At 39.0% G+C, this 123,254-nt stretch overlaps 1 protein-coding gene and 1 pseudogene across 1 annotated transcript; one reads left to right on the top strand and one right to left on the bottom strand.

Moving 5' to 3' along the window:
* The first annotated feature begins 34,026 nt into the window (after window positions 1–34,026).
* Shprh (SNF2 histone linker PHD RING helicase) lies at window positions 34,027–107,531 on the top strand. The gene is made up of 30 exons (XM_051164539.1): window positions 34,027–34,175; window positions 37,040–37,691; window positions 40,383–40,512; window positions 42,603–42,821; window positions 46,765–46,843; window positions 47,947–48,097; window positions 49,389–49,497; window positions 51,007–51,263; window positions 52,678–53,334; window positions 54,870–55,121; window positions 56,037–56,115; window positions 58,261–58,424; window positions 58,516–58,772; window positions 60,258–60,379; window positions 64,977–65,065; window positions 66,622–66,714; window positions 69,022–69,129; window positions 70,909–71,051; window positions 71,801–71,974; window positions 72,270–72,332; window positions 73,357–73,582; window positions 75,049–75,192; window positions 76,199–76,300; window positions 77,654–77,725; window positions 79,330–79,518; window positions 97,302–97,394; window positions 98,052–98,138; window positions 98,858–99,036; window positions 106,386–106,466; window positions 107,378–107,531. Exons 2-30 carry the CDS (start codon window positions 37,074–37,076, stop codon window positions 107,472–107,474), a joined length of 5,034 nt encoding a protein of 1,677 aa, XP_051020496.1. The 5' UTR covers window positions 34,027–34,175; window positions 37,040–37,073; the 3' UTR covers window positions 107,475–107,531.
* On the bottom strand, window positions 88,945–89,393 carry LOC127205302 (transmembrane protein 256-like; annotated as a pseudogene).
* Window positions 107,532–123,254: the final 15,723 nt, after the last annotated feature.

Below are 123,254 nucleotides of genomic sequence, written 5' to 3'. Positions count from 1 at the left end.
AGAGGGTGGCATTTGAACAAAGACCTTATAGAGAGAAGGGGGTTGCCTTGAGACTGTATGTGTGGAGTACCCTGCCGAGGGAAGCTACACTGAAAATGCCTGTGGTCCAGAGGCGCTTCCTGTGATAGAAAACACACCAGAACATCATCTTGTCTAGAACTGACTCAATGATGGAAAGAGCAGCAGGAGTCTGAGCAGAGAGCAATTGTCAAATTAGTTTACATGAGCCAGGTAGCCCAGTGACGTCTGCTTTACCCTGCATTATGCAAAAAGATATTGAAACATTTGTGTAATAGAAAGACACAATCTGACCTATGGCTTAATAGGGTGAGTCTGTATGGTGGCACTCAGGAAGACAGAGGCAGGTGGATTGTTGTGAGTTTGAGGCCGGCCTGGTCTACAAAGCTAGTCCAGGACAGCAAAGGCTACACAGAGAAACTCTGTTTCAAAAAAGAAAAGAAATAAAATTAGTCTGGCAGGTTTGGGAGACAAGAATGAAAATAGTGACAGTACTTAAGAACTGTTGAAATAATCCAAAGAACACGTAATATGTGCCTGAGTTAGAGCCAGCTAGCAGCTAGACTGATCAGACACTGCGTACATGCTCTGAATAAAGACAAGACAGTCTTCTAAAGGAGTGAACCTGGGGCAAATTTTGACAAATGAATAATGAGAATGACGCCCAGATTTTTGGCCTGGCAAGGAGATTTTTTGGAAGACTGTAACTGTCAGAAATGATCACTGTTAGAGGGATTTTTCTTTTTAATTGCCTCATTTCCAGGTCTAAGACATTTTAACTCATCATTATCCTGTTTATCTTCAACAATATAACAAGACAAAGCCAATGCTTAAAACACTTAAACACATACTTATTATGTTAAACATTCCAGGCTACCAGAAAGGAAGAAGCAGGAGCTGTACTACAGCCCTCCTTCCATTTTACCCAGAATCCAACTGGTCATGCCTTCCTTTTTCCTTTTTTTTTTTTTTTTTTTTTTTTTTTTTTTTTTGTTTTTTTTTGTTTGTTTTGTTTGTTGTTGTTTTTTAATTTTTGCTTTGTGTTTTGTATTTTTGGTTGTTTAGCTCTTTGGTTTGGGTTTAGGGTTTGGGTTTGATACAGGGTCTCTCTATGTATCTCAGGCTATCTTATCATCATCCTACCTCCTAAGTTAGATTAAAGACTTGCACCACCAAGCTTTTAGAACATTTCTTTAAAATCTTAACTAGTATTACAAGATCCACGGCCTAAAAGCATATGTCTTTTAAGTTGATATCCGTTAACAGCTTTGTCCACACTTCAGAATAGTTGAAGAAACACAGAAGGATACAGCTAGAAAGAGCTTACTCAACTGCTGTAACCTGAGAGTCATGGAAGCCAGCGCTTTGCCCGGGGTTATACGAATCACTGGGGTAAGAAATGAAGATGGGATTCAGGTAACGTGGCTCCTAGATCACTGTTTGACATATATCTGCCCACAAACCCTACATGGGACATCAATGATGCTAAAGACAGGGATGAACTTCAGTCACACAGATGAGAATCAAGGCAGTATGGTGATACACACTTACAATCTAGCACTCAGGAAACTGAGCCACAAGGATCACCAGCCTGAGCTACATGGTGAGCTCAAGGCCAACATGAACTAGATAGCAAGCCCCTTTCTAAAAAAAAAAGGCCGCGGGGCGGGGGGTGGGGGTGAGAAGGCAATCCCATTTGAAGATGCTTCCTCTGTGTGTGCATTCTTATCTCATTGGCACAAGGACTTCTCCCTCAGTTTTTAACTTCTCTAGCTCATGTGCCTTTGAGCGTCCTCTCACAGCCATTCTCAAGATTCTCTCATCAGAATAGGAGACAAAGTGTCCACCACTGAGCCTCCATCTTTTCCCCTTTCCTGTCTCCCTCTGTATCACTTGTGACCAACTCCACAGCGTCCCTTTCCTTCCCATCTACTCCATGCCTCACTCTTCTACAAACAAGGTTCCTTCATCTCTAGTTCCTACCCACTTGGCCTCTCACCGGCATTTAATTGATTTCTGAGGCTTTGTGTTTTCTGGGTTGACTATCCTACCGTTCAGCCCACATTTCTTTTTTTGTTTGTTTGTTTTGTTTTGTTTTTTTTTCAGATTTAACTTCATCATTCTTTTTTTTTTATTTTTTTAATTTATTCATATTACATCTCGATTATTAGCCCTTCCCCTGTTTCCTCCCATTCTTCCCTCCCTTCCACTTCCCCCCTTCTCCCCTCCCCTATGTCTGTGATTGAGGGAGACCTCCTCCCCCTATTTCTGCTCTTAGAATATCAAGTCTCTTCTTGGTAACTTGCTATTCTTCCTCTGAGTACCACCAGGCCTCCCCATCCAGGGGACGTGGTCAGAAAAAGTGGGTCAGAAGAGAGGACATCCTATTGAGACTCTAGGTGAGAGTAGCATGGAAGAATGGGGAAATAGTAGGACCCACAGGGTCCTGGAAACCTACAATAAGAACTTTATAACAGGGAGATCTGGGTCCTGGGGTCCTCCTCAAACTAAGGCACCAGCCAAAGAGAATATAGGCAGTAAGCTTCGAACCCCTACCAGGACCTAGCCAACGAACATGATATTCTCCACTGTTGAGTGGAGAGTGAGATCTGACTCTCAGCCACATTTTTTTGTCCCCCTTTCAACTCCTGATCGTTAATTAGTGGTGTTTCCTAAGGTTCCAACTGTTCTCTGTTGAGGATTGGTCTGGTGCTCCATATTATAATGTTAATTATTGGCCCCCAAGATCTGGTTACCACCCAGATGAGTGCACTCTCGCATACACCAAGTGCTGTTGTGTAACCCTCACTCACCAATATTCTTTGACCGGTTAAATAAAGTACCTGAAAGCCTATAGCTGGGCAGAAGAGAAGTAGGTGGAGCTTATGTTCCCAGGCTTGGGCAGATGGGGAGCACAAAGCAGGAGAGAGAAGCAGGAGAGGAAACCAGAGAGAAGGAAGTTGCCATGGGTCAGCTTGGACCGTGAACACCTGCCCATGACGGCTGGCCTGATGGAACAGAGGCAGCTCAGGCAGGAACAATTATGGCAAGTAACTTGGTGAGTGTAGCTGGGAAACAGCTTAGACGGTTGATATCTGCCCAGTTATGGTACCTTAAAGCTTTTATCAATCGAAAAGGTCTCTGTCGCAATTATTTGGGCACTAGCTGGGATAGAGAGGCCCTCTAAAGTCTAATATCCATTCCACAACAGACCTCATCACTGTCTGCTTCACTGCTTACATCTGGATTATTCCTTTTCATTTCTCCTAATTTCAGTTCATAGTATCTCAGTCTCCAACATGGAAGTTACTCCTGTTCCCAGCCCCATGTGGTCACCCAGTGGTTTCAAAGTATGTGAATGACCATTTACAAGCACCTACACCACAGTGTAGCCCCCAGTGAAATCACTTCCCCCATCACAGTGCATCCCCTGCATGTACCTGTAGGTTATGATTTAAATGTGAAATGTCGCCCCCATCCCGAACAGAATCATGTGTAGGACCACTTGCATCTTAGCTGATGGTACTGTCTCAGCAGTTCTTGGAAGCTTTAGGAGTTGGAGGAAGGGAGTCAGAGGGGGACAGGTCTTTAGGTTTTGTAGCCCAGCCTCACTTATTGCCCACTCTCTAACTCAATGTGAACAGCTGGCTCCTAGCACCTACCAAGAAGACTTCCCAATATGTAAAAAGTATATACTGTCCCTTAAGTTGCTTTCTGGAGGTATTTTATCACAGCAACAAAAAAAGGATCTGTAAAAGGCACTTCCTACCCTTTAGTTGCTCCTGCCTTCCACTGTTTCTGCTGTTGTTTTGGTTCTTGTCCTTTCCATATCTACATTCACTGGCTGCAATGATGTTCCGAAGTTCCCGCTTCCTGCAGAATCGCTTCACCTCTGCTCATCTGTCGTTGAATGGCTAGAATTATCTAGGAAATAAATATGATTACATGAGCTCCAATTTTGATAGTTTCCTACCTCTCAAATGAATAGTGAAATAAATTCCAGCTGCTGGGGATGCAGTTGCCCTGTACCCGCTAGGTTGATTTCACACAGCTGGTGCTCACATGTACCCACTTCCAGTGATTTTCCTTTGCATTATGTTATCATGCAGTTGGTAGAGGGGGGAAATGCCTCACAAAACTTGATCTTGTAGACTTAAGTCTCTTCTCTGTGTGTGATTTAATACCTCTTGTAACAAGCAATCAGGATCTCCACCAAGATACAGCACTTTTCTCCAAAATGTAGGTGCTAAACACCAAGCATCAACATTTCCTAAAGAAACTGAAGGATATTAAATTACAAATACAATGTTAGACTAAAATAGGAAACCTAGCTACACTGAAAATTTGGAAAAAAAAAAAGGAAATATTTAATATCTTCTACAAGTGACTGATATTACCAGGTTAAAAACTCTGAAATAAACTGAGGTACAAACAACATCAAAGGCAGTGGTAGTGTATGCCTTTAATCACAGTACTCAGAAGCCAGAGGCAGGTGGAGCTCTATAAGTTCAAGGCCAGCCTCCTCTACAGAATGAGTTCCAGGACAGCCAGGACTACACAGAGAAACCCAATTTTTTTTTTTTTTTTTTTTTTTAATGATTCTACTTCACTCCAATTATTTCTTTAAAGATTTATTTATTTATTTATTTATTTATTTATTTATTTATTATGTATACAGTGTTCTGCCTGTGTGTGCACCTGTAGGCCAGAAGAGAGCATCAGATCACATTACAGATAGTTGTGAACCACCATGTGGTTGCTGGGAATTGAACTCAGGACCTTTGGAAGAGCAGGCGATACTCTTAATCACTGAGCCACTTCTCCAGCCCCCGAGAAACCCAATCTTGAAAAGAAAAAAACAAAACAAAAAAAATGCTGAAATAGCAGAAAACCATAAAGCAATAAAGCTTTTTTGTTTCTATAAAATTATTCTTCTCTTCAGTTAGAACAAAAGCATATGGCACAAAAATGCATGTAAGAATGATTTACATCTATAAATATGTTTTATTTATTTTTTGAGATAGCCCTGGCTGTCTTGGAGCTCCCTATGTAGCCCTTGATGGCTTCAAAATCACAAAGATCCACCTGCCTCTTCCTCCAGAATGCTGGTACTAAAGGCTTGTGCCACCATGTTCAACCAAATGTACATAGTTTTCCATCATTCATTTAGAAATTTTAAATTCACGAAGTATTTTGTTGACACAGTGACCTAGTAGTCACTACAGAAAGATTCCATTAAATCATCTTTAAACTTGCAACATAAAAGAAAGGAAGAGGAAGATGAAAAACCCAAGGAATAAAATGTTCTTTAAGACAGAGACACTTCAGCCTGTAGTTTTTCCTAAATGCACATCTCTATTCAAAGTTACTGAAACACACTCATAAATATTCTAGTCCACATAGGGAAATGTCTCTTTTGTAATCAGTATAATGATCACTGATACTTGGATTTTATTTTAAGTAGTTGATTAAATATTTCATTTCTGCCAACATATCCATTATAAGGAAGCTCCCATAATGAGGTGAATTTATGCTTTTTAGGCTAATTAGAATATATTTCATTCAAATAAAAAGAAACTGAATACTTATTCTTCACATGTGAAAATACACATCAAAGCAATCTCCTTGATTGCTTTTTGGGGGAATAGGAAAAATATCACCTCTTGCCCCTTTGTAAAGTGTGAAAACCCATATTTGTTCTAGATATTTGGAGCTGGGAAGCCATTTTGTTACATTATTTGGCTAAGTTTTTATATGATGAGTAATTTCTTTTCAGAGAATCAAAGTAGAGGTTAAACATATGGCTCCACTTATAGAGTGATTTCCCACCATATACAATACCCAGGTTCAACCTCCGCAACCACATAAGCCAAGTATTGTGATTCATGTCTTTAAGCCCCACAGATGGGAAGTGGAGGCCCCAAGATCAAAAGTTCAAGTCCATTTTCAGCTACATCAAGTTTGAGGCCAGCCTGGGCTACATGAGGCCTTGTAGTAAAGAAAAAAGTATATATATATTAGCTATTTTATTTCCAATCTGTATGCATGAAGGAGAGTATGTGTACCTGTCAGTTCATGGACCTGCAGAGTTCAGAAGAGACTGTAGGCCTCCTGGAGATGGAGCTACAGGTGGTTGTGAGATTCTCAGCCTGCATTCTGGGAACCAAGCTCTGGTCCTTCACAAGAGAAGTATATGCTCTTAATCATGGAACCATCTGTTCTGCCCCATTAGAGTATTTGTTTTTATGAGATCAAATATCACTCTGCAGTTCTGGGTTTCTTGGTCTATCTAACTACTGGGAGTCAAGAGAAACAAATTTGCCTGAAGTCCATAAGAGAATAGTTGTGGAAATGAGATAATTGTCTGCCCTTCATCCCGAGGGTATCAGGCCTTGTCCTTCATGGTTTCAGTTTTGTGTCTACATTGTCTTTTCAGGTGGTCTTGGTCAGATTCAGACTGATTGCCTAGTTCTTAAAGTATGGTTCCCTTACTGTGATTATCTTCTGTTTTACCAGTTGTACCTGAGGATCCTTACTGTCTGAGAACTTTGTAAAATGACATATTTTTCTAGAGTTCGTACTCAAGGGATTTTAGAAATAATAGGAATAAGATCCAGGCATTGGTCTTTTAGTAGACACACGAGCTAATTGTGTGTACCAGATGATGTACATTTGAGTGTTCAAGTTTGTGTGGGTGCACAGGTAACCCCATGTACACTACTCAGTACCAGTGAACTATCTCTGTGGGTATCCCAACAATTGTTTAACACTTAATACTATGGCGAGGTGATTCAGTTCTCTCTTGATCTCCTTTCTTTAGTATATGACTTTGCACTGTCCATCTCACTCAAGTTCAAAATTTGTATCACTCATACCTTCTTCTAGGACAACATCCTGTCAACTTTGCCTCCAAGGTGTATCTTCAGCCCTGCATCTCTCCCACATCTTCTAGGGTGCTTTCTAGCTGGTTTTTTTTTTTTTTTTTTCCTTTTTCTTCTTTTGTCCTCTGACCCATTTTCTAAATGACAGCCATAATGATTTTTTTAATTCAAATAATATCAATCATTCCCTTACATATGACACTGCATTATCTTTGGATTCCTCCTAGAATGAAATTAAGCGGTCACACCATGCCCTACCCATGATCTGGCTTCTCCATAGTCTTTCTTAACTAACAAGACTACTCCAATTGCCACTATTTCTTGAGTATGCTCCAAATTTCTCCTGCCCAGAATTCTTGCTCTTGCACTTTCCTATCCTTAAAACGTCTGTCCTCCAGTCTTAGTGGCCGGCTCATTCTTATCCCATTAAAATGAGAATTCAAGAAAAACTATTCCCTAACACCCCTTATAAATGAGCTCACTGCCATTCACAGATTCTCTCCAAGACCTCTCAGCATGAGGACTGTACTCTGTACTCCTTCCTTCCACATTTGTGTGCTTGTTACCATCTCTCCCCAACACTATTCTTCAAGTCCACAAAAAATGTGGACACTTTACTTATAGTTTCTAGCCCAGAACACATTTAATATATTCCTAGAAGTGAATTTTTGTTTATGTTTATATGTACCATGCATCTTATATGCATGTTCACAGATGTATGGGTACATGTGTGTGCGTGCAGGTATGTTTTATGTGAGTATACATGCTTCTTCTTCTTCTTTTTCATTTTTCAAGACAGGGTTTCTCTGTGTAGCCTTGACAGTCCTGGACTTACTTTTTAGACCAGGCTGACCTCGAACTCACAGAGATCCGCCTGCCTCTGCCTCCCAAATGCTGGGAGTACAGGTGGGCACTACCTCATGCAGCTGTTGTGTGGGTATACAAGAATCGGGTGGCCAGAGATTGGCATCAAATGTCCCCCCTGACCATTTTCCATTTTATAAATTGAGATGGGTCTCTCAGTGAAACTGGGGCTTGCTTTCACAGCTAGTCTGGCTCAGAGCTCCTTTTGGGGTGGATTTCCTGTTTCTGTCTCCTATATACTAGAATTACAGTTGGGCTACCATGCTCACCCTGATTTTATTTGTGTGGGTTCTAAGGATCTAAACTCAGGTCCTCACTCTCACATGGCAAGTACATTCCACAGTCAAGCATCTGGCCAGCCTTTAAAGGTGACTTTTACATGAACCAGGCAGCAACACTTTTGGATTTAGTTCTTCAGTCTAGTATATATCTTTTCTTAAAAAATTTGTCCAGAGACAGTGCATGCGTGTGTAGGTATATATTTAGCATATTTAGGAGTGTGTGTGTGTGTGTGTGTGTGTGTGTGTGTGTGTGTGTGTGTGTGTGTACAACAATTAAAGACATAGTAGCCTTTAAAAAAATATGGTTAAAAAATATTTTTCTCCCTTCCTATCTACTCATTTATTTTCTGGTATATGTTTTCACTCAAAAGGCATTTATTCATTTTACTTTCCCAGTAATCCAGTAATATATAGGGGACAGTCTTTTGTAGCTGGGTGCCTGATCCTCTTGGTCTTATAATCATTCTGTCTGCTTGTCTATAATGTTCTCTCAAGTCTTATGTGTCGGGCTTGTGCTTTAAATGTTTCAGTTAGGCCTGGGAACACCACAGTGGGATGTTCTCTGCTTTTTAATCAGTTGTGGCTTCCTGCAGTGGTTTCCCTCCATTATAAAAGGCAGCTCCTCTGAGAAGAGGGGAGAGTCACAATCACCTGTGGGTGTAAGGATAGGTTTTTAGATTGCAGTTAGGAATTATGCTGTTTTAGCAAAGTGGCAGTGGTGGGTTCTCCTCTGAGGTCTACAGGGTCTCCAGCCACGTGTCATAGGCTAGGTTTACAATGCCAAACATGATTTCTCTCACCTTGAGCCAAGCATGTATCTTTCAGTGCAGGAACCTGAAGTTCAGAGACGCTAAGCAATTACAGCAAGGCCACACAGCCAAGTGTGGAATAGTTGCAAAGACTATCTTATCTAGTAGATGAGCATTTCCTATACTGTGTTAAGTAAACAAAGAACCCCTCAAATGCCCGAAAGAAAAGTACATGAGGGTTAAATAGTTAAGAAGCTCTGCGACATTTGATTTAAAATATTATTCAATATATGGAGAGCAAGCTAAACTTACTCACGGAGAAGTAGAAGAAAGTTTGGAAAGTAGTTCTTGAAAGACAATAATGATCACTTCTTACTATCTATCCTAGAGAAACATGTATGACTATAAAGAAAAATAACACTACAAGCAAGAACGTCCAGTGTGATAGAGTTTACACAAAAAAGTTATAAATAATCTAAATATTCATGAGGACCAAAGAGGCTAAGCAGACTAAAGTAGACCATGTCTAAATGATAGTAAAACAACGGAGGAGTCCACTTCTTCTCCACTCTCACAGACATCTTCAGTCTTTCTCTGTCCATAAGAGATTGGTCCTTGTCAGTGGCATTAGGAGCACCACCAGAGGCTAGCCTTCCATAATATGAGCCAATAGGAGAGAACAGAGGAAAACAGGAAGTCAGAAGCTCTCTCTGCTGTTCTTTTCCTGGTCAGTTCTGCTCAGTATCCAGGACATCACCCGCCTTTAGATATCCAGCATCATTCCTCCCCCTTCTCCTTCAAGCCAGAGTTCTTCACACTTTCCCTGGTACTGATCTTTTAGTAGCTCACTCTCCTATATTAGCTGTCTTAGTCAGGGTTTTATTGCTGTGAAGAGACGCCATGACTAAGGCAACTCTTATAAAGGCAAACATTTAATTGGGACTGGCTCACAGTTTCAGAAGTTTAGTCCATTATCATCATGGCGGGAAGTGTGGCAGCCTGCAGGGAGACCTGGTGCTGGAGGACCTGAGAGTTCTACATCTTGATCTGAAGGCAGCCAGGAGGAGACTGTCTGTGTGTTTCACACTAGGTATAGATTGAGCATTTTAAGACCTTAAAGGGCCGGGCGAGGTGGCACACGCCTTTAATCCCAGCACTCGGGAGGTGAGAGGCAGGCAGATCACTGTGAGACCTAGGCCAGCCTCCCCTACAAAGCGAGTCTAGGACAGCCAAGACTACACAGAGAAACCCTGTCTCGAAAAACAAAAACAACAACAACAACAACAAAAGACCTTAAAGCCCCACCCCCACAGTGACACACTTCCTCTGACAAGGCCAGACCTACTCCAACAAGGCCACGCCCACTCCCACAAGCCCACACCCACTCCCACAAAGCCACACCTACTCCAACAAACCCACACCTCCTAATAGTGCCACTTCCTATGTGGCACTATTGTCTAACACATGAGTCTATGGGGGCCAAACCTATTCAAACCACCACCTTAACACTCACAACCCTGTGTGTTGCTCTGTTGTGGAGTGGTCGCCAAAGTCTGTTGAGCTATGTGAATGACATCCTACTTCAAGTCCAAATCCTGATTGTCTCTCTGTGTGTGTTTATATCTTATATAGAACACTAAAATAAATGATTGAGTGAAAAATGCAAATAGCAGCATAATCCTCATGGCATAAGCCAATAAAAACACCCCAAGTATTCAAAAGTGCATATATATGTTGTTGGATGAAAGAAGATCTAGAAAGATATTTTTTCCAACATAGCAACAGGATTTGGAATGACAAAATACCTCTCAGGAAATGGAATTGGGTTGGCATCCAAGGCCGATTTTATTTTTTGAAAAAGTTTTTAAAGTAAATTATTTTTTGACAGTAAATACATCATGAACTACTTGTATAATTTCTTCAATTTTATTTTTTTTAACACTACAATTGTGGCTCATGCCTATAAGTCTAGCGTTAGAGAGGCTAAGGCAGGAAGATAGCTGTGAGTTCAAAACCAGCTGGGCTTCAATGTAAGACCTGAGTCAAACAAAAAGTTAAACACTATCAACAGCCATGCACTTAAAATTTGTTCCACCTCTTTAACAAGATACTCTACAGACACAGAGTCTGTACATTAAACATATGTTTTAATTTACCTGTGCTGGTCTAGATGATACTCTCTAGGTGGCTCCACAGTGTCTATCTTCCCACTTGAGTAACAGAGGACTAGCAACTTCTTAGCATGAGGCTGCATGTCTCCACAGTCTGGATCTGATGCTGGAAGGCTGGAGGATTTCTGGCGAGCTGCTGGTCTTCAGCTCACATCAGAAGGCTGAAGAAATGTGTCCTGATGCCAACGGCAGGTGGCAGCAGCAGGGGAAGCAAGAGAGCAGATGAACTCACAAAGACGAACTGATGAGACAGAAGAGAAGGCATGTTGGCACAAAGCAAAAGCTTGTCCCTTGGACATCCTTACAACTGGGCCGAGGCTGCTAGAAGTTGCCACCCACATTCAGGCTAGGTCTTCCCACTTCACTTAATGTAATCAAGAAAATCCTTAACAGGCGTGCCCAGACACTGATCTGATGGTGAGAGCTCTTCACAGGTGTGCCCAGAGCTTTATTTCCTATGTGGTTCTAGTACTGATCAGTAGCAACCATCAAACTCATTATGTGTCTATGCCTTTTCCCCAGAACCACTTAATTTTGTCCAGAAAATGCGATACCAAGACATCTTGCCTCAGAATTTTCTGTTTGCATTTTGCCCCCTGAAGCCTTGCAACTCTTTAACAGCCTTCATGTTTAATGCTCATACTGATTTCTCTGGGAACTCTTAGTCAGTGGTCTTTATGGAGGAAAACACATGATGAATCTGATGTCAGTGTCCTGGATCAGAACTGGAAAACCTGGAAACATTTGCAGTCCTGTTGTCAGTTAGGGTTCTTATTCCTGCGAGGAGACACCATGACAACATAGACTCTTATAAAGAAAAGCAAATATACTGCTTTTGAAATATATCTCTGTCAAATGTGCTGCTGTACATACACCAGCCTCTCTTCAACTAATAAGAATTCATTGTTCAATACAATCATTTTTAAGTTTTTTTCAGATCAACGCTGGAATCTGGAAGCGCAAGCTGCATTTATTGTGCTCAGAGTAAATATTTCTTCTGACATTACCCTTGAGCAGAAGAAACAGAATTTGAACGGTTACTTGAGTTGGCATAATGGTTAATTGTAATTGTCAGCTTGACATTCTAGGATCAGCTGGGAAGAGAGTCTCAATGAGGAATTGGCTAGATCCGGCTGACCTGCAGACATGTCTGACAGGGTTATCTGCATAATGTTGATTGTAATCGGAAGACCTTTGACTGTGGGCACCTTTTCTCCCTAGGCAAGGGGATCCTGAACTAAGTAAGAATGGAGAAAATGAGCCGAGTGCAAGCCTACATTCATCTAGTGCGTTCACTCATTCCTCTCTGCTTCTTGACTATGGATGCAAGCTACCTTGGGCTCCTGTTGCTACTACCTGTGGGGATAGAGTGTAGCCTGGAAGTATTAGCTAAAACACACTCTCTGCAGCCTGCGTTGCTTTCTATTCGAGTATCTTATCACAGCAATAGACATGAAGGAAAAACAAAGTTGTTACCAAGAAGAGGCGTCACTGTCGTGATCATTTGGGCCACCTGGCTTTTAGATCTTTGGAACTGTTTGTGGGAAGAAAGTGGAAGAGTGAAAAGCCGAGCTAGAAATGCTGTTGAATTCTATAAGCAACTGGATGCTTTAGCAAGTACTTAGAGGATAAGAATGCTGGGGAAACCAGGCAAGGTGGCACACGCCTGTAATTCCAGCATTTGGGGAGGCGAAGCCAAGCAGATCTCTGTGAGTTCGAGACCACCCTGCTCTACAAATCGAGTCCAGGACAGTCAAGGCTACATAGAGAAAACCTGTCTAGGAAAGCAAGCAAACAAACAACCACAACAAAACGGATGCTGTAGAAAACAGACAGTGGTGGCCTGGCTCATGAGGTTTCAGGGGTTAGACAAGGACTCGATCACAAACTGAGCCGACAGTCAGTCATGTGGTGTTTTGGCTAAGAATATGGCTTCTTTCTACTCATGTCCTTGGGAAGCTGAGTGAAATTGAATTTAAAGATAATGAGCTGATTTGTTTGGCACAGAAAACCTCAAGGCAGTATGGTATCCGTGCAGTGTGGAAGAAGCAGCTTTCACTGATAAAGAGGAAACTCCTGTACTACACTGGGGCTGCAAGAAAGGTGTCTTGAGGACAAAGCCCCAGCTCTTGTAGGCTCCATCTTATAGGGAATCCAAATTAATTGAAGCAGAGAAAGTCTGGCAGTGTTTCTGCAAGGTGAGTACACAAAATCAGACCCAGCTGTGGTCACATCTCAAGCTGGCAACAGAATTTGGCAGTGCGGTGTTTCCTATATACCCATGGTTTTTGAAGGCATGGAAGATACAGGACTGAGGGAGTCGTAGAGAGTAGCTAAGGTCAGGCACTCAGTGGCAGGGTTGGGAATCCCTGCAGAGAAGCTTTGTGAGACTGTTATACGAAGCCCTGGAGGCCAAGCCTCAGTTCCAGTCAATATGCCAGGATATAGGTGATGCTGATGCAATGAAACATCCAAGGAGAACAGTACATATTGATGTGTATTCTAACTAAGGGAGAGACGGTATGTGCGGCAAATGATGGCGCTACTCAAGCTTGTCAGGGTCCAGTTGAATACATTACAGACCCTAGATGCTGGATATGGAGCTAGAGTTTGTTGTTTGACCTGTCAGAGTTTTTGGCCTCAGGTTTGATAATTTCTCACTATGCCCTGACTCTTTCAGTTTTGAAATAGAAGTTCATTCTTTGTATGTTGGAAATACATAACTCAGATGTTTTTTGGAGGGACTTGTTTAAAATGGTACATATATGTATCTAGTTGAAAAGTATGGAGTTGTGATGGCTAGGTTTTTTAACATATTTTTAAATATGTCTGCCAGAGTGTATATCTGTGTACTATGTATGTCCAGGGACCCTTGGAGGTAAGAAACATTGTATTGCCAAGAACTGGAGTTACAGATGGTAGTGAGCCATGAAGCACTTGCTGGGAACTGAACCCAGATCTTCCTGTGCTCCTAACTGCAAAGCCATCACAAGTCCCTGTGATGGTTGGCTTTAATTGCCAACCCGACACAATCTAGCATCAGCTAGACAGAGAGTCAAACTGAAGGACTGCCTTGATCAAGCTGACCCGTGGCCATGTCTGTGGAGGACTGTCGTGATTATGTTAACTAAAGGAGACTAGCCTTCTCACTTAGGTAATACTATTCCATGAACCGTAAAAGAGTGGAGAAATCAGGCTAAGCACAAGCATACATGTATTCATTTTCCCTTTCTGCATTTTTAGCGTGGATGCACCATGACCAATTGTCTCAAGTTCCTACTGCCGTGAGGTGCTGAAAGCTGAAACTGTGAGCTAAGATAATTTCTCCTTTGAGACACTTCTACCAGGGTATTTTTTTTTATCACAGCAACAGCACTGAAACTAAGATAGTTGGCTGTGTAATCATTGAAATTAAGTGATGGGCAGTGTGGGGGCTTAAAGGAGAACAGACCACATAGGGCTTGGTCCCAAGTTGGTGGAACCCGTTGGGAATGATTAGGAGGTCTGACTTTGATAGAGGAGGTATATCACTTGGGGAGGGCTTTGATGGTTCAAAAGCCTACAGTCTTCCCAGTTTATCTCACACTTGCTTCTGGTTCATGCTTGTGGATCAAGACGAACATGCTTATCTACTGCTCCAGTGGCATGCCTGCCTGCATCCTGCCATGGGCCCCACCATGACAGCCATGGCCCATCCTCCGAAAGCACAAACACCAAATTAAACCTGTTCTTTATATGTTGCCTTGATCAGTGTCTTAGTCATAGCAATGGAAAAGTAACTAAGAGAGACATTACCTATTTGTTTTCCCTGAGGAGCCTACAGTCTATTAAGGAAGGGAATAACAAGTAGCAGCCCATTCCAGCATAGTATTAAGATGTCATGATAAGTATCTAGACCAAGTACTCAGACAAAAAGAGGAGCATAGTGACTCACATCGAAAAAGTCGGAATATGCTATTCTGAAGCGGTACCTACTCAAGTTTGGAAAAATAAGCATATGTGAGCTAATTGGAGCTCAGAATGCTATTCTAGAGAGATGAGACATGTGCCTGGAAAGAGAGAAGTGGTGATGGGGGAGCTGCATGTAGCCAGATGTTTTCAGTTTAGAATTCAAAAACGATGGTGAGTGTTAAGGAAGGATGCAGGGAAAAAATAAAAACAAGTCAGAAGCCATATTTCTTTCTGTTTTGTTTTGTTATGGAGGCAGAGTTTGTCTACGTAGGCCAGCCTCTGATGAATGGCAAGCCTCTTGCTTCAGAGCTCTGAGGACTGTAATAACAGGTGTGAGGCATGATGCCCCTCTTCTAGAAACGCCTTTCCTACGCTAAGATTTACACTTCATTTTGATAAATATAGGAAGCTATTGTATAGCACCATAATTACTTTAATCAAATGTATTTCAGAAAAATAATATTCACATGGGGGTGAATTGGGGCAGTGTGACTGTTTAAGCTTGTACAGTACACTGCTGGGAATATGAGCTAGAGTCATATAAGCCCTGGTGGTGAAAGTAAGAAAGAAGTCTCATGGTCAAAATTCAGTAATCAATAGGATATTGGATTGGATTGAATCAAATGTGAAGGATGGAACAATGTAAGAAACCAACAAAGGTTTACTATGCTCCTTGAATACATCAGGAAGTGAAGACCCTATAAACATGCTATTATCACATTTCTAGGATTGACTTGAGCAAGGACAAAAAAGCTTGAGGGCTATTTCTATAGCTTTGGACACCATTCCATATTGCATCATATATAAAAGTTGGGCTAATATTAACAACCAGTGATATTTTCACATCCTTTCAGGACTCATAAATTGTCAGTGTGTCCTTTTAAACATCCAGGTTAACAAACTCTACTTACAGTTCTTTTACCTAAATTATAATGTTCCAAGTTTTTTTCAGTTCTGCATTAATTATTGTACCTTCCTCTGTCAATATGAAAATTAACCTGAATAAAAACCTCTATTAATTTAATAACCTGCCAACTTTATAAAAACTTCAAGTTGACACAATAACTTATGAAAAAAAAGATCTGCAAATAAGGTCATGTAACACAAGTAAAGTTACATAAAAGTTTAACACAGTCTACAGATTATTATTGGTGTTGGCTGAGATACAGCAAATGATTCATCTCAGTGTCTCTCATATAATTTAGTCAATAAATATGAATCAGAAAAATCATGGAAAGGAACCATAAAAGATTAAATAAACTGATTTCATTTATCAAGTGCATTACTTGACTGAATTCCATCTACTTACCCAAGGTATGATTTGGCTGAATTTTATTTATATTGGGATACTCATTGTGCAGAAAGATCTGAATGCAATATCACACCCAAACAAAGGCGCCTGGAAATCCATGTCTTTTACTGATATTTGTTTGCCAATAAAAATTTTAAAATCTACATAGATACAAATGCTTAAGATAAACATGTATTAAATAGCTAATGTCTACAAGGTAATTTGATAAATGCCAATGATTTAGAGACAGAATACAGGTGGTGCTGGTGGTGGTGGTGGTGGTGGTGGTTGTGACTGTATGTGCGTACATGTATGTGCAGACCATACCCTCGTGTGGGGCATGTGGCAGCCAGAGGATGCACTGAGTGTCTTCTATCACTCCTTACCTTATTTCATGGAGATAGGGTTTTCTCACTGAACCTGTCACTTGCTGATTTGGGCCTAGCCTACGGCCAGCAAGCCACAGCAATCCTCCTGTCTCTGCTCACCAACCCCTCACATAAACACCAACCCTACCACCCCGTGGACTTAGAGGAATGAAGAGCATCTGAATTCAAGTCTTTGCACTTATGAAGGAAGCGCTTACCTACCGAGACATCTCTTCATCCTACTTTTCCAACAGGTAAACATTGTGCCTCAGAGGAAAGTTGGCTGTATCTGGGAAGACTGGTTATTGTTAAGATTGTGGTGTGATTTTATGTTTACAAAAGCCATCACCTTCTAGCTGAGGCTCAGAGTGCCTGTGCCTGTCTTAGGTTGTCCAATTCAGGATATATGTCTTACCTGTCATCATTATGTGAATTTCATTATTCATTACCTGTCTTAGGTTGACTTGTACCTGAATGGATCTTACCTCTCTTTGACTACTAGCCAAAGGGATTATGGCAGACACACCCAAAAGGAATATGTGGCTGGAAATAATCAAATCAGGGCTTAAATTAATAAATTAGAAAGAGAACAATTCAAGAGTCAATGAAACTAAGAGGTGGTTCTTTCAGAAAATCAACAAAATAGACAAACCATTAGGCAAACTAACCAAAAAGCAGAGGGAGAATATTCAAATTAAAAAAATCAGAAATGAAAGGGAGACATAATGGCCCACATGGAGGTAATCCAAGGAATCATTAGGTCTTACTTCAAAAGAACTCTGGTGCCCTTGATTTGATCACTGCCTTGTCGTAGACAGGTCAAATTGGAACACAGAGGAAGGGGAACAGGCTATCCAGGTGAAAACCTCATAGGCTGTGGTCAGACAGTGGAGGAGATGGACCTCACCAGTCAGATGTACATGGAGAATGGTAAATGGAGAGAGGATGGGAACAAGAAGATAATAAGGAGATTATAATCAAGATGTAATGTGAATAAATTATATATATATATATAAATATATATATATATATATATATATATATATATATAATATGACCAGGTGTGAGTATTGTTGCTGGCATTTCATGGTTGGTGACAAGGAATGCTCCAAATTGTTTTGTCATGTCCAGAACAGCTCTTCACAGTCAATTGTTTTACCTTAGATGTCAATAATACTAAGGTTGAAAAGTGCTGATCACTAAGCATAGCTTCTTTTTAACCTTTCTTAGCTTCAGTTGTGAAAAAAAAGTTATGCTTTATATTATAATCAAATGTATATAAGGTGTATAATACTGTTAGAGTAAATGTACTATTGTCAAACTGTGGTTCACAGAGATGGAGGTGTTCCTCAAGAACACACAGCTTAGAAAAGTTGGATTGAAACTCTTTCAACTTCTGTAACTTGATTCATTTCCTTAACAATTTAAGAAACGTGCTGCCCTTCTGTGTTGATGTCTGTGTTCTCTGGGCTGCTGGAGACCATGCTGTTGTCTGTGGCCCATGCTACAGCGGGGGGGGGGGGAGGTGATGCCCATGATCCATGCTGCTGCTGGCTGTTCTGCACAGGGAAGCTTCCAGTGCAATGGTATCAATGTCTCCAGACACATAATTGGGAATGAGAGACATTCAAAACATGTGCAACAGCCTCCCACCCCACCCTTCAAAAAAGAGAAACAGAAATGGCTATACAGAAAGCCACTGAAGAAGGTCCTTAAAAGTTGTGATAAAGGTGTTAAGTGTAGCTCTTCACAGTTGATGGATGCTGAAAGAGGGGTAGGGAAGGACTCAATTATTTTTAAGGGGCTGGACACTGGGAGCTTGACCATGTGCCAGTTAGTATATGGACAACAGATTGTACTTGGTGTAGTTTGTTTGTTTGTTTGTTTGTTTGGTTGGTTGGTTGGTGACAGAGGGCACAAGGGTGGGAGAGTAGACCTGAGAGGAATGGAAAGTGAGTGTGATCTCAGTGCATTGTATTAAACTCCAAAATAATCAATAAAAATATTATGTTGGAAACTCCCCCAAAACAAAGCAAATAATGATGATGATATAATAATAATGATGATGATGATTAGAAGAAGGAGGAGGAGAAAGGGAAGGAGAGGAAGAAGAAGAAGAAGAAGAAGAAGAAGAAGAAGAAGAAGAAGAAGAAGAAGAAGAAGAAGAAGAAGAAGAAGAAGAAGAAGAAAGAAACAGGATGTGGAGGAGGAGATATGTACCCTTGGCTAGGAAATGCTCATCATGTATTATAGACTGACAACATTTATGTTTTCTCCAAGAGGCTATTTCTGTATCCTTATCTAGTTGCAAGACAAAAAAGAGACATAAGGATACTGCTAAGAAAATTGCTCTGACTTCTACTTCTTACATTTTAGTTCTTCAGCTCATTTCCAGCCACTGCATTTACAGAAACCACAGAGCAGGGGGCAAATTCAGATAGACAATCTTTTAAAAAAGATTTATTATTATTATTAATTATAATTGTTATTATTAATTGAAAATAGTAAATGTGACCCTGCCTGACTCACCCAGAAATCCAAATCCTACTGAGGAATCCAAGTTAGCTTAAGTTAGCTATAGCTCAGCCATGTTACTTATATGCTTGCTGCTAAAAGTAGCCAAATAGGTCAAGCTAAGAAAAATTTGCACTACTGCACCCCACAGCCCCTATGCCACCTTACCTAGAATCCGTTAGCCTGAGATAGTGTAAGATTCCAGGTGGCCTGAGCTCAGCCACCTTAACAATAGTATAGTAGGCTGATAGCAAGAACAAACAAAACATTGTTAGCCAATCAAGAGCCCTCTACCTCACCCTGCCTGCTTGGAATTTATTGCCTCTACCTCACCCTGCTTGGGATTTACTGGCCTCAGAGAAAAGGCCATGTCCATATATCTCACCTCAAACATCTGCCAGAATCAACTGCCCCCAACCCCCAAAATGTCATCTTTGTTAACCGATCAGTTGATAGCTAACCACTATTGCTGAGTTCGGCTTCTGTAGAATCTCTAAACCCTCAGCTTTTGCAGGATGGGGTCCCCAACTCTTCTGAACTTGCTGGACACCACAGTGCATCATCTCAATAAAAGCCCTTTGCTTTTACATCATCTCTGAAGTCTGTCTCTCAATGGGCTTCCAGGAATAGACTCTGATGATGAGTCTAACACCACCAGTTGGGCCAGGCTACTTCTCCGTGACTGCACTACATGGCCAGTTCAGTGTAACTTACTGTTGTCCTCTCTTGTCCACCATAGTTGAACTCATTGGAGGTTTTTTTTTTTCCTTGATTTATTGTTTTTCTTCCATCCAGTAAAAATATTGCTTAAAAAAAAAAAATCAGTATTTCTCCCTCTGTTTAATGGATAAAGATGCCTTTTAAGTCATGAGACACCCATTGGCAAATTCATAATTGCAATAGTGATGGAACTGAGGACGCCTCCTCTGTGGTTGCTAACAGGTAGAGAATGGAAAATTCCAGAGTAACCCTATTTACAAATGACTAAAGCTTTAAGGAGAATTCATTCAGATGCAGTACGCACAATCATTTCCTACTAATTTCCATACGAACTCCATATTTTATGCATTTATGTCTGAACACATTCAAAACCAATCTATCTACCTTGTGGTGAGGGTGGTTTTATCAAATGAATAGTACAGACTCTCTCTGATATAGATACGAAAGATATTATTAACCTCATTTTTCAGAAGAAAAAAAGTAACTGTGAGAGTAAATGATTTGCACAAGGTCCTACACTTCATGAAAAGGCAGAGTGGGAACTTAAACTGAGTTCTTCCTGTCAGAGTAATAAAGGAAAGACACTGGGGTCACAGTCACTGTTTATGCAGCTACTGTCTTCCTGTTGTGTTTTTGCGCCAGTATAGAACTCATTCAGACTGTGGGAATTAAAGAAGGCAGCATAGGCTGCATGTGGAACTTTCCTCCTAACACCCTCTCCACCGTCCCTGAAACTACGTCCGTGACTGTCTCAGAGTTACAACCAATGGCCACCAGTATCCAACAGAGAACGAGCAACCCCCATACTAATGCATTTAGCTTATGCCACCATTGTGTTAAGACAACAAAGATACAAGCATCCTTTCCTTAGCACTTAGCATTTGCTGCCTTCCAGAGGCTTTGGGGAATAGATGGTGACATTCCTTAGATGTCTCTGCATCTTTATTTAAAGAGTTGTTTTGTTTTGTTTAAGAAGATTGGCATTTTAAAGCGATTTATCAAAGCACAAATATTTCTTTTTAACTTCTTTGAACCAGTCCAGATATTTTGGACCTTTTAGTCAATTCTAAAAATAGCTCAGAATACCATTTACAACATAACTTTCTGAGAGTTTTGTTTACCATACTTAAAAATATATGGTGGTTTGAGTGACAAACATCGCCCAGAGGATAATATTATTGAACACCTGGTCCTCAGCTGGTGGCACATTTTGAGATCATGGGACCTTTAGAAGGCAAAGCCTTGCTGGAGGGTCACCATGGGTAGGTGGACTTTTAGGCCGTCCCCTACTTCCTGTTCACTCTTAGTTCATTTGTATGGATGAACTGTGATCAGCCAACTATTTGCTCTGGGCCCCCAGGACATGAATTCCGTACCATGATAGACTGACATCTGGAACCATAAGTCAACAGCAACAGAAAATTACCTAACACGGTATGTTTATATTCGTTTTATTTTCTATTTATTTCATACTACTTTGGGCATGTCAAGAGTATAAATTAATTTTAAGGATTGGAGCCTTCATTTATAATTTTGTGGCTATTTTAGAAACAAAGATCTGACTTACACTAGTGTGTTTGTAGTTTTCGTAAGACTGTGACAGAATGTCTGAAATAAAGCAGAAAGAGGAATGGTATATTTTGACTCACAGTTCCAGTGGTTTTGGCCTGTGGTTTCTAGGCCTTGTTGCTTTGGGATGATGACAAGATGATACAGTAAAACACAACAGGAGGGAGGGCATGGTGGAACTGGCCAGCTCACATCATAGTTGCCAGGAAGCAAACAGGAAGGAGGTGGGATTCCAAAAATCACTTTTAAGCATGTGCTCCAATAACCTAATTTGCTTCCAGTAGGCCTTGCCGGCTGATGGTCGTGCCACACCCTGCTACCAGCAACTGAGGATAAAGCCTTTATTGCACAGACCTTAGGGAAATGTTTAAAATGCAAGCTATAGCAACAAACTTGCCTTTTAGCCATTCCAGAATCAATTAGAATATAAATAGGAGATTATCTGCCCAAGTGACTCCCGGTATTTGTCTTTGAATTATTTTCAGTAGAGTTACCTGGGATAATTGGCTGGCTGATTTATTTTTATTTCATCGCTGTTGGTCAATAAATAGCAAGGTGAGTAGCAGGAAGGAGCTGCACTAGCTTCACTCTGTTCTGTGAGAGGTAGGCATCTGCTGAGAAAGAATCTATGAGGTGCGAAGGTGTAGGGGCAAAATTAATGCCATGTCCTATATGTAATTTATACTCTGCAATTAATGATGGTCTATATGAGAACTTGTCCTCTGGGTGCCCTTCTTCCTGCGTTCTGGGAATGACACCTTCCAGCACTCTCCAGAAATTGCACCGGAACAATTAGATACAATTAACGCCCAATGATCCTCTGAGATAAAACAACTTCCCTGGAGATCCAGCCTCCTGGACCCAACCTGCCTGAAAGTAGACATTCCTGAGACTCATGACCCCCGCCACCCCCCACCCATGCTTATGGTTTTTTCCCTACTTCCCGGTGGACTTCCCCCCCCCCCACCCCCCCTGCCACACACACACTCCTAATTACAGTTTTCCCTTATAAACCCATTACCCTTGAAGCTCCGGTATCATGCTCCTATCCTGCTGTGTCAGGAAGGATGGTGATCCGAAGCTCTGAGCCCATAATACAGGACCCTGTGTTTGTTGCATCACTATCGAATCCTGGTGGTCTTTTTGGGGGGGAGGGTCTTGTGATCTGGGTAATCTTGGCATAACAAAGGTAGATCTCTAACCTCTCTGCTAACAATCCTAGATCATGATGTGAGCATACATCAGTGTCTGTGTGCCTTGTACACTCAGGGAACACAGCTGTTCTGCACACATCCAGCTGGCAATGGAGCACTTCTGCCAATCTTCAGAAAACATCTACTGATCTGTGCCTCAGATCACCAGCATGCCAAATGGTACTACACAGAGGTGATTGTAAAGTTCACAGATTTTTTTTTTTAATGGTACTTATGGGTGATGTTTGCATATGTCCATATGGACATACATTGTACAATGTTTTAATTGGGTTATCCTTCAATCTCCTCAAACATGTATTATTGCTTGATAGTAAGAATACTCAAAAAACCCTTTCTTCCTGGTCCTTCACACATGCAGAACATCATCGTTATCTGTAGTTGGCTTTCTGTGCAATAACACACCTGAGCTTTCTGAACTTTCCTAAGGCTAATTTAATATGCATCAATTCATTATTTTTCAACCCCATTTTCTTTCATCCTCCCTGGACTCTAAGAACTGTTGTTTTACTCCTAGATTCTATGAGATCAATTCTTTGTGTTCTGGTCTACACGTGAGTGAGATCACCCACTGCTTGTCATTCAGCACCCGATTTAGTTTATTTAACAATGATCTCCAGTTCTGTCCTTGCCATTGTATACGACAGGGTCTTTCTTTTATACCTGAGTAGTATTTCAGTGTAATTTTGCTTTATCCACTCACTGACAATAAAAGTAGGAGCAGAGACATCTTCTCAACCTGCCGATTTTCTTTCTGTGCAGCCATGCTCTATACTGTATGGTGGTCCTGCTGGGCCACATGCTTGTTCTGTTTTTAATACTGTCTGGGCTGATTTACATTTGAGTGAATAGGATACAAGCTATTTTTCTTTTCCACGTATTCAATAGTACTTACTAAATTTAACAATTTTTTTAAAGTAGCAATTTTGTTCCTTGTAAACTATTCATCTCACCAAGGGCTCGGTTTTTATTTTTTGAGTGATTAGTAATGTTGATCAGATGTTGTTGTTTTTAATTTTCAATTTTTTTTATATATATATGTTGGGGTCTGGGGTCATGCAAATTGTGAGGACAGGCCCACCTGAGTAAAAAATAAACAGAAAACCACAACCAGAAGCCCAGGGGATAATTAAGAAGGAATTTGCAAATTGTGGCTGGTTGTGGGAAGGGAGCAGTTCTGATCTCAACTTTTTATGGGGCTGAGCAGACCAGGTGGTCTTTTCTGTAACTGGAAAGAATGAGGGCCAAGGGCATTCTGTAAAATTGGGGTCAGCCTGCCTACCAGAGCTTGGGGTCACTCTTCGCTCTTCATGTACATGTGTGTCTGAGTGTGGCCTTGTGTATATGAGTGCAGTACCCACAGAACCCTGAAGCATCAGATCCCCTATGCTAGAGTCATACACAGTTATGAGCCACTCAATGTGGGTGCTGAGAATGGAACAAAGGATCATCTGCAAATGTAGTTCATGCTTTGAACTGCTGAGTCAATCTCTCCAACCCCTAGAGCGTTTTTTTCAGTTGTTGTTTAATATACTGTAATATATTTCATAATATATTGCCTAATATTTAGGTTCATTTTGTAAGATATGTTTTTAGGCTTAATGCATGTTTTAAAACTGGGTAAGGATTTTTGCTGTTTTGGCAGTTTTTGTTTTGTTTTGTTGTTTGTTTGTTTGTTTGTTTTTGGTAAGAGGGCCATGAGTACTGGGCCAGCCTGAGATCCATGGTGAGATCTTTTTTCAATAAATAAACAAACAAGAAAGAAAGAAAAGAAAAGAATGGGAAAGAACAAATTTGTAATGAACTTCCTCTACATAGTCACTGTCTGGTTTTAACACTTAACATTACTGTTCATTTTTTGAGCTATCTCCTGAATTTGGGTGGAGTCTTTGTATGAATTTTTTAGGGCTGACCTTTTGGTATTCAGTAACAAATTGGTGTGGTCTTCCTGGGGAACACTATTTCTCCTCCTCTTACCATCCCTTAGTTAGCATTCCTTGTAGTTGTTTGTGCCAGGAGCTTTCACTCCTTCACATTAGCGTATCAATTGATATTTTAATTGTTTAGCTCCTGTTTAAGTAGTCATGTTGTTGAGGCTTTATAAATGTAACTTCTAACATTTCTAGGAGACACAATCACACAGCAAACTCTCTCATCCTCTGGCTTTGAATCTTTTTGCTCCCCCTTTTAAAATGGGTACGGAGCCTTAGGAGCAGGAGCAGGAGTTGTGCTATAGACAAGTTAGGACTGGAATCTACAACTCTGTGTTTTGATTGGTTATGGTCCTCGGTAATGGTCTCTGTCTTTTGCAATGAGAAGTTTCCTTTTTAAAATTATTATTGTTATTACTATTATTATATTAATTATAAGTTATTATAATTTAGCCATTCGATTGTAATCCCCTCACTCGTACCTTCCTGTTCCCACCCTCCCTCCATTTTCCATTCTATTCCCCAACGCCAACAGGTGGGGTCTTTCTCCCCCACCATCTGACCTATCAAGTCTCATCTCCATAGCCTGCATCCCTTTCTTCTGTGCTCCCATAGGACCTCTCCCCTAAGGGGCATCAGAGGCAGTACCCCCCTCTCCCACTGCCCTTATCTGTGAGTATAAGGACAAATATTCAGAATGTAGTTAAGGATTATATTGGCTTATAATGTGGGAGTTGCAGGCTCTCCTTCATGATCCATTACTTCATTAGCCCTGGGTAGTTGACTAGGTTTCCAGAACCAAGTTGTAAAAGGGAAGTCTCGAGTCCAATCCAGTGTTATTAGTTACCACCAAGATGTGTGTGTCACTATTCCACCCTTAGGATTATCGTGACATGCTGGTCGGTATTGTGATTCATAGGTGACATGGCTGGTAGGACTGTTGGTTGCTTCACTTAATCTTGCATAGCATCTTTTGGTACCATGGGGGTTAGTTATCAGGGAGGAGGCTTTCCGGTCAGTTCCAGAACAAGAGCTTCTGGACCCTGAGTCTAAAGTGAATCAACAACAGGGACTGACTTTCCACCTCTTGGGAGCACCCACTTTGTGCTGGTGTTGAGTACCCCAAGAATCTCCAGGAGGCAAAACTGATGTAATAGCATGAAGGATCTTTATCACAACCTGAGTCAGCCTTGGAGACAACCCACTGCTCTGGTTTGTGGGGGTTTTATAGGTCCTTTTTGCTCTCAGCATTCCCAAAGTGGGGGTGGGGTGGGGTGGGAGGCGGACCAGCTTGGCAAATACTTATGGGTAAAGATACACAAGGGGATCTAGTGTCCTGCGGTGACAGGCTGCAGAACAGGTGCCAAGGGCACAGAGCCTCCAACTTTCTTTTGATCTCCTTCTTTATCTCTTCACTGAGGGGAGTGTCCTGTTTTGGATTTCAGCTGAAGGTCCAGTCCAGTGCTAATTGGCTGTTGCTAGGGGAGCGAAGCGATATTGAGGTGGGGCCAGGCCCTTTGATCTGGCTTCCTAGTGACCATGTCTCTGGTGGGCAGGGAGGGAATGTGGCAAGGTCGGCCCTCCCTGCAGGTCTTCCCAGGCTTTTCAGTCATTTCTTGAAACCTTGCCTCAGTGACCCTGAGATATGGATTTTAATTCTTTTGGCCTCTCACCCACAAGTAACAGCAATAACCTATAATGTTTTGGGAGTCTCCTAGACAACGTTGACCAATAATCCAAAAGGGGGGCCTTCTCATGCCTGGTGTTGTGGTCTTTGGCTCTTGGAGGGAGTAATATTAGTCCAGATGTGAATTTTTCATTTATTTATTCACATATTTATTCACAGACTTACATGCATTATAGGTATTTTTCAGGTAGATAGCTAATACTATGATTCCTTATGAACTTTTCAGACACCCTTTCTGTCTTTTTACCGTCCTGCCTTCTTCTCTATGCATCCCCCTTCCATTGCATAATTGCAACCTCCTTTCCCCCATTGCCCCCTTTCAGATGTCATGTACCCTGCTATTCCCTTCTCTAGTGCTCCCCTACCCTCCAATTAGTCCACTTTTACTTCGCTGGTTTCTGCAGTTACTCCAGTATTTGTACTCAAATCTGAACATTTGGAGCTAGCCAGGAGCCTCTGATGACAGAGGACATGTGGCATTTGTCTTTTTAGGTCTCGGTTACTCCACTCAATGTTTCCTGGTTCTGTCCATTCACCTGCAAGCTCCATCGTTTCACTTTCCTTTACAGCTGAATAGAATTCCATAGTGTATATGTACCGCATTTTCATTGTCCGTTCACCAGCTGAGGGACATTTAGGTTGCTTCCATTTCCGAGCTATTGTGACTAGGGCAGGAATGAACATGGCTGCACAAGTATGTGCTGAGTAGGATGCTGAGTCTTTGGGAAACGTGCTGGGTCACACGGGAGATTGCTGCTTAGCTTTTTAAGTGTTCTCTACACTGGTTTCCAAAGTGGCTTCACCAGTCTGCCATCCCAGCCACTGTGAATAAGGACTCCTTTCTTCCTCACATCCTTGCCAGTTGTTTGTTGACTTTTGCTGTTTTTACTGAGGTAGCAGGAACTCCAAAGCTGTCTTGATTTGCATTTCTTTAATTGCTTGTGATGATGAACATTGAGAGCTTTCTTAGCCAGGTGTTTTTGTTGCTTTATAGATTCTGTTGAGTACTCTCTTTTCAGGTCCTAGGCCCATTATTTTGAATGGGTCATTTGAGGGGGTTATTTTGGGGTGGTAGGGTCATTAGGCTTTGACTCTTTTTTTATATATAATTCTTTAAGGATCTGGAAATTAATGCTCTGTCAGATGTACGGATGACAAAGATTCTCACCCATTCTATGGCATTGTCTTCACTCAAATGATTGTTTTCTTAGCCGTACAGAAGCTTATTAGTTTTATGAAAAACCGCTCGTTAACTGCTGACCTAAATTCTTGGATAAATGGAAGCCTATTCAGAAACTTCTTTCCTACACCTATAGCCTCTGGGATACTGTGTTTTTGCCTAGCAGTTTCAGCATTTCAAGTTTCACATCTAGGTCTTTGATTTATTTGGAGTTAGTTTTGTGCAAGGTGGTAGATACAGATCTAATTTGATTCTTCCACCTGTGTATATCCACTTTTCCTAGCAGATAGTCAAGGGTGCTTTGACTGATGTTTGTGGGTTTTGTTGCTGTTTTTGGTATTGAGTTATATATATTCTGGGCATTTAACCTCTGTCAGAGTCATAGTTGACAACTGTTTTTTCCTATAATCATTACAATGTAATGCATTTCTTGTTCTAGTGGTCGTTTCATTTTGTTGTGCAGAAACTTTTTAATTTAATGTAATCTTTCTGGTTTATTAGTACCTTTATTTTCTATGTTATTTTTTTTTTTGGGGGGGGGTCTTGCTTAGAAAAAACCAAGCTTGCCCGTTTTAGAGCACTGAAGTATTTCCCCTCGTGTTTTCTCCTAGAAGTTTCATAGTTTTCAGTTTTGTTTAAAATTAACTCTTAGGAGCTTATTAGGTCCAAGATAAGGTGTTATGTTATGCAGATATAATTGGTAATCAAATACTACTGTTGTTTACTATTTCCGGCTGTTAAGTATTTAACCTTATTTAAGAGCCTACTGTGGAGCCCAGCAACTTGGCAGGTGGGGGTTAAAAGAAATGGAGCTAATATTTAATTTTGCTATTGCCATAGGGAACTAACGTAACTGTACACAATTGCTAGAGTCAGCACATTTGTCTGTCCTGCTGGATGGCTTCTTTGGAAAAGCTCTTCATTCCCTGGCAAGCACCAGCCTCTGCTCGCATGACTGTTACAAAGCTTCCTTGAGGTCTTATGTTCACTCTGAAAGTGTTAGGTCATTATTTTGGTAATTGTAAGTGTCATACTTAAGACCTTTAAAATAGATTAAGAATATTTTACTTGTAACTCGCAAATTGGCATAACAAGTATTTTTCATTCATAGGCATCAGAAACTCATCTACAACATGCCTATTGCTTAAAGTTCTGAGGTAGTTGGGAAAATAAGCTTTGGGGGAGGGGCAATGGCTGGATATGGAAGGTTAAAGAAATACGAGTGGCTTGGCAGTGCAGACTTCATCTTACCTTTGCTGGTAAGCAATAAATATAACCTCATTTTTGTTACGTTCTTTTTTTACATAGCAAACTCCCCTTCGACCTTCTCTTATTTATCTAATTTATCTAATTTAAAGCATTTCTTTTTACACTCAAAACTCATACTAAGTAATACATTATGTGCCCGGAATTTGTGTACAAATGTAGCATTTTATGTATAAATTATAAAAATTGTGTTACAAATAATGACAAGCAAAAGGAACACACTGCTGGAGTTTTAGTTTTCAGGTTAAGCTTGCAGCAAGAGAGATTTGGGGGGTCTAGGGGGGGGACAACCCAAAATGTAGACTTTGAAATAAATGTGACCTACAGATCATGAAGAAAAAAAATAATAAACCCAAGAGTTAAAATTTAAACCTATTCAGGCTTATCCTGAGGAAAAGCTGAAATGTAGAAGAGAAGATTTAGTTTATATACTTCTTGACCATATTAGAAGTATAGCTAACCCTTAATACCATTGTGATTCTGCGACTGACCTGATACAGGTCTTTTTGACAGAGTTGATGACCCCTGCAGACACCAATTTTATAAGAGCATATTTCCTCATCACACTCAGTTAGTACAGTTGACTTGGATATTGTAATTCACATTGAAATAGTGACATTGACCCTAAAACTTTCATTTTATCTGAAGAATGAAAAGTAATTCCAAGACCGGTTGGTGGGAGGAGAATTGGTAACCAGGACTCCTCTTTGGCAATTGTCAATCACATTGAGCAGCCACCTACGACACTCCCAGAGATTAAGTAAAGGAGAGAATGTGGAAGAAATTTTGCTAATATTCTTTCCATTGAGAAAGAAGAAGAACTGGCCCAGCATTACTCTTGCTAAAATACACAGTTTGGAGTCACCAGGAAAAAAAGAATTACATGTCTCTTGCCTACATTTTGCGTACACTAAACTACTAAGATTAATGCATAATTGTTTAACATAATAAGGCAACAGCTTAGGCAGAGGACTCCCGTGATGTTTTAGATCAGTGGTTCTCAGCCTGTGGGTTGTGACCCCTTTGGGGAGTTGAACAACCCTTTCACAGGGGTCACACATCAGATATTTACATTGTTATTTACGACAGTAGCAACATTACAATTATGAAGTAGCAACAAAATAATGTTATGGCTGAGGGTCACCACAACATGAGGGGCTGTGTTAAAGGGCCAGAGCATTAGAAAGGTTGAGAAGCAATAGTCTACATCTTCTTGCTCACAGAGCTAAATTATGGACAATCAACCAATTACTTTGACTCTCAGATGATTCTTCAGTGCAGTGAAAAGTGAACAATAGTTCATATTACTGAGGACTTCATAGGAAAATCAACATGAAAGAGCTTTGCAGAATCCCAAGCTATACATAGATTTCAGAGGCTATTCTATTCCCGGCCCCAAAGGGAGATAAAACTGTGTTCACTTATGTAACTTCCTTTCAAAGGGTCTTGCTGTCAGAGCTTGAGACTTTCTCTTTGAGAACAACTTAAACCATTCATTTTGGGGTAGTGGGGGGTGGTGGGGGTGGGGGGCAATGGGGGATGTGGGGGGCAGGTAGAAAAGCTCAGAGGACAATCAAGAGAAGGAAAACACTTTAGTGTCTTCAAAGGAAATGGACTTGTCATCACTTTAGCCATTGAGAAGAAATGAGGGAACAAGTGGTCTGACTGCCTTCACATTTACAGGCATACCTCGTCTCATTCCACTATTGTGGTATTTGTTTACAAACAGAAGCTTTGTGACAACCTTGCATTCAGCAAATGTGCAGCTGCTATTTTCTCAACAGCATATGGGCACATGGTATCTGTGTCAAATGCAAATATTGGTCATTCTCATATTATTTCAAACTTTATTATCACGATTTGATACTCTATGTTTGGTGATTTTATATGTTAGCGTGGTAATTGCTTTGAGAGGCAATAAAAGTGACTTTAATAAAAGTGTGTCATCTGACTATATCATCAGCCAGATGTTTCCCTGTCTTTTCCTTTTCCTTGAGCCACTTCATTATTTGAAACAACAATCCTGAGGGTAGGATAATTAGAAACCATGTCACATGCCTCTCACGTCAAATTAAAAGCGAGAAATAATTAAGTTAAACTTGTCATAGGCTGAAAGCTAGGCTTCTTGCAACAAATTATCAGTGTAAAGGAAACTTTCTTGAAGGAATCAAGTGGATATTTGATGACAGAAACTGCAAGAAAGATTATTGCAGTAAACACAATGACTATAAAGAAAGGGAAGTAGGGGGCTGGAGAAATGGCTCAGCAGTTAAGAGTACTGCCTGCTCTTCCAGAGGTCCTGAGTTCAATTCCCAACAACCACATGGTGGCTAAAAACCATCTATAATGTAATCTGGTGCCCTCTTCTGGCATGCAGGTGTATGTGCAAATAAAGCACTCATATAAGTAAAATAAAATACATCTTAAAAAAAGGGAAATAACTATTACTGATAATGGAAGTTTGATGGAAGATCAAACCAACCACATTTTCATATGCCAAACCTTAATGTGAAGCAAAGTCCTGACTCTATATATAGCCTTCTACTATATAAAGGCTGAGAGATAAGGAGTTTGAAGCTTGCAAAAGGTTTGTTCATGTGGCTTAAGGCAGGCGGGGGTGGAGGGGTGGAGGGGAGGGCAGGGAAGCTCCTTACTGTTGCAGGATATTTGATCCCATTGTGAACCCAGAGGTAGTGAGCTGTAAAAACCTGTTTCTTGTTTGGTATGGTTCATCCCTAACAGACAGCCTTTTTCCAAGAACTTTCTGTTTATTGTAAACAGGTGATTATGGTGTGGCTCAGCCCTAGCACACACCTTTACTCCAAGAGCTTTCTGTACACTGGAAAGTTAACCCTAGGTCAAGAGGTGGAGCAAGTACCTAGCTGACAGGGATTAAATTGAAAGGAGAGACTTTGAGAGAAGGATATTTAAGACCATGTGGAGAAGAGGGAGCTTTTGGCTTTTTCCTTCTGGGCTGTTGGGTGAGCTAGCAGGCCTTTTCTTCTGGGGCTGTCAGCTGAGCTAGAAAGTTTTTGGCTTTTGGCTTTTTCCATCTGGGAAAGAGCTAAGTAAGAAAGGTCTGAGATATAAGCTGAGTAGGAAGGCCAGTTGGGTTCTTTCTCTGCCCTCTGAGCTAGTAGGTTTTTACTCTAACATCTAGTTCCTGAGTCTTCATTGGTAAAAGCGAACAATTCGGAATTTTTTCTTTCTTTCTTTCTTTCTTTCTTTCTTTCTTTCTTTTTTTTTTGTTGTTGTTTATTGTTTTTTGTTTTTCGAGACAGGGTTTCTCTGTGTAGCCTTGCCTGTCCTGGACTTGCTTTGTAGACCAGGCTGGCTTCAAACTCACGCGATCCACCTGCCTCTGTGTCCTGAGTGCTGGGATTAAAGGTGTGCTGCTACCACACCCAGCGGGGCTTTCTTTTTTTATTGCAACACCTTATAACATAAAATTTCAAACTGAAACAACAAATGATGGAGAAGAAAACTGCAGATATTTATTGAGAGAAAATGTAGCTCAGATTACTGATGGGGTGGGAGTGCTCAGCAGTGTAGACCAAGCAGACCTCCTATGGGAAAGCATGCCATCTAGTAAGTTCATAGGTGAAGAGGAATCAATGAATGACTTCAAACTTTAATACAGGATGACTTTCCTTTCAGGGGATAATTCAGCCGGTGACTATAGGTTGGAGTTAAGCATTTACTTATTGCTCTAAAGATCCTATTCCTAAGAATTGTATTAAAACCCAGGATGGCAGGTTATCTGCTTACTAAAGATTTTTACTGAATATTTTAAACTCATTGTTGAGATACACTGCTCAAGAAATAGTCTTTTCAAACTATTGTTTCTCACTGTTAGCGCACCCCACACCCCAAAAGCTTCAGTGTAAATGTATGATGATTGATTTTCGTTTCTTGTCCCCCAACACATCATGAGGCTTCCAGCCCAAGGAGCAAGGAGTCATTTTGACTTTTGAATTTTATTATTTAAGAAATACATTCTGGAGTGCTGGAGAGATAGCTCAGGGGTCAAGAGCACCCTGTGCTCTCATAGAAGACCTGAGTTCAGTTATGGGCATCCGAGAGGGGGTGGGATGGGGTAGGGGCTCACAGTTTCAGCTTTGTCAGATAGTGTGCTGATGTCTTTCTTGGCGACCCTGAACTTATTTCTACTTTTAATAATTTCTACAGCCACCTCCACCTCCACCAACCACCACAGCGTCAATACCAATCCTCCCCCAGGAAAGAGGTAATGTGTTGAGAGTTCAGTCATTACCACTTTCAGCACTAAAATATTTTAGACTTTTGGCATACTCTATTTAGACATGCTATTGTATACATACTTTTTATGTACATAGGGAAACCAGGAAAAAAAAAAAACTGAGACTCTCTTTGTTGCAGTATTTACTTTATTGCAATGGACTGGATCCAAACTAGATTGCACATGATACAACAGACTTGGATTGTTTCAAAACTATTTGAAAACTGGGGATTCACTGTTAAGATCTAGGTGTGTTCAATAAGTTGATTCTCGTGTGAATTCTATCATTAGATTATTTATCCTCTACTAGGTCTTAGGATTCAGTATTTTCATGAGCAGGTGTCTCACAACAGGGGTCTTCCAGAAAGCCAAATAGCAAATGAACCTTTTTCTTCCCTCCCTCTCGGGAATTAGCTTTGGTGATTACAAAATTAAAAAAACAAAACATTATTCCACAAAAAAAAAAATTTCAAGGGATATACAAAACAGTTGGTAAACAAACTATTGAAATACTCAGAAGAGAAAAAAAAAATGTGTATTGAAGGTAGAATTCTCCCTTCTGAAAAGAGAATGGGAGGCCAGCTTCAGCATAGCTGTATAATTTCTTTCTCTTAAAATGTTTAAACATTTAAAACCTTAATATTTTTTCTTGGTGAGAATAAACTTCTCTCAGACCTCATTACCCTGAGATGCGTTTGGAGACATCTTCTCTGCATCTTTTTCTTCCTTGTTAAACCAAAATCTTTTTGGTTTGGTGGTTTAATTCGTAACTTGTAAATTTGCTTGGTTATTATAATTGCTCAGCTTCGCGGATTCCATTTTACGTAAGGTTTTTTTTTTATTATTATTATTAAACCCACAACTCACATCATCCCGCCCCCTCTTCCGGTCCCCGCCCACCTCACATTTTGCTAATGCTACGGGAGGCGGGGCGGGGGTGGTGGTGGTGGTGAGGGGCACAACCATCGCGGGACTTCAACGGGCCTGGCTTCAGGGACGGGACTTGCGCAGAAGCGCCCATTGAAGCCAGCATGGGAGAAAGGGGGCGGGGCGTCCCGTCCCGGTCTGCGCGTTCGCGTGTGGACCCGACGCTTAGGGCTCTTCTCAGCAGGCGCTTTAGCTTCCGGCCTGGGCGCCCATTTCCACCCATCATGCCCCGCGCGTGCGCAGCTCCTGCAGGTGTCTGTGTGGCGAATGTCGGCCTGTCTTGTGCAGCGTACGAGGGAGGGCCAGGCCTGGTGACGGGCGCTTGGGGACCGGTTGAGGTAGGCCGGGGTCAGAGGTTAGAGGTCGTGGAGGGCAGCTGGCTCTGGGCTTCCGGGGAATACCGAGGGCTCCGGGGATGCTCCAGGGTCGGGAGCGTGGGGACGTGCGAGCCCCCGCGACGCGGCCCCAGCTCGGGCGTGGGCCGGGTCCTTCCCGAGTGGGAAGGGGTGCTTGCTGCCCACGCTCGCGAGCTGAGACCCTGTCGCGAGCCGTGGCTCCGGGAGCTTGAGCATCTGGCGCTGGCAGCGGACTGGTTTCTTGAGGATGACTGAGGGGCGGGGGAGGGGGGGTCCTCCTCTTCTTTCGACGTGCCCGGGGGGTGGGGTGGGCGGCCACCGCTCAGTGCCCTGAATGGTGGTGCGTGGGACTGCACATAGCTGCAAGAGGTGCAGAGACCTGCAGGTTAGGCTGGCAAGTTCTCAGTTACCCTCGGAGACAGATTAGTTACATCCGCGTGCAAAGCCGCCCTGGCGCCTGTGCAGTTTGACTCTGCAAGCAGCATGGAAATAAAGATGTTGATTTTCTGACTGAGGTACCCTGTCAGAGGTACGGTATTGTTAACCAATAATCGTTTAAGCTTGGTCAGACCTTTAAATCTAAATGGCTTGAATCTATCATGGAAAGTCTTTTTTCTTTTTCTCCTACATGTTTCTCTTTGTCGCCTTTGCTCCTTTTGCCCATGCTCCATGATTTTGCTATCACCGCCTTATTCTTTGTCTAAGCTGCCCCTTTTACTCTTTATCTGCTAACCCATAAAACCACTGTGTGTGTCTATAGTTTTTTTTTTTTTCTCCTTGAAAAATAAAATACGTCTAAGGCATTTTATTTATTTATTTATTTGGTTTTTCAAGACAGGGTTTTTCTGTGTAGCCTTGGCTGTCCTGGACTCACTGTGTAGACCAGCCTAGCCTTGAACTCACAGTGATTCGCCTGCCTCTGTCTCCCGACTGCTGGGGTTAAAGGCTTGCGCCACCAGCCCAGCTTGAGATTTTAAACTATATAAGGGTTAAGCGAACTTTTGTTAATGCTTTAGGATTGTAAATCACATTGGAATTATACAGCAATGATGTGGGTTTAAATACATCTTACATGCGAGACAAGCATTTACTTCTGACTTTATGAGAGGTTTATATAGAGGAATGTTAATTCAGAACTTGGCTGCTCTGGTAAGAGATCACATCCAAGGACCTAGGTCTGTGTGATCTGGCTGGAATACAAACACATCTTTACTCCAGGAGACAGAGGGAAGCAGATCTGAGTTCAGGGCCAGTATTGACTAAGTTTCAAGTAAAGAAAAGCTTAGGTCCAGGCGAGGTGGTACATGCCTTTAATCCTAAACACTTCAGGTAAAATCAGTTTGTAAAAGGAAGCACCTGTGTTTAAAGGTGATGTTTAATTGAGTGGCAGAAAAAGTGACTTGAGTCAGAAAGATTTGACAGAATAGGATATGCCCAACTCTCACGTGAAGAGAGAGGAAAGGGAAGCTACTTAAGGGACAATGCAGAGAGAGATAGGAGGCAGTTTCACCTGGACAGTAGTAGGCAGGCTGCAGAGAAAGACCTCTCTGCCGAAGAATGCGAAGGAACCAGGAGATTAGTGCAGATGCTGGAGTTAGTTTGAGGCCAAGCAGAGCAATTCAGGGGCCGAGAGAGAAGCCAGATTGAGTAAGTCACCTGGGAGAAGAGTTTGAGTCAAAACTGCTGAAATGCACCAGCCAGCCCAGAGCTTTGTAAGAACAAGTAAGGGTAAGCTTATGAAGCAGTAAGTCTCAGAGGCTGAAAACATTCTAGGCCTAGATTAGACTGAACAGAAGCTAGAAGCTTCTAGGACTAGGCCTTGGTTAGCAGACGGAAGCAGTAATCCTCTGAGACAACAGTTGAAACATGGAGAATAAGAAGTTCCTCTTACAGGTTTGTCTTCCTAGTTGTTGCCCATCAAGTGTAGTTTTATAATTTGTTTTCTTTTATGCAATTGATTGTCTCTTAATTAATTTTTCTACTAAAGGTGAGTGAACTATTGCAATATTTTATACGTGAGATCATTGATAATGGGTTTGTTACCTGTTAGTTTTCTCCTTGAGAAAATACCAGACAAGAGGCAACAACAGGAAGTTGAGGAGACAGCCCGTTTTGATGTGGAGGACAAGTAAGGGTGGGAGTACTTCTTAGAGGTAGCAGCCTGCTCACATGCACGTAGGTGAGCAAACGGACAGGACAGGAAACAAGGCTGATCCTCCAGGTTCAGCAACCGGCCCCGTCTCAGATTCTCCCAGAACAGCACCACCAGCTACTGGGATCAGTTCTAACGTGTAACTTGTGGGGCGCTTGTAGGGACAAACCATAGCATTCATCATATGACTTAAATCTTTTTACAAACTTACCCATTATTTTCTCTGTGTGTCTCTGAAGATTTCACATTATATAACAGATGTCAAGTTTTGTGTAAGGGCTGCTAAGGAAATTGCTTGATATCACAGGGTTATCTTTAAGATAAAGATCTGGGCTAGGATGTAGGAACTGGGGATGTCTTGACTGAATAGAAGTCATAGTCTTGTGTGTGAGAGTCCTAGAAAATATCCAGGAGAGGAGTGAGGCCCAGCCCAGGTCTTACACATTTGGGCTGTAAGCCTGAATGTTGCAATGTTAATGTTTTTATTTGAAAGTATTTCTTTATAAAAGATACATTATCTCCATGTTGGTAACCTTCACAGCAAATGCCTATTGTTAATTGTGCTGGAGTCTGGAGTTCAACTGGCCAGAGGCTTTATCCAGACTCCTGGGTATGGGGCATTCTTTTCCCACGTTGCCATACTTTCCCTGTCTTTCTATCCTGCCTGATGTCCACTGTTTCACTTGTCAGTTAGCATCCATATTTACGAAGAAAGTGAGAGTGTGAAGATGAGCAGCCGAAGAAAGCATGCTCCCCCAGTGAAGGTGGATGAAGAAAGGCAGCGGCAGCTTCACTGGAGCATGCATGAGGACCTGAGGAACGAACCACTCACCTTGACTACCGAGGAGCGACCCTGCTCAGGTGCAGACTCTTCTTCTGACTGCATCATCGTAGATGATGACCCACCTGAAGGTGCAAGTCACAGAGATAAGAAGAGGCGGTCAGAGGCTGTGAGCACCTTGCAGTCCACCGAAAAAGAGACTCCTTTGTCTGTGACGTTGAATGTTAAGATTTCTCCCTATCGTGTGGACCGTTCTTGGAAAGCATTTCTTGGAGATTTTGCTCTTCAGCTTCTCCCTGAAGAGAGTTTAGTTGAACATTTTTCTGAAAGGAGTTTTACACTAATGAGTTCAGAGTCAAGCAATCACTTCCTGATCTATGTTCATTCAGAATGCAAAGATGTAGAGAAAGAAGAAAATGTACTCAAAGATCCAGCTGATGTTTGTGGTAAGGCCGTTCGAGTGGAATCCTCCTTCAGTAGTGACATGTTGCAGGACTTGGCTTGGCTGCAGAAGAAAAGAGGTCTAAAACTCTGTCAGAGACCAGAAGGAAATCATACGATCAAGGTACTCAGTATTTGTGGTGTCTTATGAAGTTCTACACTGGTAAAAATTGACATTAACTTAGTCTCAAAACCCAGAATAAGCCTCTCAAATAACTATCAAAGAATACTGTGTCTTCCTGCCAATCATTTTAACCCAGACTGCAGTTTCCTAAGGAGATTCTCCCGAGTTTCCCTTCCTGCCTCTATACTCAGTTACCTGCTTTGCTTTGGTCCTCACCATCTTGCATTGTTATACCTTGTGTTTTCTTTCTTTCTTTTCTTTCTTTTTTTTTTTTTTTTTTTTTTTGGTTTTTTGAGACAAGGTTTCTTTGTGTAGCCTTGGCTGACCTCTAACTCACAGAGATCCGCCTGCCTCTGCCTCCCAAGTTCTGGGATGACAGGTGTGTGCCACCCATGCCTGGCTATACCTTGTATTTTCAAATCCTTTTTCTATATTGTTTCTGAAATGGTGTACTTGAAACATGAGTTAATTTCCTGATCAAGTACAACCTTTCTGTTCTGGCATACAGCTCCCTGCTGCACGTCATTGTACTTCACCCTTTGTCACTGTTTTTCAGTCTGGCTCCAGAAATTCCAAATTAACTTGTTTCCCAAACGTATTCTGTCTTTCTGTCTGTGCTTTTCTCAGCTCCCTTTTCCCCTTCTCTCCTAACTGTATGTCACTCTGACAGTCTTTTCACAAAGAATCTAATTTATGGGGAAGTTTTCTTAAGCCCCAGGCATGGTGCTACATGCCCTTTTCCAGAGTCTTTTTTTGCTGTTTGAAGCACACTTACATTTTGGATTCTTCCTCCCTGCTAAACTCCGACGTCTTTATCTTCACTACCTCTTAAAGTGCCTGATACATAACAGTATCAGTAAATTTGTAATTCATTTTAAGATCTGAATTCAGTAGGTTGTATAATGTGTGCAAATCACTCAGATGTTCTACTATCAACTTTCATGATTGATTTTGCTAAGATCAGGTGAGACAGTATAACTAGATGTACTCTGTAAAGAGATAATATGCCTTTATGCTAAAGCTTGAAAGAAGTGTTCTAAGATGTTTCAAATTCATCTTTGTGTCACTGAAATTTTTTTTTTTTTTTTTGTTACACATTTCTCAAATTACAAGAATTTTATCAGTTCTAATTGTTCTTTCGGGAGATGTGGTGTGTTTAGGCTGGAATGGCCATACATGTATTTCAGAATAACCTAAAGAGCATTATACAGCAATTAACTTTTCCCTGGACAGTGAAACTCAACCATGCCATTCCCTGTCTACTGATTTTGAAGACCAGAATTTTGCTGAGTGATAGCAGGAATGTAAGAATTCATGGCTTGTGTGTGTGTATCCTACCATTAAAATCAAATCTTAATCTCTTCCATTTTCCCTGACCTTGATTTATATAAATATGTAAATATTTATTGCTATCACAGTAAGCAAAAGGCAAATGCATACAATCCTGAAGTGTAATCTTTGTCACTTTTTATGGTGTAATGTTGCTGGATTCTTATATTTCAGCAGAAGAAATGAAGGCTGTTAGTCATTAGAAAGTTAGGCCCAAGGTAGCAGGAGAGATAAAAAAATAAAAAAAAAAATGCATTTTTTTGCTGTTAGAAACCTTAAAAGTTAAACTCCTTAGGCTACCTATATAGACTTTCCATTTTGAAAATGAAAACATTTGAGTCTAAAAAAAAAGTTGTATTCCCTAAACTTCTTTTATTTCTAAATATCATTGTTTGTACTCAGATTTGAATATTTCAGCTCTTAAGGTTCAACATCTGCGTTGTTTTACAAGTTAAAATTCTTAACATAGTCAGGGTTTGTTTTCCACCCTTTATTTACTATTTGGTCCAGTGATCAAATCTAACCTAACCCAAACCTAACCACAAAGTGGGCATGTGTGCTTAGTTTTCTAGGAAATGCTTCCTTGTAACATACTTCACTGGTTATTCAGGTGCTCAGTGGATTTAGAAAGTAGTGTCTTGGTGGGCAGAATTGAGTTTTTCAGCACATTTCTCCTGTGTTTGGTTCCATTTAAGGAAGTCTTTTTCTTTTTAGTTTTTCTAATAAATATGTTCCGTAGACATTTACAGAGTGAATTATGAAGTTAAAAATATATCTTGCCAGGTGTGGTGGCACACGCCTTTAATCCCAGCACTCGGGAGGCAGAGGCAGGCGGATCGCTGTGAGTTTGAGGCCAGCCTGGTCTACAAAACGAGTCCAGGGTAGCCAAGACTACACAGAGAAGCCCTGTCTCGAAAAACAAACAAACAAACAAAAAACCAAAAAAAAAAGCCCCCAAACTATATCTATCTATCTATATATATATATATCTTGTGTCTGAAGTAGACATTGTTAAAGCCTTTAAAAATAATGGATCTGGGAGCTGGAGAACTGGCTCACTACTTAAGAGCACTGGCTGTTCTTGCAGAGAACCTGGCTTCAGTTCCCAGCACCCACATGCCATTTAACAGGCATCTGTAACTCCTGTGCCTGGGAATCCACTGTCCTCTTGGCCTCCATGGAGACAGCACACATGTGGTGCATAGACATGTGCAGACAAAGCACCCATATACATGAAAAATTAAAATCTGATTTTTAAAAAAAATTTTTAGGAATAATTATGACTCTGAAAAAGGTTTTCTTGTGTCCTTATCAAGAATAGTATATTCCCAGTAAGATTTGATATGTGTTAATTCTTTGTAGGTTGGAATTTATATCTTGGAAGCTGGCCTATCAAGACTAGACTTTATGAGTGATGCAAGTTCAAGAATGAAAAAGTTCAATCAGCTCATGAAGAGAGTGATGGAAAAGTTACATAAGTTTACTATTCCAGGTAATCATTAAAGTAAGCTTTAAAATTACTTCTTGGGATTGTCAGTTTTTCTTCAACTTGTACATATAACAACCTGAAAATTAAATAATAAAAACAAAGAAATGTCTTGAATGGTCTTTATACAGTACTGTATGACAAAATCTGGAATGCTATTACTGACATGATTTGCTTTTGCCACTAATTGCTTAATATTGTGCCCAGCATTTAAGAAAGTTTGCAAAATCAGTATATAAAGTCATTAGGCAGTCAAGACACATCTAAACTGGCTGAATCTCTCTCTTTCTATCTACCTACCTATTTCTTAGTTATTCAGCAATTTGTTTTAATAGCCAGAGATTGTTGCTGACCTTTAATCTACTTGGCTTTGCAATCTGATGAAGAATCTAAAAAGCCAGGATTCTATAAAGAGCAGATGACTTTGTTGTTTATTGGTAGGACATGGAATTCTTGGTTAGCATGCCGCTCAGGGCCAGCGAATATTAGAGATTGTAGCACAGTGCTAGAGAGAAAACAAAAACAAAAAGCACTGTTGGTGAGTACTGTCTGCCACTGGTAGGCATGGGGAGCTGCTGGGGCTGCACCCAGCTGTGCTGCTGGAGAAACAGCTCCCATTCTCCAAGCTACAGGTGCAATGTGTAGGATATTCTCCCCCCTCCTTTTTAGTTTTTGTTTTGTTTTCTTTTTTTCCCTTATGTCAAAACCAGAACTGCACATACGCTAGTAAGTGCTGTACTGCTGAGCTGTATATAGCCTCAGCCCTGTAGAGCATTTCCATGCTAGAATGTTTTGGAAATCTGTTTTGAACATAGTGGGTAAACTGATGCCATAGCTCATTCTTCCCAAACTACACAATACTACTACTAATAAGTGATTTTACAAGTTAGAGATTTACAGGGAAAAAGATACCATGCTTCAGAGTTAGAAATGCTATCAAATATATCAAGAACTTTTTTCAGTTACAAGGATTTGTGCCAGCTATGGTGGACATACATAAACTGCCAATGCCCAGGAAGGAAAATGTAGAGCTTTGGTATCAGTGCCTGATTACATTAATTATTTTATTGTAATGGTATGAAATAAGTGCTTAAGTACACACCATTGTTGTGAAATCCTATACGATATTTCTGTATTGAATTTAATGAATGCTTAGTTATTGAGCATATTAGATGTGCTCTGTAAAACCATGTAGCTTTATAATGTGTGGTTTTTTTTCCTTTTTTTTAAATAATGTGTTTTTGAGAACGGTTTGGAAATAAAGATGCTTCATTTCCTCACATCGAAGGAAACAGTATTTCAGGAGGGTAAAATTTTATTTTGTTCAAGTTATAGTGTGAGTCTTATACAGGGCAGTTGTGTTTATCCAGTGAAATATGACAGCCTGACAAACTTACATTAATGGTTTTACAATGTTTCCTTACTAGCTATTGTTGCTAACAAAGGCCTGCCCTTCTCAGCCTGAAAAAATTAATGAGAACCATTGGCTTTATAAGCATGAAAAATATGAGGATTTTTTTGTTAAGCTATAAAAATGATGAAATTAGTTAATTTGTCATTCACCTATGAAATTCATATTTAGTTCCACATAGTTACTAAATACATATGAGAACAGAATATGTACATTTCTCTGAGGAGCTATAAGAAGGACCCATAAGTGATTGTAAATGCAAATAGATGACAACACATCATCATAGCCAAAATAGCAGGTGAACACTGAGGAAAATGTTGATGGCATGCAGCATTTAAACTCTTTTAAAGAATGAGTACGCAGATATTTTTTCTGAGGAGGGGTGTCTAGTCACAGAATACACAGAGCAGGACTGTGGAGATGGATGGGTGCATGAGGTTTTTTGCACTAAGGACTGGTGGATAGCGGGCCCTGGAGCACATGCACCCATGTTCCTAACCCTCAGAATACTGAGCCATGATCATTTGGGGTGTGAGGCCAATCCAAGGGTATTGCAAAATGTCTAAAAAATCACACAAAGTGGGAAGGGAAGGGTTTAAAAAGAAAACATTTGCTTGTGGCTTACAGTGCAGATCCTGTTGTGATCCTTGTATATGATCCTGTTATATCCTTGGTGGATATACAGATGTCCTGGAAGAAGATGAGGAGGATTCAGAGAGTGAGCCAGAGGGCCAGGACATTGATGAGCTCTATCACTTTGTGAAGCAAAAACACAAGCAAGAAACACAGTCAGTCCAAGTGGATGTCCAGCATCCTGCCTTGATTCCAGTGCTGAGACCTTACCAGAGAGACGCAGTCAACTGGATGCTTCAACAAGAGCATTTCAGAAGCTCCCCTGCTGGTGGCAAGTATAAGATGCTTAAAGAAGGGCTCACTGACGGGTGGGACAGTGCTGGAGATAGTTAATAGTGGGGCATGTATTGGGGTCATGGCTGAAAATCACACTGAAGAGAGAATACTTTTAAGAGGTCTGTCAAAATAGATATCTAGAAAATTTAATATGTGACTTTCCTTATTTATAGAAATTTAAACTTGTTCTTACTTCAGCCTTAATGGGAGTGTATTACAAGTAAGAAATAAGTTTAAATCATAGTCCTACCTGTAGTCCCTTTTTGGAAGGTAGTGGCAGGAAGTTGAGGAGTTTAAATCATTCTGGACCATGGCTATGATGTAGATTCCGGACTAGCCATGGCTACATGCCATGGTATCTCAACTACAACAACAAAAGTGGGTGGTGCGGGGTGGAGAGGAAAAAAATCATGACTTGGCAACAAAGGATTGCTTTTCAAACTTGGTTATGTCAGAGTTTCCTAACTTGACAGTAAATGTTAGCAACAGACAGCCTATTTGTGAACATAATGTGTTTTCTTAATTTATATTTCTCACTTGCCTGCAAAATAAATGAAACAGATTTGTTGGAAGGGTATACTTCAGTAATAATTTTTTGGTTTGTTTGTTTTGAGACAGTCTTTGTGCAGCCCTGTCCATTTTAGATTCACTATTTAGACCAGGCTGACCTCAAGCTCTAATTAGAATTCATGTTTCTGTTTCCCAGGAACTGGACTTAATGGTGTGCACTGCCATGCCTTGCACTGTTTTTAAATAAGTAGACAAATTTTTTACACGATTCTATAAAGTGAGTTATTAACTAGTTCTGATTCTTTCTGTATAGAGTTACTTCAGGTAACAGCAGATGATACCACTTACTTTACCCAAATTCTCCAGCAAACTAATTTTTTTAACGTTTTCTTTTTAGGAAGTATCAATTGATAGGCAATATTTCCTTTTTACTCCTGATCCTATTAATATTGTCTTCTCCCCATATCTTCCTCGTCTTAATTTCCCTATCCCCCAGATTCTCACTCATTCGTATTACTTTGCATTCTCTTCCCCTGCCCTGAAACCAACTTCCAACTCTGGAGTTGGATGCTCTTGGTAAAGTCTCATAGTCTGTATCTTTCCCTATCCATCTCTCAGTCAGTCTTTTCCTTTTAATTATTTGTCTGGGAAATGTTAGTTCTATAAGCCTCCACATAGGCCATATTATTTTTTCTCTAAAATGAAATAACTTTCTTCAGATACATAATTTTAGTAAGATGTAACTTTTACATAAACAAAGTGCCTTGATCTTAAAGGTAACGTTTGATGCATTTAACAAACCTGTATCCTTGGAGTCAGCAATAGTTTTCATCAGCTCTCTACCACAGTGACAGGGGATCTGAGAAAGTCATCTCCAGAGAATCACAGATTCAGAGGGTTCAGTGCAGGGCTGCCTAGTCTGATTGCTTTGGACCCATGAAGAGAGTAGATATTTATAGGAAAGAAATACCTTGTCTCAGAATTAGAGGAATGCTATTGTTCCTGTTATTTCTCTAGCTAGCTGTCATGGAGCACACTTGAGCTGCCAGTGCCTGCGAAGGAAAACGTCAAGGCTAGATAGCAATAGTTTAGTACATAGTCATTGAATTGTAATGGGATAAAACAAGTGCACACTTACACACTGTGGTGTAAAAACCCTGTTTGATATTTTGTACTGAAAATAATTTATAGACTTATTGATTATTAGGTCTTTTCACCATTTACATCATGGCAGTGACACGTAGCTGAGGAGCTTTTCATTCATCTCATTGTTGTCTGGAAGCAAAGAACATGTTATGAAGGGATCAGGACTAGATGGATACAGTCCCCAAGGGCAGTCCCAGTCAGGACCATCTCTCTTTAATTGGGTCTTACCTATAAAGTTCTTCCTAGTTTTCAGTAAGCCCTCAACTAAATGACTCTATCAGTGAACTAGTGCCTTCCGGTCACAGTCTCTAGGCCGCCATCTCCAAGGCTGCAATGGCAACAGTACCTTCAACACACGAGCCTTTGGGGGGCATTTCATATACGAACCATAACACCACTTAACACAGAACTAGAGTTGTACCAAAGTAAGTACTAGGTCCGTATGGTTCATGAGAGTTGAAATACGGCCTTCCACGTTGAAATCTGCTATGAGTTTAAAATAGTGGATTCATGTAGTAATATAAAAAGCAAACAGTGCAAAACTTTTAATTTTTATGTTGGTTTTATATTTTAGTTATCAGGATAAAGTATACTGTTGAAATTATATGACTTGTTTCTTATTTTTTAAGAAAACTGAAAATTAAAGGTTATATATCTGACATTATATTTTATGCAGTGGTGGTGCAGAAAATGCCTTAAGACATTTACTTATGGCCCAGTCAGCTCTGGTTCTAACCCCACAGAAGGCAGCCATTGCACTGGAGCTTGGCCTGTTTGGGGAAAATGAACCATTTTACACACAGACAATTTGAACAAGGATTTTATTTTTTTATATGATATTTTTCAGGTTGTCTATACTGTATGTATGAGAAACTCATTTTTTTTTTAATCTATACATACTAGATTTTTTGGATTAAATCGCTATGTGACATTTAGCCGTTCTTCTGTGCTGTATGGTTCTCACAAAGTGATTTTTTTCCCCTTTTGTAAGCACTGTATCTTTTCCTATGTCATCTATTACTTTCTTAGAAATTGTTTTCATTTCAGTGGTGGATAGAGACTGACTTCCTATTTTGTAAATTATAAGATTAAAGAGAAAGATCAAAGAAGGTTGAGATAAATGAAATACTTTGTATTCGAGTATGAGCTTTTCTTCTCATGGTGTACTCCACATAACAGGTCAGCCATAGTGAAGATACATGTTGGAGACAAGCAGCATAGGTCTGTCGAGTTATTTTAAAGTTGCCCTTGATCCTCCTGCTTCTACTCCCTTCAGCATATCTTACTGGCATGAGCCGCCACAACCCTACTAAATGATAAGCCACCCAGCATAGGACCTGAACCCATGACCCTGAGAATTAGAGCCTCGTTCTTTACTGACTGAGCTAGCTGGTATCCCTTACCTAGAAGCTATTTCCAGTTGTGCGAAAGGAAAATTAGTTTTCTCCAACTGAGTCTCACTAGGTATACAAACCACTCTTAAGGACAGGACCCTTGTCTAGTAGTAGATGGCCAATACAGAAATGAACTCAGTGCCATTTTTGGAGGCTCTTGGTCTAATAATGCATAACACTTTCTCACCCCACCCCCCACCCCAACCCCACGTCCTTTTCGTATATATTATGGTTTCTGGTTTTGTGCATTATGGCATTTCTGCATTTGATGTATATCTCTGTGTGCTTTTTATGCTTTTGTTTGGTTCTTTTTCTTTTGTTTTTTCATTTCTATTTATCTTTAAAAGCATTTTATTAGATGGCTGTTTATATTCTGAGAGGGGAAGAGGGACGGGGGCAGAAAGGACATAGATCTGGGTGGGCTGCTGGGGAGGATCTGGGAGGAGTTTGGAGAGTGGAAACTCTAATCAACATATTGTATGAAAAAATCCATTTTTTTAATAAAAAAGAAAGGAAGTTGCCCATTTTTTTAGATGACTTGTTAAAGATAACCATATCAGGTTGGGATTGAGGCCCTATGATTTCCTGTTGATTGTCGGCTGCTTGTTGTGCTCTGCTCTTCTGTGCTATTACTTGCTTATGTGGATTTGTGCCAAAGCAAAGGAAGCTGGCAAAGAGGACTAGAGGGATATTTGTAAAAGAACTGCAGAGAATAATGGCCTTTTACCCATGTGCTGAGTGAGAGGCAAATAACGTGGCTTTTCCTGAATGAGCCTTCTCAAGGACATAAGTCTTCTGAATCAGTATCCTATGCCATTGTTTCTTTTATCTTAGTATCACTATGTGACAGGGGAAAAGTAAAACTCATGTGGCTATACTTTTCTTTAGATAACTCTCTGCACTTCTTGTGGCGAGAAATTGTTACGCCTGATGGTTTGAAACTCTACTATAATCCATACACAGGCTGGTAAGGCAAAATCTTATATGTTTGGTTTTTGTTTGTTTGTTTGTTTGTTTGTTTGTTTTGAGACAGGGTTTCTCTGTGTAGCCTTGGCAGTCCTAGACTCGTTTTATAGACCAGGCTGGTTTTGAACTCACGGTGATCCGCCTGCCTCTGTCTCCCGAGTGCTGGGATTAAAGGTGTGTCCCACCACACCCGGCTGATATGTTTGATTTTTAAAATATATTCAGTAAACAGCAGATTTTTAATAAATGTTGTCAGTCTTGAGGAACAATAGAAGTCTTACTACATGTTTCTATAACTAGGATAGACTCAGAATTAAAAAAACACTTCTCATTTTTCTGTTGAATGCATTTATCACAATAGACAAAAACTTCTGAGTTACCAAGACTGACAGATGGCTGGGCATGGTGAAGTACATCTCTAATCCCAGCACTTTGGAGCTCTGAGTTGGAGGCCAGCTTGGTCTACATAGAGAGTTGGAGGCCAGCCAGGACGTTATCTCAGAGAGGGAGAGCATACAAGAGAAATAAGATTTACATCTCAAGCAATGTTTTTTCTTGAATAAAGGACAACTTTTATATTTTTCATTAAAGTATCAACTTGTAGATTAAAGAAATGTGGACTCGTTAAGCATACATAATTAATGAATTTGTATTTATTGTCTTTTATATTTTTAATCATAGATTCATAAAGATCATAAAGGAAAAATTCTTCCTTCTAAAATGTTACAAAATTACAGATATTTATCTGTTCTGTAGCCAGGGATGGAGGTATACCCATGAAGGCAGAGGACAACTTGTGTTCCTGGCTTTCAAGATGGTGACAGTTACCTTCTGCTAAGTCATTTTGCCCGCCTGCATGACATTTTTCTTTAATTATAGAAGAGATTACATTCTGAATATGTACTGGCATCGATCTTGTTTCTCCAGACTTGTCTGCTCAGCTATTGTTACTATTTTGTATGATTTGGAAATTCAAATTATTTCCTCCTAAATGAAGTTTTGATAAACTTAAAATTGTGTTCATTTCTTCAGTTCTCTTTGGGACTACTAATAAAGGACAGTATAACTTTTATTTAAATTCTTGGATTGTATTTTTTTTTTTAGCATCATTCGTGATTTCCCACATGCTGGGCCACAGTTGCTTGGTGGAATCTTAGCAGATGAGATGGGTCTCGGAAAGACCGTGGAGGTTCTGGCTCTGATTCTTACACATACGCGACAAGATGTCAAACAGGATGCTCTCACACTTCCTGAGGTACAAAGAAATACTGTGGTGCTCTGGAGGGTGGGGACAAAGGCTGTCAGGAGACTTACAGTGAACTTTGAGCATTTGCTTGGCCTTCAAGTTGACCTCTACTGTGCATTGTATGAAGTGGCTTGTATTCATGGTCGTTTACCTTCAAGTGACCACAGAGACTAGGACATTGGTTACCCAGCAGGTTTTTCTTAAGTAATGTAGACCAGCTAGTAAGAGGATATATAGTAGTAAGTTACCAGTCTTCCAGCTAGTCAGCAGAGAACTCCTTTACAGTAAACCTGCTGTTACTTCAGCTGTCTCGTCAGCATTGTAAGGCCATTTGTCAGCTTAATTATAAACCTCAGATTTTGAAAAGTAGAGCTTATTGACTGACTGATAGCTTAATTGTAGTAGATTGTTAGATGGGATAGATTTTGTATAAGTATATTAATATTAGAGTTTACAAAAAATAATTTCCTCTGTCTCCCAGTAGTGAAACCTGAAGCCAGCACATTGTCTTGCTGAATTTACTCACTAATCAAAGGTAGAATTATGAACCTTGGGGAACCACCAGGCCCACAATCTTAATATGTATGTAATATGTTGGTAAATTCATGTATATATAATAAGACTTAGAGATTCCAATAGTAAATATAAAATAAAAATCTTTATATGTAAGTTTATATAAACTTATATAAATATATACTATGATGGGGAGGTTGGAGAGATGACTCAGTGGTCAAGAGCTCTGAGCTCTGGCTGCTCTTCTAGGGGCCCCAGGTTGGATTTTCAGCAACCACTTACAGGGCAATTAACCATCTATAACTCTAGATCCAGGTGATGCCTCTCCCTCTTCTGGCCTCTGGGCACTGCATGCATGTGGTACACAGGCATACATGAAGGCAGAATACCCTTACACATAAAAATACATCTTATTTTTTAAAAAGACACTATATATGACTTAAAGTATTAACTTCTTTCAGAGATTTTAAGTTCATTACATATTTTATTTCTCAACTGTTTCATTTTTTAGATTTAATATGTCAATTCTATTTTAAAATGTGTCTTCAAAAGTTAGTTTCAGAAATTCCCAACATTTAGGTAGTTTAAATAGTGTATACAAAATAAAAAATGATGGCTAGTTGTAAGTTCCAAAGTGAAAATTTTATATATAATGAATGATGCTTAGTTATCTCTTACTTTCATAGTTCTGTATGCTATTTTTCACTTCTTTAATAGAAGGGTTATTTATAATAACTCAGAATACTGAACACAAAATATTTCAACTACCAAATGTTATATATTTCAGGGGAAAGTGGTGAATTATTTCATCCCATCTCATTGTCCTAAAAAAAAAGTGAAAAATAGAGAAATCCAGGGTACAGAATATGAACCAAAAGAGAAAGTTCACTGCCCCCGTAAGTATGGTCTCTTCAAGTGGCTTCTTTTTTTTTTTTTTTTTGTCTTAAAACTTTGCAGCCTTTAAGTTTCACTAAGTCATATTTAACCTGCATCCTCCATTAAAAGATTATTGAATAGATCTTATATTGTATGTACAATTTTGAATAGTGCAATGAACTATTTGTTGTATCACTTTTCTTTTTTTATTTGAATTTTTTTATTTTATTAATTTATTCATATTACATCTCAATTGTTATCCCATCCCTTGTATCCTCCCATTCCTCCTTCCCTCCCACTTTCTCCCTACTCCCCTCCCCTATGACTGTGACTGAGGGGGACCTCCTCGCCCTTTATATGATCATAGGGTATCAAGTCTCTTCTTGGTAGCCTGCTATCCTTCCTCTGAGTGCCATCAGGCCTCCCATCCAGGGGACATAGTCAAATATGGGGCACCAGAGTTCATGTGAAAGTCAGTCCCTGCTCTCCACTCAATTGTAGAGAATGTCCTGTCCATTGGCTAGGGGTTCGAAGTTTACTGCATGTATTGTCCTTCGCAGGTGCCATAGTTTGAGCAGGGTCCCTGGGCCCAGATCTGCCCGTCATAATGTTCTTGTAGGTTTCTAGGACCCTCTGGATCCTTCTATTACCCCATTCTCTCATCCTTCTCTCACCTAGAGTCCCAATAGGATGTCCTGCCCTCTGTCCCATCAAGTGGCTTCTTAACAGTGATTTGTTTTGTTTTGTTTTTTTGAGACAGTCCTGAACTCAACGCTGTAGACCAGGCTGGCTTCAAACTCAGATCTGCCTGCCTCTACCTCCCAAGTGCTGGGGTTAAAGGCATGTGCTACCACTCCCAGATTCTTACAGTCATTTTTACTGTAGTTTTATGATATCCTTAGAAAGATCTTAATCATAAGGACTAGTTGGTTTTTGTCTTTTGTTTTTTGTTTTTTGTTTTTTTCAGTTGTTTTTATTTAAAATAAGAGCATGGCTACAAATTACATTATCAAAAAATAAAGAATTGGTTCCAGCCAAGTTTAGTGGGCCTTTAATCCCAGCACTTGGAAAGGCAGAGGCAGACAGACCTCTCGGAGTTCGAGGCCAGCCTGGTCTACAAAATGAGTTCCAAGATAGCCAGAGCTACACAGAGAAACCCTGTCTTGGAAAAAAAATATAGTGGTCCCAGTACTATTAGTTCAGTCTATTATATTTAAATTTCTTCAGTTTTGTTTATTTTCAAGTGTACCTTTTACAATTTTTATTAGCAGATGAACTTTTCTTAGAAATGGTAGCATAGTACATACTAGGGCATTCAAGAGATTTTATAATTTGAATGATTGTTTTGTCAAACTAACAAATTAGTCTAAATATTATTAATTCAAGGTAAATTTTTATTAACATAGTGATACTAGCCACATTAAGTCTTTTATTCATTTTCTTAATCCTTAATGAAGATTAAGATTGAATTGTATTTCAGTTATTTGAATAGTTAGTGTATTCCTTTGTCTATCCACTTCTACATTTAGCTACACGTGTGATGATCCTGACAGCTGTGAAAGAAATGAATGGGAAAAAAGGAGTATCTATTCTTTCCATCTATAAGTATGTCAGCTCTGTATTCAGATATGATGTTCAACGGAACCGGAGTCTTCTGAAGCGGATGCTGAAATGTTTAATCTTCGAGGGGCTTGTAAAACAGATCAAAGGCCATGGCTTCTCTGGGACTTTTACACTGGGGAAGAATTACAAAGAAGAAGATATATTTGATAAAGCAAAAAAACAGGTAGCACCATTACTAAGCACATATGTGCACATACAGAATAAATGGATACATACTACCTTGACACTGACACTTTCAGAATTTGCAGGCAAGAATGAAAAATGAGTGAGGAAAAGCACTGTGGCAGTGACCTATACTTTCTACTTTCTGAATATATGTGCCACAAAAGTAATAACTTTATTTTAGTTACCATTGAACCCAGAGAAGTGTGGTGGACTAGAAGTACTCACTGGGCTGAGAGATAGCTCAGAGGTTAAGAGCACTGGCTGCTCTTCCAAAAGTCCTGAGTTCAATTTCCAGCAACCACATGGTGGCTCACAACCATCAATAATGAGATCTGTTGCCCTCTTCTGGCATGCATGTGTATTTGCAGGCCGAACACTGTATACATAATAAGTAACTTTTTTTTTTTTTTTTAAGAATAAGTACTCAATGGGATGAACTCTAAAACTGGTTGGTTTTCATATACTTTGAGTTGACGATAACTTACGTGTTGTTAATGCTGCTGTCTGTAGTTACAGATGGTGCACCCACCTTTTGAAATGTTAATGCTTCAAGTTTGCATGTATCTAATTATATATTCTTCAGGTCTTTTATAAAGTTATCATGTTCCCAAGGCCATCATCCTGTAAAACGTTTATATTTTGGCATAAAACTGTTTTTTGGGGGCTAGTAATTTTGATTTGCTTTAGAAAAGTAGACACAATCCATGTAAACATTATCAAGGAAAAACTAGTGACAGCAAATCAAAGTAGAAAAGCTTTGTGCTCAGTTTGCGTGGCACTGTAAGAGATCAGAGAAAACAAGCACAGACACACTCATCTTTTGGAGTAGAGAGCCAGCTTGTGCCCAAGCAGGTAAGAATAGCAGTGAGCTGTGCTGTTGTAATCCTGCTGCCACAAGGAGGGGAAATCTCTAATCAGTGCCATTGTTCCTGTACTAATATCCTGGATCTTCTTTTTGCCTGTTGTTCTGATACCATTTTCAGGGAGCTGCCCCTATCACCTACCTGTGTGTCATACCCATCCTTTATTACGTTCCCTCTGTAGGCACTTCTGTAGTGTGCTTCTACTTTTTACTGGTCAGAAAGCTGTTGACCCAGAAACCAGGTACAGTTCTCATTTGTATCCTAGCACATAAGCCAGGGTCAGAACTGACATTCAGACCATAATGGCAGGGGACACATAGAAAGGCAAAGGTAGGGGTCTGCTTCTCTGAAGGTTACAGAAAGAGATCTTCAGAGGGCAAATCAGAATACGCACACACACACAAATATATTAGAAACAAATTTCTTTGAATAAAGTGGTGGTAAAAACACTGTTGAATTTATTTATAAAGCATATACATAAAGTTTAGAGTTTAATTTCACCATTATAACTTTATTGGCACATATGAATTAAACAGTACTTTTTCTTAGGCAGTCGGGAGTCCAAGGAAGATTCAGAGAGAGTTAAGGAAACCAGTGAGCAAGGATACAGATTCTGAATACCTGCCATCAAACACTTCTGATGACGATGATGATCCTTATTATTATTACTGTAAGGCCAGAAGAAATCGTAGTAAGATGAAGAAAAAACCCATTTTAGTCACCAAAGAGGAGAAAAGTCAGCCTATCTGTTCAGATTCCCAAGTTCACGCTCCAGCAGCTGGTGACTCTCCAAGTACAGATGCTCATGGGTTAGAAAGTACATGCATCTGTGAAGACGAGGAAAACCAAAAAGCAAAGGACTTTGCTGAGTCTCCAAACCCTGCTGCTGAGGAGTTCACACATTCTAATAGCGTGAGTCCCTGTGAGACTTCTGATTACCGCTTTGAGTGCATATGTGGTGAATTTGACCAGACTGGCCACAAGCCGAGAGTTCAGTGTCTGAAGTGTCACCTGTGGCAGCATGCGAAGTGTGTGAATTATGAGGAGAAGAATCTGATGGTTAAACCTTTTTACTGCCCCCACTGCCTTGTTGCAATGGATCCAGTGTCAACAAGAGCAACTCTGATTATCTCTCCAAGCTCCATCTGCCACCAGTGGGTAGATGAAATCAACCGGCATGTGAGATCATCATCTCTTCGAGTTTTGGTAAGGCACTGGGGCGAAAGAGTGATAGAAACATGTAAAATTTCGCTTCTTTGTGATAATTTTAATTGTGATTTTTGTTTGATTTTATTTATTTTTATTATTATATTTACTTGGAGGGTTACAGCAAGGTTTCATTAGCCCAGGCTATTTTCAAAGTCGACATTGAACTCCTGATCATCCTGCCTCTACCTCCCAGGTGCTAGTATTATAGGCATGTGTACCATACCCACTAATTTTGATTATGTGTGATTTTACTTTTCTTTATGCTTTTATTTTCCAAAGTTCTTTGTTAGTGTTTTTATTGCTTCTTTCCCCCAAAAAGTTGAGCCCAAAGCCTTGCACATGTCAGGCAAGCACTCTAGCACTGAGCTGTGTCACCATCATCCTCTGTTTATTCTTAAAATTATGTGTTATGATACTGATACTGCTATCCCAGAGCCTGAAGAGAATACTGAAAAGGAGAAATAGAACTATATATTTCTATATATTCCTGTCTGACTTCTAAATATCAGAAGTTGAGAGCATATTGATATGAAAGTTTTTTTTAAAATTCAAGATTATCAAGTTGAAAATGTTTTGGTACGGCATTTGTGATTTCAGACAATGATACAGTCATAGGGTAGCATAGTGTAATTGTAGATGCCCGTTTAACCTTGTAGGTCTATAATTGTCCTCTGGAACCTCAGTTACTTCATTAGAATAAAAAATACCAAATTTAGCAAATACTTATTGGTAACTGTCATTTTCTAGGAACTAGGCTGAATTCTAAAGGTGTCCTCTCACCCACTTGTTTGTTAATTAGTTGGTTAAGTGCTGGCCCGTAATCATTGAGTGTCATTGTTGGTTGGCTGCCTTCTTTCTTCCTCTCATGCAGATAGATAATGTAGGCTTTCCATAGTTGGCCACTGCCGTAGATGTGGAGACTGCAGCAATAAGTAAAACATACTTTTTGACATTGAGAAGCTCTGTTCTGTGGGGATAGGATTTTCAGTCTTGCTCCTTCCATTTTGAGCAAGTCACTGTTAATTCTGTGTGGGAAAGGAATAGCACTTAATGGTATTGCTGTTGAAATATGGAGACAGTGCTTCACACAGTACCTAGACAGGGATGATACCTCATGAATGGTAGCTGGGATTGCTCTGCTTCCCCCACCACTGGATTCCCACACCCCTACTGAGTCCATCTACCAACCCGGCCACATTCTTACCCATTCTGTCCAGTTGAAAAAAACCCTAAGTATTGCTTCAAAACTTAACTGAACATTAGCTCCTCTGAGTTAACTGTCAGTTGCACAATTGCTCTTTCTCCCAATGCTGTCAAAATTGCTTTGTAATATTTCTGTTCATGTTGTTTATGTCATTTGGCTCCCACACTGAAAAATAACTTTTTTCCATACACTTGTGCAATCTGTCTACAGTATGTGTGGCCAAAAGCAAATTCAGAAAGGGTTCAGTTAAATAGGAATATAAGTTATTGAATACTTCTCTGGCCTCTGCTGTAGTTTTCACTAATAATTTTTGGTGCTCATTTCCCAGGTATATCAAGGAGTGAAGAAAGATGGCTTCTTACAGCCTCATTTTTTGGCAGAACAAGATATAGTTATCATTACCTATGATGTCCTTCGTTCAGAACTAAACTATGTCGATATCCCACATAGCAATAGTGAGGATGGGCGTCGCCTGAGGAACCAGAAGCGCTATATGGCCATTCCCAGCCCCCTGGTAGCAGTGGAGTGGTGGAGGATCTGCCTTGACGAGGCTCAGATGGTTGAATGTCCTACAGTAAAAGTAAGTCTGCAGCGTCTTTAGTGCTGAGGAAGGAAGGAACAGCATGCAGAGTCCGTAGTTGGAATTTAGTTAACCCACAGTGCTGACAGTGCTTGAATATTTGTTGTTAAGCACAAAATGTATTATGAACTATGCAATCCTTTGAAATTACTCTAATTCTCTGAATGATGATGCTTCTATATGGAATACTTGGGAACCTGGGTGTCAGTGAATGTATATGACACAGTTCAAAGCAAACTATGCTTAGGGACTTTTGAATTGTCTCAGCTACTTAGAAGGCTTATCGTGTTCTCTGTAGCCTGTAGCAAATAGCTACAGAACATGTGCCTTATGTGTAGAATTCTAGTATATCTCAGTGTGTTCAGAGGTCTTTCTCTGTGGTTCTCCACCCTATTATTTAAGATGGTCTCTCACTAGACCTGGGCCTTCCAATTCCAGTAATCCTGCTGCCCTCACTTTCCCACTGCTAGGATTTAACCGCTTTGTGTGTTAAAGTTTTGGTGCTGGAGATCCTAGTATTGCACAGCAAGTACTTTACTGTCTTGGCCATTTCCCAAGCCATATATTACTTATATTTATTCTGTGGCAAGTCTGTGACCTGAACTGAATTGATGAGTCATATCTCATAACACAGAAGCTTACCTTATAGTACAGAGTGGTGAAGGGCTGTGTTCAGTTAGGGTGTTGTTCCCTTTTCTGTGTGTTTGAACTACTCCTGCCTCAGGGAGGCCCATGGAGAGCTCCTCCCAATGAAGACCACTGTGCTGGGTAGTGGCTCACTGGGTATGACATCCAGAGAGTGGAAACTACCAATAAAGATGAGTCTTACTGACACGAAGCTGTAGAAGGCCATTCGATGAGGAGGTGTGTGCTGGTGTCTGTGCTTTACTTTAGTTCATGTTTCTCTGTCATTAGGCTGCAGAAATGGCCCAGCGTCTGAGCGGGATTAATCGTTGGTGCATCAGTGGCACTCCAGTGCAGAGAGGATTGGAAGGTAATACAGGCTTTCCTCAGTTACCATACATGAAGAGCTTACTTGTGGGAAAAATACTGCTGTGCTGAATGTTTGTCAAATCTTTGTTTTCTTAGAGTTTGCTCCTATAAGTTTAAAGCATTTATCTTTGTAAATGAGACTTAGGGGATTCTTCAGTTAGTATATGTGAGGACAGATACATAGTGAGTACTCCCATTGCTTTAAATTGGCCAAAGATCTTATCCATTCCACAGTATAGCTATTAAGTCTTAACCCAAGCTCTCAGGTGTAGACCCTGAGAAGAAAGGAGAGCATAAATTTCACTGTAAGGAATACTGAGGAAAGTGACAGCTAAGTTAAGAGCTGTAACACTGTTAAGTGAATAGGAGAGGAAAGGAATCTCTGTAATACAAGAAACAGCATTTGGAGGAATATGGCAGCAGGAGACCTCAAAAGAGTGTCAGTGTTGCTACAGGACAGAGAGCTGGAGAAATTATGTGCATGCAGAGACTGAATGGGCAGGTATAGAGAAAACCAAAAAGGACCTTTTAGACTATCATAACGTATTTTTCTTAGTTTTTTTGAAAAATAAATTTTGAATTTTGAAAATTTGGGGAAATTTTGAAAAATTGGGAGCTATTATAAGGATTCTGAAACAATGATTTAAGCTCATCTTGTGATGTATAAATTTACATTTCAAAAGATCACTGTCATTGTAGCATGGAAAATGATTTAGTGGAAAGCAGAGTATATAAGGATGTCAGCTGTTTGGCTGCAGCAGTTGATGGAGGCAGGCAGTGCTAGCATTATGGATCTGAACTGGGCTTGTCTTAGAGAAATAGGAAAAATGGATGAGGAAAATTAATAAGATGTGGTGTGTTGACATATTCCTAACTCATGCATTTCTCTAAATTGTACTAGAAGAAAAGCATCTTTGGGTAATAAGGTTGTTAATTTGTCTTCAGCAGATATAATTAGACGGTTTTAAGACATCAAGTAAGTAGAACATAAACAACTGGACTGATGTGACCTGAACTACAAACCTGAGTTTCCTGCATATAATCATGTGTTACTAACTCCCTGTGCTACCAGAGTCACTTTATTTAGCTCCAGCAAGGCCCTATCTGAAAAAATAAGCAATTTCAACTTAAAATGTTTGTTGGCCTCCTTGTAATGATGTTATGGGTAGTTGTTGGGTTTTTTGTTTGTTTGTTTGTTTTTTGTTTTATTTTTATTAGTTCCCTTAGAGTCGTACAATGTGTTTTGATCATATTCACCTGCCTCCCTATTTTTTCCCCACTTCAATCACCCACCCAGGTTTGTGTCTTGTCCTTTTTTTTTTTTAATCCTTTATGACCAGTTTGTGCTTCCAAATATTTTTTGGGGTGTGTGGTGTTCCACTAGAGATTGGTTGACTTACAGAGGGCTGTATGCTTAAAGCAAACTCGCTTTCCCAGAAGCTAATGATAAGTAGTAGCTCCAGAGCTTCAAGTGGATTGCGCTCCCAACTTCCCTCTCCTTGTAGGGCTTTCTCTGGCTTGGAACTGTGGGATTTTAAAAAATAATTCTTAGCTCCTTTTGTGGACATCATATTCTGTATTTTTCAAGTAATGATACATAAAAGCATAAAGAAAATTACACTCAGGCATGGAGAAATGGCTTAGTGGTTAAGCGTGGTGGTGGTGATTTGCTAAGTAAGTCTTGTGCATATTTAATTGTCTTAGGCTAATTCCCTAGACATAAAATTAGTAGATGAAAGATCATTAGCAATGTTAGTTGGGTAAGAATGGTCTCTGCATCGTGTGTTATTAGTTCCTACATTTTTCTTTTATGTTTTTCTGTTTTGACAAGTGTTAGGTTAGTGCATCTGTCTTAATTAAAGTCTACTGAAGACATTTTCATTGGTGGTAGCCTCAGGCTTTTGCGTTGAGTACAGGCTTTCCTACATCTTAAGTGCCTCAGCAGCTAGAGCAGAACCTAGAGCACAGGAGAGTCCCAGGAATGTAGATTGATGTGAGATAACGTGTTCATGTTCAAGAGCCTGCAGGATGTGTTCTGCTTGATGCCGAGTTGTGTGCTCTGCGTCTGTGAGGGAGCTTATGCAGAGGTGCAGTGAAGAAATACAGAAACAGTTACCCCTGGTGTCCTGTCGCTTTTCCTTTGCAGATCTTTTTGGGCTGGTGGTCTTTCTTGGGATTGAACCTTTCTGTGTCAAACACTGGTGGATTCGACTTCTCTATCGTCCATACTGCAAGAAGAATCCTCAGCACCTGTACAGTTTTATTACCAAGATATTGTGGAGGTCTGCAAAGAAAGATGTCATTGACCAAGTCAGTATGCCAAATTCTCTGAGGGAGAACGTTAATAAGGAAACAAGTTGGAATGAAGTTATATTGTTCTTTTCCCAACTTCCCATTGCAGATTCAGATTCCACCTCAGACTGAAGAAATGCACTGGCTCCACTTTTCCCCTGTGGAGAGACATTTCTATCACCGCCAGCATGAGGTGTGCTGTCAGGATGCCGTGGTGAAACTCAGGAAGATCTCTGACTGGGCCCTGAAGCTGAGCAGCTTGGACAGAAGGACAGTCTCCTCCATCCTGTATCCATTGCTGCGGCTCAGGCAGGCCTGCTGTCACCCACAGGCTGTTCGTGGGGAGTTCTTGCCACTCCAGAAGAGGTTTACCATCAACTTTCTTCTCGTGGGGTTTTTGTTGCAGTATTAGGCACATTTAAGCACATTTGACTTCTAGCTTTATTGGCCAGGTCTTAGAGTTTTTTTTTGATTTTGGTTAGTTTCATGGTTTTGTTCTTATGGATCCTCATTTGTGAAAGAGGCATCACAAAATTATTTTCATTTCTTTTAAAATTTAAACCTGTTATAACAGGTTTTTGTGGTTGAATTTTTAGTTTGGAGAGGGTTTTGTTTCCTCATCTTCCTCCTCCCCTCCTCTTCTTCCTTTTTCTTCCTTTCTTCCTCCTTCTCTTTCTTATTTCTTCATCTTCTCCCTCCTGCTCCTCCTCTTCCTCCTTTCTTTTTACTACTTCTTTCATCTTTTGGCTTTTCAAGACAGGGTTCTCTCTGTAGCTCTGGCTGTCCTTGAACTCACTTTATAGATCAGACCGATCTCTGCCTCTCAAATACTGGGATTAAAGGCAAAACCACACCAGGCTTTTTTTCTCTCTTAGTTCCCACATGAAGGAACAGCTAGATTACCACTAAATATATTTTAAAAATAATTGTGATAGTCATTTCATTGATATGTCCAATTCCATAATTCTTTTTGTGGATTAGACTGCACCTCAAAAAAGGGCCCATTTTCAGTGCCTGGTAGTATAAGAAACTCTCTTAGCTGTCAGGAACTGTAAAGAAGATTGTATTTGGGGCTTACCTTCGAGTAGATTATAGACAGTTCGAAACAGCAAAGATGATAAATTCATACAATATAGCTTGAATGTGCTAAAAGTTTTGAGAATTACACATTGCTATGGAAACAGTTTCTATTTAAACCATAGTTTAAGACATCCCTCTAGTGAAAATGTTATTTGACTTGACTGCTGGGGCATCTATTCTTATTATTTTGAATTTCATAAACTAAAAATTAAATTTGTAGTAAGGCATAAGTTTAATTAATATGTAGTGATGGGATTCAATCAGGCCGAGTCTTACACTGTGATCCCTGTTCTATTTCTAATGGGTCATATTGTACTTGATTTTCTAGTTCCTCTCTTTCTTGAATAAAGCATGAAATGTAAAATAATGCAGATCAGGTAGGAGAATACCTGGTGTAGAAACTGTACTGTAAAACTGAAGGTGAACAGACTGGAGATGGTTCAGCAGTTCACAGGGCTTGCTGCCTCTTCGAAAGGACTGGATGCAGTTCCTATTACCCATGTCGGGTAGCTGGGAACAGCCTCAAACTTCAGTTCCAGGAGGCCCTCTTCTGGCCTCAGTGAGTGTGCACATGGTGCAGACACACATACACATATGTCATATTCAGACAGATACATACATACTCACATACATTTTTAAAGTGGAGATGAAAACTGCTGAAGGTGTGCAAACACTCAAGAGTCATGTACTCTTCATCTAGCACACTGACTTTACTGTTGAGATAATACTTGGGAGTTTCATTCCGGTTTTGAAAGATGTCTCTTCTTTTAGCACCATGACAATGGAAGAGCTGTTGACGTCTCTGCAGAAGAAATGTGGAACGGAGTGTGAAGAGGCCCACCGGCAACTAGTTTGTGCCCTCAACGGCTTAGCAGGCATTCATATCATTAAAGGTAGAAGGTGATTGCTTTATTAGATCTGATTGTTCCACTGCATTTTGAGGAAGGTTAATAACAGAGTGATGTTCTCACACACCTCTGATGTGAGTCAAGAGGGTTCCAGTACATAGAGAGCACGTATGCAGAGCATCTCAAGAACAGTCAGGGTACACGTGCCTTAAGCAAACATTTTCACTTCAGAAATTCTGGAAATGAAAAAAATTTAGGAAATTACATTTTGAACAAAGATTTCCCCATATGATATTTAATCTTAGTCATTTACAGTGAAAGATATAAAAACAACCACAACACTTAGAAATAGAAAAATGATTAAATTTTAACACATTCCTGGAAATATTGTTCATTGATTTTAAATAATTATATTCTACATTCATTGTTTTTATATCATAGTATATGCCAGGAATGATCTAGAAAGGATGATGCAAATAAAATCTCAAGTCTTATTGTACAACTGAAACCACAGTTTCCAGATAATCACAAGAGAACTTGATAGAACTGTGAGAATAGGCAAGTCTGTTAGAGTAGTAGCAAGTGTCAGTATCCCCCTTCCAACTGCAGTACAAGCGGATAACACTGTCAACAGTTAACCAGTGGAACGAAGACTTGACTGCAGGTGGCCTGGCCACTGTTTACTGGACGCTGCCCAGTGTGTGTGCTATGCCTTTTCAAGTGCACATCCAGGGTATAAAACAAGGATTCAAGTCTTCCAATAAATGTTTTTTTTACCATAGTAGAATTGAATTAGCTGTCACGCTGGTGAGGGATCTCCATGGGTAAAGGAATGTGCTGTTAGGCCTAGTGACCTGTGTTCAATCCCTGTTACTCACATATTGGACAAAGAACCCACAAGTTGTCGTCTTCAGTTTTTAAAAATAGATATCAATAAAAAATAACTAGAAATCCGAATGTGGTGGCACACGCCTTTAATCCCAGAGCTCGGAAGGCAGAGGCAGGCGGGTCACTGTGAGTTCGAGGCCAGCCTGGTCTACAAAGCAAGCCTAGGACAGCCAAGGCTACACAGAGAAACCCTGTCTTGAAAAACCTAAATAAATAAATAGAAAACTGCATATATTTGGGGAAGTGATTAATACTTAGTATAAAGGATAATTCAAAAGAGAAGCTAGGGCATATTTAGAAGTGAATAAGAAAATATCAAGATATGTGACATGCTATACCTCAGTAATTAGAAGGGAACTTTGAAGTACAAAATATTCAAAATGTATTTATAGTTGCTCTTATTATACTAACCTTTCATGTTAATTTATAAATTAAACTTTACCTTAGGACTATGTACATAAGAAGACTATGTACTATGAAGCATTCACTGTGGGGTGTCTTGGAGCATAGCCCCTGCTGATGGGCTGAGATCTGCCTTTATAGTGTTAGAGGCAGGGAGCCATCTTGTGATAGATAGCCTCTCCTTCAGTTTCCCACATGTTGTAGTGGGACTTTTTGAGACCCACCAGCAGTTTAAATAAAGATTTATGAATATCCAGAGTTTAGGCCCCCCGTTTGGCAGACTCTGAGCTACTCATCTGACTTAACCTGGCTTCTCTAGCTCATGACAGGAACATGTCTGGTTCATTGCCTCTCCCTTGTGTTCATGTCCTTTTGCCCCTTTCCGATTGTTTCCTTTCCCTGTCCTGGTGTTAGGAAGGGGTAGAACAGCCTGACTGCTCATTGTCTGGCAGTCAGGGTAGGTAGGAGGACTCTGTAGGCTCCTGCGTTAGCGGTCCCACACTGCCACCATACGAGCTGCACGCTACTCTTTGCATGTGGTTTTCATCGCACTCTTCTAGTTCCTTGTCAGCAGTTAGAATTACAGTTGCTTATGCTGGTTACACTCTGCTTATATAGACATCAGTCAGTAAAGATTGAACTTTCAAAAGAAATCTACATCTTCAAATTCGATAAATACTAGCTTATAGTATGGCAATAATGAATCCTTTCAGATCCTTGGTGACATGGTATTAAATACATGGTATTATGAGTTTAAACACTGCTTTCCACAGATACTCTTTGGAAGAAAATGGGCTTGGAAATGTCACGTCCAATAGAGTAACTTGGAAGTGTTAGTGCCATCAAGTGGTTGAGAATGTGTATTTCTAAGTGTGGCTTTGGCTTAAATTTGTAAAACTTGTTGAACATAATGTGTTTCTATAAACACGAACCAGGTGCTATAATAAATCATTCCCAATCAGCTGTTTACAATATGGTCTAAACCATGATACTTTTTTAAAATGGGAATTTACTAACTAGTTGGTTTTTTTATAAATAGTAGTGTAAATACTAATTGTGGCCATATATCTATGGAATGACATTTTAATCTCAGCACTACAAAGGCTGAGGCAGAAAAAAAATGGGAATTCAAGGTTAATTTAGGGTAAATAGGAAGTTCCTATTTCAAAAAACAAAGAATTCACAGCGTGAAGATAATTGACTGTTGCTCTCTTAAGTGACCTTACTTTTATGAAAATAATCTTCCTTATCAAACTGAATAGAAATTAGCTGAGTCCTTGTACTGTGAAAGTATGTGTCTTAGAATGCTTTCATGTGCGCGTGTGTGTGTGTGTGTGTGTGTGTCTGTGTGTATGCGCATACATGTTCATATATATGAACTTAAAAAAGAGAGGGGAAAGGAGAGAGAGCCAACAAATAAACAGAAGTATACATATCTATATAGCAAATTGATTATGATTCTAAATAAAACCCTAAATATTAATAAAATTACCTTAAAATTTTTTTTTTCAGGAAAGAAAAACATACACCTTCTTGGCAAAGAAACAGCAACATTTCTACACCTTTTTCTATTTCATAACTTCCCAGACATTCAGTTTTAAATTTTATTTGTAAATTACTAGTTTTGAGAGTTTCTTCAGACAGCAAATAAAAGTCGAAGCTATTATTTAAGCTACTAACCCTGACTACTCTGCTTTCCATCATTGTCAGCATCCTCTGTGTAAGGCTTTGTGAGGGTCAGCATCCTCTGTGTAAGGCTCAGCATCCACTCAGTTCTGGTTCATAATGCACAAGCAGCTTGGACAGAGTGAGCAGAGCTGGGCTCCAGTGAAACTATTTATGCTCATTCAATTTTTCATGTCATAAAACATATTTTGACGTTCTTTCATGTTGAGGAACTTTCATTACAAGTTCTTTTACCTCTTAAAAATGTAAAATTAATCCTGATATGTAGCTCAGTGGCTTTTTGTTCAATTGCCTTTCATACACAGAACCTGACTTTAATCCTTAGCACCACAAAGAAGAAACATACTAAAGCCATTCTCAATGCAGAGAAATTGTACAGAAGGTCATATTTCACCCACAAGCCATTGTTTGGCAGTCTGTGCTTCAGTAGATGCTTTTTAAAGTGCTTCCTGTGAATCCAGTGCTAAGTACAAAGAGAAAACAGCACACGTATGAACTGATGGTGATGTGTGTGATCAGAAATGGGAGGATAGCTAAGATTTGTGCTTGGTTTCTGTATGAGACACAGGGATTCCCTCTGGCCTAGCTGGCCTGTAGCTCGCTGCATAGTGCATGCTGGCCTCCTCAGAGTGCTAACATTGCAGATAGCTCTTGGTTGTCCAAGTGTTGTTTTTAAAAGTTGTTCCTATATTTTTTGAGATTATACCATAATTACACCTTTCCTTCCTCCTCTAAACCCTCCCATATTCCCTCCTCCACACTTTAAAGATCATGGCGTCTTGTCATTAGTTGTTGTTACATGCTTATATGTATATGTTTATACAAACGCATACTTAAATGTAACCTGCTCGGTGTGTATATATGTTCTCAGGGCTGACCGTTTGGTACTGGATAACCTATTGCTGAGCTCTCCCCTGGAGGAGACCTATTTCTCTACTCTCAACATCATTTAGTTACCTGTAATTGTTTGTGTGGGGATGAAATCCTAGTCTTTTCCCCTGTCCAGTTTCACCTATTACTGTTTTCTTGTTCAGCCTTTTTTTTCCCCACTTAAAATTACCTATGCCTTCTACCAGGAACAAGTATGTATATCAATAAAAGTATATTTTTCTGAAAATTAGGTGTGGATTTATCAGAGTGTCATGAATCCTTGTGCATCACTGCTGATGTTCCAGACTTGTCCTTAGTTTTAAGTTGTAATGAGTGCTAATTGGCAACCTTTACCTCTAATAAGAGGAATATTATTTTTCTAAGCTTAATTATTTAATTTAATTAATAATTTTAAGGCCTTCTAAGTATACTTCATTCCATACACACACACACACACACACACACACACACACACACACAATTTGAAACAATAAAATATCTTATGAAATAAAGGAACCATAATCACCTTTAAAAAAATGGAATAATCCTAATACAAGGTCAGATTCTTGAATCAACAAAATACTGAGTTACAGGACTGGGAATGCTAGATTAGTGGTTAGGCCATTGTCCGGCACGTGCAAACCCGGAGTTTATCCCCAGCGCTGAAGAGTCAATAATAATAACCATATAAGAGTTGGAATATTAATTTTTGCAGTACAGCTTTTTAGTTAATGATAACTGGATGACACTGGGAGTGATTTGACTTGTGTCCTTTCAATGCATTTTAATTTCATAGGTGAGTATGCCTTGGCAGCAGAACTATACAGGGAAGTATTACGCTCAACTGAGGAGCACAAAGGAAAACTCAAAACTGATTCACTTCAAGTAAGTGCAACCTGAACATTCTTCAAGTATATATTCAAATTGTTTTAAACAGTAATTTTTCAAAATGTTAATGTTAAAGGGCATCAGTGAACTGAATTATAATTACTAGAGATAGAAGCTGTGATTCCTTCTTTTTAATAGTACCTTGAATGATTTGTGTATATCTTAAAATTTGAAAATCACCATAGTTCTCTCTCTATAGGCCTATATAGCCTGCACTGGAAGATAGTTTTAGTTATTTGTAATTCAGAAATAGGCTAATATTATAATTTTTAGTTTTCATCAAGACAAAAAGAAAATGAGCTAAATTAAGGTTATGAAACTAACTAAAATAATTGTGACCTTGTTGGTCTTCTAAGATAGACTTTTAGAGGTCTTTTAGGAGTTGTATGTTTGAATTATAACAGTAAGTGCTTTTTCACAGCAAATCATAGGTAAGGTTTTAGCTAAGTGAGAAGTAAAGACATGTTTATTAATCTTGGCAAGCCTGGGCTTGATACCTAGGTAAGTTGAATTTGTTAGACTTTAGAACTTACATAGTCATGTGATACAGTGGACAGTTGGAAAAGACTATAAGGGCAGGGCTCAAATGAATAACAAGACAGGACATGGACCGAAAACACATGTGTGTACCTCATGGGAACTGAAGCACATGTTTTTCTGAGATAAAATGGTACGTGTATTTTTCCAACTACATGTGCAAAACTAATAGGTCATTTTCTACAAGTACACAGAAGATGAAACACTTACCTCTGTTTTTTGCTATTAAATCTGTTAGTACTACTCACTGTGTGATTTAAGAAGCCATGTTGAAGCATGACCTAAGACTTGGAGGTAATATAGACTCCGTAGAGACTTTTTCTATAGCTAGTAGTGTATGCTCAGATAGAATGAACCCTGAAGGTTTCAAATCACTGGTACCAAATCATACTTGACCAGAACTCTTGCTTAATAATCTTTTGACCTTAGCTATCCTCCCAGGCAAAACATGAATTTAAGAGTGAAACTACTGTGATTCCATTGCAGTTCTAACCTCTGATGGGTTGTTGACTGAATACCAAGGCATGAAGGACATGATGCATAATACGGAATACAATGTTTTCTTCGCCTCTAATCTCTTCAAGTCCCAGTTCCCCCTTTTCATTCTCCATGCTCAGTGTATTCAGATGCTTTTGTTATAATATTGGTAGACTCATTCAGACTCATTTTCTAGAAAAAGAATCAAGTTAGTATAATCAGGCTTTCTGCATGACTGTGTAGTCTTGAGTTTTCTGCAGTTCCCTGGGTACACTATTGCATGTACAATAGAGAAAGTATACCTGTATACTCTGTAGTTTGCTGAGTACAGAAAATGTGTGTTTTTAATTGAAGAAAACTGATGTCATTATGATTGAAGACATTTGCTGTTCACTTTCCCTTGGGAAAAAATGTTACTCAAATGTTTTCAGAGGAAAAGTACTTGTCAGTATAAACTTCAGATCCATGCTCTGTTTGCCGTTCAGTAAATTGTGTGGTGCCCACAGCATTGCATCATAATTTACCTTCTGTGTTTGTAGAGACTTCATGCCACACATAACTTAATGGAGCTGTTGGTAGCCAAGCACCCAGGGATACCGCCCACCTTGAGAGATGGCAGACTTGAAGAAGAGGTAGTTGTTATTTTCACTCTATTTATAAAAATTAAAATTTCAAACTTTAAACTTCATCTAGCTAATATTTCTAGTGCATAATTAAATAAACGTAGCCTGTTACATTTTCCTGTTATTTTGATGTTCCAAACTTTGCTGTGGTAATTTGGAGTGGCAGAGAAAGTTGGACTCCATGTTATTTGTCTGGTGATTTACTTGCAGATATGTTACATGACTTGAAGGTTTTGATATCATGATAGGACTGTAGAGTGTAGTTCAGATATAGTCATTTCCTTTCTGTGTTTTATGTAAGAGGGTAAATGAACTGAAATTTCAAGGGCATTCTCTTCAAGAGGTTTCTCTTATTAAAAAGAATGATACTGGAACTTATTTTACTAGAAATTCCTAATTGCTTGCTATACTAATTCTTGCCAGGATTTTGGTGCGTTTTTTAAGATCATAGAGGAAGAAGATGATGAAAATTGAGTAGGTTGATTGAAATGCATTGAACCTCAAAGTAGAGTTTTTATTGCAATCGACAATATAGAAAATGGGATTTTAAAGTACATTTAGTCCTTTGTATTTGTTAAAATGAATAATTTGTATTGACAAAATGGCATACATTTATACTATACAAAATGATGTTTTGACGTATACAGATAATGAGGAGTAGAGTGGAGTGGCTAACTCACCATCAATAACCTATGCCTATTACCTCGTGCACTTAACTTTTATAGTAAAAATACTTATAATCTACTCTCAGCATAGTGTAACTACAGGCATTGTTGTATAAGCCTTTGACCAGTATCCCCCATCTCTGCATACTCTAGCAACTGCCATGCTCTCTGTATTTGTATGAGTTTTGCCTTTTAAATCCCACATCTAAATAAGATTTTGCAGCATTTATCGTTTAATGCCTCAATTCTTTTACTTAGTATAATGTATTTATGTTTATCTATGTTGTTACAAATAACGGGATTTTTTTTTTTGAAAGGTGAAGAATATAGTATTGTGTGGTGTGTGTGTGTTTTTATTGCTTTAGTCTTTTTGTCAACTCTATGTGTGTGTGGTATGCATGTATATATGCATATTCTCATTTGTGGTTATATGTGTGTGCATGAATATGGAGGCCCAAGATTGATGTCAGGAATCGCCCTTGAAAAGCTTCTCTGTCTTAATTCTTCGAGGCAGTCTGTCAGTCAAGTCTAGAGTTCACTGAAGAGGTAGTTGTGCTAGCCTGCTTGCATAGGAGATCTCCTTTTCACACTTAGGCTGAAATCAATGGCAAGCTGCCATGCCCACCTGGGGCTCTGAGCTCTGCTCTGTCTGCTTGGGCAACATGCACTGTAAGCACTTAGCTGACTCCCTTATGTACATACCATATTTTCTTATGGATTATCTGTTCACTATTCTTTTAAAAAGGTGGAAAAATAATGCAAGGTTTTTTGTTTTTTATTCCTGGTAATATTAGTCCAATAGGAAAATCATAACAGAATACTAGACTGGGAGGCTTAAAGAATAAACATTTCTTACAGTTTTAAAAAGTCCAGAGTCAAGGTGTATTTTGTCAAACGTAGGAGTTTAATTTCTCCTTCAGCTCCTCTCTTTGCTTTAGATACTGATGTCTTCTTAAGTGGCCTTTGACCCATACCGGTACTTCCTGCTGTTTCCTTCTCAGAAGAACTCCACCAGGGCATTGTCCATCTGCAGGTGCAGTCACACTGAGGGTTAGGACTTCTACATACACATTTTGCAGGAATAAGTTCAGTTCTGACACCTTGGTTCCAGTGTAACTCAGGGTTATTTTTAAACTGTAGCACTTCTTAAAGGAACTTTAACAACTAAAGCCAACAAGTAATTCTGTAAGGTGTCTCTTGCCTTACTTGTGAAATATTAATGTCCTTTTTTATCCTATAATGAGTAAATCTTTATGATTTTTAAAATTTTGAGATAAGCATTCAGTTTTGCTCTTTTCATTGTTTATCTTAGAGATTTCTAGAATGACTATTTTGTTTTGCTTTTTGTTTTTGTTTTTGTTTTTTGAGACAGGGTTTCTCTGTGTAGCCTTGCCAGTCATGGACACACTCTGTAGACCGGGCTAGCCTTGAACTCAAAGAGATCCTGCCTCTGCCTCTCCGAGTTCTGGGATTACAGGCATGTGCTACCATGCCCGGCGACTATTTTATTTCTTTATAATATGGAATTTAATGTTTAAATCAAGGAATTTGAATGTATGGAGTGACTGACTACATTGTTACTGAAACATCATAATAAATTATGTTTAAGCCTTTACACAAACATTTATATTCACTTTGCATTTCAACATAGGCCAAGCAGCTTCGGGAACATTATATGAGCAAGTGTAACACAGAAGTGGCTGAAGCCCAACAAGCTTTGCAGCCTGTGCAGCAGTCCATACGGGAGCTGCAAAGGAAGGTACTTGTCCCCAGATACCACTTTGGATCTACTTTGTATTTTGTTTGAACATTTTTTTCTCCTTTGAATTCTTAGCACCTAGTTGAGTGCCTATATCAGAGCACAGATGTCTTAAGTTACTTTTCTCTTGCTTTGGCAAAACACCATGACCAAGGCAACTTACCAAAAAAATGGACTTGTTTAATTGGACTTATGGTTTCAGAGGTTGGAGCCCATGATGGTAGAGCAAAGTTGTGGAGGCCGAAACAGCTGAGAGCTCATGTCTTGATCTATATGCATGAGGCAGAAAGAGAGAAACAGAGTACTGGAAATGGAGGGAGTCTTCTGAAACCTCAAAGTGTGTCCCCCAACCCTGACACAATTCCTCCAAGCCACACCTCTCTCTCTCTCTTTTTTATATTTTGAGACACAGTCTCACTGTATAGCCTTGGCTGTCCTGGATTTGCTTTGTAGACCAGGCTGGCCTCGAACTCAGTGATCTGCCTGCCTCTGCCTCCCAAGTGCTGGGATCAAAGGCATGCACCACCACGCCTGGCTCTTCACACCTGTCTTAATGCTTGCCAAACATTGCTACCAAGTGGGAGTCAAGAATTCAAACATAGCTTGTGCGGGCCGTTCTTACTGCAACCACCGCAATAAGTATATTTACAGGTAATGATATCTGCTCCTAGAGTGGATGATATGTAGACGAGTATGCTTTGTTGAGGTTCTGTTTTATTTAAATTATGGTGGCTTGCTATTTATGTCATGTAAATCTAACAGTTTGTCCTTTGGAGAAAGTATAAAGACTTGTCTAGTTTTTTTGTTTTTGTTTTTGTTTTTTTTTTTTTTTTGGTTTTTCGAAACAGGGTTTCTCTGTGTAGCCTTGGCCATCCTGGACTCACTTTGTAGACCAGGATGGCCTCGAACTCACAGCGATCCGCCTGCCTCTGCCTTCCAAGTGCTGGGATTAAAGGCGTGCGCCACCACGCTCGGCTTTTTTTTTTTTTTTTTTTTTAACAAAATATGTTCCACATGTAGGATCACAGGTATTATTCTTGCAGACTAAATACTTGCCCCGTTTTGAATTTCTTCTTAGGACACCAGAGAGAAGTCTAGGAGGAGACAACCCAAATACATTTTTTAACTTCTAAATTTTTAAATCAGTTTTTATCAGTTGTTCCACATGCTCTGCTTCTGAATTCATTAATTACTTAATGTCTAGTCATAATTTTGTTATTTATTTAAGGAATGTAGTTCAATATTCATTGAGTAGATTTACCTCCTTTTTAGTATGTTGCCCACTACACTTAGAGAGTACTGAGTTTTTACTTTGGTTAAAAAAAGAAACAACTTTTTGTTGTCGTTTTGTTTCTTATTTCTTGAGACAGGGTTTCTCTGTGTAGCCTTGGCTGTCCTAGACAACCTTTGTAGACCAGGCTGGCCTTGAACTCTGCCTCCGCCTCCTGAGTGCTGGGATTAAAGGCATGCACCGCCACACCCAGCTGATAAGATACTTTTTAATACAGCTTTGGAACACAAATTTTGCATAAAATCTCATTTGTCTGGAATATTCCAAGTAATAGCTCTCTTTTTATGAATACGAAAGAGGTTTTTGCTCAGTATGTATACACAGTATGTTTGTCTTTCTGTGTGATACGGATATATAAAAACAGTAAACACAATTTTATGTGCTGTAATCCTTTGAGAACAGATATTTGATTTTGATATTTTTCATACCTCCTTTCTCAGTGAATGCTAAATATATGTACTAATTGGTTAGTTTTGGCTTTTTTCCAGATTCATTCTAATTCTCCTTGGTGGCTGAATGTAATCCATAGAGCAATGGAATTTTCTGTTGATGAGGAACTTGTTCAGCGGGTGCGAAATGAAATAAGCAGTAACTACAAGCAACAAACTGACAAGCTCTCTATGTCCGAGAAGTAAGAAAATACTATAGAACAGAGCCACTGTATGAGTACAAGCGCTCGTATCATTTAGGGTCAGCAGGTGCTGTTCAGGGTCCCAGCACGTACTTAGGAACACCTGTGGTATGCTTGATATTAATAAGTATTTGCAACAAAAATATTAGATATTATGTTTGCCATTTTAAACGTTCTTTTAGAGCCCTTGGGGTCTGCTCTTTGTTGCTGTTGTTTCATACTTACTCTTGTTGCTTTGGAACAAGTTCTAAGTAGCCCTGTCCTGAACTCCAGACTTTCCTTCAACTAGCAGATCCACTTGCCTCTGCCTCCCTGTGCTAGGACTATAGGCTTGCACCACTGCACCTGGCTGAATTACATTTTTATAACAAGAAATATGACTCTTGTCCATTTTTCTTCACAATTTTGTTTTACCATGTAGCTTACTCTCTCCAAATAGAAAAAAAATGCCAGAAGAGACAGTCTGTAGTCATCTAGCCTTAGGAAGACAGAATGTGCCAGTCCTGATTCTTGAAAGATACTGTGTTCTCTTTTGTAGTTCCCAAAGATAGAGTCACTAAACTCTTTGGCATCTTTGTATCAGGCAATGCATTTTCAGCCCTGAGTACTGGTAGGTGCCACTGAGTACATATGAAGGGAAGTTTCAGTAAGCTGTGTGAAGTTTGACAGTTTATTTAACACCAGATTGACACATTTTCTGAAGAAACTGATGTTACTTTCTTTGTGTGTTATGCTGCTGCTGAGAATAGGTTCCGTGACTGCAGAGGCCTTCAGTTCTTACTCACAACACAAATGGAAGAGCTCCTGAAATGCCAGAAGCTAGTGAGGGAGGCTGTGAAGAAGCTGGAGAGACCTCCAACCCGGGAAGTGATTGAGTCTGCAACAGTCTGCCACCTGCGGCCAGCTCGACTCCCTCTCAGCTGGTGGGTGACTGGGCAAGTCATGCAGGGCACACATCTTCCAGGAAGACACACTTGATTTGAGACAAGAAATAGCTGTTCATAAATTGAACCATTTTCTCTTATTTCAGACAGATGTAGAGATGCATTTTAAAAAATAAAGCAAATCAAGGATCATGTGCTTGAAAACTATGTCATGTTTTGCTCTGTTTGTTAAAAAATTAAACACAAATGCTAAGTTGTTTTTGTGTTTTGTTTGTTTTAGAAATTATCTTATTGCTGGTCGTATCTGTGAATTTTTCTCTGTGGTCTCTTTCAGCTGTGTCTTTTGTAAAGCTGATGAATTGTTCACTGAGTATGAATCAAAGCTATTTTCTAACACGTAAGTTCTCTGATCATTACCCACGAAGAAGGGAAACAGTTGAAAGGATTGAATGTCTGATTGTGTGACTGTATTTTCTATTATGACCTTTGTTATATTTTCCCATATTAAATAATTTAATAACCGTTTGGTATTTAACGTGCCCATTTTTCTCCATAGACGTTACCCCTAAACACTCATTAGGGGCAGTCTTTAACTATTGTAATTGAGGAGCAATTGAGAGTAGTAGTAAGATCCCAGACTAGGTAGTATGATGGATTTGAACTCAAATCTCTATCCACTGACAAGAGCAAATTACCTCTCTGACTTGCACAAAGGGAAGGTGACAGCTTAACCTGTAATTAAGTATTAAGTAAGAAAATATATGTAAGTGTCCAGCAGAGTGGTAGTATATAGTAAGTACCCAATTAAAAAACAGTAGCACTTGTTCTTTTCTTCATCAGAAATGTACTCCTTGTGTTAGGATTGGTGTACTTAGGGCTATAGCCAAGGCTGTGTTTTGATGATGGCTTTTGCTTTGCTGCCACTTGATCTTCATTTTTTAATGCCTGGGTATGGTGGTGGCTCAGAATTCTCAGAATCTGATTTGTAGAATGAAGTTTCAAAGGGTTTTTGTTTGATTTGTTGGTTGTGTTGGTTTTTGTTTGGTTTGGTTTTTTGTTATCTTGTGCTCATGAAATACTATACAAAAACACACATCTGCAATCTTAACTTTTGGAAGTTGGAGGAAGAACAATCAGGAGTTCAAGGCCAGCCTCTGCTTTGCAGTGAATGTGAGGCTAGTCTGAGCTGCATGAGACCCTGCCTCAAAATTCTAAAACGAAAGAAAAAAAAAATGAAGCACAAGACAATTTTCAGAATTTGTGTTATTTTATTCAGAGACTTACAAGCATTTCTATTGTTGTGAAAATTGCCATAGTGTTCCTGAGCTCGCTTTTCTGTTTGTTCTTCTGGCATCTCCCACTTGGGATGCTCGCTCCTCACTGGCAGCAGCTAGAGCTGCTTGGTTCTGATATATTTTCAGAGTCAAAGGCCAGACTGCAATCTTTGAAGAAATGATAGAAGATGAGGAGGGGCTTGTGGATGACAGAGCCCCCACCACTACCAGGGGCCTGTGGGCGACAAGTGAGACAGAGCGGTCTATGAAAGCAATCCTGTCATTCGCGAGATCACATAGGTTCGATGTTGAATATGTAGATGAAGGAAGTGTATCAATGGATCTTTTCGAGGCGTGGAAGAAGGAATATAAGGTACACTATTTCTAGACTTCTGGAATTAAAAACCTTTTTACATTAACTTAATGTCTGCTTTGGAGACAGTATGTCATGATTTCTTTCCCTAAAATGCAGTTATTAGAATAAAGGATAATAATATTTGGAAAATTCTCTTTATTAAATTACTAAACAAAAATTCTTACTAAACTGACTCTTGCAGTCAGTATGCATAAATATTTGCTTGTGTGTTTCATTGTAAGCGGTATTTTAATGGCTATTTTTTGGTTTTGCATGGGGATTAATAATCAAATATCCCTATCAGCTTTGAATATTGAGAAGCATAGTAAATACTTTTGAAGTTGGAAATCACCGTTGCAATGGATACAGCATAAGTTGGCATTTAGTTTATACTTCAGTGATCACATGTATGAGACGGACTTCAAGGATGTTTTATTATTAAATCATTTTTCATATTAAACTTGTTATCCTTTGATCTTTGCATGTGAGATGGGTAAGAGGAGACAAAGTGCTTTTAAACTATAATGTCACATTTCCATATGTTATATTTTGTAATTTTTTTAAAGCAAAACCAAAAAAAAAATTGTTGAAGAGAAGATATATTGTCCAAAACTCCAGTTCATACATTTGATAAAGTGAGGAGTGGCACTTTTATAAAGTTGAAATTATTTAAAATTATTTCTTCATCATATCTGTTACTACAAATGTAAAGCACATGCTCACTATTGATTGCAGTATATGGTGAAGAAGGCAGTGTGCCGTGCATGCCCTGCAGCCCTCTGGTACTGTCGTAGCCTGCTCCTGCCGTGTGCTCTGTGTCTAGGGGAGTGCTTATCGTGCCTCTCTCCATCTTTGAGCATTTTTCCTTTATACTTTTGCACAATAAGTGAAAAATGAATGAGCTACTGCTATATCCATCAACTACTATCCACTTCAAAATATATTAGTGAAGAAAGGTTATCAAAATATAGTGATTGATAACATTTCTATAAATTTTGGAAAAGTTGTATAAGTACCTATAGTATTTTTCCAGTGAAAAGTTGGATTAATAGTAATTGCCTGTTTGACTCTGAAGGAGGAAGAATGATACTATTAAAGCTCTCTAAAGAATTTGTCTTGAATTGGATGGTGTATGTTCAGTTATTTCAGAAATTTAACTTACAAATTATGTTGAAAATGTGAAATAACATTAAAATATTTTAAGACAAAAACAAAGTGGTGATCACATAAATCTTCTATCGCTTTATGCAGATCTTTGTCTTGCCATGAAATCGTTAGGTATTCTATTAAGAACTATAATAGCATTGTCCTACAGGGTTATTTCCTCAGACATCCTTATCCTAACTTAGCCCAAGGAGGTGCTTTTCCTTGAATCCTTAATAAAAACTTTAGGCCTCCTTGAAGCCTTTTGCTCAAAGTACATTTTTGTAATTTTGTACACTTTTAATCTGTGTCTTGCCACTATCTATATCTTTCCCCTTCAGTTACTTCATGAATACTGGATGACTCTGAGAGATCGTGTGTCTGCTGTTGATGAGCTTGCAATGGCTACAGAGCGACTAAGAGTACGCCACCCCAAGGAGCCAAAGCCAAACCCACCTGTCCATCACATAATTGAACCACATGAGGTAGTTGAGAATAGATCACAAGAAAGGCCACAGCAAAAAATCCAAGATGCACAAAAGACGTAAAATCAGAGCAGTGGTTTCTTCTAGAAATGGTTACTGCCATAAATATAGCCTTATGAAACTGGTTTTGTAGGTCAAAATGAGTACTTTCATTCACATGTGATACATGCTTAGGACTGTTTGGGTCCATTTTGTTTGCACGTTCATCTGTTCTTGTATACTTTCTATGCATCAAATCCAATAGACATTCTTGGCCACCTTTAGAAGGGTTTTATACCCTCAATTTTTACCAGAATTTGAAAAATAATGTTCCTCAAAAGTATCTAAAAGCTTAGATTTTGCAGGGTTTTTTCCTACTTTCTAATAGTAGATATTTATTTCCTGTATGATTTATTTTTATTTTTTATGGCTGTTTAATACTTTAAACTGACTTCTTTTTGTAAAGCATTTAGACTGTGATTTAGAAAAAGTTTAAGATAATTTTTATGTTATATGCCATCCTAAGTATGAATTGGCTGTGGTGTTCTTCAAATGTATGTTTTAGGCTAAATGAATAGCGCTGCAACCATAAATAAGAAGGAAATTTTTTCTCACTTAATTTTATATTACAGAAGAAGAAAAGTCAGGGATAGTCTTCTGGATTTCATAAAACCACTCCCACCAAGCAGTGTATCATGTCTTCATCTAGTGTATATATTACTGAGAAGTGGCACAGAAATAGGATTTAGATAGATCCAGTTTCCTATACATCATGATCCTCCCTCCCCCTTCTTTTTTTTTTAAGGAACTTAATGGATTCTTACTTCTATTTAAAAAAAAAAAAAAAAAGAAAGAAATGTTTTCATTATTAAGCTTGTAAAATGGAGTTTTAGTGTCTAAATTTTTTTATAGGACAGGACATGAATTTACATTCAGAATTTATATTCAGAAGAATTGAGCATGTTTAATACAATGGGACCATCTTTTTGAGAGAGAATAAAGGGCTTGTTGGCTTGTTTGTTTCTAGGTAGAACAGAATCGTATAAAACTGATAAATGATAAAGCTGTTGCTACATCACAGCTTCAGAAAAAACTTGGACAGCTTCTTTACCTAACGAATTTGGAGAAGGTATAGTTTTTTAAAATGTTATTTTCCCCATACTGTATTTCAAGAACCATGGATATTTTCTACTTAAAATATCAGTCCCGTAATGAGTAGCACAGGCATTTTGCTTCTGTGAGATGAGTTGAGACTAGTGTTGTCTATAGTAACTATACAGGCCCTCAGCTGCTACCCCTCCCTGACTGTTTACCCCACCAGCTGCCATGATCATGACCTTTGTGTCCCAGGAGCATCCTACCCCAGTTAGTCCAGCCCATCCAAAAAGTACCCTGGTGACCTGCAGAATTATGAAAAATGCATGATTATTTTAAGCCACTGTGTTGTAGGATTTGTTTTATGTGATCTGAAACAGATCAATGTTAAGATGAAATAATTTCCTCACCTCTTTTAAGTTTTGGATCTTTACAGGTACTAAGTTTAAGTACAATTCAGAGTTTTGTTTTTTTTTTTTTACTACTTAGAAGTTAAAGGGATTTTTTTTTTTTAATGTTTGAATATCTGGTGAGTAGAATTAGAAAGAAAATTTTTAGTGATCTTTTGTCCAGCTTGCTATTATGTTGTCCTTAGTTGTAAAGCCTGTCCATCATACTTTCTTAAATAGCTTAAAATTGTATAAGAAATTTAAGGAGGTACTTGAAAATCTATTTCAGTTTGATAGAATTTCAACGCTCAGAGGTCTGAAATCAGTTATAGATCTGCTTTCCAGTTACTTGCTTAGTGAGATTCAGCCAGAGATGCTGAGAAGCAACATTATGAATACAAAATTGTGCTAAGTGGCAGCCTCTTCCCTACCTGTCCTTGTCTGCACATGCATCATAAGTACATACTTGTACTGTGATATTAAGAAGCTTGTTATCTCAGAGCTCTAAAGTGTTTTTAAGTAATTTCCCCACAGCAAGATATAGAAATAGAGGGGCTCATGTAGTCAGAGCTCCCTCAGAATGATCTTGAACTCCCCAGTCACTTGCTTTTCTCTCAGAAGTGCTAGGTTACAGTCGTGTGTCACCATGCCAGTTATTAATTCATATTTCTTTACAATAAAAGTATAGTCTAAAAATCGTTTTCAGAAATTTAGCTATTTGTATTTGGCTTTAATGTTGCTTTCTATTATAATCACAAATATAATAACATACTGTAAGCTATGGTAAAAATGGTTTCCTTTCTTTAGTTGTGTCCTGAATAAATCTCAGAAATAATAGTATTAGATAATATATAAAATATTAAGTCGTCTCACTAGTTAGACAATTCAGGTTGAAATTACCAGCATATACCTGTATAAATGAATTTCAAAGCATGCATCAAGTCCTAAATATAAAAACAGAGCTAAACATGTTTTGGCATTTTTCTCTTTTCCTATAGTCTCAAGATAAAACATCAGGAGGTATTAATCCAGAGCCTTGTCCAATCTGTGCTCGACAGCTGGGAAAACAGGTAAAATTTTAATGAGCATCACATGAGTTCATAAAACACCTTACAATGTGTAAGGCTTCTCCATCTACTCAGTCTTCTGTGTCTCATGCACGAGCACTGACATACGCACTTTCTCCTAACTGTGACAGAGTAATTATTGTTCTTCTTAGAGATAGGGCCAGCACTTTGGTGACATGCTTAAGGTTACAAATACTTGAACTGTCTTTTTCCTAACCAAAAACTTAACCCTAAAACAACTTTATCTTTTTCATTAAAGTTGCATAGTTGTAAACATATTTTTAGACAAGACATTGTTTCTAAGTAACTTAATTTTTCCACATTAACATATATGATAATCAAACAGTATCACATAACACAAATTTAATGAAATGGTAGTACAGAGGCACAGTGAGGAAGCACTTAACAAAAGTAAAGAGTCAGATCACAGCTTGGGTTCAAGCTTTAGCCCCCAAAGAAGCAGAAAGGTGGAGTCGGATTAAGTCAGAAGAGTGTCTTTTTAAATCTTAGCTTTAGTGAGACTCATGCAGTTATCTCTGAAAGTTTATTTTGTCCTATTACAGTTTTGAAGTTTTCTTCATATACATTATTTTATCCAATTCTAATAATACCAAGGTTTTTTAATCAAATTGGATTACAAAAATAGTGATGAACTGTTTTTGCAAAGCTCCATGCTGGAGGGAGTCTGGGTTCTACATCCCTGCTGATACTGTTAGAGAAATTGCCATTTGTTCTCAGAGCCAGTTTAGTGAATGTCCTGTTATTTCTACTGTTCATGTGACTTAGTAATTTTTCCTGTTGTGGACCTTCTTAATCTTGTATGTCATATAAAGTATTCTACATTTCCAGTGTCATCCAAGGCCCACAGGGTACGTAGTAGTGCTGCTGGGCAAGGCAGACTTGTGTGGGACAGGTCTGAGGATTCTGGTTTCAGCCCTTGAGAGCACAGATGAAACTAGGGAGCAGTGAACCCAGATGAAACAAGATGAGCTTCTTTTTCAGGGACTATTTTACAGCCACACTGTCTACCCCAGTTTGTTCTGCTCCTAGTCTGAATTGTTTTCCAAAGAGATCCCTGGACCACTCTCAGAGTTCTTCTGGCCCTTTTAGTACCAATCCTAGAAAACCACCACAGCTGACCCCATTGCCACAGAGCAGCAAACTAAGATAAAGGGCCCACAAAAATACTTTGTGTCATTCAAAATAAATCTGAAATATTAACTCGTTTTATTTTCTGTATAAATGTATTAGCAACTGAAAATGTAAATATGTTTAAAAAACTGAGTAGCAATGAGTATATTATCTCCTAATTAATGTTCTCAGTTCAGTATCTGCTGTTAGAGTGCTAAAGGAGTAATCTGTAATGTTTTTTCTAAATCTGAAATGAGAACACTAGCTTTTTATAAAATAATGATGATTAAGGTACATGAAGCTGAAAATTATGAAAATGTATTTCTCCTAGACTAAAAATAATTTGAAAGCATAACTGCCATGAAATACTTAGGAATTGCAGTCATAGGTCATCTGCCTCTGTTCATGTGTTTATGGATAGGAAGGTCTCATTGACCTATTCTCACCAAGGCTTGTCATGTATGCTTTCTTTTCAGTGGGCAGTGCTGACCTGCGGACACTGCTTCTGTAACGAATGCACTTCTATTATAATTGAACAGTACAGTGTGGGCTCTCATCGAAGCTCCATCAAGTGTGCCATCTGCCGCCAGACCACATCACACAAAGAGGTCTCCTATGTCTTCACCTCAGAGAAAGCGAACCAAGAGGATGACATCCCTGTGAAGGTATAGTAGGAGGTCAAGAACACACAGTCAAAAGAAGGACACAGCCATTAGTATCTGACCAATAAAACATTAAAGATAAAGTTGGCACAGTGAGTGTAGAAACTACTGTTCACTGTATACACAGCTGAAGGCTTCAGCTTTATCACTGAGAGAGAGCTCAGCACTAACATGGTTAGTGTCAGTCACACCCTCAAGAGCTAAAGAACTGCACTTCACTGTCGTCACTACAGTCCGTTTCATGCTGGGAGTTTACCTCAGGGCTAGAATACTTGCTTAGCATGCTCAAGACCCTGGGTCTACTCTTTAGTTGTTGTTGTTGTTTTTAACCCAAATATATAGTTGTTTAAGGTTTTTGTTGTTGTTTTGAGCTTTTTTTTCTTAGTCCAAACTAAGAGAAAGTAGATGATTGCTGGCATTGGTTGATTGGATGACACAGGATTCTTTTAAATAATCTGGACTGACATTTCAGAATATATCTAAACTTAAGTCTATCTTCCTAACTTTCTCGTGTTTTATTCAGAATCAAAAATTACTAATTCCAGGGACAAATAGGCTCCACTGGACTTTCTGCCCATTTGTGTGCCCAAGTGTGCCCGTTTATTAAATGTAATAGGCATTGGGGCCGGCTGGACAGAATAGACAATGGTAACACTGATGCTTAAGCAAGAAATGAGCTCTTCCTAATTACTTCCTTCTTCCGGGTTCTCAACACTCTTATTTTTTTAGGACTGTGTTTTCTGAGTAGAATTGAGAGCAAAGTGAAGTTACTGACAGAGTTACGTGTTTGTTACAGAGTTCTCCCTTCTAAGAAACCCACAGTTCAATTAAAGGGTTGGTTGTTGCTTTTCCCTCTTTGATATTTGAGTAAACTTTAAAGTGTCAATCTCTTGCTCTCTGGTGTGTTCAGTTCCCAGAGTTGGAAAGAATTTCCATTCATTCTTTCTACATGTACTTACTAGACACACCGTGTGTTCCAGGAACTGTTCTAGGACTTCCAGATGCAATACATAGTCGAGATGTGGTTGGTGTTCTCATGGATTTTATGGTTTGGTGGTGGGAGTATAGAGAAGGAATTTGAGTTATAGCAAAAAGTATGGACATGAAACAATGATATATATAATATATATATATTTATATTTATATAAATACTGGAAAGTAAAAGCCAACCTAAGCTTTTCTGAGGGAATGACTATTAAGCAGACAGGATCTAAATGATGAGTGAATTGGCCAACATAGGAAGAAGATAGAACTGATCTTGTGGAGAGGATATTCCCAGACAAGAAACAAAAACAAACAAACAACAAACAAAAACCTCACAGTATGTGAGAAGGCCAGGACAGAAATGCCTCATACAGAAGTGACTGGCTGCACATCAGTAGGCAAAACTGAAAATAAAAGGGAAGGGCAGGTGGGTCAGGTGCTCATGCTTTAAATGTTTTCAAGATCTTCCTTGCTGCTGTCTAGAAAATCAGCAGGGATAGAAAAGAGTAAAAGTAGAACAAGTTTAGATGAGTGTAGAAGCCACAGCAGTTGTCTAGACACGTTAGGTTGGCGGCAGTGAAGATGAAAAGAGGTGGGTATATCTTAGTGACACAGTACACCAGAGTGTGGGTATATCTTTAGTGACACAGTACACCAGAGTGTGGGTATATCTATCTTAGTGACACTGTACACCAGAGTGTGGTATATCTTAGTGACACTGTACACCAGAGTGTGGGTATATCTTAGTGACACTGTACACCAGAGTGTGGGTATATCTTAGTGACACAGCACACCAGAGTGTGGGTATATCTTTAGTGACACTGTACACCAGAGTGTGGGTATATCTTAGTGACACTGTACACCAGAGTGTGGGTATATCTATCTTAGTGACACTGTACACCAGAGTGTGGGTATATCTTAGTGACACAGCACACCAGAGTGTGGGTATATCTTAGTGACACTGTACACCAGAGTGTGGGTATATCTTAGTGACACTGTACACCAGAGTGTGGGTATGATCTTAGTGACACAGCACCCAGAGTGTGGGTATATCTTATGACACTGACACCAGAGTGTGGGTATATCTTAGTGACACAGTACACCAGAGTGTGGGTATATCTTAGTGACACAGTACACCAGAGTGTGGGTATATCTATCTTAGTGACACTGTACACCAGAGTGTGGGTATATCTTAGTGACACTGTACACCAGAGTGTGGGTATATCTTAGTGACACAGTACACCAGAGTGTGGGTATATCTTAGTGACACTGTACACCAGAGTGTGGGTATATCTTAGTGACACTGTACACCAGAGTGTGGGTATATCTATCTTAGTGACACTGTACACCAGAGTGTGGGTATATCTTAGTGACACAGCACACCAGAGTGTGGGTATATCTATCTTAGTGACACAGCACACCAGAGTGTGGGTATATCTTAGTGACACTGTACACCAGAGTGTGGGTATATCTTAGTGACACGTAACCAGGGTGGGTATATCTTAGGACACTGTACACCAGAGTGTGGGTATATCTATCTTAGTGACACTGTACACCAGAGTGTGGGTATATCTATCTTAGTGACACTGTACACCAGAGTGTGGGTATATCTTAGTGACACTGTACACCAGAGTGTGGGTATATCTTAGTGACACTGTACACCAGAGTGTGGGTATATCTTAGTGACACAGCACACCAGAGTGTGGGGTATATCTTTAGTGACACTGTACACCAGAGTGTGGGTATATCTTAGTGACACTGTACACCAGAGTGTGGGTATATCTATCTTAGTGACACAGCACACCAGAGTGTGGGTATATCTTTAGTGACACTGTACACCAGAGTGTGGGTATATCTTTAGTGACACTGTACACCAGAGTGTGGGTATATCTTAGTGACACAGCACACCAGAGTGTGGGTATATCTTTAGTGACACTGTACACCAGAGTGTGGGTATATCTTAGTGACACTGTACACCAGAGTGTGGGTATATCTTAGTGACACTGTACACCAGAGTGTGGGTATATCTTAGTGACACTGTACACCAGAGTGTGGGTATATCTATCTTAGTGACACAGTACACCAGAGTGTGGGTATATCTATCTTAGTGACACAGTACACCAGAGTGTGGGTATATCTTAGTGACACTGTACACCAGAGTGTGGGTATATCTTAGTGACACTGTACACCAGAGTGTGGGTATATCTTAGTGACACAGCACACCAGAGTGTGGGTATATCTTTAGTGACACAGTACACCAGAGTGTGGGTATATCTTAGTGACACTGTACACCAGAGTGTGGGTATATCTTAGTGACACTGTACACCAGAGTGTGGGTATATCTTAGTGACACTGTACACCAGAGTGTGGGTATATCTTAGTGACACTGTACACCAGAGTGTGGGTATATCTTAGTGACACTGTACACCAGAGTGTGGGTATATCTTAGTGACACTGTACACCAGAGTGTGGGTATATCTTAGTGACACTGTACACCAGAGTGTGGGTATATCTTAGTGACACAGTACACCAGAGTGTGGGTATATCTATCTTAGTGACACAGTACACCAGAGTGTGGGTATATCTTAGTGACACTGTACACCAGAGTGTGGGTATATCTATCTTAGTGACACTGTACACCAGAGTGTGGGTATATCTTAGTGACACTGTACACCAGAGTGTGGGTATATCTTAGTGACACAGCACACCAGAGTGTGGGTATATCTTAGTGACACTGTACACCAGAGTGTGGGTATATCTTAGTGACACAGCACACCAGAGTGTGGGTATATCTTAGTGACACAGTACACCAGAGTGTGGGTATATCTTAGTGACACTGTACACCAGAGTGTGGGTATATCTTAGTGACACAGTACACCAGAGTGTGGGTATATCTTAGTGACACAGCACACCAGAGTGTGGGTATATCTATCTTAGTGACACTGTACACCAGAGTGTGGGTATATCTTTAGTGACACAGTACACCAGAGTGTGGCAGGCACAGGATGTGAGGACTCCTGGGTTCTGATGTGGAAAATCAAGTGGTTATCATTGCTGCTACAGAAGAGAAGTTTGAAAGGGTACATTTAAATAACCTTGTTTGCTTTTAATATGGAGCTAGAGGTATAAGATACAGTTGGTAGTATAAACGGTCTTAAAAGTTGAATAAGACAACCTAAGGAAGAAATAGAGAGGTTACCTTTAGGTCAAGCTCTATGTCCATAACTTTTATGTTGACAAAAGGGGCTGGAAAGGGAGACTGAGAAGGGACTAAAGACACGGCAGTTTGGGAGAGCACACTGTCACCAGATGCCACCTGTACAGTTCTTCAGCAAGCTTCCTGGGTATGTCCAGTGATGTAAACTAACTTGTATGATATGAATTCATGTGGCTACAGGAGATGATCAGAAGGGGCTGCTTCAGTGCATTAAATGTGAAGGAAAACACAAACAAAAAAAAAAGTGTAGGAAATCAAGGTGTGTACAGGAAATGAAGAGTGGAAATGACTAAGTGTTGGTAAAGCCAGAGAGAAGTATAGGAAGTCAGTTCTCTGTTGTTTAGTTGTATTTGAGATAAAAGATTCTTACGTATATTTAGGCTCCAATAAAAGGATAGACAGAAGTCAATGAGACAGCTTAGCAGGTAAAGGCACTCGCTGCCAAAGGCCTGACAACCTCAGTTCTGTCCTGAGACTCCACACATGGTAGAAGGAAAGAACAGATGCCCCCACGTTGTCCTCTGAACACATGCCCACTGTGGCATGCATATGTGCATGTACACACTCACAAAAATAATAGGTTAATGTTACAGTTATTTTTACAAAACAGTGTTTCTCAGTTTTCCTCTTAACTCAGCTATCACACAAATAACTGAGGCTCTATTATATTATTTTAACAAGCTTCACAGTACAGTCCTGAGCCATATTAACTTCATTCTTAACCCTTTAAGTTTATCTGGTTTCCGCCCAGAGTACATCCCAGAAATAGTTACACTTTGTGGCTTTCCCCTCTGAGTTCTCTCCTCTCTCTTCGTGTCTCTTGGACCTTCCTTTCCCATGGCTGAATCCACTACATTCTCTTCTAACTCCTCTTCCCCTGGCAGGCAGGAAGTCCAGCCCTATTCTTGTCCCTACTCAGTGACTGACTATAAGCTCTTTATTGACATATCAGGGGACAATTGGGGAGCAGTGTTTACACAACATGAGATGGGAGATTCTCAGAACAAGAATCACAACCAGGTAAAGTGATACAGAAATCAGCATTTGAATTACACAATGACCTCATGCCTACGGGTATACTAAAGATACAGGAAAGAAATCTAAGAAAAGATAGAGTATTAGTTTATAAAAAGTATAGATTTCATTGAATTCAAATAGTTACAGGTTGGGCTCTTAAGCAAACAAACTGTTAAGGGTATGAGTGTCTTTATCTGGACTGGGATAGTATAAGTGAGGTAAAGGAAATAATGCTCAAAGAGGTAAGACTTGAATGTCTATATACACAGCATATGTCTAGATCTTAGGTATATCACGATTGTAAATTAGGTACCCAAGTGTTTAACAAATGAAAGATGGTGTTTAGTAAATGGTAGCAAAAAACTGAGGATTGTAAGAATGCAAATTTATTTGTGTTAGGAGCCAAAGAAAGTAATGCTGATGCTCAAATCAGAACACTAAGGAAAGTACGCATTTTCTATTTAAAAGGGCTCCCAAGAAAGTAGTATGTTCGGATAGCTAAGCTCTAATGACGGTGAAAAAGAACAATGTTTCCACAAGTTTGAAAAGTAGTATAGCTACGTATGTGTGTGTGTGGTGACGATGGTGATGGTCATGATGGGTTTGAAGCACTTGTTCTGCCAGGAAAACATCCAAGAGTGTAAGGGAGTAAGTAGAAATACACAGGTATGAATTGCAACGCAGTTTGGGAAGGACAAGTGAGGAGAGGGATTATCTACTCTGTTTCTGAATTCCTTGGATAAATGTGTTTTTAAAGCATAGTCAAGTTGTGAAGTACAGTAGGTAACTGGAGCAACCCAGTGGCTAGCCCTGGGTTTGTTGGTCACTCCTCTACTCACCACTACTAGACCTTTTGTCCTTCCCAGTCCCCTCCTACTTTGTCCACATTCCTGTATTTCTCTCCCTTTTCTTCTAAAGATGCATTCTTTTTTCTTTTTCTCCGTCAGCTGCAAGTATGCCAACAGCCACAAATGGCATTGGTGGGTAAGAGGAGGCCTCTCACCCTTATACAGAGAGAATATTAATCACAGCACCACGAACCAACATGAGGCAGAACTGCTGCCATGCTTTGTGCAGGGAGGTTTAGGAAGAGGTTGGTTTAGCTGCCAGTAAACTGCACAGCTGTGGCACTGAGTCATTGAGCCCATCAGACCCAAACACCTGTTCATGGATGGCAACTTTCCTACACCCAGGACAGTTATGTTATGTCTGCTGCCTTGTTGGGAAAGAGATGTCAGTGTTGAAATACTAAGTACTCCTGCAGCTGCTTATCTTTCATTGACATCAGTAAAAACTAAAAGACTGGAGACTAAAGATAGTTTCCTCCTACCATGGACACAGATATGCTTACATTTCTTTTTTACTAAATATGAATAAATATTTTACATATTACATAAAGCAGTCTCATCTCTGTTCTACTTTCTGACTTTAATTCTTAACACATTTGTGTTTGCTTTTCTCTGCTTTTTTTTTTTTTTTTTTGGTCATCATTTGTGTCTGCCACTTCTGCCTTTTGTTACCTGTCACCTCTTTTGACTCTATTATATTTATACTCCTTCTGTCACTCTTTTAGGCATCTGCTTAATATGTTTTCAGAGTCTTCCCTACTCCTCTGCTTTGGTTCATACCACTTCTAAACCTGAAGGTTCTTGTCTTTTATATTTTTAAATTTTGGTACTTAGTAAACATTATAAATAGGTAAGTTTCTATAGCCTTAAGGTTTTTATTTCACTTTTATGTACTAATTGCAAGACTTTTATACATAGCCAATGTATGACAGCATACATAATGCTTAATCATATAACTTGAGTTCATATTTAGAGAATACAAAAAATGGTAATAGTCTTTCGGGGTTTTTGTTGTTGTTTGTTTGTTTGTTTCGAGACAGAGTTTCTCTGTGTAGCCTCGGCTGTCCTAGACTTGCTTTGTAGACCAGGCTGGCCTCGAACTCAGTGATCTATCTGCCTCTGCCTCCCGAGTACTGGAATTAAAGGCGTGCACCACCACGCCCTGCTTAGTCTTTGGTTTTTGTTTCTAATGATTTTTTTTTTTTTTTTTTGAATTGGAGATTTCACAGTGTAAGACATCTTGTGGAGTAAGCATAGAAATAAGATATTAGGATCACCAGTTCCCTTTGATGTACGCACTTAAATAAAAACGGTATCATCTATAGCAACACTGACAGTATTCCTAAGTGACCTTGGAACCTACTGGGCATTTCACAAAGTAAACAAAATTCCCCTGGCAAGTTCTGACAACTGCAAGGCATTTTGGATGTGGTGAAGCAGGCCTCCTGGCAGAGCATAGCACCACATGGCTTGTTCCCCATGTCCTGTGTTTGGTGAGGTTTCATACAACAAAGTACTTTTGCTGATGTAAAGCCAGCTCTGATACTGACCAAGATTCTTAGTTCATAAGTTTCTATTCAGTACAAAATATTATACATAGATTTATCCACAGCTAAACAGTACCTTCTCAGCTACCATACACATGCACTACTATTTCATCATTTTTCATTCTGAATATCTTATAATCAGCCAGTGTGCTTTTAGAAATACTTTTTAGGCACTGTCCTAATGAGGATGGACTCCTTGCAGATAAGATATAATCCAGGAGCTTTGGTTTTAATAAAGTATATCTATTAAGCTTAGAGATGTTTTATGAAACGTTATAGAAAATACTGCATTTATATTCTAATTGCAAGATAATCATTACAACAATAAGATATGTAGATTCTGGGTATAGCATCCTTTCTTTTTTTCAGTTATCAAAAGTTGGCTTGTTCATTCTTTCCTACATGTAATTAAACGTCTGAGTAGAAAAAAAATAATTATAAAATTGTGACTTAGTTTAAAATAAGTGTGCATTAACTTGTTAAATAAAATCTACATATAATTGTATTTAAATGTGTATATCTAAATATGCCTATATGAGCTATGAAATATATTACAAATCAGTGGTAACTAATAAATTGAAAATAATATTGTTGTTTTTGTTAAGATGAACATATATAGATATAATTCTAATTGTCAAAAGGCAAAAGAAAGTTTCTGTTCAATGGCACAGTTAACAGTTGTAGTTCTGAATAGTCATTCTGTAGTTCTGTTAGTCAGCTATGCTGAAAGTCGGCCATGCCATAAAATAAACAGAACACACAATAGAGACTTTGAAGACATAAAGTATAAACTAACTTTATTTAATTATCTCTTTGAAAAACATTTTTGGATCATTAGCACATTTAGAATGTAATGGGACACTGATCATGAGTTGAGTCATACAATTCTTTATTGTATCCTAAATATCTAGCATGACACCTGGCATGCAGTAGGCACTCAGTAAGATCTACATAGATGTTATAAAATCCATATATGAAATTTAACCTTTTTTACAGATAACAACTTATGTCTGAAATAATTGCAATTTGTTTTTTTGTTTGTTTGTTTTTAAACTGGATAATAGGGGCTGGAGAGATGGCTCTTCCAAAGGTCCCGAGTTTAATTTCCAGCAACCACATGGTAGCTCACAACCATCTATAATGTGATCTGATATGGCATGCAGGTAGAACACTGTATATATAATAAAAATAAATGAATCTTCAAAAAAAAAAACTGGATGATGATTTTGAGGCCTAATATGTATATAAGATTACCCAGAGCCTGGAGAGAGTTTCCACGGTGCTGTGTAAAGGAGCATGTAATGGGTGAAGAAGCCAGCACTTGTTCCTGGCTTACACTAGGAAAGTATTCCTGCTTGGTGAGGTCAGTCAGACAAGCTTCACAACTACACTGGGCTGTGTGTGTCGCAGCAGCTTGGGGTTTTACCTTCGTGAAGGGGTGCAAACGGAAACAGCATGACAGCTTGGCAGCAGGAAAGAGGTAGCCTTATTCCACATGGAAAAGTACAGAGTAAAAGTCAGAAAATAATGAAATAGGAACAGACTTTCTACTGAATAATCACAGAAGCCTTTGAACATTGCTGTATAAGTTACAAACCTTTAAGGAAACCTATAGAAAAATCTATTACTACCCAGTACCATCCCTGTTATTCATACTACTGACTAGAGAGCAGAGGAGACTAAGATGTGTGAGTATGTCACTGTTGAAATTACATTTCTCAGAAGAAAATTTCAAAACTAGTCTTTTTTTTTTTTTAATGTGCCTTTTGTCTTTTAATTTCCTTTCTGGTTTAATATCTCCCCCTCCCCATCTGCATTCAGTTACCCAGAAAGGCCAGGACTGGGCACTTAAACAAGAGCCCTCAAAAAGCCAAGACCAGCCAGCCCAAGATTAGCAGGCTCTCTCCAACAGGCCCCACGGTCTGGATGCTAGTGTCGCCACTCAGGGCCTGGTAGTAAAAACTGGTGCAGAATAAGGTGGTTCCAGAAGCTAGCACTAACTCTGCACAGAGGGGCCTTCTGTAGTGGGGTACCCCTTACAAGGCAGGCTGTGCAAAAAGTGGTGTTTGTTGGCTTTGTCAAAGCTCCTTCCCATAGGCATCTGGAAATTGGGTGCTGTGTGCCCTGTAGGAGGCCAAATCCAAGGCCCCAGCTCCAGACAAGGCACCTAGACAGCAGAAAGCAGCCCCTACCCGGGCCATGGCTGTGGGTGGTCACACGCAGAACCAACAACAAAACTGTAGTCTTTATGGCCTTTAATTCTCATAGTATGTTTATAAATTTTCAAAAATTACTCCAAATAATAACTATAAGAATAAAATGCTACTGTGCTGTTTCGGATGTGAACATCTCACATCTGGCAAAGATGAACTTACCTTCTGTGGCAGATGCAGATTGGATAGCTGTGGGCAGTAAGAAGTACTGTCAGTTTGATGGCAGGGGACAGTGATATGATCCAGAGGCAGCTCACTGTGCTAAATGAACACCTGATTGTATCACTGGAGTAATACATTAAAAGTCCTAGAATTATATCTCTCGCTTTCTTCCCCAAAAATCCAATTTATAGTTGATAAAAATTGGAAGAAATGGTTCTTACATGCTTAGTAGAAATAGTTAATAAAGGAAAAATAAGTAACTTCAAAATGCCATACAGTGAAAACTGATGTTTTCCTCCATTCTCAATTTGCTCTATTACTGTGAATAGTTTATGATTTTAGGGCAGGGATAGCCTATATGGTTGTCAATACATAAAATGTTTCCTTGAGTACTAGCAATGTCAGAATCTGCTGAATCTTCCTTTTAAAATCTGAAGAAAATCCTTCCCCCTTCTTTAGTATGTTTAATTTTTATTGTATAACTTTATATCATAATACATGATAGCCATATTTTATTATGTAATTATAGACAACATCTATATTTGGGGGAGAACCAGGATCATACATAGTATTATAATGTAATTTTTTTTTTAGCCATAAAATCAAGTACAAAGAATAAAGTTACAGAGCAAAGGCTGTCTTCCTAGTTGTCTGTCCTAAGCTTAGCCTTCAAATAAGTCTTTCAATATATTTAGTATATAATGAGATTCGTTATGATTTTTTTCATAGGAATGTATAATGTATTTGATCGTGTTCAACCCTAGTTCCCTCCTGTCCCCTTCCCATTCCTACTCATTGCCTTCCAATGAATTTTCTAAGCACCCAAATATAGTTTTTTCTAATATTTTTTCCTTTAAAAATTATATATTCACTTTATATCCTGATTTCAGTCTCCCCTTTCTTCCCAGTCCCACCCCCTCACACATCCCTACACCCGTTCTTCCCTCTCCTTCTCTTCAGGGTAGTGGAGGTCCCTCGTGGGTGCCAACCCACGCTGGCTCATTATCCTCTCCCACTGAGGCCAGACAAGGCAGCCCAGTTAGGGGAATGGGATCCAAAGGAAGGTATCAGAGTCAGAGACAGCCATGCTCTAGTTGTTGGGGGACCCATATGAAGGCCAAGCTGCACATATGTTACACATGTGAAGGGGACCTAAGTTAAAGAGGAAACATCTAAATCTTTCTTTTTTCCTAAGGCAACTTTACTTAGTATTTACTTATCCATGAAATCCTCATTAAATATTTTCATTCTCTGTGTTAGCTTCAAGAAAATTTGCAAAAAACAAAACAAAACAAAAACAAAAAAATAAACTCCCAAACTTTTAGAATTCTCGGCTTTTCATCATGAATTCATTTTTCCTTTATTCTAAAGTGATAAGTAATATCTCTCCTATGATAGAATGTGACTGGATTTGTTTCATGTCTACTACACTGCATTTGTTTCTCATACACAGAATATATATTGTGTATAACAAATATAAATATCTAAAAACAAATGTTCTTCTGTTTGTTAGCAATTAGACCTTGTTGGGTTTTCTGGTATTCTTCAGGACTTTTAACCTATAAGTCTACAAGTGTAGCTAGCAGAGCCATTGGAATTCCCAGGAAAAAAGAATGAATAGAACACCAACACTATAATGGGATTTTTAAGACCCACCAGTGGATTAAATAAAGCACAGAGACTTATTAATATTTAAAAGATTAGGCCTATAGCTGGGTGGACTCTCAGCTAGCTCATTTAACTTATCTCGATTCTTCTAGCCCATGACCTGCCATGTGGCTAGCTCTTTACCTCTGCTCAGCCCTGATATAATACTTCTGTTCTTCCTGTGGCCCTGCCTCTGATCTCCTATCCTTCCTTTCTCTGCCCAGAAGATTTGATCTGCCTTTCCCTTCTGCCCAACCATTGGTCATCTGCTCCTTACTAAAGCTACTCAGATAAAATTCTAGATTGCCTTAGGTAGGTGGGGGGAAGGCACAACCATTTATAAACTATGAGACCTGTGATCAGTCATAGCTCTCTCCAGGTACAGAATTAACAATTGAATATACCATGACACGACACACCTTCATATAGTACACGTCAGCAGGACAGTCTGTCGGTGTCTGTGTCTCTCTCTGTCTCTGTCTCTCTTTATGTCTCTCTTTGACTCTTTTTCCCTCTCTCCCTCCCCATCCTTCCACTCCATACCTACACCACCACCACTCACCACCCACCCACCCCACCCACTGTGTTGCAAACAGAAATAGGCTAGGTACAGTAAGACATACAAAGCACTGAGCTCCCTGTTTAGCATCATGGATTGCCATGTGTTACTTACAACTATGAGGCCCTACATTATTTACTTTTATTAGAAGGTACTAAAATACAGAAAAATGATACTTTTCTACTAGAATAATTTTATTGATTCAAATCAAGTCAAATAACTTACTGCTACTGCAGTAGGGAAATCTTGATTTTTCCTAAGACCTTGACTCTCTTAATAAGGGATCTGAGCAAATAGGAACAGATGTGAAGGAAACAGCGTTAAGGCAACTATGATGTCTTTCCATCCATGCATAAAGGTTGTTTATTATCTTTGTACAGAACCACCTTAACACAGAATTTCAGTAACATGGCACTTTTGTTCTAGGTGGGTAAGGATAGCCAAACTTGTAAGCCAGGGACTCCATGATTGCTTTATTATTAGCCCACCAAACATATGGCAAGAAATACTGTTCTTTTCATCATTTCAGCAGTAACAAAATGCAACTCAGAATTTAAATTCTTAAGAGTTTTGCAGAAAGAACATATGACTATTCTATTCTAATCTGATTAAAATAAGTTAGTCACACCTATTAGAGTAAGAATCTGGCTGGCCATTTCTGATTTTGAGTTATTATTCTACATGAGATCTAGGCCAGATTTCGTAAGAAATACCCTGTTTGCCTTTGGTGCTGATATAGTTCTGCCTAATTTTTTTTTTTTTTTTTTTTTTTTTTTTTTTTTGACACAGGGTTTCTCTGTGTAGCCTTAGCTGTCCTAGCTTCCTAATTTTTTAAATAATCAATTTTTCACTTTACATCCTGGTAGGAAGTTCCCCTCCCTCCTCTCCCAGTCTCTCTCTCTGATAGCCTCTTTGTGCCCCACTCTCTTTCTTCTCAGAGAAGGGAAGACTTCCTCTGGGTCTCAACCCACCTTGGCATAGCAAAATAGGACTGGGCACATCTTCTTGTATTGAGGCCAGACAAGGCAGTCCATTTAAGGGAAAGGGATGCAAAGGCAGGCAACAGTCAGAGACAGCCTATACTCCTGCTGTTAGAGGACCCACAGGAGGACCAAGCTATAGATCTGTTACATATGTGTGGGGGCCTAGGTTTGTCCCATGGATACTCTCTGGTTGGTGAGCTCCTATAGGTCCAGATTAGTTGATTTAGTAGGTTTTCTTGTGGTGTGCTTAACCTCTCTGGCTCTTTCAATCGTTCCTCCCCTTCTTCCATAAGATTCCTGGAGCTCTGCCTAATGTTTGGCTGTGGGCCTTTGCATCTGTGCTGGGTGAAGCCACTCAGATGAAAGTTATGCTAGCCTCCTGTCTGCAAGTAATGCAGAATATTATTATTAGTGTTAGTGGTGAGGCCTCTCACATAGCATGCAACTCATGTTGGACCAGTCACTGGCTTGGTCAAAGACAAAGACTTTGTGTGTGGATTGGTGTCCCCTCACTCCACTGGAAGTCCCACCTGGCTACAAATAATGACCACTGCTCGCTCCATACCCCCTCGCTGCTAGGAGTCTCAGATAGGATCCCCACCATAGACTCCTAGGAGCCTCCCCATCTCAGAGATACCCCTTGACACACACTAATTTCAGTTCTTTCCTAGCCTTCTCCCCTTCCCCACACCTGATCCCCACCCCTGTTCGCCTCCTCACCCCCTCTTTTACCCAGTTCCCTTTCTCCATCTTCAGATAACTACTTTATTTTCTCTTCTGAGTGATATTTAAGCATCCTCTCCTTGTGCTGTCCTTGTTACTTAGCTTTATTGGGTCTGTGGATTTTAGGGTGGCTATCCTGTACTTTATAACTAATATGTACTTTATAACTGAGTACATACCACGCGTGTCTTTCTGGGTCTGAGTTACCCCACTGAGTGATATTTTCTACTTCCATCCATTTGCATGCATATTTCATGATGTCCTCCTTGTTTTTAATACGTGAGTAATATTCCATTGTGTAACTGTGCCACATTATCTTTATCCCTTCTTCGGTTGAGGGACATCTAGGTTGTTTCCAGTTTCTGGCTATTGGGAATAAAGCTATTGTGAACATAGCTGAGCAAATGTCCTTCTTGTGTGGTGGAGCATCTTTTGGGTATATGTCTAAGAGTGGTATAGCCGGGTCTTTACGTAGTGCTATTCCCAATTTTCTGAGATTGATTTCCAAAATGGTTGTACAAGTTTGCACTCCCACCAACAATGGAGGAATGTTGTCTTTTTTCCCATCCTTGCCAGCATTTGCGGTGACTTGAGTTTTTGATCTTAGCCATTCTGATGGTGTAAGATGGAATCTCAGAGTCATTTTGACTTGGATTTCCTTGATGACTAATGGTATTGACATTTCTTTAAGTGCTTCTCCACCAGTAGAGAGTCCTCTGTTGAGAATTCTGTATAGCTCTTTACCTCATTTTTTAATTGGGTTATTTGGTTTGATGTTTAATTTCTTGAGTTCTTTATATATCTTAGATGTTAGCCCTCTGTTGGATGTAGGGCTGTTGAAGATCTTTTCTCATTCTGTAGGCTGCAGATTTGTCCTGTTGACTGTGTCCTTTGCCTTGCAGAATCTTCTCAGTTTCCTGAGGTCAAGTTTAATAATGGCTGGTCTTAGAGCCTGAGCTATTGGTGTTCTATTCAGGAAGTTGTCTCCTGTACCAATGCATTCAAAGCTCTTACCAACTTTGTCTTCTATTAGATTTAATGTATCCAATTTTATGTTGAAATCTTTGTTCCACTTGGACTTGAGTGTTGTGCAGGGTGATAAGATCTATTTGCATTCTTCTACATGCAGACATCCAGTTAGACTTGCATGATTTGTTGAAGATGCTTTGTTTTATCCATTATATGGTTTTGGTTTCCTTGTCGAAAATCAAATGTCCATAGGTGTGTGAGTTTATTTCTGGGTCTTTGATTCAATTTCATTATTTGTCTATCTATTTTATGCCAATAGCATGCAGTTTTTATAACTATTGTTCTTTATTACAGCTTGAAATCAGGGTAGTGATACCTCCACAAATTCTTTTATTGCACAGGACTGTTTTAGCTATCCTAGGTTTTGTTTTCCATATGAAGTTGAGAATTGTTCTTTCAGGGTCTGTAAAGAATTGTGTTGGAATTTTGATGGGGATTGCATTGAATCTGTAGATTGTTTTTGATAAGATGTCCATTTTTATTGTTAATTCTATTGATCCATGAGCATGCGAAATCTTTCCACATTTGATATCTTCAATTTCTTTTCAGGTACTTGAAGTTCTTGCCATACAGTTCATTCACTTGCTTGGACATTGTTATAAAAAGATACTTTATATTTGTGACTGTTTTGAAGGGTGTAGTTTCTCTAATTTCTTTCTCTCTTTGTTTATCATTTGTTTACGGAAGGGTTACTGATGTTTTTGAGTTAATTTTGTATAGAGCCACTTTGCTGAAGGTGTTTATCAGCTGTAAAAGTTCTCTGGTGGAATTTGGGGGCGGTCATCTGTGAACAGTGATACTTTGGCTTCTTTGTTTTCAATTTGTATCCCCTTATCTCCTTTAGCTGTCTTACTGTTATCACTAGAACTTTAATTACTGTGTTGAGGAGATGTAGAGAGAGTGGGCAACCTTGTTTTGCCCCTGGTTTTAGAGGACTTGCTTTGAGTTTCTCTCCATTTAAGTTAATGTTGGCTATAGGCTTGCTGTTTATTGCCTTTATCATGTTTAAGTATGCAACTTGTATCCCTGATCTCTCCAAGACTTTTAACAAGAGAGGGGGCTTACCTGGTGACCTCTGATGGCCACAGGCCTCTGGGAATGCAAGTAGGGCTATGGTCTAGGAAATGGAGTGCACAGGGGACAGCCTGTAGCTTATGGCTGCTGAGCTTGCCCAGGAGGACCCAGCAGGCAGGGGGCTGGTGTGTAGTGGTCTCAACCTGTCTCTCCTATATGGCAGCAGGCCTCTGGGATTGTAGGTTGAGCTGTAGGCTGTGAATGGGGTACTCTTCTTCTTTTCTTTTCTTTCTTTCCTTTCTTTCATTCTTTCTTATTTTTAAAGTGTGACTTTCTATTTAAAAAAAAAAACCTAGTTCATTCTATATTGTACTTAAGAGAAAGGTTTGAGTTCTTTATTTATTATTTACTATTTACTAAATATTCTGCCTCCTCACCAACCAAGGATAGTATGTGCAGTCATCATCAAACCCCTACCCAGATCTAGACAATGGACAGGACATTCTCCACAGTTAAGTGGAGAGTGGACACTGACTTTCACATGAACTCTGGTGCCCCATATTTGGCCATGTCCCCTTGATGGGGAGGCCCGATGGCCCTTGGAGGAAGGATAGCGGACTACCAAGAAGAGACTTGATACCCTAGCATCATATTCAGGGGGAGGAGGTCCCCTTCAGTCACAGTCATAGGGAAGGGGAATGGGGTGAAAGTGGGAGGGAGGGAGGAATGGGAGGATGCATGGGATGAGATAGCAATAGAGATGTAATATGAATGATTTCTTTTTCAATTAAAAAACAGTAAAAAAATATTCTGCCTGCTGACTTCATCTTTTAATGGGAAAAAAAGAAACAATAGCTATGAGAAGAATATTAAAACTTTCATCCCAGTTGATTGAAACATACTTCATTCACAGCAGCCAAGACATAGAATCGACCTGTGTCCATAAACTCATGACTGGATTAAGAAAATACGATATCCAGTGCTGGGGAGATGATTGAGTGGTTACAGTGCATACCACACACAAGGACCAAAGCTCAGCTCCCCAGAACCCACATATACGCCAGGTGGGAGTGGCAGCTTGCCTCTAATTCCAGCCTTGGAGGGTGGAGAGGATGTGCCAGTGAGTAAGGTAGCTATCAACACTAGCTCTGGCCTTGACTGAGAGGTGTGCATACACACTTGCACAGAGCATGTTACTACCTTTTTTTTTTTACTTCAGTAATCCTTAGTTGTTTCGAGCATTTTCTTTTTTACTTAACGAATTAGGACTTTTTGTCAAGATAAATTCACAGAGGCAATGAACTTTCAACATAGCATGTTAGAATCTGAGTCAGAAGACTCGAATTGTGGCTCATAAGTAAAGTGTGGCTAATATGCACATCCCTTGGTTTAGTCTCCAGCAGTACTGTGAAAGCAGCAGTTGCCACAGAGCCAAAGATTCCAGTCCTAGTTGTATAACCAAGAAAATGGAAAGCATATACATACCATTAGAGTCTCATCCTAATTTATAATTTAAATGTCTAAAAGTAGCCTAAAATATGAAATGTTTCTTAGCCGTGTATGGTGGCTAATGCCTATCTATAATTGAGAAGCTGATGCAGGCTCATGCCCAGGATGCTTACCCACTGTGCTGTCTCTTATATACTTTTGATATAATATAAATTCATTCATTTATGCAACTAGATGCTAAAGAAAATTCCTGGCAAACACAAAATAAAAAGACTAAGCACATACATATTTCCCAAGTATCACTGTTATAGAATGAATAGTTTATACTGATTTTCTTTCTATCCTTAAGTAGGCTTTTTTTGGTACTAATGTATTTTCCTCTTTGTTTTCAAAGGGTAGCCATTCTACAAAAGTGGAAGCTGTAGTCAGAACTCTGATGAAAATACAGCTTAGAGATCCAGGGGCTAAAGCACTCGTTTTCTCAACGGTATAATTAAGACTTTCTGCTTTATTCCAGTCCAGTTTTCTGACTCTACTTAGTATTTATCTGAGAACTATTTATACTTACTGAAATAGAGCTAAGATTCAGAATTACTGTAAGATTTTTTCTATGTCCTTATATTCATGTTTAGAGATATGTGATGATACTTTTATAAAGGCTGTTCCTGTAATTACATATTAGATTTTATATTGATGTCATTTAGAAATTTTATTTTGATATTTTAAGAATAGCAATCAATAACCTTGAGTCATTCACAAATGAATTTGACTGTTTAATGAAAAGTAAGTTAATGAACTATAATATTTGTAAATATAAATATAGTAAAACACTAGTTTTTTATTTAGAAAGATAAACTACATCCATTAAATATGCCATTGTTTTGTATTTGTATTTTAATTATTTTCAATGGTGTTTGTGTTTTATTATATTACTTTTCAATCAGTATTTGATGGGAAAAGAAAATGCTGTTTCCCAACAGAACTAAGGCGGTATTGGTACTCCAGCTGAGGGTTTAGGTTTGTTTTTGTTCGTTTAGCTGAAGTATAAATGTTACTGTGGTTTATTTATGATTTATTCCCTTCTCAAATCCTCTTTAGTCAAAGTCTGTGTGTAAACACTGTTGTTCTCACTTTTATGTTCTAGTGGCAAGATGTATTAGATATTATCTCCAAAGCCCTCACTGACAACAACATGGAATTTGCACAGATCAGTCGGATTAAGACATTCCAGGTGTGTTAGATTTTTTCCTCATGTTTTTAACAAATCAGATGCAAAGTGAAAGTGCTATTTTCTATCTGACTTAGTTTATTTTCTTTCCTGAACCTTGTAAGGAGGTTTTGAGTCTATGAAATTAACATTGTAAAGGAAAGTAGAAATCTGTAAATTTTTGATTTATTCAGTTATACCTAAAAAGACAATCTCTTAAGAAAATTAGTTTTGACTTAAGATTCTTTTTTTTTTTTTCTTATTGTAGGAAAAAGTGGCCCTGTGGTAGAGGCCCCTATACCTTGAGATTATTTTCTACACATAGACACACACTCAGGAAAAAGAACATATGGTTAAAATTGCCTTTATATTTCATTTAGTAAGTCACAAGCACAATCTGAGACATATTACATACAAGAAGAAGTGAAAATGCAGTAGATTCCTATTTGATCTCACATTAACTCTTAACATATTTTCCCTTTCTCTCCTTTATTTTCCTCAACACTTATACAGTTCAATTTTCATGTACTACATATATCTGTGATGTGGTTTCCACTGTATGCTATAAAATAAATGTGTTTGTATTAATTTCTTCTTCAAAATCAAGAAAAACAACATTCCACTTTCTAAAATTGGTAGGTTAGCATTTAATTTTTGCTACCATGTTCATCTTGAGCTGCAACATAACTGTTCTTATTTTAATTAATCCAGCTAAAATTAAAACATACCTTTCTTTCTTTTAGGAGAACCTTTCAGCATTTAAACATGATCCTCAAATTAATATCTTGCTGCTGCCCCTTCACACGGGCTCTAATGGGTTAACTATCATTGAAGCCACTCATGTCCTCCTGGTGGAGCCCATCCTGAACCCTGCCCATGAGCTTCAGGCCATTGGGAGGGTGCACCGAATTGGACAGACAAAGTAAGGATTAAAATGAGCACCAGTCACCTTCTCAAGGTTATAGAAACTAACTTAGCACTTTACTTTTTCATTTATGTTCATCATGGCCTGTTAAATACAGTATCTATTTCCCTCATCTGAAATGTTTGGGACCAGAAATGTTTTAGGTTAGGGTTTTTGTTCGTTTGTTTCGTTTTTTTCCAGATTTTGGAGTATTTATATATCTTTAAGGAGACCACTTGAGGAAGGGGTCTAAGTCTAAACATGAAATTGATTTATGTTTCACTTTATACTTGGGTAAAAAGAATTACATATATACACACACACATGTATAACTGTGTGTGTGTGTGTGTATGTGTAAGATGTATGTATTTTAACTATAACCTATCACATGTGGAAATTTCCATCTTGTCAAGTGCATGAACATACACATTCACAATAATAAAACAGTAAGTCAGTGTAATAAAAGATAGATATCATGCAGTACCTAAATCAAAAGTAATAGTGATTATTATGTGATTATATGTCCTTTATTCAAGTATTAGATTATAAGCATATCTGTAACACATCTTCCTAGTTATATTACCTCATGGATGTTAGAGGCCTTAAATGTTTGAAGACCGGCAGATACACTAAGGACACAGTGAGCACTCATTTAGTAAGCATTAACAACCATTAAAGCATGTCAGGCATTATGGTACACACTGAAGATTCCAGTCACATAAAACATAATGAATTCCATCTAGCAACATACATAGAAGGCCAGTATGCAGCACAAGAAAAAGATGATTTAAAGTTGTATGAATAAAAGCAGTATGCTTTGTGTCCTGATAAATAAAGAATGACATTATGCTGAGAAATAGGCTAGAGAACAATTGTGGAAAGGTGCATATGTAAAAATGAGATAAGCTGGTATTTCTGGGGATTGTGAGGATTTTGGAACTGATGAGGTAAGCATGAGAAAAGGAGTAGTAAATGATGTTCTGCATGTCAGAATCAGAAATATGGATTGTTGTATCAATGGCAGCTTTGCGAGAAAATACAGCTTTACATGGGAAAGAGACAGGTTCTGTATTTAAATTGCTTTTCTCATTGCTGTGAAAAATACCAAACAAAAGGAGCTAAGGAAGGGGGGAGAGTTAATTTGGGCTTACAGATTTGAGAGTACCGCAGGAAACTGAAGGTGGTAGAAACAGGTGGCTATCATATTGCAGCCACAGTAAGGAAACATTGGCAGATGAATGCGATTCTTCGCTTACTTTGTCTTCATCTTTGACCCTTCCCTTTGGCACTCAGTGTTGTGTTTCTATGGTAATTCTAAATCTCATCAAATTGATGATCAAGACAAAAACAAAAAACCCTAAACAAAATATGGCTAAGTTCCATAACTATAACCGATACACATTTGTTCTAAACTCCTTCCAAATGATGTTTCAATTGCAGTTAAATTTAGTATTTATAAATGCAGGTTGCACACATGCCATGTTGTGTATTTGGTGGTCAAAGGACAACTTTGAGAAATCAGTTCTTGTGTTCTATTTTGTAGAGGCAATCCTACTTGCTTTTCTGCTGATTTGCACATTCCAGGCTAATTGGCCTATACTGTACTGCATCTGTCCTTTTTTTTTTTAATGTGCGTGCTACAGATCAAACCCAGGTTGTTAGTTGCTATGTACTTTTGCTTGCCAGCTTTAAACACTGCTTTCTTGTTATATCTTAAGATTGTTGTTACAGACTGTGTTTGCTTCTCAGTTTTTTTCTTAACCCAGCTATCAAACAAATGATTATGATCTAGTATATTATTTTAATAATAAGCTTCACAGCACAAGAACTGAGCAGTAATTGTCCTATTCTTAACCTTCTAAACTAATTTGGCTTTCTCCCAGCATACATCCCAGAGATACTTGCACTTGATACTTGCACTTTGTAGCTTTCCTTGCTGAGTCCTCTCTTCTGATTTCATCTTGGAACTCTCCTGTGGCTGAATCTTACTCCTCCCCTGGTTGGCAGAAAGTCAATTTCCTCTTCTCTCCCATTTTCCGTGATTGGCTGTAAGCTGCTTTATTGGCATATCAGGGGACAATTTTGGCAGCAGTGTTTACACAACATTGAGACAGGAGATTCTCAAAACAAAGATTCCAACCAGATATGGAGGGAACAGAAATCAGCATTTGAATTACACAATAATCTTATGCCTATGTCTCCCTCTGTTAGTTTAATAAAAAGCTCTTTCTCTTACAATAGCAAACTACATGTAATAATAAGAATAATGAAGATTACTAGGTGAGATTTGCATTTGTATTTTTGGCATCCTTGAGTAAAGTAGTTTACTATCTCTCAGTTTCTATTATCCTAAACAATAGGATAACATTTCTATTCTCCTAAGCATCATCTTCAGCCTTCTAGCTAAGAATGTTTAACAGACTTTTCTGTGAACCCTACCTTGTCCTTGCAAAGCTCCACAGTTGACTCTCCCACATCTACTTTGTCCAGTTTTGAACAGTATTCTTTCTATAATTGACGCAAGGACATTTTATCACCCATTGGCTAGCTTGCAACATATGAAGGCTTTGATGCTCTTTGAAGTAGAATGGGGGTGCTGCCAGGAGCCAAAAAAAAAAAAAGCTTTAAGTTAATTAAATCTTTAAATTTCATATTCTGTAGAACTCAGAGGTTTTTGAAGACTGTCTGTCTGGTATCTATCTTATCTAAATTGTTTGTTTCTAACTATTGTTTATCTGTCAATCTAGGAAACATATTTTCCAACATAGTTTGTAATTAAACTAGTATATAACATGAACATGATTTTGATAGTCTGTTAATATGCATTTCTAACTTATTGTAAACAGTTTATAATAGTGACTTTCAAAATAACTAGAACTTAATGTTGCATGTTTTTAAGAATTACATAGGTACAATACCTTAGCATGTTGTAGCAAAATATAATCTTAAATCTATACTAATATACAAAGATCTACACTATTGTAATATATTTGGCTTATTAATTTCTTTCATTCTAAAAGTAGATTACATAATCTATCCTTTTACTTACCATTCCTATAACCAACCTGTTTAAAACAATAATAACCATCTATCACCCATAGAATGACCAAAAGCCATCACCCAATCTTGGGAATGGGGCCCAGTTGTCTAAATTGCTTCCTGCTGATTTGGGACATAGTTTTTCTTTTTTGGGGTCCAAGAAAATTGGGATATTGCCCAGTCTTAAGAAAGCTAGGTTTAACTATTGCTGTCCAATCTCTGAATGCTGAGAAAGTTCAGAGCTTAGCTAAAGTCTTGACTGGGGAGGTATTATATTCCCCTTCTGTTTTATGAACACCTTTTAAAAATTATTGTTATATCTTTTCATAATTGTTTGACTTATAGGATTATAATTTATATCTGTGACATGTTTCCTGTCATAATGTCTAAAAATTGTTGTATTCCAATTGATATACATGCTGAAGCACAATCAGCTCCAATGCAAAGGCATCTCCAAGACAGTCACCCTCTCTAACAAGTGGGTAATCTTAGAATCATGTTCTCCAGAATTTAAGGCAAAAGCCCATTGGAATTCTGAGTATGAACCTGTGATGTGATACATATATTTCAGTTCTCCAAACTCTGCAAAATAGAGCATACAAGACTCTGTATGACTTTGTTCAAAGGCAACACTAAACAGGATCTGCATTTCTACTTAGCATATAGACCTTCATCCAGTAATTGGACCTTGACAGTACACATATATCTAATCTGACCATGTTGGTTTTATCTGGAACTACCTCCTTTGGTGTTATATGTTAGTTCCAGATTGGTTTTCTCTGAAGGTTCCCTATTTTGATTCAAAGATTTCTCCAACCTCTGTTCTATGGCCTTTAAAGCATCTAACTTCTCAATGTCTTCATTCTCCAAGTCTGTCTTATCCTGATCTCTCCCAAAGAGGATATACAAAACTAAAATAGTCACTAAAAATTATGTGTATGCTAAGAGAAACAAATTGAGATGGAAACCAGAAGCACTGTGTCACTGTGTCTTCCTCCATTGTCAACATAGAAAATAATCTTTAATTTCTAAACTTCTTCATAAGGACTTTACTTTCTTAGATCCAGCTTCCCTTTTGGACTGTATCAGTTCAAATGCTTGAAAGTTCTCAGTCTGTCTCTGGCTCTTGCTTCCAGGGAGAGACTTTCTTTTCTGCCTCCACACTGGGTCTTGAACCTTCCCCTACTCTGGGAAGTTATTGGGTCCACAAGTGTTTGCTCCTCTGGCCTGCCAGAGTCCGGCCAGCAAGAGGCCATTCTCAAAGGGATTTAGCTTCCTGCTTTGGGTAGGAAATATTTTTAAAGACCCAGTCTTTTTTCTTTTTCTTTTCTTCTTCTCTCTCTTTCTTTCTTTCTTTCTTTTATTTATTTATTATTTTCCTTCACAAGGGCTTCCTATAAGAACCGATTCTCTGGGGTTTGTATGTATCAGTTTTTATTTTTCTGCAGCCTGCTGGAGGCCTTGCTATTCTGCAGGAGGTCTAATCAGGAAGCTATGAGCCTTAGAAACTGGTTGATCTGTTTTTCCTTAAGGAACAGGACTAAGAAACAGCTCTATAGCTTTACTTTCTATATAAGGTCTTGCCCCACCTTGGGTGCCAAAGTGTTATTTTTATAAAACTGTAAGTTTCTCTTTTAATGTGGCTGTCACAGAAATAATTCTGATTCTAGTATATTATTTTAATAATAAGATTCACAGCACAAGAACTGAGCGGTTATTCCTTTATTCCTAGCCCTCTAAGCTAATTTGGCTTTCTCCCAGTATACATCTCAGAGATACTTAGACTTTGTAGCTTTATATGCTGAGCCCTCTCTTTTGATGTCTTTTGGATACCTCTTATGGCTGAATCCACTACTTCCTCTTCTAACTCCTTCCCTGGCTGGCAGGAAGTCCATCCCTGTTCTCTCCCCTTCTCAGTAATTGGCTGTAAGCTGCTTTATTGGCATATCAGCAGACAATTGGGGACCAATGTTTATACACATTGAGACAGGAGAGTCTCAAAATAAGGATTGCAACCAAATATGGGGGGGGGTACACAAGTCAGCATTTGAATTAGACAATAACCTTATGCCTACAATTATACCAGTATTTTCCTAAAACATAGATATACTTGTCTCAGATTTAAAAGCCTAAGGCTGTTAAGGTTATTTGAATAGATATTTTTCCTTCTTCAAGAGATGTCTGAATCTTTGTATCTCCTCCGCAGTGTCAGTCTTGCATTATAGAGTTCAAAGTGCCTTTTCCTCCTTATTCTTTCTTTGACTACCAAGATGAGACTTGATAGCCTATGACCATATACTGGGGTAGGAGGTTCCCCCTTGGTCATAGACCTAGGGGAGGGGAATAGGGTGAAAGCTGGAGGGAGGGAGGAATGGGAGGATACAAGTGATGGGATAACAATTGAGTTGTAATCTGAATAAATTAATAAAATTAAAAAAAAAAACAACGTGCCTTATCATTCCATTATTACTAATACAGTTGGTATTCATCAGTCTTTCCATGCTTTGGTCACTTTACTTTTGCTGAGCACTTTCTATGTACCGGGCATAGCTTTAAGTATTTGAAATGTCCTCATGCAACTTACAAATCTACTTGTAAGCAGGTTGGTCTAGCAACAGTTACTATGCAACAGATATTATAATGAATGGGTATGTTGTGTTAGGGTCTGAACTGTCAATCAGGTGGGAAGATAAAGAGCACAGATGATTTGGAACCCAGCCTTACTGAGAAGGTAACATCTGAGCATAGCATGAAAGAGATTGTAAAGTTAGTTATGCTAATATTTTAAAAAATGATTAAACAGACAATAAAATCAGCATGACATGTGTAAGTCATGAATGTTCTTGATTTAAAAAAAAAAAGCAAGGAGCTAGACTGAAATAGGTATGAACTAAAATCATCTAGACTTGGGATTCATATTGGCCCTAATTGGGAAGTTGCAAGCAGAAGGAGGGCACAGTTTAACTTCAGCTTTGAAACAATCATTCTACATAGTATGTTCACGACAGGGAGTAAGTGAGCAGGGGAAGCCCTGTAGACTTGATGACACTAGAAGGTAGCTTGACTGGTGGTGGCAGTGCACCCTCTCAGTAGTGGTCAGGCGCTGGATTTATTCTGGGGGTAAGACTGACAGTGTCTGTGGGCATAGTGGAGATGGGATGTGACAGTAACACCACGGGCTTTGTCCTAGACAGCGTTTAGATGAGTAGGGGAAGATTGAGATAGAACAGATTCAGTGGAAAGGAGCTATCCAAGACATGTATGTTCAGAGTGGGAGAGAAGCCAGGGCTAGAGGCACATCAGTAGCATGTGATGGTGTTTTTAAGCCATGAGTATAAATGGGATTATTAAAAGAGAGGGAGAATAGTAATAGGCCAAGAACTAAACTCACACACAGCTAAATTAAAAGGCTCTGGGACTAGGAAAGACACTTACATGATTAACTGTAATTTGCTGCGAAGGGTCAAGATAGGGATCTACTATTGGAGTTTTGACCATTAGTTTTAGTTAGCAGCATGATCAAAAGCAGTTTAAATGAAGCAGTATAGGCAACTATCTATAAGGATTTTTTGGTCAACTCTGGTTTAACAAACAGAAACAGAATACCTCAAGTTTGACATAGGTAAAACAAAACTGCATTTGTGCTGCTCCCAGCCAGTCCAAGCTTTCTTTATATTTTAACATACACAATGACACAAAGCACAACCTACCTCCTCTTGCCAGGATGATGACAGACTTTATCTCTTCCTGTCTTCACAGCAACCAAAGGTATTTCCAGAGTTCAGTCTAGTGTCAATCAAATTTTGCATAATGACTGGAGCACATCCCCTTATACCTACAAAATCCAGTTTCTGGTCAAGTCCTGCAGGACCACCATTATGAGCTGAACCCTTTAACCTCACACTCACCTGTTTCACTTACACCACACTTGTGCCATGCTAGGCTGTTGTCGGCCTCTGAAACAGTTTCAGCTTTTCCCAAGCATGTTCTCATTCTAGTAATGTGCATGAACATGCTTTGTTTTCTGTTCACACGCTGTTCCTGTTCTTCCTGTGCATAGGGCCTAATTTCTTGCAATCATTTTAACTCATCAAATATTATCTGTGCTTGGAACTGATTTTCTCATATGTTTATTTAGAGTATAAATTCATGAAGATCACATTGGCAGTATTCACTTGCTGCTGACCTGTCCCTCAGCACATTCATAAATACCTGCCACAAGTGGGCACTAGTGAACGAATGAATGTAGCAGGTGTATATGAAAAGTCAGTTTCTACTCACTTGTCTTAAGGTGGTTTTTAAATTTACAATTATTATTTGCCTTGCAGACCCACTATTGTACATAGATTCTTAATTAAAGCAACAATAGAAGAGCGAATGCAGGCAATGCTGAAAACTGCTGAGAGGAGGTAAGTAACAACTTACAAGTGGGGGTTCCCTATCGTTTGAGAATTTTAGATCATCTTCAGTTAGATAACAGCAAATGATATAAACAATAATGCTTGTTTTAAAGCAAAGAATAGCATTTTACCAGCCTGGTCTACAAAGCGACTCCAGGACAGCCAAGGCTAACACACAGAGACCCTGTGTCAAAAAACAAACAAACAAACAACAACAAAAAAAAAGAATAGCATTTTATCTGCTTAAGATAATTGAATAGGTTATAATATGCAAAATTAGCTGGCTTTTCTTTGCCACATTAGATTATTTTTTAAATGAAATTTATTGTTCTGTCTTTCTGAAACCTTTGCCTGATATCTGTGAAACTAAACATGCATTGCTGTTTTATAATTTACATTTACTGGTCCCAGGTGAATAGGAATGTCTGAATTTGCAGTCTTGGCTGGTGGTTTGTGTCAGATCCATCAGAATAGCAGATGATCAAACAGTCTGAACTTTAAGACTTGGCCTTAAAGTCATTAAACTTCTGACATTTGCACAGTAATTTTCCTTGTAGTCATCTTGAAATCCATCCTTGTGAGATGGATGGATTTAAGTCACCCACAAGAGAGGATAGCTCTTATTCAGTTACTTAAAATAATAAAAGAGCTAAAAAGTAAATGGTGAGTTTAAAGTGTACTTGGCAACAGTTGTTAGATGTCTTTTTTTTCCCCCTCTTTTTGTATGTTTTGATTTATTAATTGTTCTTAGAAAGTATTTTCTGACAGTATCACAATTACTTGGTCGTTTTCACTGATTTTGACAAGATAAAACAATGGCTACTTCTTAGGAAGCATTCTGCGCTCAGTTCATTGTCATGCATGTTGTCACTGACTCCTCATGGCCTTGCTTTCTCACTGTGCCTCTGGAAATCTTACAGCCACTCAAGCTCATCTGGGAAGCATTCTGAAGCCTCTGTGTTGACTGTGGCTGACCTGGCAGACCTGTTTACCAAAGAGACTGAAGAGCTTGAATGAAGTGACATCTAATCATTACACAGCCTTTACTATAGGACCTAACTTTCGTAGTTGTAAGAAAGAACATCAACAACAAAATCAGTAAATATTAGTGAATACTACTTGAAGGTGAATAAATTTGGGGGGAGGGGCTATATACTAGCCTAGTAATAACTGGCAATTGGTTCCTTCTCAATATTGATTTCAGAACATGGACAATGATTTTTAATATTATACTCCTACTGAAACACTTACTTTTTGTTCCAATGAATTTCTATAACTGACGAGGCAAGGAAATTAAGAAAGGTACTGAGTACTTTTCCATTATTGGGTAGGCATTTGTAATAACAAGACAGAAGAAAACTAGTTTACTTTTATATGACCTGATATATTCAGCCAGTGTAGATGACATTTTTGGAAGGGCCTTCAGCATCCTTAACTTATGATTCACCATTATCTACTCAATAATCTTTTAAGAAAATGTTAATCTATAATAGCTAGTTATATGCATGAATTTAAACTCTTAAAACTGTTATTGGAACTTTTCAGTAAGCAATACAGCTCTAATGATAAATTGTTAGGCAGTTATTTTACGTTTTGTGGGGTTTTTTTTTTTGTTTTTTGTCTTGTTTTGTTTTTTTTTGAGACAGGGTCTCTGTGTAGCCTCGCTGTCTTGGACTCACTTTGTGTAGACCAGGCTGGCCTCGAACTCAGAGAGCTCCACCTGCCTCTGCCTCCCGACTGCTGGTATTAAAGGCATGCACCAAAAAATGCATTTTTCTATTAGGTGTTAAAGTGGTATCATTAAGCCAGGTTCAGTGGTGCATGCCTGTAATCCTAATATTCGGGAAGGCAGAGGCAGGGGGAATCTCTGTGAGTTTAAGACCAGCCTGATCTACAAAGTGAGTCCACGACAGCCAAGGCTACACAGAGAAAGTCTGCCTTGGGTTGGGGAGGGGAATTAAGTGGTATCATTGTTAGTATGTTTTAAATGTCTTAACATTTACCTTACAATGATCTGTTTAATTTTTTGTTTTGTTTTTTTCAAGACAGGGTTTCTCTGTGTAACCTTGGCTGTCCTAGACTTGCTTTGTAGACCAGGCTGGCCTCGTACTCACAGCAATCTGTCTGTCTCTGCCTCCTTAGTGCTGGGGTTAAAAGCATGCACCACCACAGCCAGCTTCTGTTTAATTTTTTATTAAGGTTTTTTTTAATGCATTTTAAGATATTTGTATCTGTAAATATGGCTTTTTAAAAAAATCATCATTGTACTCATGTCTTAGACTGTATTCTCTTCCCCTGTTCCTATAACTAGTCACTTTAGGCACTAGTACCTACATTTACAATAGAGCTTATTTATTTCACTTACGTTGCCCATAGGGCCTAATGTTTGATCTTGATGCAGGGAATGCTGTGTTCACACATGCATATAACTAACTGTAAGGGATTTAACTCTCTCTTCTTCTGTGAAGAATTAATAGATGACTCTGAAATCACAAAATAGGAAGTAGCTTTTTGTATTCTAGCTCTGTGATAGAATATAAATATTCTTGTTTCTTTCCTTTAAGCTTTTGGAGGTTTAAGTGACCCTCAGGATTCATTAGCTCCTACCTAACTGCCCAGAAACTGTACTAGAAACAGTCCCTGGGTCTCCTTCATCCAGTGAGCTCTGGTGCTTAAGCTAAGGTGCATTTTCCTACTTTGGGTTTATAGCTGACAGTTCAACTGAAGAAGACACATTTGGGGTGCTTATTCTTCAACTGAAGGGAGCTAATGCATTGATTCTTTTTATATAAAATTAAATATAATATTTTTACAGCTCTTTACATCCATGAAGAGCTTCTCTATATTCATGTAGTTAATATTCCCAACAATCCTCTGAAGTAGAATAATCATTCCTATTTTGAAGATAAAGAACTAATGCTTAGAAATACTAAAAACTTACCTATGACGTGTAGCAAATAAACAATGGAGCTTAGGCCCCTGGCTTCATATCTACTGTTCTTCCAGATCATATGCCAAGCTGAAATTCAGAAGCCTTCTGGCTATAATTTAATAATGAGATTGTTTAAGTACTTATTTTTGTTTCCTAGTATTATTTCATGTGCTATATTCTAGGGAAACCAATTTGATATGCTTCAATTAAAATGATATATAGATATCTATACTTACCAGTATTAGAGGAAAACTACTCTTATTTATTTCACTAAGATACCTCAATTAAATAAATATTTTAGTGAAAAATGAAATTGTGGATTTTTTCAGCTTTAGATCATATTAACTGTGGTTTTTATTGACTCAACAAATAATGTCAGATTGGCAGTCTACATATTCCATTACATTTGCTATTTCTTCAAAACAACTGTGATAATTCTCTTAGTGGTTCAGAACTAACTAGTACACACATATAATCTGCATATCTTGGCTGCAAAGACATTTTAGAGTCCCTTCTCAGTCATTTTATGTTCTCTGAAATATCATTGTACGTTTTCCTGTATGGGCACTGTACTAGCAAACCACTGAGAAAAAGTAGTTTAGATGTATTTATATCTAGGCAATTGTTTTTCAAGTAATGCTGGATAAATTTGCTAGGACTAAAGGTTTGTCTATGTAAATTGTAAACATCATGTTACCTCATTCAACAGGCTTGGCTTCAAATCTTAATTAATTTTAGTGTGTTTATTGCAATATTTCTCTTTGTATGTGACCTTAAGGTGATGGACCATGCATTTATTTTTAGAAATTGGCTCTTTGGGGAGTATAACTCAAGTCTTTTTATATGCTAAGTATTTAAAAATCTCTGGATTTCTAGACACTTTCCCCCCCAAAAAATGTTCCTTTCACATTTTACTAGCATTAATAATCTTAACATAGTGATTCAACACGGAACTACTAAGATTTAACAAGCAATATTAGTTCATAACCAAAGCAACTACTTACCTAACTATCTGCCAGGACATGACAAATTACCAGCTTCAGACCTCTTCAAGGGATGAAAACAAAATGTCTTTCCTGTCTTCTGCTTTCGGTTGTTAATCCTACCCAGAATTATCTTTGTGTTTATTAATTAAACTTGCAGAGAACTGATTGAAAATGCAGAAACCACCTGTGTTAATAAATGACCACAAGAATATAAGACATTTTCAGTTTTTGTTGAATTGAGTTAAACAGAATCCTACCATAATAAGTCATTTTTCTGTCTGGGTAGTTTTCATATAGTCATCCATTGCCTCTGCAGTCTTTCCAACCCCTGTTCCTGGATTCCTGAGGGGATGTGACAAATGTCCTGTTTGAGGCTGAGTATTCTGAAGTCTTACTCTCCACGCCTTGACCGGTTGTGAGTCTCCGTGTTAATCTACTGCAAAAAGAAATTTCTCTGATAAGGATGGAGCTACATTAATCGGTGATTGTAATAATTAAGTTATTACGAGCTGGTTTAATATTATGTCCATCTAGCAGAATAATAGTAGGTTCTTTATAGGTGTCAGTTCTATAAGACACCACACACTAACAAAAGGCCCAGGACCAGGCACTGGTTACCTCTTTGGCAGGTGTTGGCCATAGCCCTCCTACACATATATCCTAACTTTACAGGCTAAATGCTCTGGTTTATGCTAAAGAAGTTAACAGTGATTCTCTATTGCTGAAGACAGTACATGCGTGAGTCAGAAAACATGGAGAAATCAAGTTGCCACTCACCTGGAAGCTTCATTCCTACTGTGATGGAATCCATTTCCCAGCTGTGAACCCTGTGATCTTCAACCCTTTTAATATTTTAAATTAAAATCTAATTATATTATTTCCTCTCCCTCACCTTTGTCCTATAGCTCCATGTTCAAATCCTGTCCCAAATTCACAGCCCCCTCTTTAACCATTACTGATACATGAACATAAATGAACAAATATGATCTGCTGAGTCCATTCAGTGTTGCTTTCATGTGTATATGTCTAGGGGTAACTACTTGGCATTGGGATAACCATTGTAGGACTTATCTCTCAGGAAGTCTAATTCTCCCTCTCACAGGTTGTGAATTATTTTTAGCTGTTCATCTAGGTGTGGAGCCCCGTGCATGACATTTCCCCATCTGTGTTGTGATGCCAACTAGTTAGAATTATTTAGGTTTGGTTTTGTTTCAATTGTACAATTTGTTCACGTGGATCAAAGTTGTACAGAAAAATGTAAGAAAGTTATGCTGAGTAATATATTTCTTCCCTGTATTATTAATTGATAAATGCATCCCAAAAGTGCTTAACTTAACTTATTTCTAATCATGGATGATTTATTCCATCATAGTTTTCCTGATAGTCTTCTCAAGATGACTCTTTAAGATTGGGTAGGAGGGTCCAATGATAAATATTCTATTTTCAGAAACTGAATTTTGTGTTCTCTCTTTTTTCTGTTAATTTTTTATGACTACACAAATAGGTGTAGAAGTAGCTGTTTACTTACCATTCTTGGCTTAACATCCTAGCTAATGATCTCTCTGGAAGACAACTGGCTTCTCAGTGTATCTTCATAGGATTTCTCTGAGCTTACTCAGCCCTTATTGTTTTTAACTAATTAATTAACTTTATATCCCAGTCATAGCCCCCTCCTTCCAGTCCCACCCTCCCTTTTCCCTACCCCCCCCCCATTTCTCAGGAAAGGGGTGCCTTCCCTGCACACCCACTCCAGCTCTCAATTTGCATCCTCTTCCCCTGTGGCCTAGAAAGGGATTCCCACCAGGGGAGAGTGATCAAAAAGCAGGCAAGAGTCCATGTCAGAGATAGCCCTGCTCCCCTTACTAGGGGACCCACATGAAGCCTGAGCTCATTGGCTACATCTGTGTAGGGGGCCTAAGTCCAGTCCATGCATGGTCCTTGGTTGGTACTTCAGTCTTTTCAAGCCCCTCTGGGCCCTGGCTAGTTGGCTCTGTTGGTCTTATTGTGGAACTCCTCTTCCCTCCAGGTTCTTCTATTCTTCCCTCTACTTTTCCACAAGGCTCCTTACACATTGCCCAATGTTTGGCTGTGAGTCTCAGCATTTGTTTTGGTCTGGTGCTGGGTGGAGCTTCTCAGAGGACAGCTATGCACTATTCTGCAAGCATAGCAGAGTATTTTTGATAGTGTTGGCTCTGTCCCATGGGGTGTGTTTCAGGTTTCGCTAGGTATAGGTTGGACATTCCCTCAATCTCTGCTCTATCTTTATCCATGCACATCTTGTAAGCAGGATAAGTTTTGAGTCAAAGTTTTTGTGGGTGTGTTGGTGTTCCTCTCCCTCCACTAGGAGTCCTTTCTAATTAGAAGGGTCTCCATGACCCCTGCTACTAGGATCCTCAGCTAGAGTTGCCTCCCTATCCTCCCAGAAGCCTACCCTGTCTTACATCTCCAGCTTGTAACAGAGATGTGTTCCCCGCCCCCTCGCCACCCCGCAGTTTCTCTTCTCTCTGTAGGTCCTGTGTCCTTCCGTCTGTGCTCTCCCCAGATCTGATGTCCACCCTCATTTCTCTCTGCACTCCCTCTTCAACCACTTATACTGTCTATTTCCCCTTCTGTGTGAGACTTAAGCATACTCCTTTGTGCCTTTGTTATATGGACCAGTCTAGGGCTGGGGACAGTTCAGTTGTTAGAGTGCTTGTTCAGAGGCACAAAGCCTGGTAATCCCCAACCTGCATAAACCTGACCTGGTGACCTGTGTCTATAACCCAAGCACCCAGGAGGTGGAAGCAGAAGGATCAGAAGTTCAAGGTCATCCTCTGCAGTGTTAGAGGCCACATAGCATATATGACACCCTGTCTCAAAGGTCTTTATAGAACTACATTGGGGATTATAAACTCAACACATGCACATGCACTGGTAGTATAATTTCAGGCACAAAAGTACCCAAGAAAAAGAAAATACATACTTCTAATATATTTGAACATGAAATGAACTAATGCTGCAATATGAAAAACCTTAATATACACTAAGTGAAAGTTTAGTCACTGCTCACCTAGACCCACACTGCTAAATATTTGCCTACTCATTTCCTATAAAGAGAAGCACACAATCTCTTATGAACTTTCACTTGGTATGTTTTTCTAGTTTTTCATGTTCTTCATTTCATGTTCAAGTATTCTACTGGAAGTTTGGGGTGTTTACTTGTTTGCTTTTTGGTTTTTTGAAACATGGTTTCTCTGAGTAGTCCTAACTGTCCTGGAACTTGCTCTGTTGGTGAAACTCTAAGATCTGTCTGCCTCTGCTTCTCTAGTGCTGGTTATTAATGGCATGGGGCACTACCGCCTGGGTGATAGAGGGTTTCCTTGTGGACTGAGGAAGATGTTCCACGCTTTAGATTGCCAAATAATTATACATCTCATCTCTGAAGATGCTAATAAAAAAATCTTTAATTTGTATACTTTAAATGGCTAGATTTTTACGATGTGTGGATTATAATTCAGTATGTTTTAAAAAATATTTTAATGCCACATACTTTTTTGTTTTTGTTATTTTACAGAAATCATTAGGCATGCAAACATTTTGGCATAACTTGTTAAACATTTGCATAAACTTGAAAATAAGACAGATGATCATCAAAATATGAGACTTTTTTTTTTTTTTAAGAAAATATTGGACCAGAGGCCTCTGAATTGATAACTGGCAGCCAAGGTTACAAGCCTATTATGTCTGGAATTGCTAATGGTCACAGCTGAATTGAATAGCTTGTCATAAACTTAAAACGACCAAGCATTACTCAAGCAACATTCTTAGACATGAAACAAATCAGACAATTAACTTTTAGGCACTCATTAATTCTCTAGATATCTAGCACTTACCAGCTTCTAAAGAATAAACAGCTTTCCAAACTCCAGCTGTGGCGAGCATCAAAGCATATGTCCTCAGAGGGACCAGAAATATAGCCTAGTAGTGCTGATTTTCCTTCAGCATGCCAATATTGAGTGGATGGCAAACTTTAAGTAAGGTTCCAGTAGGAGACCATATTGTGGAATAGGCCTATGGTACAGTCTGAACCTCCACTTTACATTTTGGGTTCAATAATTCTTGGGCATTGTTGTACATTTAAAAATGTTGAGCACTATCAGAGCCTCTTCTCGCTAGATCTCACTTGCAATTACCACCAGCAATTTACACCTAAGAAAAATATTCCCTAATACCTCTAAAGCAGCTGTAGGCAGGATTGTCAGTTTTTTCACCACTGATAATGAAATATTCAGAATACTGTGTAAAAAGCAGCTTAGTTGACCATAGCAAGTTCAAGTTGACTTCTGGCTTGAGTACAAACTGCCCCCAGCTCATGTATTTGAACAGTTGGTTCTCACGTGGTAACAATATTTAGGGACACTGTAGAACCTTTAGGGCTGTGGCCCAGGTATCATAAATGGACCACTGAGGGCAAGCTTTTGAGGGTGATACCTGCTTCTGACCATGAGGGACTATGCCCTCTGAACTAAGCCAAAATAAATTCTTCCTCCCTTAGATTGCTTGTATCTGGTATTTTGTCATAGCAACCAGAAGAATAACAAATACAATGACCATTTGAATGGTTTTTATATTTGCCTTTAAAGATTGAACCCAAAACTGGAATTGCGTCTTGGAGCTGTAGACACAATGAGTTGTTAGTATTGTATTTTAAACTTTCACTGTTCATTTGTAAATGGAAAACTTTCAAAAGGATAAAAGCATGATTTTAGAATCAGTTTTACCAATGTAAAAGATTTGCTAAAACAAACTGTGAAGTGATGTGTGTCTCAATTAGCTTGCCTGTGGAAATTATTTTATAATGTGAATATGTATCAAACTATAACCCTGGGCATCTTAAATCCACAGTGTTTAGATATTAGTTACCATATGGGATGGGGGATGTAATATTTGCTCTTCATTGACAGAGCTAGGTGGTGGTGGGGTGTCTCACCATTACCCAAACTAGTCATAAACTCCCATGCTCAATCTTTGTTCCTTATCAGGTGCCCAATTACTGAGACTAGAAATGCACAGTACTATACATTGACAGTTTTTAAGTAGTTTTCAGTGATGTTCTGATTAAGGACATCAGTCAACATGACAAAATTCTATTGTTTCTAGCCTATCAGCCAAGTTCTGCCCCTGTGTACTTCATGGTTTCTATGTGTGAATTTAATGCATTCTGGACCTGAAGAAGATGACATCTACAAGCACCACTGGACATATAGGAACACTAAACTATCCCCTTACAGAATTAATACTGTGGCACTGAAAGGTTTCCACCTTCATCAAGAGGACCAAAGTAGTTCTCAGATCTCTGCCTTCTAAAGCTAGAGTTAAGTGGTTGTAAACTTGTCTTTCTCTCCCTTTCCTTCCTCTCCTCTCCTCTTCCTGCATACTTTAACAAGTACTAGACAGTGAAGCTGACATGTCCACCACATATACTCATCATAACATGCTGACAGGGAGCATGGCATGTGGCCTCTTCTAGAAGGAGGAACAGAAAGCTATATTAAGAATCCTCCCTGGAGTCTATGCCCGCAACACTCACGCAGATGCCATTATAAGGAGTATAACATTATAAGCAGGAAGGCTTTTTCTCTGAACTGTTAGAAAATAAAGTGGACTTGTTTATTGGAGTTCTTTATTATTATCATCATCATCATTATTATTATTATTAGTAGTAGTAGTAGTAGAAGAAGAAGAAGAAGGAGAAGGAGAAGAAGGAGAAGGAGGAGAAGAAGAAGAAGAAGACCAGGCTATATCTTATATCTTAGTAAATGTCACCACATTCTTACCTTACTCAAGTCCATAACTGGAATTGTCGTAATAACTTTTTCTTCTTTCATCCTTCACACACACCAGTGAAGTTAGCCTTCAAAATACATTTGTACCCCAACTAGTTTTCATCATCTTCCCAGCTACCACTTTGTCCCTGTCATGCTAATTGTTCACAGGCTTGTGACAGCTTCCTACAGACTTTTTTCCAGAAGAGTCATCACTGATTCTTTGAAGACACGTGGCAGATAATCAGATAATGCTCTGTAAATCCTTCCATACACTAAAGCAACCCTAAATTCTTTTAAGGACTAGAAGGCCTTACATGATCCATCCCTCCATTGCCTGATTCTATTTGTCTTCTCCCACATATCCACCTGTATGTGGATCCATCCTCAAGATGTATATTACTGTGCCTCAAACATGCCCATATACTTCCTCAATGCTGCCCCTTCTGCCTATAAATCTTTCCAGATACATGCTGTGCCTTCTGCCCACCTTTCCGGTCTCAGCCCAACATCAGCTTATCAGCAAGGCTATTTCATACTGCAAAACACTGAACCCTTGATCCTTTTACTGTTACCCTAAAGCTCTTGGAAGTTTGTTCTTATTCTAGTACAGTCTGAGATCTTCAGTTTATAAATCTTTGCCATCTTCCTGCAGAAATTAACCTCTGAAAGCTGAACTTTTGTCCTCTGCTATAATGCATCACGTAGTGCACAGTAGAGGCTCGATAGATGAGTGTTGGACGATGTTATGGTTGCAGGGAGGATTACTGATATTCCAAGGACTTTCAATAGTTACTACTCAAATATCCTTTATATTAAGCTATAATATCTCTAATTTTTCTATAAAGCAGAATGTAACTATATCTTATGTACCTATTATGCCCAAATACATACGCAAGTTGTTTCTAATTAAGGCTTTGTTGTATAATCAAGACTTCAGCTCCTACATGACTTATAATACATCTCATTGTCATTTCTACTAATTTCTCCTGCCTCAAACTTAGACCTTAATTTATAACTGTTGAATATATCTAGCACAACTAAGTTTGGAGTAAGAGCACCTGAATTCTGACTTTATTAGCAATCTGAGTTTTGTTGAATAGGTCACATAGTTTCTGGACCTTCTCATGTGAAATAAGCATTGGGTTGTGTGAGTAATGCAACAAACTTAGCCTGCTTCAGCCATTTGTGGGAAAAGGTTCAAATTTAACCACTATGCCAACCAAAGCCTTTTCCACAGTGAGCAGACCTTTAGAAGAATTCAGTAAGCTGAGGAAGAAGGAAGGTTTGAATTTAAGTAAGAAATTTTACGAGACATATGCAATTAATAGAATTTAAGGAATGAGAAACAATGAGATTTATAAAAAGCCAGAATCTTGAATGAAAGGAAAGGTCAGAAGATTCTTCTAATTCATTCCTCTCCCAATCTTGGGTATAACTGATAGCTACTCTATCTACTTTTCCATGTGTTTTGAATGTTGTTTTTTTTTTTTTTAACTTTTTTAACATTTTATTTTATTAATTTATTCTTATTACATCTCAGTGGTTATCCCATCCCTTGTATCCTCCCATTCCTCCCTCCCTCCCTCCCTCCCATTTTCCCCTTACTCCCCTCTCCTGTTGTTTGTTTTTTACTTTTGACATTTTATGGTGTTCCACATTAAAACTGCATATACAGCTTTTCACAGATCATTATTTTTACTACCCCAAGAAGAAGCAATAAGTTTTGACATAGCAAATAATTCCATGTAGTTCAATAGATGTTTATTATAGGTCTTAAATGTTTTCTACTTTAATTGTGGCCTTTTAAGTCTTGGGCATGTGATTATATAACAAATAGCATGTAAAAGGTAAAAGGTGCGTGTGCATACAGACAAGCACTGGAGAAGCCAGGAAAGTTAAACTCCTTTGAAGGATACCTCTGCCTGGAATGCTGGGAGTATATGTAGTTTACAACCTGGTGAGCTTTGCTGTCTGATAAGCCAGACTCTGCTCAGATATTCCAGAATTTATGTTCTACTTATCCTCGACCCTTTCCCCCTAAAACCTTGACCATTACTTCCAGGCTATAAAACTTATTCTTGTGAGAAGTATCATTTGTACTTTACAACAGCCAAAGTGACTTTTGTGTTATCTTAGGGTCAGGCCAAATCTTGACTCTGACAGGGATTAAGTTTACCTCAGTCATTTTCCCCAGACTCTTATCGTGAGCATTGTTTTTAAGTCAACAGAACAATATCTTATGGAGGAAGCCATGTTTACTTTGTGTAGAGCTTCACTGTAATCATGTCTTGAGATTTTTATAAAATGTATTTATTTATTGTTTATATACTATTCTGCTCTTATGTGTGCCTGTAGACCAGAAGAGGGCATTAGGTCACATTATAGATGGTTTTGAGCCACCACGTAATTGCTGGGAATTGAACTCAGGAACTTTGGAAGAACAGACAGTGCTCTTAACCTCTGAGCCTTCTCCAGCCCATCTCAAATTTTAATGTACTCATGAGGTTGAGTTGTTATCTGAAAACTTTTTTCCAAAATTGTGCTATGCTTAAATATGGCAAAAATATATGAGCTGATGTCAAACTTTAAAAGTCCTGGCCCAGCACTGGCACCTAAAAATCTGAACTGAGTTTCATTCTTGTGTTTTCGTGGATCATTTTCCTGCATGCTGTAAAACTTTAAGGAACCCTCCACATCATTAGTATTTCTCTGAAAAGCAGGTATGATGGTCTTATTCTATAGGACATTATTCCCTGACTCCAGGAACTTTTTTCTAAAACTGCTGTTCCTATGAGATAGTTTCCTCATTTCCACCCTTCTATTTAAAACTCTGCTCCTCTGGAAGGACTTTTCATAGATTCTGACTCTGAAAAGAGGGCAGGAAGTTAACTAAGATGAAAGGAAATACAAGTGTCTCTAGTGTGGGTACTGTTGTACTCACATTTACATCAGACTTCCAAGGCTTCACTGTTTAGCTAACTTATCCTCCTCCTGTCTGTCTCTCTCCAGAACTGCATCTCTGATATGTGCCATCATGCCTGGGTTCTCCTTGAGTGCTGGAGATCTGACCTCAGGTCCTCATGTATGTGTAGCAAGAAACACTTTTATTAAATGAAATATCCCAGCCCTCAGAGGGACACACTGAGAACTCCTGTTCTAAAAATAAAAACATCTATAATGGTTTTTCTTAGTTGTAAATGCCTGAAGTAGGTCAGAGATGTGATATGCCTGCATTCTAGTACTCACTCAGGTTATATGATCTTGAAATAAAAAGTTTCATTTGTTTGCCAAGTGCTTTAAAGGATCAATACATTCATTGCCATCAAAATAAATGCAACTTCAAAGTGTCCAAGAACTCAGCTTCAAACAGGTCATACTAAACAAGAGTAAGATGAATGACACAGGCAAATGCACTTTCAAGTCAAGCAAAAGTTTTCCTGAGAAATATAGGTTAGTCTACTTACAGAGCTTAATTCAAATTCTCTCACAGCCGAGCATTTTAAAGATAGTTAAAGGAAGCAACTTAGGTAAAATCTCACATGGACCTGAACCAATAGTATGGCTGTATTTATGGAAAGAGATCAAGACACAGGTACAGAGGGAAGGCCAGGGGAAGTCTCAGGGAGAGGATAGCTACCCACAAACCAGAAAGATTGACTACAAGAATAACTAACCTTGATCTAGAGCCACTGTCCTCCAATATGTAAGTAAGTTCCGTGGGTTAACTACAGTTGGCAATACCTCATAATGCCAATACAAGCAATCATACACATTTGGCAAAGTTATCCTCTTTTTAAAAATTTATTTATTCACTTTACATCTGGATTGCAGCCGCCCTCCTTGCAGTTGCCTTCTCACACATCCTCTTCCCCATTCTCCCCTATACCTCCCCTCAGAGAAGAGGCAGGTCCCCTATGGATACCAATACTCCCAGGCACATGAAGTCCCTTCAGGACTAGGCACATCTCCCACTGAGGTCAGACAAGATATGCCAGTTAGGGGAACAGGATCCAAAGGAAAGCATTAGAATTAGAGGGCCCCTGCTCAGTTGTTGGGTTATCCACATGAAGACCAAGCTCCTAATCGGCTACATATATACAGGGGGCTTAGGACCAGTCCATACATGGTTTTGGTTGGTGGTTCAAACTTATCCTCTTTTATTTTTAAAATGCAGAAGAAAATTTCTATGTAAAGACCTGTATTTTATTGTGGTCTGCTGTGACAAATAACTAACTGTGAAAGGAGTTGGCTTCAAGTTGTTCTCAAAGCCAGAATCCTGATACGTTCCAGTTGGGTCAAATAAAGGTGCTAGCAGGTCTCCAAATCTCCCACAAGATCTGTAGGCAAGCTTTTTCCTCTGTCTCCTTGAGCTTCTGATGCTACTGAAAGTTTTAATGTCAGACCATATCATACCACCCAATGTCTATTTTCACGGTATCTTTACCTGTTTATGTCTGATCTCCCTCCATTGCACTATCACATTGGCATTTGTTGAGTGCATTCAGGTCAGGGCCGGCAAATTCATCCAAGATACTCTCTCATCTCTAATCTTTCACTTAATTTTTTATATGACCCTCTCTATATAAAACAATTATAAGATCTATGATTAGGACTTTGTAATAGCTTATATCTGCCATGTAAATTTTGAGCACTTGAAGGAGCTAGTAGAATATATTTCTTCCTCTTTCTGTAATTGCCTGACCCCCATTAGTTAAACATTTTGCTCTACCATGATCCTACCATGATATAATTCTTTGCCCCAAGCCCCAAAGTAACAAGGCAACCATAGAGTGAAGGCTACAAAACTGTGAACTAAAATAAACCTTTCCCCCTTACAGGTTGATTTATATCAAATGTTTATAATAATCATGGATATCTGTTTGTATTATTTATTACTATGACAAAAAACTGAGAGAAACCATTTAAGAGAAGACAAGTATAATTGGGCTCTCCATTCAGAGGGAGCAATCCACCATGGCAGAGAAGGCATAGGCACTGGTGTGGGTAGGCCCAGGACAGAAGAGCTTATAGCAGAAGCTTTCATGTTACTAAACAAGAGGAATAGAGTTACTCTCAAAGCAGAGTCAGCTTGAGCCACTAAAATGACCTTCTCCAGTGACATACTTCAAGGCTAGCCATACCTTCAAACCCCAGTGATTCTACAACCACCTAAAACTGCACCCCTTCCTCAACCTAGGGACCAAATATTCTAACATATGAGCCTGAGGGAGTACATGTCATATTCACATTACAATACTGAACTGCTATCTTTGGGGCTGTACATCCTACCACACTGTGAGGGGTGAATGCGTTCAGATATAGTTACTGGTGGACATTGTTAGTAACATTTCATGTTTAGTATACCTGTTTATTTTGGCAGTAGGGAAAGATGAAGAGTGGAAAAGTAAAGCTAAACATGTGGAGTGAAAATCCATCATAGACTATTGTAACATGACCTCAATTTGGAATTTTAGCTTCCTGGTTTTTTTAAAATTTGGGTTTTATATTTGGGAATTTAAGTAATGTTTTGATCAGAAAAAAAATAAAATGCAGGTTTAGCCTATTAGAGTAGGTAACTGAAGTGTTTTTACAAACATGTATACTCTCTGTAAGATTTTGCACCCTAGAAATGCTACTTTCTACCTGCCTCTTTCTTATTTCCTAAGCCAGCACAGAGGCCAGGACAAGTGGCAAATTGATTGTGTCTTAGACAAGCTAATGTTTGTGTGGAGAAAGCACTTTTGACCTCTAAATCCCTGGTGGTGCAGGGCCTAGAAAAAAAAGAGGCAACTTCTGGAGTCTCTTTTTGCCTTTCTCTTCTACAAGAGGCCTCCTCCCTGGAATCAGAAACCAAGGCGCAGTATTCATGTCCCCATTTGCCCAGCATGTGACTCTTCAAATGCTACCTAAAGTGAACTCTTTGGCCATTTTGAAATGATGTCACAGGTTGTAGCTCCTGCATTATTAGTAATGTTTGATAGTAATAGAAACAACTTTAAGTCATCTAGTATTTTATAATACAAAGACCTGGATACACAATTCTTCTTTCAGTGCATTAGGAACACAAAAGTAAGGCACACTGCCTTTTTCTATTTATGTCTGATCTCCCTCCATTGCCCTATCACAGTGACATTTGTGAGTGCATTCAGGTCAAGGCCTGCCAAATTCATCCAAGATACTCTCTCATCTCAAATCTGTCACTTAATCCTTTTATATGACCCTCTTTCTCTCTCTCTCTCTCTCGCTCTCTCTCTCTGTCTATCTCTCTCTCTCTCTCTCTCCATATGCATATATATATATATACACACACACATACACACAAACATATATACATATGTATATATATACATATATAATTTACATATGTTTGTAAATTATGGGTTCCATGACTAGAATTTTGTAATAGCTTATATCTGCCATGTGTTAAAATCTAAATTTTGAGTTACTATTGAAATACAGTAAAACCTTTGACCTGGTAAGGAGCATCAGGTCACTAGGATCTTGCACCTGAAGGAGCTATAGAATATAGTTCCTCCTCTTCCCTAATAGGAATGAGGCAATGACTCTTAATTTTTATTTATATTTCCATAATATCTAGTAATATGCTAACTGCTTTTAAGACTTTGAAGAAATTCCTGTTCATGACACTTGTCTATTTTTAATCACTCCAGTATTTTTGTTTCCTTTTGTAGTGGGGGCAGGGAGGTTGTCCATACATTTGATGTCATAGCTAAAAAATATTGCCCAGGCCAATGTTATGGAGCCCTGTCTCCATTTTTTGTCTAGCCTTTTTACAGTTGTGCATATTTGTCTTTACCAAGTTTTAATTTGATTTTTGTTTCTAGTATAAATAGTGACATGATTTCATTATTTTGTATGTGGATATTCCATTTTCCTAGCATTATTTGTTGAATAGATGTGTTTTTTTTCATAGGGTGTACTGGGCACCCTTGCTGAAGATAAGTTTACCATGTACATATGGCTTTACTTTCAGGCTTTCTAGTCTCTACTATTTGTCTAGTCAATTTTATGGCAGTGTTGTATTGTTTGGATTACTGTTTTGAAGCCATGA

This window comes from Acomys russatus, chromosome 21, assembly GCF_903995435.1.
Source record: "Acomys russatus chromosome 21, mAcoRus1.1, whole genome shotgun sequence".
Taxonomy (NCBI): Eukaryota; Metazoa; Chordata; class Mammalia; order Rodentia; family Muridae; genus Acomys; species Acomys russatus.
Note: the sequence above shows the minus strand (reverse complement) of the source record. Positions and strands in the feature narration are given on the sequence as shown.

Excerpts from the sequence above, each read along its gene's own strand:
- Shprh (XM_051164539.1), top strand. The coding sequence starts at position 37,074 with ATGAGCAGCCGAAGAAAGCATGCTCCCCCAGTGAAGGTGGATGAAGAA. Across the intron at positions 66,715-69,021 it reads ATGGCAGACTTGAAGAAGAG|GCCAAGCAGCTTCGGGAACA; the intron begins GTAGTTGTTATT and ends ATTTCAACATAG. Across the intron at positions 73,583-75,048 it reads CGTGGAAGAAGGAATATAAG|TTACTTCATGAATACTGGAT; the intron begins GTACACTATTTC and ends TTTCCCCTTCAG.